This window comes from Peromyscus eremicus, unplaced genomic scaffold (genome assembly GCF_949786415.1).
Source record: "Peromyscus eremicus unplaced genomic scaffold, PerEre_H2_v1 PerEre#2#chr22_unloc_1, whole genome shotgun sequence".
Taxonomy (NCBI): domain Eukaryota; kingdom Metazoa; phylum Chordata; class Mammalia; order Rodentia; family Cricetidae; genus Peromyscus; species Peromyscus eremicus.
In genome coordinates, this window is record NW_026734286.1 from 623,809 (window position 1) to 745,704 (window position 121,896).

Sequence of the window (121,896 nt, forward strand, 5' to 3'; positions counted from 1 at the left end):
TGCACCTAGCACAGAGTCTTCTAGCATCATTTATTCTCTTCAGGTTTTCCAGTTTGGAGTTTCTGCACTACCATGTGTCTACTGAAATGAGAAGCATCTCTGATGAAGGCTAATCACAACACTGTAATATAAAAATGAAAATTTAAGAGAATGGTTGACACATGATTTTGAGAAAAATAGCTGTACTGTGTCCCACTAACACCCATGAAATTCCATGCACCATATTCTTAACCATGCTTACAAAATCATTCATGAGTTTCCTCTGTAAAGGGAGCCTGAAATTCAATCAGAAAAGTGGTTAATCACTGTATTAGTTAATGGTGGGGAAGCATGGTAGCAAACAGACATGTCAGCTGGGGTAGGAGATATGACACCTTCAACAGCACGCAATGGAAAGAAGTGTAAGTTACTCAAGCCCCCTCCCCTTTAAAGCTTTCCCCTAATGATGCACTTTCTCCAGTAACCTGCACTACCTGAGCCTCTCAAAACAGTGCCACCAACTGGGGACTACATGTTCAAATGCATGAGCCTATAGGGGACAATCTCATTCAAGCCAGTGTAGGGAAAAGGGGCTGGCTAAAGAAACCCACCCTGACCCTGGAGCCCAGAACTAGGGAAAGATGGCTCAGATCAGGGAAGAAAGAAATACAGTTTGGCTCAGTAAGATCAGAGCCATCTTTGCTTCTGGCCAACTGACTTGTGAAACCAACCCATCACAGAGCAGGATAGTGGAACCCTGGGCCTGGGGTTGACTCCACCCCCAAGACTTCCTGTGTAAACCTGCTCTGCCTAGTCAGTTAGAAAGAAGGCTGTTCTCTCCACCCTGGTAGAAGCAGCTACTCTCCTGGACTCCTCCTTCCCAAATAAATCTCCTCCTCAAAAGAGTTTTTTTGTGTGAAGATCTTCATTCACTGGTGTAGAGAAGATCCTGAGACATCCCCAGTGGACAAAACAAGAGAGAGAGAGAGAAAGAGAGAGAGCTGAAAGAGCAGGGCAAGGAGGAGCTGAACAGAAGATCTTTTGCTGAGACATCTCTCAGTGGACAGAGAGAACTATAACACTTTTCTCCAGAGCTGGAGGAGATTGCTCCATTTCTGCAGGGGTTTCCCCTTTCACAGAGTGAAGCAAAAGAAGCAACATCTTAGGCTGGAGAAGCAGAGCTCTGATAGGAAGCCCCCTTAAGTGGGGGCTGAGCAAAGCTTAGCTGTAGAGGCTCTCCAGGGGAGGAGCAGGATTGCTATATCCTGTGGGGAGACCATCCCCCATCATACCAGTTATACCTTGAGTCAGGATACTCTTCCCTGCTGAACCAGTTCCAGGCCTGACTCTTCTGAGAAGGCAGAAAAAAAAAATTTCCCTTCCAGGGTTGGGCTGTTTCTTTGCAGTCCCAGCTGTCAGAGCTGTCCTAAACAGCTTTAGGTGTCCGGGAAACTTCAGGGCAGAGCTGTTGTTCAAGATACCTTGCTCTCCAGGGCTGAACTGTCTCCTTGCAGTTTCAGTAATCACAGCTGTGCTACACAGCTCCAGGTGTCCAGGACACCTTCAGGGCAGAGCTGTTGTTCTGAGCAGCTCGAGGTGTCCAGGATACCTCGCCCTCCAGGGTTGAACTGTCTCCTTGCAGTTTCAGCCATCATAGCTGTGCTTCATAGCAGAAGGTGTTGCCTGACTCCCCAGGTAGTCAGGACCCCAAACCCACAGAGATGCAAAACTTGTAAAACTCACATTCTGCAACCAATTTACCTACATTTTTGGTGAAGAAACCCGAGACAAGAAACCAAGACACAAAACCCAGAGTTTTTGCAATCAGGTTACTAACACTTTTGGTGCAATTTACTAACACCAAACCCACAGAGTTGCAAAACATTCAGTTTACATACAGCCAGCACTACCATTGTAGGGAGGATTTTTAAAGCTTGAAAGACAGAACTTAGAGAGGTTTTGCTGTCTTAGGAGGTTTGTTGTTTTCCCTTAGAACTAATCACAGGTGGTCCCCATACTAATATCTTCAGGTGTTTCTAATTTTTGTCCTTCTGAGAGAGAGTTCTGAAAGGCTTTAGTTAAGTTTTTTTAAGAAAAGCTTTTTAGTTTAAGAGAAAGATTTTTCCCCCAAGAGAGAAAGACCAACTTTTCCCCAAAACTTTAAACTTTTTGGCTTTTTACACCCTCATTTTTTGCCTCAGGGAGAAATCACTTTCTCCTGCCGCTTGGACTTAGCATTTCAGCTGTCCCCAGGTCAAAAGCTTCCATAGGAAACTTTTTCTTCCCCATAAGCTCAGAGAAGAACTTTTTTACTACTTGTAAAGCCCAAAGAAGGATTTTTTTCCCCTAGTTTGCATTCAAAGCCCCCAAAGTTAGAAAATTGAAGAGTTTTTTCTAGTTGCCTTATTTTTTCTACACGATCTTACACTTCTAAGTTTTTCCTATACTATATTACTACCCTATACCTTATACTTATTTTTCACAGATAGAAATTGAGAAAGGGATACAAGATAGAAAATTTTGACAGAAGAGAATTTTGTGCTGCAGCCTCGGACATCCTTCCAGTCTGCTTTCCTTTTCTCTCAAGGATAAAACTCCTGCTTCTCATATATATATATATATATATATATATATATATATATATATATATATATATATATATATATATATATATATTTTCCATAACACCAGCATGCCTTTCCACTGGCAGGGCTGACTCAGCACTTTCACCAAAAACTCTGTAATAAAACTATTATTATTTTCCTCATTCAATAGTCCCTATTACTTTGTCTTTAGTCCCTGTTCATTTGTCTTAGTACCCCCTTTTTTTCAGTCCCCCCTTTTTTCTTTAGTCCCTATATATTTTTCTTTTTTCTTTAGTCCCTGTTCGGGCGCCATTCTGTGGGGCATTTACCTACCAACCCCACAGCTCCCCAGAGTTTTCTTGAGTGTGAGCAGCAGGAAATATTAGATAGAAGGATTTATATTGCGGAGATAAACAGATAGAAAATAAAGGATAGCCACGAGAGGGCCTGGAACCTATTCCAACGGGCCCCGACTGTCTCTGACCCAGGGTATTTATAGAGATGCCAAGGGGTGGAGCAAAAGACCTCCTCCCCCAGCACAGCCAAGTGCAGACCATCTCAGACACCTGCACTCAGGCCTGTGGTCCTAATCATCCTCTATGAGGGCATGCTGGATAAAGCCATGAGGAACCCGAAAATGGGCTCCCACAACAATCATCTCCCTGATTATCCACAGAATTGTGGTTTCTCATATGATTGAGATCTACACTTGATTACATATACATATTTTATGAAAATGCATGGTAATGAGGACATATCATTAGCTGTTATTGCTCATGAAATTACAGATGGAAGCGAGAGTATTCAGTCAGTGGCCTGCAAGCCCTGCTTGACAGGGTACTCCATCTAGAATAATTTGTATGGTGGGTTGATATCTGAATTATCAATTGCTATAAGCTGATTTGCATCTTGGCCCACAATAGCTTGTGACAATGGCTCCTGACAGGTGGCAATTTCTACAGTGTCCCATGCCTATCCACATAATCATTATTCAAGACAATATGTGAACAGACTGCAAACTCAGAGATCCACCTGCCTTTGCCTTCTTAGAAACAGAGTAATTTTAAAGAAAATATTGAATGGCATTTTATAATATTGATTAAACACCTACAAATTATACATTCAAATCATAATTCCATCTAAAAATTGCTATAATTTTATAAAGACTATAATAAACAAACTGTATCTACCAGGAAAAATATTATAGAAGTTACTTTAGGCTTAATTATTCTGGAAAAATTTAATTCCAGAAAATCTATCTAGCATATAATCAAATGATAGAGGATCAGAGCACCATTAGCCTTCCTTCACTTTATGTAGAAACATTTTGGAAGCATAAAATTCTCTAATCAGGAAACATTTCCTTTGGATATTTTCCATGTTAAATCATAAAACACATTTCATTTTGTATGTTAAAAATGTTTAAAATCCCTCATATATAATCCCTTATTTACATCATTTTTTATGTATATAAATGTTTTGTCTGCATGTATGTACAAACACCGTTTACATGTATTCTCTGCAGAGGCCAGAAATGGTCATCAGAATACCAGAAGGTGGAGTTATAGGAAGTTATTTATTATTTATTCACTGTGGTAGGAGGGAATGGAACCCAGATCCTCTGAAAGAATAGCAAGTCCTCTCTAACACTGAACTACCTCTTCAGCCCTGTTTAAGTATGTTAAAAATAACACTTGTTGAAAACATATATTACAATGCTGAAGAAAGAATCATGGTGATCAGAGAAATAATCATTTGCAAATATGGAGAAGAAATTTTTTCCATATTTGATTTGGTGAACATGGTGAAATATAGTCATGACATTTATAAGTATTCATTAATACTAAATACAGTGGGTATTTTTTGACCTAGTGAATAGCTTGTAAAGTTCTCAAATATCCAGAATTTCTTTTCCTAGTATTTTGTAATTTTTAAATTTTACTTGTGAGAGTATAATATAATCACTGTGGAGGTCTCTGATAATACTATGGCCAGCAGAGTAACAATCCACATTAGGGAAGGAGGAAATCCAGTTCAACACAACTCTGTACCTTGTGATGATTCAAACTCTTAGAGCCTGACAGTAAGTTGTTTATTTTAAGCATATTAAAGCACAATAAAATTTGGGAAAATGTTTCATGATATAACAAAATCTCCTGTGCACATGGAGACAAAATTACACCAAAACTTTTCAAAGTACATGTCACTTCTTTTGTGAAGATGGGTTCTACAGATAGGCTACATGGGCTTTCTTAATGGTCTAGGGAAGAATCTTATATAGTCTTCATCTTACAAATGGCATAGAAATCATCTGGGACATTATCTACCTCCAGGACTGATTATGGGAGCTTGGGAAAGCCCTTGACCATAATTAAGTGCAAAGGTAACCTAGACTATTAAGTTTATCTAGTCCTACAACTCACAGTTCCAGAGAAGCTAGGAAACAAGGAGGACCCTAAGAGGCACATACGGATCACCTTGGGAGGTGGAAAGAGAGGAGATCTCCATGAGTAAACTGGGAATGGGGTGGAGCAATAGAAAGGAGGGGATGGGGGATGAGAACATGAGGGAACAGGATGGTTGAGCTGGAGAAGGGATGGAGTGGGAGAGCAATGAAAGAGATATCTTGATAGATGGAGTCATTATGGGGTAAGGGGAAAACCTGGTGCTGGGAAACTCCCAGGAATCCACAAGGATGAACCCAGATTAGACTACTACCATTAGTGGTGAGGGTGCCTGAACTAGCCTGTCCCAGAAATCAAATTGGTGAATACACTAACTGTCATCACAGACCTTCATCTAGTAATTGATGGAAGCAAGATGCAAATCCACAACCAAGCACCAGTCTGAGCTCTGGGAGTACAGTCAAAGAAAGGGAAGAGGGATTATATGAGCAAGGGGAATCAAGATCACCATGGGGAAATCTACAGAGACAACTGAACCAAGCTCATAGGAACTCTTGCACTTTAGACCTACAGTTGTGGAACCTGCATGGGAGCAGATAGACCCTCTGCATATGGGAGACAGTTGTGAAGCAGAGTCTGTTTGAGGGGCCCGTGGCAGTGAGATCAGGGTCTATCCCTGGTGCATGAGCCGGCTTTTTGGATCCCATTACCTATGGTGGGACACCTTGCTCACCATTCATGTACTGGGGAGGGGCTTGGTCCTGCCTCAACTGAATGTACCAGTCTTATCTGTCCCCCCCCCATTGGGAGAACTTACTCTTTTGGAGGAGGGGATGAGGGGTGGGTTGGAAGGGAGAAGGTGGTGGGGGAGCAGGAGGAGGGATGAGAGGGATGAGAGAGGGATCTCTGGTTGGTATGCAAAATAAATTTTAAAATTTAAATAATAAATAAATAAAAGTTTATCCAGTCCTGCTTGTGGTAGCCTGCTATGGTCTGGCTATAGAAATAGTGCAAGGCCCATTACATTTATAAGGTTTATCTCCAGTACATATTCTTTTATAAACTTGAATTGTTGAGCTATCAGTAAAAGATTTTCCACACACATTACATTTGTAAGGTTTTCCTCCAGTGTGGACCCTCTGATGAACTTGAAAATTTGAGGCATTGTTAAATGACTTGACACATTCTTTACATTTATAAGATTTCTCTGCAGTGTGGATCCTCTGATGAATATGAAGTGTTGAACTCAGAGTAAAAGACTTGCCACATGTTTCACATATGAAAGGTTTTTCTCCTGAATCACTTCTCTGAGGAAGATGAAGAGAAAACCCATGGGCATAGGACTTGCCATACTCTGTACATTTGAAAGCATTCTCTTCAGTGTGAATTTTACAGTGAGCTCTATATTTTGATTCATCTGAATGGAACATGTCATGCTCTGGACATTTGTATGATTCTTTTGTCATATGGATTTTATAATGCTCCTTAAGTACTGATAATGCAGAAAACAACTTTTCACATATTTTACATTTGCACATTTTTTTCTCTAGTAAGAACCACATTAATTCTAAAAAGATTTTAGTATCTCCTGTAACTCCTCCCAAATTTCTTATAATTTTGTCCAACACTGAATCTTGGATTCCCCTCAAATTTTGGTGCATGGGTGAAATACTGTCTACATGCTTTGAATTTTGGTTGTTTCCCTTCAGTATGGCTTGAGTCATTTTGAATAGTTGAATGGAAATTGCAGGATCTTAATGGAAATGATGCAGAGTGGGCTTTTTGAGAAGCTGGAACTTCTTCATCTATTCTGTCAGAAATGTCAGTGACAGGTACTACATAAAGATCATTTTTATTAAAAAAAAAAAAAAGAAATAGTGCAAGGATCCCCTAGGCTATGTACCTCCAGTCCCAGCCTTCTGGGCAGAAAAGAAGTTATATATCTTTTTCCTTGAAAAGACAAGCATACCTGTTTAAATTTTCTGGTTCTCCTAGTGCTGTCCATGAGAACAAGTGCCTTTGTTTTCCCTCCAAATTACAACATTTCTATCTTCACTTTCCTCCCTCCAAACTCTTCTATATAACCCCAAACCCTGTTCCTCAAATGGAAAGCCTTTTTTTTACTAATTGTTATTTCATGAATATATGTACCTGTGTATACATAAATATTCCCAGATAAAATTGTCTCAATCCATAAAATGTTACTTGCATATCTGTTTTAAGGCTATCCATTTGGTACTGGACAACAAATTGCTGTGCTCTTCTCTGGGGAAGACTGTGTCTCCCACTCTCTGCTTATAGCCCTTTGTATAAGGTTGTGGCCTTGTAGGCTTTTCTTTGTCCAATTTGGCAAGCACATTGGTTTCATATGTCTACCTCACACTGATTTAAACCAAAATGATTAAAATTTGTGTAAAATTTATTTCTACTAGGATTATCACTCATGGAACAGCTGACATTAATGATTCTCTGTGAGTAAAGAATAGATTTTTCACCGCAAAAAAATATAAAACTTTACTCAAATGTTTAACACATTTATTGGTTAGACACAGAAGGAATATATTGTAACAAGCTGCAATATATGTGCAATCTCAAAAAGTATCAAGGCATTAATGTTTATATTGAATATTACATAAACATCACATTACACTAACAATAGTATCACACTACACTAAAATATGTAAAATCTCAAATAGTGTTAACTTTTGATGGTTCTTTAACAGTATCCCGACATACAGTCAGAAAAAAATGTTACTGTTTAAGTCATTTCTAGTAAGAAATTATAATAATTAGTAACATTTAGTGTTTGAAAAATAACTCTGTATCATTGTTTCATAAATAATTCATTTTCCAACAAATTTTTATGACTATAAATTACCTCTCTGGATGGAATGTTTAAAATTTATAACAAATGTAGAGCATCCTAAAGAGGCTTCCCATATACTGACTATGGTTTGAAAATTAATTGAAGGCTTTGAAAATGTGTAAGAAGCTGGTCCCTCTATAAAGACTGGTACAGTGAATTATTGTGAGATAGTCTAATGACATTTACAAAGCTTTCTCCATTATGTGAATTTTCTGATGCTTTTTAATACTTGAGCATCTGGTTAAGGATTTCTGACATTTTTTACATTTGTATGGTTTGTCATGATATGGATTCGGTGATGAGAGTGAAGACTTGAGAAATGGGTAAAGGACTTGCCTCATTCTTTATATCTGTAAGGTTTATCACCTGAGTGGATTCTGTGGTGAGCTTGAAGATTTGAATGATGGACAAAGGACTTGCCACATTCTTGACGTGTAATGTTTGTCACTGGTATGGATTCTCTGATGAGAATGAAGATATGAGACCTGGGAAAGGAAAATTCCACATACTTTATATTTTTAAGGTTTCACTTTTGTATGGATTCTGTGGTGAGCTTGAAGACTTGAGTCCTGGGTAAAGCACTTAACACATTCTTCACATCTGTAAGGTTTGTCACCTTTACGAATTCTGTGATAAGTGTGAAGATTTAATAAATGGTAAAGGACTTGCCACATTCTTTACATCTGTAAGGTTTGTCACCAGTATGGATTCTGTAGTGAACTTGAAGAGTTGAGTGATGGGTAAAGGATTTTCCACATTCCTTACATCTGTAAGGTTTGTCACCAGTATGAGTTCTGTGGTGAGCTTGAAGACTTGAGACCTGAGTAAAGGATCTGCCACATTCTTTACAACTGTAAGGTTTGTCATCAGTATGGATTCTGTGGTGAGCTTGAAGAGTTGAGTGATGGGCAAAGGACTTGCCACATTCTTTACATTTGTAAAGTTTCTCTCCTATATAGACTCTCTGGTGTCTCCTAAAGTTTGAGTGGTTCTGGAGACATTTTCTACATTCTTCACATGTGTAGGATTTCCTGAATTTTATTTTACATTTCTCATATTTGTTGGAGTTCATTAAAGGATGGATTTGATGTTATGTTCTATGAAGTGAAAACTCTGTAATGGCCTCATCATTTTGTTGTGTTTGTATGCCTTTTGATCAGTGAGGCATGAACATTCATTGATGCACTTTCTACATTCCTTATAGAGAATTCTTTCTCTTCAGTATGAAGTATCTTATATCGTCAGAGGTATGTAGATTTCCTGAAGCATTTTTTACATAAATTACATTTCATTGGTTTCTCTCCAGCATGGAGTATTAGATAACCTAGATTTAAAGAAAAGGAAAAAGATTTACCATTGTTTTTTATTTCTGGGTCCTCTCTTCCATGTTCCTTGAATGATTCTGAATAAGGCTTGAACACAGATGGAAGGATTGATCACATTCTTGACTATGTCTGTAGGAAGTTTCTATTAATAGTTCTTCTGAATGTGACAGTTTGAGCATCCATCAAATGCTCTGTCATGTTTATAGCTTGTATAAAGCTACTCTTGGGTCTGGTCAGACTGGTACCTAAAAAAGTCTTTGTTATAATCAAAATTCCCTTTACAGTTATTGTTTTTCAAATGACCCTCAGGAAAAAAAAAAACTCCTTTATCCTGTGTATGAGTAAATATTAAGTCCTGCAAAAAGACATACCCTGAGGCATTGTCTTGAGAAGTTGACCCAATAAGATAAGAGTTCTGGTACTATTCTTCACAGAGCTCTCTGCAAAAGCTTTAATAACATCACTAGATGTTGTAAGGCTTTTCACAACAAGAAAGACTATGATACCTTTCAGCCACATGTGATTGAGACAAGCCTTCTCATTGTAGATCTAAATTGAATAACTTGTCACAAAATGGAATTACTTGTTGAGGGAACTCTAGTCAATGTTTAGTAGAATATGTGTCATTCTGATTACACAGAGAAAAGTGTTCTTTACTTGTGGCTCTCTTTTTCTCAAAAACTGCTAAAAGTACAGTTTAAACTCATAGTACATCAAAAATATTTTGCCGGGCGGTGGTGGCGCACGGCCGGGCGGTGGTGGCGCACGCCTTTAATCCCAGCACTCGGGAGGCAGAGGCAGGCGGATCTCTGTGAGTTCGAGGCCAGCCTGGGCTACCAAGTGAGTTCCAGGAAAGGCGCAAAGCTACACAGAGAAACCCTGTCTCCAAAAACCAAAAAAAAAAAAAAAAAAAAAAAAAAAAAAAAAATTTGAAGAATTAACTATATTGTACCATGTGTCACTTTTCAGAGTTTTCAAATTACTGTGTATAATTAAAACATGTTTTAAAACTGTATGTAAATGGTTCACTACTAAAAAATCTGCTTGTGAAAATGTAAGACCTATCTTCCCCACATACCTGGAACATCCTTAAACCAAAGGTATTCAGGTCACTACTTCTAAATACTCCTGACATCACTTTCTGTATAGAATTTTGTATGTTCTGTGAAATTATGTATTGAGTATAATGGAAACACAGACATGGAAGAAGGAAAAATATATAATTGTCTGAATCAGCCAACTTGGGTTGAATTTTTTGGAATATAAGACATAATATAAAATTTTACAAATATGTAGACACATATGCAAGATGGCATACTTAAAAACTTCAGATCTTTTGTTCTTAAAATATCTTCTTATGTCAGTAGATAGATGTTTCACAAATTTATGAAATAACTTATTAAAAATGTATTGACATTAATTATGTTAAGGTAGACATTTCAAATAATTTTTTTCAGAATAGGCACACACCTTTAATCTCAGCACTTGAGAGGCATAAGGCAGGAAAATTGCTGTGAGTTCAAGGCCAATCTGATCTACAGAGCAAGTTTCAGGACAGCCAGGACTGTACAGAGAAACCCTGTCTCAGAAAAATCAGAGTAATAAATACATACAACTGTGAGGTGTTTGAACGAGATGCCCCAATTCTGGGAGCCCACAGTGACTCAGTTTCCTACAGTTACTCAGCTTGAAGCTAAAGTCCATTTTGACTCAAAAGAGTTCAAAGCTTACTTGCTTTAGTCTCTTCAGAAGCTGTGAGAAAGCTCTGATAAGGCTCCTAGGAAAAGTAAAGGGGCTGTGAGACAGTCCTGATTAGCTTTGTGGGAAAGAACTAATTATTTAGCAAATGCTCAATTCCAGGCAGACTGCTGAAGTTAGCAGGTGGCATATGTTTGAGATAATGAAACTGCCTGTTCTTGATTCAAGGACAGGCTAGACCGCCTGTGCTATGCTTTGTTCTGCTGTTGCTTTTCAGTTTTGTACATAAGATGGCTGTGAAATAAACTCAGGGCTTTTCTGGTACTGACCAGAAGCCCTCCCAGCACTGATTTTCTGTTTCCATCTATTCTTCTGTCTCTGTTTTTTCCTCAGCCTCACCCCCTACTCAGCTACCCTAGTTGACTCATCAGATGGCTCTGACACCCAATATATTCAGACACATGGATTTTTAGCCTTAAGTTGGTGGAGTTTTATGGGTAGGATTAAGAGGTATCCCCTTACTGGAAAAAGTATATATCTGGGCACTGGCTTTGAGATTTGAAAATCCTCCTATTGTAACCAGTGAGCTCTCTCTGCTTCATGTTATAGTTCTAAATGTGAGCTCTCACTGCTGTGCAAGCCCACTGGCAACTATTACCTCTGACTCAATATCATGAATCTTTCTTCAATAAATTGCCTTTGTTGTGGTTTTTTATCACAGTAATAGAAAAATAAGTAAAATAAGTCTATAACCTAATAGTAAAAAATGCATTCATTATGCAACTGTATGTTCAAAATAGACACAACTCATCTCTATAAACCAACAAAATGAATAAAGTGAGTAATATTAATAAAGAAGATATAATATTAATAAGGAAAAATGGACACGAACATGAGAAATCAATTATTTTCCACCAGCCCACAGAGAATCATGTACTTAACAAGGAAGGGTTCCCAAAATTTCAGACTTCAAGAAAATTCGATAGGATTCAACATTTCATCAGAAAGAGAATTTTCCCCCATTTTTCACTATTGAAGTAGATTTTTTTCATATAATATATACTTATTATGGTTTTTCATTCTTCAACTCCTCTCGGATCCTCTCCATCTTGCTTCCTATCTTAATCCACCCTCTTTCTGTCTCTTCTTAGAAAATAAACAAACATCCAAAGAACAACAGTAAAATAAAATAAAATAACATAAGCAAATAAATCAAATAAATCTAATAGGAGCAAACAGGAAAAATATGCCAAAGAAAAAGTACAAGAATCATATATATGACAATAGACACACACTTACACACAAACTAATTGCATAAAAACAAACAACAAACCACCCTAGATGCTATAGTATATACACAAAGATTCTGTAACACACACAATAAAAATTAAAAATTAAACTAAATAAATTAACAATAAACATTATGGGACAAAAAATATCTAAGTATAACATTGCACTGTTTTGTTGCTGGCCATCTACTGCAGGGCACGTTGACTATCGTTAAGAGTTCTTTTTTCCCCTTGATACACCATTGGAGAATACTAATTCTTCATCTGTGAGTTGTTATCAGTTGGAGATAGCTTAGGAATGATTAGGGTAAAATACTTTTTTATCCAGTGTGTATTTCTAGCTTCTTTAGCAAAATAAGGAGTCCATTGGTGAGTGGAATTATATCTATGTCTACAATTTGATTTTATTGATCAATGTATATGTTATTGAGCAATATTTCTTGGTCAAAACCTGATTATTAAAATAACTCTGTAGTATAATTTGAGAATAGGAATTGTGATAGCTCCAATAGTTATTTTATTTTTCATGATTGTTTAAGCTATCATGAGGTTTATTTGTGTGTTTCTATATGATGCTGAAGACTCTGTTTTCAAGATCTGGGAAGAATTATGTTAGAATTTTGATGGGGATTGCACTGAATATGTAGATTGGTTTTGACAGGATTGTTATTTTTACTACATTACTTGATCAGTCCCTAAGCACGGGAAATTTTCCCATCTTCTGGCATCTTTTTCAATTAATTTCTTGAATGCTTTAAAGTTTGTATACAGGTCTTTCATTTGTTTATTTACAGTTATGAAAGGCAACATATGACTGATTTCTAAGTCCTTTTTTCATTTGTATATAGGAGTGCTACTGATTTTTGTGAGTTAATTTTGTATCCCACTAACTTTGAGGAAAGTGTTTCTCAGCTGTAGGAGTTTTCTGGTAAAGTTCTTATTGTCATTTATGTATAGTATCATACCATGTGTAGATGAGTTTCTTTGAATTCTTCTTTTCCTATTTGTCACTTTTCCTATTTATCACTTCCTTGATATCCTTTAGTTGTCTTGTTGCTCTACATAAGACTTCAAGTACTATACTGAATACATATGGAGTGAGAGGACATCTTTGTATTTTTCCCTATTTTAGTGGAAATGCTTTGATTTTCTCTCCATTTAATTTGATGTGGGCTGTTGGCTTGCTGTAAACTTAAGGTATGTCCCTTGTATCCCAAAACTCTCAAGGACTTTGGCTTTTCTGAATATAATGAGATGATCAAACGGGGTTTGTCTTTCAGTCTGTTTATGTGTAGGATTATATTTAGTAGTTTGCATTTGTTGAACCATCCATGCATATCTTGGGAAGCCACTTAACTGAGCATAAAGTATGTTTTTGATGTGTTCCTGAATTCAGTTTGAAAGTATTTTTTCAAAAAATTTTACTTCTATGTTTATAATGAAAATTGTCTATCACTCATTTTCTTCATGGATCTTTATGGGATTTAGGTATCAAGATAGCTAGCCTCATGAAAAGAATTGGACAATGTTCCTTCTGCTTTTACTGTGAGGAATAATTTGAGGAGTATTATTGCTAATTCTAGGAGAATTTTTAAAAGTTAAATTACCTCTACTATCATTATTCTGCTAAATGAACATAGTATTAAAATTATTTCGGATGCATTATTGTTTTCCAACAGACTATTGCATCTCTCAGCTTTCATCAGAGAAGGTTCTTGAAGAACTGGACAGATAAATGAGAGATCCACAAGTATGTTATGTTGCAGAAAATAAATGTTCAGGTTTAAGTGTGATGTATATACCAAAGCTGTTCCTTGCAATGCTCAGGATTTATTCAAGACAGAGAGATAAAAGATGGTAAGGGCCAGAACTGATGGATGACTACAAGAAAACAGTGTTTGTGCACAAAACATATTTAATGAATTTTTTGCATAAATAAAATTACATATAAATTGCTACAGAATCAAAAGGCAAAGAAACAACCATGCAATTTTCAAAAAATGAGTAGAGCTGTAAAATTTTCTACTTCCTGCTTTCATTAAATATTACATAACAATGAAAACCATGTAATGCAGGCATGAAACCATAAAAAAGACATGAAATGATAAAGAGGAATAGTCTTTCATACACAGTCAAAATATGACTTGAATGAGTTTTCATTTCAAGATAATTAAATTAAGGACTCACTAACATTCTAGGATATGGCAATGAATCATCTTCCATATTCTTTATGACATATTTAAGGAGATTATTAAAAGTTTATTTTTAGATCGTTTCACGTGAAGATCTTCACAAATCCCACTACAGGTCTGAATTCTTACTTGCCTTCAGTGTCCCTCCTATGCAATTGCTTTATTCTGGCTTATCTTGTTCTTTGTCTTCTGTGTGTCCTGTGTTCACCTTCCAGGGCTCTTTGCTTTGTTCAAGAGAGTTGATCAGCTCTGGTTTTGTTACTGTGAGACCTATGAATTAAGAGAAACATATGACCCTTTCTGGAGATAATAATGAAAGTACACCAGTTTCTAATACACCACTGTATTGATCAAATAAGGAGTTTAAGTTGTAAAATTTCCTAATTGCCATCTCCTGATAGTTTAAAATATTCAAAAACACTTTTGTTAATATTGCATATCTGAGTTCCTTTTCAGATTCCTAAGCAGCTCAAGGTGTTGGCTGACTCCCCAATTAGTCAGTATACCTTTCCCCAGAGTTGCAAAACTCACATTTTGGTGCCAAAACCTGGGACCAAAGCCACAGAGTTGCAACAAATTTACTTACATTGTTGGTGCCAAAACCCGAGATAGACTCCCTTGGTGCCTGTGCTCTCCCATTGTGTCTGATCCACACTAGGACTCTATCCCTTATCTCCAGTCCATCTGTAATAGACCAAACTTCTGTCTCACCAATCACTCAGCATTCCATTCCACAGTGTCAATTAAGTGAGTTCCCCTTTTGATCAGTGTAAACATTTCCCTGGGTCTGAGGAAGTGACCATTGAGTGTCCAGTACCCCTCTAGTACTCTTGGAAGTGGAGGTACCCCCAGCCATGGTCTTTAAGGTTACAGCTGGCCTTCTTCACCTGACCACACACCCTCCATCCTCAGAGCTACAATCAGGCAGTTATAAGCATCCCTTCCTGTGCTCTCCTATTTTCCCACAAAAGGAGCCACAAAAGTCTCCCTTTTTCAGCCCTTTCCTCTGGATGAGTCCTTCCCCCAGAGTTCTGTTTTCTCTGGCCCTCTCGCTTCTACAGAAGCCCTGATACCAAGCACCTGAGTCTCTCCATTGGCTTAGTCAGGCTAAGCTGTACCCCTGTTGAGTTGGGTGATGACCCTCTGAATGGCTTGGTCCCTGTTCAGTCCTCCCTGAGTCCAGGGGACACCTGCGAATACAGGCTGTGTCACTATTTCCCTTGCCTCTCATCCATGGGAACTCTGCACTCCATACCTTCCCATATGCCCTTGAGATGCCTTCTAGAAAATCTCAAGCCTTTACACCTGGCACCTGATTTGAAAGGCCCTAAACTTGTTTGCCTATGCAATGAAGTTTGGCCTCATTATCCTTTAGATAATCAATCTAAATGGCTGCATAATGACAACTAGATCCCAATATTATACGGGACCTTTACAACTATTGTGAGTAATCGGGAAAATGGAAAGAGACCCTATATGTAAAAGCCTTCTCTTACCTTTGCTCCAAGCCTTCTCTCTGTGCCTTTTGTTCCTCCACCCAGCTCTTGCTAGCTATGAAATCAGAACAGGATTAAACTATTTCTTTTGATCCAGCTAATGAGCCTCCTCCTTATAAACCAAAACCAAAGCCCACAGCTCCTTCTCTTCCAGTCCCTTCAGTTTCCCTTTCTCTCTCCTCAGAAACAGGTCATCCAACAAGTCAACTCTCCCTGGCACCCACTTTCATCTCACCGACAGTCCCTAATCCTCCTGCTACTCATTCCCACTCTACCTTGGGACCTCCTGTACCTCCTCAATATAAACCAGCCCCAGTTCTCCCTTTGTGAGAGGTTGCTGAGAGGGATGGTTTAGTCAGAGTAAATGTCCCCTGCTCATTATCTGAGCTGCCCCCTCCCCAAAGAAAAAAGGTTAGGGTCCTATACTGCCAATTCTTCCACTTTTATTAAAGAATTCCAGTACATTACCCAATCCTATGACCTACCCTTCACAATGTTTGTATGATCCTTACCAACAATCTCCTCCCAGAAGAGGTAGGCGAGTCTGGGATCGGACTAAATCCATGCAGATGAACTCCATCAAACAGATAACACCTACTGGGCTAGGGCAGTCCCAGATCAGGAGCCTGGAAGGGATTACAATAACTCAGGAGACATCCTAGCTAGGAATAGATTTGTAACTTGTCTCCTAGGTGGTCTCCACAAAGCTGCCCTTAAGGCAGTAAATTATGAAAAAGTCCAAAGGGTCATCCAGGAAAAAACTTAAAACCCATCTAAACTTCTCAACTGCTTTACAAAGGCCCTCTCACAATGTACTAACCTGGATTATGAGACCCCAAATGGAAAGCATCTCCTTATGAAGTTAACCTTTGGGTTACCCATTAATGTCTTTTCTCCTCACCATCTGTCACACCTTTTATCATATAAGGGCCTCCAAATATTATCTCCCTCTCAAGTTTTCTCCATTCAGGTGGCATTGGTAGAGGACACAACAATGACTTTTCAACCATGTCCACCTCATAACATTTCAAATCTTCTCTCCCAACCATCACACTCATTCATTGAGACTCTAGAAGAGTTACTACCCTATCCAATACATATGCAGGAAGGAGCACTACCTCAGGCCACTTATACATGGTATACAGATGGTAGTGCCTTCCTATAGGAAGGAGTACATGGAGTAGGATATACAATCATCTTAGACACCATAGTGGTCAAAACACAAGCTCTTCCAGCCCATACCACAAATCAGCAGGCTGAACTGATAGTTCTAACCCATGCTCGTCAATTAGGAAAGAGACAACCTCAAAAACTATATACAGACCACCAATCTGCTTCTGGTCTCAGAATAATGAGACCTCATCAACCTGTCAAAGGTCATGCCTCACCCTATCAGGTCGTGCCCTACATCTTAACCTTCTACTTCTTCCCACTCACTCATATTGCTATCAAAATTGGAGATTTAAGGTTCAGGAGACATAAGCCCAGCAGTTCAACCAGAACACTCATGTGATAGGGTCTGGATACTGCTAGAAACATAATGTATATGCAGGAAGACACTCTACCTGTTATGAAGAATGGGGAATCTTTTACATTCTGATTAAGGACCCATAGCACCCCAACTGGAAAATGGGAGTCAGTGGGAAGCTTTACTATAGCATCTATCAAACCCGCCCACCAGATATGCTCAAAATATAGAGGGCACACATTCCACTCTCTTAACCCCTAGGAATAGATAGAGTAGAAGTGGTCCAAGATCCTCAAAGGTTCTTACATCCTTAATGTCACCCTTTTTTGATCCTACCTCCTTGTTCTATCCACTTGATATCTCTATACAGTGGATCACTAATAGACAGATATGGAAATGGATTCTACCCTTCTTATCCCCTCTTTTCTTCCTTTTCTTAGTCCTACTAATGGCACCCTGCCTCATAAACCTCTTGGCTAGATTTCTTCAGCAACAGACCCAAAATATTTCTAACTAAACTCTGAACCAGTTAATATTACAGAATTACCAGGCCCTATTGACAAAGCCAGAGATCTGCAGAACCTAGTTACATCCTGAAGAAGAATATCAAGATTGTCCCAAGAAACTCGACAGCCCAATTCAGCAGGAAGCAGTCTAATGATAACTTCACCCCCTTTCCAAATCCCAGCTGCTTATTATTAAACAAAAAGGGGGAATGTAGAGAAAGGGGGCTGGCTAAAGAAACCCACCCTGACCCTGGAGCCCAGAACTAGGGAAAGATGACTCAGATAAGGCCAGTGAAACACAGTTTGGCTCAAATCAGAGCCATCTTTGCCCCTGGCCAACTAACTTGTGAAACCAACCAATCACAGAGCAAGACAGCAGAACCCTGGCCCTGGGGCCCAGTACCAGGGAAAGAAATACAGCCTGGGTTTGGGACCTGAGCCAGAGAAATGAACCAAGGAAATATGCCCTGACTCTGAAATCAGTACCAAAGAAACACTCTTGATCCCTAGAATCAAAGTCAGTAAAAAAAATGTGAGCTGGCCTTAGAATTAGTGTCAAAAAAAGCTAAATAAGGCCAGTGAAAGAAACACAGTTTGGCTCAAATCAGACCATCTCTGCCCCTGGCCAACTGACTTGTGAAACCAATCAATCACAGGACAGGACAGTAGAGCCCTGGGCCCCAAGTCAACCCCTGGTTGACTCCACCCCCAAGATATCCTATGTAAACTGCCCTGCCTGGTCAGTTAAAAAGAGCTGTTCTCTCCACTCTGGTAGAGGAAGCCACTAGGAAACTCATCAAGTAGGAGTTGAGCAAAGCTCAGCCGTAGCGACTCTCCAGGAGAGGAGCAGGATTGCTATATCCTGCAGGGAGATCATCCCCCATCATACCAGGCATAGCCTGACTCTCCTAAACAGTCAGTATACCCTTCCCTGCACAGTTCTCCTGGCAGCTCCAAGCCTGACTTTCCCAAACTGTCAGGATACCCTTCCCTGCTGAAGTAGTTCCAGGCCTGACTCTCCTAAGCAGTCAGAAAATTTCCCTTCCAGGGTTGGGCTGCCTCTTGGCAGCTCCAGCCATCAGAGCTGTCCTAAGCAGCTCCAGGTATCCAGGACACCTCCATGGCAGAGCTGTCCTGAGCAGCTTGGGGTGTCAGGATACCTTGCCCCCTAGGGTTGAGCTGCCTCTTTGCAGCTCCAGCCACCAGAGCTGTCCTAGGCAGCTCAAGGTGTTTCCTGACTCCCAGGTAGTCAGGACACCTTTACCTAGAGTTGTAAAACTCACATTTTGGTGCCAAAACCTGGGACCAAACCCACAGAGTTGCAAAAATATTTACTTACATGACTTAATCTAAATTCAAGTATGTTATGAAATATTAAGAAAAAGATCAAAATATAATCTAAGAAGTATCTGAAAGATAAAACATACTATAAAAGATTAGAGGATGCTTGTCAGCACCAAGACAGGTGAAGTTACTTAAAATGTCAAGGCAAAGTTACTTAAAATGTTGTTATATGTGATAAATTCCATAGATGTCAAGAAAACAAGTCAGACACAATGAAAAACATACCTGAATTGAATAAGAATAATAAACAAGGAATCATGGAAGAAAAATAGTCTTACCCATAGAGACCAGGTTGCTGTAGTTCTCCAACATGATATCCCTGTACAAAGCCCACTGTGTAGAGTCCAGACATTCCCATGCCTCCTGAGAGAAGTCAAAGGCCACATCCTCAAATGTCAATATGCCCTGTCATGAAAGATAACAGTTTTATCATGTACCTAGATGTAAGGTTCTTTACTTCACCTAAGAAAACATAAGTAAAGTACAGAAATTAATCTGTTTTTATGTAAACATTATTTTAAAAGATATACTCTAAATTATAGTCTATACTAATAAAACTGTATACTGGAAATATGAAAGGTCAAATGATGTGAGACCAAAATAGCTGTTAGATTCATTGGCTACAATGGGATCTGTGAATGAAAGGCAAATTATCTTTATGTGTTATTCTAGGCAAACTCAGTGTGAATCAACAGTTAAGGCCCTCTATTCCTCTCAAAAATTGTTGCTGATAGAACAGGTAATTGGAGAGATATGACCTATATCAATGCAACTATAGCTAGATACACTGCCCAGATCAGGATGTGGAGCAAGAGGCAGAACTGCCATATCCAAGACAGAAGGAGATTTTCTTCCTGCACATGGTTCCAATGACATCAGGGGGAAAGACCAGGAAAGGACTGTCTCCTATGCCCTTACAATGACACCACATGTGAAGTGAGCTGGAGAGAGACCAGGTTCTAAGGTCTGATTATATGCTGAGTTCACTTTGGGTAAACAGATAAGGGACAAGTGCAGGCAGTAGATTGAGTAGATGATGCATGCCATGCAATTCTGAAGTTGACTCCCCTGAAGTTTCAGTGTTCCATGCTTTAAGGAAACAAGAAGAGTATGAGAACTGATGTCCACAAGTTTACTCACCACAATTGTACCAAGAAATAAACAACAACAACAACAACAACAAGAGAAATTTATTAAACTGCTCTGTAGACTGCAATCCCACAGTCTGGTTTTCTAGATTTGATCCAGAGTTACAAACTACAACTTTTGCTTCAGCACAGTTTGCTATGTGAAGCTACACAAGGACAGAAGGAAGCAAAAAAGAGTGCACCAATGGCATGCCCTGATTAACAGTGTAATACATTATTCATTGTACTTTCTATATTCTCTATCTCTCATAATTCTCTAACATATTAACTAATATACACACATACCTTAATTATTTTCTTTTACCTTTTATGTTGGTATATTATTTACTTAGGTTTTATGGCTTTTCTGTGTTCTGTAATGCACTGTTGTCTTCTATTCTTACTCTTTAAACCTTGTTCTTTCCCTCTCATTTCAATATTATCTTTTCTGTCCCTCTTTCCCATCCTCTGCTCTCTCATTTCAGGTGTAGCTTCCTGTAGCTGGAAGTTTTCCTGTGTCCCAGCCAGATAGTAGTCAGGACAAATCTCTCCCACTCGTGGCCTGCTTATAAAATAATCACTCAGAAACTTACATTGATTATAACTTCTTGGCCATTAGCTCAGAATTATTACTGACTAGCCCTTACACTTAAATTAACCCATAATTCTTACCTATGTTTAGCCACATGGCTTGGTACCTTTTTTCAGTTCTGCCTTGTCATCTTGCTTCCTCTGTGTCTGGCTGGTGACTGACTGACTCAGCCTTCCTCTTCCCAGAATTCTCCTTGTCTACTTATCCCACCTATACATCCTGCCTGGCTACTGGCCAATCAGCATTTTATTTATCAACAAATCAGAGCAACACACATTCACAGCATACAGAATGAAATTCCACAGCAGCCTCCCATAGCTTCAGTAATGTTAAACACTGTAGATCCTAAGAATATTGCTAGTTTACTTCTATCTATATTTTCTCCTTGAATTATCATTAGTTGGTTTAATACTGATTTCTGACATCAAACAAATGATCTTCCATTCAGATATCATAAGTTATTTTTAAGGCATACTCTACTCTCCTTGTCATTTTATCAATTCAAAGTTTCATAAACAAACTTGATGTTTTTAAATAATCCTTTCAGTGTTTATGATTTTCTATAACTTAATAATTTCCACTTATAGTATCTTGAAAAAAAAACAAGTCACATAGTAACTGGTTTTGGAAAGCTCAGTCCTAAGTGGGACACCTTTATCACCAAAATGAAGGGAACATTGCAAGAGAAGTAACAGAATGTTTATAAGAGCTAGAGGAGGCCCCAGCTGGCTGGAAGACAGCCACCCAGGGTCTCCCACGTCCTGGTTGGCAGGAAGACAGCCACCCCTGCCTGATGCTTAGCTGCTCAGATTGGGGCTAGCCGGCCAGGGCCCCCAAGAAGACAGCCACCCAGTGTCCCCAAGACACCAGCTGGTGGGAGGACAGCCACCCAGGGCCCTCAAGGCCCCCACTGGCAAGAAGACAGACACTTGGATTCCTCCAGGCCACAACTGGCTGGAAGACAGCCACCTTGGTCCTCAAGGTCCTAACTGGCAGGAAGACAGCTGCCCCTAGTGAAGCTTAACTGCTCAGATAAGGGCTAGACAGCCAGGGCCCCCAAGACCCTGTCTGGCAGGAAGACAGCCACCAGGCATCCTCTAGATCCTGGCTGGCAGGAAGACAGCCACCCTGCCTGATGCTTAACTGCTCAGATGGGAGCTAGTGAGCCAAGGTCCCCAAGGCCCTGACTGGTGGGAAAATAGCCACCTGGGGGACCTCCAGGCCCTGGCTGGCAGGAAAACAGCCACTCACAGTCCTTGGGCCCAGGCTGGAGGGACAGCCACACCTACCTGATGCAGGTTTGCTCAGCAGCCTGGGTCTTTGGACATGTGGGCCCCTATTTTGAGGAAATAATGGGTGGAGAATTGGGAGAGTTAAAGAAATGGAATGGTTCATATGCCAAGGAAGGACACATAAAGCAAGAAGGTAGATGAAGACTGGGCAGATGTTGGAGGCCAGCTTGCCACCTAGGTCTATGGCAATGACAGTGAGGAGCAGACTGAGGAAGGAGGTCTACTTACCACCTGGGACCATTGCGATGTCCGGATCAGGCTGCTACCAAGGGCCATGTGTGGTTCTTGGGTCCTAAAGTGGCCAGAGTCTATGTTGATTGATATCCATGGCTCCTTTGCTGTCAAGTGTCATGCTGACTCCAGGGTTTCTGACCACCTCCTGGGTCTGATTTCAGGTCCACAAGCCATGCTGCTACTGGGCTGTATTGATCTGGGTAACCTTTGCAGTCACCTGGCGACAACCAGGCCTAGGCTGCTGCCAAGGACCATGTCTTTGCCCTTGGCCCTACATCAGCTGAGGTATATGTTGATGCACATGTCCCCACAGTGCCACCAAAGGCCACATGAAACCTGGGGTCTGGGCTAAATCTTGAGGACTTGCTGGTCTCCAGGATCCATGCTGCTGCCAACAGAGCCATCCTGATCTGAGTTCCCAGAGCTACCACTGGGAACAAGGATTTTGACCAGGCTAAGCTGCTGCATGAGGCCATGTCTGGGTCCATGGTCCAACAGTAGCTGGGGTCTACACTGAACTCTGTGGTTGCCATTGGGATGCAAACAGAGCCAAATATCTAGGCTGGAGCCTGTGGTTTGGGTGGAGTCAGGGGGACCATGCCACAGCAGGGGCCATGCAGATGTGGGAGGCCTATGCTTCCACCAAGGCAAAGGTGTCATCTGGGCCTAGGTTGCCTTCCAGGGCCATATGTCAGGGTCTGTGACCCAACTACAGCTGATGTCCAATGCTCTTGTTGCCATTGAAAGCTATGCAGACATGCAAGATCAAGGGCCAAGTTAGTGTCTAAGGGCCATGCCTCTACTGGGGACAGTGGTGATGTTCAGACCCAGCTGCTGCTAAGGACAATGATGGGGTCCATGGTACCACTGTGGCTGGGGGTCTGACCTGAGGTCTGGGTCTTGCATTGCAACTAATGGTCATGCAGAGTCCCAGAGTTGGGGCCACAACCTGAGGCCTTGGTGGTATCTGGTGACCACATGGCTACTGTAACCATTCCCATCTGAATGGCCATTAATTCCACCCAAAGCCAAGATGTCCTACAGGCCTAAGCTGCTGCCAAGGTCTATGTTTGGGTATATGGTCTAGCCACAGCTGGGGTCTGTGTTGGTGTCTATAACCAGTATAACCTCAGGAGACCTTAGGAACCATGAGAGATTAAATCGGAGGGCTATATTGAGCCAGTCCCCCCACACACACCACTGCCCTGGAAAAGCTGGACTAGCCTCTTGTAGGCCACTACAGCAAGAGAGCTGGCCCTTACATTCAGGAGAGAGGGCCCCCACCCCTAACCATAGGCAAGGATGAACCTAAACAGGGGGCATGCATGTAAGGGAGCTAACTCTGCCAGCACAACCAAGTGACTCAATCTGACCTGCCTGGCTGACATCCAGGCCCACAACTGGGCTTTGGGTTGACCCTCCCTAGCATCTACCCCATCTAGGTCCTGATGAGGCTTGTAAAGGGACTGGTCCTGCTTAATGATACCCACAAGATCTCCAAGACACAGGATACCCAAGAAGAGCTCTAGTGAGGATCTGGTGAGGATAGTGTACCAAAAACTAGAAGCTTTGAACCAGACCAATGACTCATTGCAAGAACAGTTGTCACTCAAGCTGACAGGACAAAGGGGTATACCAAATGATACACCGAAGCCTCCAATGCCATCAGGACAGATAAAGAGGTGATGGAGAGTTAAGAGAGAAGGAAAAGAAGAAGTTTTTCTCTTTCTGGTGCGGTTTTCATTCTGTTATGGTTTATTAGTTCTTTGTTGTTTTTGTTCTTGCTTTTATTTGCTTGCTTGCTTTTTTGCTTTCTTTCATGAGGAGATGCAATAGGGATGAGGGGATTGTGGGGGGGTAGGGAGGTGAACAAAACTGGGGTACATGATGGGAAACCCCCAAAGATTCAACAAAGAAGATTTTAAAAAAATAGTGGGAATACTTGGCATGTGTTTATACCTTCTTATACGTTTAACAAAATCCTAAAATATTGAAAAATATAAAGAATACAATAAACAAAAACATTTTAAATAAAAAATAGCCAGAGGATTTGGAGGGCTATTGTAAATTCCGTGTTTTGGATATGAAACAGCCAATATAAACATGAACTTAAAACAGATGCATATAAATTCAAAATACCTGTAGAAAATGGAACTGTTCAGTGTTCCCTTCTGGAAAGAAGAGGTTCTTACAAGGCTTCACATTTCTTTGAGAAGCAAGCAATTGGCCTTAAATGGTTGCTTGTAGAGGAGAAGTCATTTTCTTCAGTGTAGTAAATTGGTAAAATGGAGATGCCACAGTCAATAGTACCTTAACCATGTTCATTCAAAGAACCTTACAATTTTCAGTGGGTCCAAATAAAAAGACAAAAGCATGTGAGAGGTACTAGTTGTGTAAAAGAAAATCAACTGGATTTGAAAGTAGATAAGAAAATATATAGAGGTGAATATGATCACAATAAATTATGTACATGTGTGAAATTATCAAAAACAGAAATTATGTGTTTAAGATCTAAGTAAATAAAAACAAAAAGAAAAAAGAAATAAAACAATCCTACAAAAGTAACTGTAAAATTCTGTCTCCTGGACATGACACAAGTAATGTACACATCAATTAGTGGCAGCAATGGTTGCCTATACAAAACCTATGTAAGATCAAGCCAATATAAAATTTCCTGTGTAGGTGAGGAGGTTACCTGGGTAAGGAGCTACTGAAATTTGATGGCCACTGGGAAAATGGGGGACACTTTTGGGGTAAATGTGTCCAGTACCAACTCACCATGTCACTGTGGATAGCCCTCTATGAATTTGCACATGAACTGTACTACCTAGATTCACTGGTCTATTACTAACAATAACAATAAAAAGAAGAAAATTAGACTTTATAAGAAGGAAGGTAAATGAATTAGGGGATCATAGGGTCAATTCATGAGAGAAAGTGCAGTATAGATAAGATTGAAATACATTGTAAAAAATGTATGAAATTTTCAAAGACTACATAGAAGGATTGTTTTTACAAAGATTTGCCTGCATGATACCACATCCAACCTATCTACCTAGGAAAGTATTTTTGTACAAGGTCTAGCTAATTAACTTTGCCCACCACAAACCCAGATCACTTTGCAAAGATTCAAACATTGTGAATAATCAAGCCTCTATCTGCTCTCCAAAACAGGCTAACCTAATAAAAGTTTGCCAATGAGAATTACTCTGATGAAACACAGGAAATAGACTTTAATGAACAGTCATGAATTTCATGAAATAATTCAAGGATGAAAATGAAAATACAAAGAAACAGATCAAAGAAGTGAAAGAGATAAACTTAAGTCATCTAAATGATGCCCCAAAGAAAACACAATATTAAGGCTGATGAAAATAATAAAAAACAATACACAACCTGAGAAGGGGATTTAATAAAGTGATAGAAACACTGAAGAAGATGCAAACTGAAATAAAGATGGAATGGGAAAACTCAATAATACAATTAGAAGACTAAAAGAAAAATCTTACAAGTATTATGGTTCAAGAAAAACTACAGGAAAGGGCCTAAAACAAAGAAAGAAGAAGTGTGAAAATTTTTAAAAAGCAGGAAAAAATATACAGGAAATGTAAGACACCAGGAAACAATCAAACCTTAAAATTATACGCATAAATGAGGGAGAAGAATCCCAAGTCAATGCACACACAAGACTTCAACAATATTGTAGGATAAAACTTCCCACAAACTAAGGAAATTTATATCCATACAGATAAATAATGCACAGGGAACATCTACCAGATAAAGCAAGGATGGAAAATTTCCATGGCATATCACATCTAAAATACTCAAATCAAAATAAGAAAAGTATACAGAAAGCTGCAAGACAAAAAAAAGATCCCTTGCCACATAATAATCAAAACACTAAACACATAGAAAAAGACAGAATATTAAAAGCTGCAACAGAAAAAGGCAAAATACATATAAAGGCAGACCTATGAGAATTACACCAGATTTCTCATTGGAGACACTAAAGGCAGAAGGGCCTGGACAGGTGTAATGCAGACTCTAAGAGACTACAAATGCCAGTCCAACAAAACATTCAATCATCATAGATGGAGAAAACAAGATATTCCATGATAAAGTCAAATTTAATCATATATACACAAATCCAGTCCTATAGAAGGTGCTAGAAGGAAAACTTCAACCCAAGGAGGTTAACTACATCCATAAAAACACAAGCAACAAGCTGGGCAGTGATGGTGCATGTCTTTAATCCTAGCACTTGAGAAGAAGAGGCAGGCAGATCTCTGTGAGTTCCAGACCAGCCTGGGCTACAGAGTGAGTTCTAGGAATGACTCCAAAGCTACACAGAGAAACCCTGTCTCAAAAAACCAAAAAGAAAAAAAAACTACAAGCAATAAATAATCTCAATTTGGCATAACCCAAAGAAGAAAAACACATACACATGTATGTGTGCATGCTCACGCACGCTCGCACGCGCTCACACACATACACACACACACACATACACACACACACACACACACCACATACTACCACTCCCAATGGCAACAAAATAACAGGAATTAGCAATCATTTATTATTGATATCTCTTAGTATCAGTGGACTCAAGAAAAAGACACAATTAACAGAATAGATGCAAAAACAAGATCCATCCTTCTCCTGAATACAAGAAGCATACCTCAATGCCAAAGGTAGATATTACCTCAGTGTAAAGGGCAGGAAAAAGAATGTCTGACAAAATATCCTCCAAAACCAAGCTGGTGTAACTATTCTAATACCTAAGAAAATACACTTCAAACATAAATTAATCAAAAGAGATAGGGAAAGACACTTCATACTCATCAAAGGAAAAAATCCATCAAAATGACATCTCAATTTTCAACATCTATGCCCCAAACTCAAGGACACCCACATTTGTAAAGGAAACACCGTGAAAGCTTAAATCACACATTGACAGTGGGAGAATTCAATACCCCACTCTCACCAATGGACAAATCATCCAGACAAAAACAAAACAGAGGAATAGTGGAGCTAACAGAGTTCATGAACCAAATGGCTCTAATAGATATCTACACAACACTCCACCTGAACACAAAAGAATACACTTTCTTCTAGGGACCTCATGAAGCATTCTCCAATACTGACCACATAATCTGTCACAAAGCAAGTCCCAAGAGATATAAGAAAATTGAGATAACACCCTGCATGCTATCAGACCACTATGGGTTAAAGCTGAATTTCAGAAACAACAGAAAGCCTACAAATTCATGGAAACTGAACAACTCTCTACTAAGTAACCACTGGGTCAAGAAAGAAGTAAAGAAGGAAATTAAAGACTTTCTAGAAGTCAATGAAAATCAATGCACAATACCCAAACTTATAAGACACAGCAAAAGCAGTGCTAAGAGTAAACTTCATAACACTAAATGCCTGCATAAAGAATTTGGAGAGATTTCATACTGGCCACTTAAAAGCACACCTGAAAGCTCTAGAAGAAAAAGAAGCAAATGCACCCAAGATGAGTAGACAACTGGAAATATTCAAATCAATAAAACAGAAACAAAGAAAACAGTATAAGATTCAATGAAACAAAGAGTTGGTTCTTCAGAAAATCCACAAGAAAAGAAAGCCTAGTACTGTAAGACAAATTGCTAAACGGTCTTATTAATTAAAAAAAATACCCAAGGCAGGTACTGGGGTGAAAACTGAAAGATCAGAGGAATAGGACAAGCCACAGCCAACTTCACCTTACCAACTCCTCAGCCTCCAGAGAGAGCTACTTCTTGTATACCCACACCTATATCCTTTCTGTGCCCTGCCATCTCACTTCCTCTCTCCACCCAGCTACATCACTTCCTCTTTCTGTCCACCTCTATCACTTCCTGTCTGTCTGTACAGACCTCCAGACCTCTATGGTTAACTAGTGCTGGGAATTAAAGGTATGTGCCACCATACCTGGCTCTGTTCCTAGTGTGGCCTTGAATTCACAGAGATCTGAATGAATCTCTGCCTCCCGAATGCTAGGATTAAAGGTGTGCGCTACCACTGCCTGACTTCTATGTTTAATATAGTGGCTGGCTTTTTCCTCTGATTTCCAAGAAAGCTTTATTTATTAGAGCACAAATAAAATATCACCTCATTTCTCCTTTTTTGTTCAAAATTTTAAAAAGTTATAACTAATATAGGAAAAACCATATACAATAAGTACAATAACTATATACAATATACACAGGCAATAAATGTCTAGTCTATTTGCATTTGACAAATTCAGAGAAAATATTCCATTATCTATCCTATCTTTGTGAATCCAAAGGATTGTATCTAATTTACCTTCTATCCTAATTTGCATTACCAGAATTATCTTTTGATGTCTTTCAAATTTATACACTTTACACCTCTTTAGTTTCTTTCCTAAAATTGTTAACAAGGAAAAATAGAACTAGAACTATATAATCTTCAACTCCCTCAGAGATGCAAGAAGGAAATAATATTACCTAGTTAAACAGGAAGTGCAAACAAGCGATTTCCAAAACATGTGAGTTATGACAGAAACATCCAGCTGCCTAGACAGTCACCCAAGGTTCCTCTGCAATGTTGGGGCATCCATTCTTTGGCCTACAGGCTTAGCATATCTGACAGACTCATCTGTGAAGCAGGATTTTCTAAAGAGCCTTCCAACCTTGTCTTGGCAAGGATCAGCAGTCCTTTTGTGTCATGCTTGTCCATTTTGAACAGCATACTGTCAGCAGTCAGTGCAAGGGCACTTTCCTGCCCAGCAGCTAACTTTTGCCACAAAGAAAGTAAATTCCATATGAAGTTCCTTCAATGCCCATCATCTTCTCTGAAGTAGATTGGTGCTGCCAGGAGCAGACATATCTCATAGTCATAAAAAGAGAATCTATGTTATTAAAATATCTTAAATGCCAGATTCTGTAGACCTCTGAAGTGTTTTAAGATGACCTGTCTATCTAAAATATATTTCTGTTTGACCTTGAAAACATACCTAATATGACTACAAATTCAATTGTAATAGGTAACTAAATAATTACTTGCATTTCTTTTTTCTAATTAGTTGGTAATAATAACTTTCAAGGACTAGGAATTTGCATTACATTGTTAAATGAGCTGTATAGGTACAATACCTTGAAAAAGATTATAAATATATGTACAGTATTTTCTAACAAAATTAATCTCAAATTTGTATCAATATATAAAATTTGTATACAATATATAAAAATCTAATCCAATGTACAATATTTAAAACTAGTAGTTACTTTTTAAAAGTAGATTCAATAATCTACCTTTTTTTATCTTACATCCATATTCTCTTTCTTCTTTTCAGAGTAGATTCAATCATCTACCCTTTATCCATCATTTCCATATCTTTCTTTTCAGAGTAGATTCAATGATCTACCTTTTATTTTACCATACCTCTATCCTCTTTTTTTCTTTTCTTTTTTTTCAAACAAGAATCTTAAATCTAATCTCCTTTGTTTAGCCTTTTTCCTGACCATTAACAATATCAGCTTGTAACCAACCATCCTAAACAATGACAATTATCCATAACTCATTGAAGGACCAAAAGCCACACCCACCCCACCTCTTGGGAATGTGAGCATTGTGTTCTTAAAATTACTTCCTGATGTCTGAAGGTGAAGGCATCTTTAGGGGATCCTGAAAAGAAAAATTTTGGGCTAACTGTCAATCATGGGAGAGGTAGCTATTATCACTTGTTGTCTAGTCTCTGAATAAGGGGAAGATGCAGGACTTGTTTCAAGTCCTTGCTCATGTAATCTGTGAGGATCACCTCAGCTAGCCATCTCGAAATTGTCCTGAGCAGTTTGTAGTCCAAAGCCAATCTTTGAGTGGTGTTTATCAGCTTAGTGGTATTATCATCATCCTGGTGGAATCATCATGGTGGGGTCCCAACATGTTTTTTGAGACTTCAGAGATTGCATTAGAAGTGGTCATTGTTCACTGTAGAAAATCTTTCCTGGGACAAGTTTTCTAGATGATTTGTCCTCTTTCTCAAGATGTCTCATTTGTCCAGTGGTCTTCAGATTCCTTAGCTAGATGCTTTCATTCACCTGAAAGACAAAAACAAAACCCTTCCACAACTCTAACTTTGGAGAGTTTCCAAATCTAATCTTTATCAATTTTGATTAATGGTTTCTCATGAATTTTTTGTTCTCTCTTTTATAGCTGTTCTATCACCCCGAGCAGTATTTTTTTTTATAATAGGTATTTGATTCTTTACTTGCTCTGGGAAGGGGTTCCTTCCACAATAACAGGAAAGTACTGAACAGAATTTGACATGGCAGACTGTGAGAAGCCCATGTTGATTCATTAGTCCAATGTTTGCCTTTACCACACCTTCTACATAATTCAGAAGGGGGAGGGGCATTGTGTTGCCATTGTTCCTTGAAAAAACATTGTTTCTAGGAATGCCCTGTTTATAGTCCCTTTTTAGGTGGTCTTGTTTACTGCAATTAAAACACCTGACATTACTATTTTTCTTCAAACCTCTGGAAATCACCTATCCTATCCAAGTATCATCATGGTCATGAGATTCAATTTTAATTTATCTTGGATCTATTCCTCTAAGGGTACTGATCTTGCCTTTAACAGCCTAATTATCCTTTTGCATTGTGCATTAGCATTTTCAAAAGTCAGAGATTCAATTATTATCTGTCTAGCTTCTGAATTTGGTATCATTCTATTTACTGCCAAAGATAGCTTTTAAAAGAAATCAGTGAAGGTTTCTTTTGGGCCTTGTAAAACTTTTGTAAATGACTCAATTTTTTTTCCTACTTCTTCAATTCTGTCCCAAGCATTCAAGGCTGCCATTTGGCATAAAATTAAGGTGTGGTCATCATATATAGATTATCTTTGTATATCAGCATAACTGCCTTCTCCAAGAAGTTTATCTGGGGAAATTTCCATACCTCTAGCCCTACATCACTACCTCTAAGACCTCTGTAACCAAATCTTTCCCATCTTGAGGGATAATTCAATTACAAGCTGACCATGAATTTAACATTTGCTTCAGGAACAGAGAATGCACAACATATGACACTATAGCTTCTTTGAATCTCCTCAAATATAACATTTGCACAGGAGTCCAATCAGCTCGTACACAGCCTTGGGCATTTGGCAGTTCCTGTATGGTTACTGGATAGATTAAGGTTGGCTATTTAAAAGCTTTAGGCTGTTTCTTTGTAATTGTATAATGTAATGCTAAGATTGGTTCACCTTTAAATTCCTCTATCTGGGTTTGAATTTCTCTATGATATGTTTTAACAAATTTTTCTAAAATTTTTATCTTGGTTAATAACTTTTTTAGTGATAAAACAGAAATGATCAAACAAATATGTATAATTGACATTACATCTATCCCATCAACATTAATTACCCTCTCATTTAGTTGTTCCATTTTCAAACCACCTAATATGTTATCAAGCAGAGATCAAATATCTGCCATTGTAAAAATGTTTCCCATTTTTTAATGGGGGGAAAGTTCTCTTTTAACTAATTTCTCCCTTGAAGAAATCTTAACTGACTTACCAACTCTGCCGATTGCATAGCACAGCAGAAGCCCAAGTGGGTTTCAAGGCAGCTACCTAGTGTGGTAGCAGCCTGAGATGGGGATGCAAGGAAAGCCCACAACCCACTAGGAGAGAAGTGAAATATCCAGCCATCTGGGCTATGCAAGAGGAATAGCAAGCAGCTTTGGAGATCAATCAACACAGATTGCCAGTCAGCATAAGCATGCCCAGTGAGCCTTGGAGAGGCAGAGCCCTGAGGACCTCGTGCTGTTATTGAGCATAGCTATACTTATTACCCTCATGGTTACCACATCCCTCATAAACTATGACTTGTCTGAAAACTCTCAGGGGGTTTCAAGCCTACTATTGGGAAGTGTTACTGGTAATTAAATAATAGTGATTGACTTTTTCCAAGCATTGCTGCTGGACAAGTTTAATGATTCAACCACCACTGTTAGAAAGAATTTAAACATGTATATTGTTAGTAAAGTTAGCTTAAGATGTTTTTGTTAATGGCTTTGATATAGAAAATCATGGGGAAAAATTTCAACTTTAGAAAGCCACACTTTTCTTACTTGAGCAATGGATTGTTAAGTTCAGGGAACAAAACAATGGCATTTAGGCTATTGCTGACTTCTTGTTCAGAAGGGTTGGTAATCAAAGACAATGACTGATTCCTTATACTCATTTTTGCCTTTGCCTGCCAGATATGATTTGATAAAAGATTGTTGATGAGTGGATACTCATTCTGAGGAGTTGAAGTAGAAATGACTGATTGTTTTTATATATACAAGTTTATATTTGTGATTCTTTAAGATTTTTATATTACCTTTTGATATAAATAATAAAATGAATAATCCTTTCAATAGAGCCCGATAGTAAAGAACTGCCTGAGAAAAATATCTTGGTTGCTTACACTTTCTTTTTTTTTTTCTTACACTTTCTTAATCTATAGCAAGTTCTTTAGACATAAATGCATGTGGGTCCTTGGAAAAAAATTTTTTCATCTGTAATGCATAAAATGTTTAATCATGTAAGGGAAATGAGAAAACACTCTATTTTTTACTTGTATTCACTGTAATCATCCACTTGCAATATACAGTTTAAACAAATTGTTATTTTTATATTGCTTAAACAATTTTGCTGGGGTATAGAAACTGTAAGAAAAAATAAAGTTAGAAGGAAGACATCAGGAAAATATTCGAAGAAAAATATAAGGAAAGATGTAAAAGACAAACATCAGGAAAGAGGTAAGGGGAAAAAATAGAGACCCTTACATGTTGAAGATGTTTGTGTTTATGTGTACTCACGCTCTTGCACGTGTGTGTGTGTGTGTGTGTGTGTGTGTGTGTGTGTATGTGTGTATGCAGGCATGGGTGTGTGTTTCCCCCTTTTTTGCTGGTCATGAGAATTAAGTTTTGATCTGCTCATCAGCCCCAGAGAATTAGCATCTATTCCCTCAGATATACAAACTGTATAATCAGTTGCTGACTCCATACTTCCACTTCAGTTCCTGAGCTGCTGAGACCTGTCTCTTATCAGCAGCAGTGACAGAGTCCTGTTGCAAAGGCTCTCAGGGATGAGAAATATAGAGAAGAAAGAAGACAGCAAAGATAAAAGCTGGGTCAGGAGGTCCTGCCAAAGTCTTTCCTTGTGTCAAGCATGTTTATTAAGAAGTACAACATCTTATATACTATTTGAAGCAGAAAACAACCAAGGCCAGAGGAAGCTAGGTCAGGCAATGTTGGTGAACAGAACATGGGATGCCTCAGACTCAACTGCCTAAGAACAGATGAGTATGTAATATCTTTTCCTACCTATTCTGATTAATTTTTGTTTGAAGCCTATTTTGTCAGATATAATATAGGTACATCTGCTTGCTTATTAAGTTCATTTGCTTTGACTATCTTTCCATGCTTGTAGTTGGAGTTTTCCTGGTCCCACCTGGTTCTGTAGTTCTACAGACCTTCAGCCACTCAGACCCAAATGCAAACACAGAGGCTTAATATTATTTATAACTGTATGGCCATGGCTCAGGCTTCTTCCTAGCTAGATATTGCATCTTAAATTAACACATTTCTATAAATCTATACTTTGCCACATGGCTTATGGCTTATGGTATCTTTACATCTTATTTCTCATGGCGGCAGCTGGCAGTGTCCTCTCTGTTCTCCCTTTCTCCTTCCTCCTCTCTAGTTAGAATGCTCCACCTAACCCTATTCTGCCTCACCATTGGCCAAACAGCTTTATTTATCAACCAATCAGAGCAATGTATTTTCACAGCATACAAAAAGACATTCCCCCATCACATCCTTTTCTCCTGAGGTGATGTCTATCCTTGATAATAATGTGTGTTTCTTGTAGAAAGCAGTAAAATGGATCTTGTTTTCTAGTGCATTCTGTTAGTCTATATCTTTCTATTCATGAACTATGACTTTTGATATTGAGAGTTATCAATGAGCAGCTTTTATTGATTCCTGCTGGTTTGAAATAGTCTGGTTTCTCCATGTGTTTTCATTAACTGGTCTGTATTTATCTATTCTATGCATTTTCTTGGGTGTTGATGACCCCTGGAGATTTAAGATTTTCTTATGAGGCCTGCTGTAGAGCTGGGTTTGTAATGACTGCTTAAATTTGATTTTATTGGGAAGTGTTTTTCTTTCTCCCTCTTTGTAAAAGAGTATTTGGCTGGGTTTAGTATTATGGTCTAGAATCTGTGGTCTCTTCTAGTTTGTAGAATATCCATCTAAGCCAGGTATTATTCTTATAGAACTCACTTCATGTGTTACTTTGTCTTTTTCCCTTACAGTTTTAAATATTCTTTGTTCTGTACATTTATTGTTTTGATTAGTATGTCTAATGGATATTTATTCTTCTGGTTCAGTCTATTTATTGTTCTGTATGCTCTTAATATGCCACACAAACATCAAAGAATAGAAAATTTACTTGGCAGCCCATGGAAATAGTCTAAAAATGGACTGCAATCTGGGGCTAAAAACAAATCTTTATAAATTCAATAAGTCTAATTCCCTATGACCACAAGCAATACTACTTACACTGACAGAAAAAAACTTATAATAAATGCACAAATATCAGAAAATTAAACAATACATTACTGAATGATGAAAGGTCAAATGAATGAATCAAAAAGAAATAAAAATCTTCCTGTGATAAAAGGAAAATGAGAACACAACAATCAAACCTCTTACATACATTGAATCAATGAAACGAAGAGTTGGTTCTTTGAGAAAATCAACAAGATAGACAAGCCCTTATCCAAATTAACCAAAAGGCAGAGAGAGAGAGAGTATCCAAATTAACAAAATCAGAAATGAAAAAGGAGACATAACAACAGACCATGAGGAAATCCAGAGAATCATCAGGTCATACTTCGAAAACCTGTACTCCACAAAATTAGAAAATCTGAAAGAAATGGACAATTTTCTGGATAGGTATCACATACCAAAGTGAAATCAAGACCAGATAAACTATTTAAATAGACCAACAACCCCTAAGGAAATAGAAACAGTCATTAAAAATCTCCCATCAAAAAAGCCTAGGACAAGATGGTTTCAGCACAAAATTCCACCAGATTTTCAAAGAAGAGTTAATACCAATACTCTTCAAATTGTTCCACACACTAGAAACAGAAGGAACATTACCAAACATTTTTTATGAGTTACCCTGATACTCAAACCACACAGAGATGCAACAAAAAAAGAGAATTACAGACCAATCTCCCTCATGAACATTGATGCAAAAATACTCAATAAAATACTGGCTAACCAAATCCAAGAGCACATAAAAAAAATTACCCACCATGACCAAGTAGGCTTCATCCCAGGGATGCAAGGGTGGTTCAATATATGAAAAATCTGTCAATGTAATACACCATATAAACAAACTGAAAGAAAAAAACCACATGATCATCTCATTAGATGCTGAAAAAGCCTTTGACAAAATCCAACACCCATTCATGATAAAGGTCCTAGAGAGATCAGGAATACAAGGAACATACATAAACACAATAAAGGCAATTTACAGCAAGATGAGAGCCAACATCAAATTAAATGCAGAGAAATTCAAAATGATTGCACTAAAATAATGAACTAGACAAGACTATCCACTCTCCTGTAGTTGAATTTCTAAGCAGTCATTAAATAAAGAACATGGAGCCAAATATAGGGGTGAAAGCCTTAGCAATCTGAGAAATAGTGAGAGCCACCAACCACCTTACCTCACCAGTTCTGTAGCTTTCAAAATGCCATGACTTCCTATCTACCCAGGTTTTTATTGCCTTGCTGTTCTGCCCTCTCATTGCTCTTAGCCCAGCTACCTCACTTCCTTGTCACAGCCTGTTTGTACAGACCTCTAGGTCTCTACAGTTGGTACTTGGATTAAAGGCATGTGACACCACACTTGGCTCTGTTCCCTAGTATGGCCTTGAACACACAGAGACCCTGCCTGCCAAGTGATTGGATTAAGGGCATGTGCTACCACTGCCTGACTTTTGTGTTAATTGCTTGCTATTTCTTATGTTCTCTAGGCAATCTTTATTTATTAACATACAAATAAAATATCACCACATTTCATTATAAATAAAATATCACCACATTTCCACTTTTTTGTCTAATAAAAATAAAAGAAAATAAAAAGGTATAACTCATATAAGAAATACTATATACAGTAAGTACAATAACTATATATAATATATACAAGCAATAAATACATCAGCAATGTCTAGTCCATTTGCATTTGACAAATTCAGAGAAAATATTCCATTATCTATACTATTTTGGCGAGCCCAAAATGTACCTAATTCACTTTCTATCCTATCTTGTATTACTAACAGAAAACTATCTTATGATGTCATTCAAACTTACACACTTAACACCTGTTATTAAGGGTTTTTTTCTGAATTTCTTAACAAGGAAAACTGTTACTACAACTATTTAATCTTCAACTACCTCAGAGACCCAAGAAGGAAATAATATTACCTAGTAAAACAGGAAGTGCAAACAAGGGACTTCCAAAAAAAAAAATGTGAGTTGACAGAAACAGCCAGCTGCCTGAACAGTCATCCGAGGTTCCTCTACATGTTGAGGCATCATCTTTGGCCTACAGGTTTAGTGTATCTGACAAACTCATTTGTGAAGTAGGATGTACACAATGCCTACACTCAACCTCACATTTGGTTCAAGTATTCCAAGTACCAGATAAACCTGAATTCCATCAGTGTCCTGTCATGATGCAGGATTTTAAATTCTGGAAATTGCTGGTGTTTTTGGAATTTGGCTGCCCATTCTTCTCAGCTTGTGGGTGGCTTCATCTCCTTTACTAAATACCAGTCTACTGTTAAACTCCATCAGCCTAGTTACTCTTGCAAGAATAACTGTTTCAACTACTGTTCCACTGCACACCAGAAGCATCTGTCCACTGCCTGTTTAGATGCCTTCATATAAAGGACACTGTACCTTTTCCAGATTGCAAAGCCACTTCAGTGATGGTGCCATATTGTCCTGGTCTCAGAGGACACCTGTTGTTAAAGCTACAACCTCACTTGTTTTGTAAGGATCTGTAGTCCTTTATTTTGTGTCCTGTTTATCCATTTTGGATAGCATACTGTCAGCAGTTGATACAAGGGCACTTTATTGCCCAGTGGCTAATATTGGCCACAATGAAAGTTAGCTCCATATGAATTTTCTTCAATGTCCATATCTTCTCTGAAGTAGATTGGTGCTGCCAGGAGCCAACATGTCTCATAGTCATAAAAAAAAATGCTAAGTTATTAAAACATTTTGAATGCCATAGTCTATAGATCTCTAAAGGGTTTGAAGATGACCTGTCTATCTAAAATATATCTCTGCTTGACCTTGAAAACATACCTAATACGACTACAAGTTCAATTATAATGTCTAACCACTAACATTCATTTCTTTATATCCTAATAGTTGGTAATAATAACATTCAAGGATTAGCAAATTACATTGTTAAATGAACTGTGTAAGTACAATATGAGAGCAAGATTAGAAATATACATATAGCATTTTGTAACAATATCAATCTCAATATATATAATTTATATACAATATATAAAAGTCCAAGGGCTGGAGAGATGGCTCAGAGGTTAAGAGCACTGGCTGTTCTTCCAGAGGTCCTAAGTTCAATTCCCAGCAACCACATGGTGGCTCACAACCATCAATAATGAGATCTGGTGCCCTCTTCTGGCTTGCAGGCATACACACAGGCAGAACATTGTATACATAATAAATAAATTTTAAAAAAAAACAATATATAAAACTCCATTCCAATGCGAAGTATTTAAAACTAGTAGTTTCTTTTAAAAGTAGATTCAATAATCTACCTTTTATCTATATCATTTCTATATCCTCTCTTTTTTTCAGAGTAGATTCAATAATCTACCCTTTATTCTATCATTTCTATATCTTTTTATAGAGTAGATTCAATAATCTACTTCTTATCTATATCCTCTTTTTTTTTTCAAACAAGAACCTTAAATCTAATCTCCTTTGTTTGGTCCTTTTCCTGACTATTAACAACAACTTGTTAATAATCCTCCTAAACAATGACAACTATCCCAAACCCCAAAACCATTAAAAGACCAAAATCCACCCACCTCACCCTACCTCTTGGGAATGTGGGTGTCGTTTTCTTAAAATTGCTTCCTGCTGTTTGTTGGCAAAGCGATCTTTAGGGAATCCTGAAAAGAATATTTTGGGTTAATTGTCAAGTTCCAGGAGAGGTAGCTATATCATTTGTTGTCCAGTTATAATACCAAAGTACAGGGCTTATCTCAAGTCCTTGTTCAAGTAGTCTGTGAAGCTGGATCATCTCAGATAGCCATCTCAAAATTGTTCTGAACAGTTTGTAGTCCAAAGCTGATCTTTGAGCAATGTTTGTCAGCTTACTGATATTATTATTATTGTCCATGTGGAATCATTGTTGTGGGGCCCCATCATTTTTCTGGAGACTTCAAATTCACTGATAGGCCTGGTCATGTATGATTCTCTGCAGAAAACTGATAAAGACTTGAACACAAAAACATGTATAGGCAGCTAAATGAGCCCTTTTTTCTAGAATTAGTTATTGTGGGAGCCCGTTCTCAGGTTCCTCGTGGCTTTACCCAGCAGGTCCTCATAGAGGATGATTAGACCACGGGCCTGAGTGCAGGTGTCTGAGATGATCTGCACTTGGCTGTGCTGGGGGAGGAGGTCTTTTGCTCCACCCCTTGGCGTCTCTATAAAAACCCTGGGGCAGAGACAGTTGGGGCCCGTTGGAATAGGTCCCGGGCCCTCTCGAGGCTATCCTTTATTTTCTATCTGTTTATCTCCGCGATATTCTCCACAATAAATCCTTCTATCTAATATTTCCTGCTGCTCGCACTCAAGAAAACTCTGGGGAACTGTGGGGGTGGTTGGGTAAACGCCCCACAGAATGGCGCCATGAACAGGGACTAAAGAAAAAAGAAAAAGGGACTAAAGAAAAAAAAGGGGGGACTAAAAAAGGAGGGGACTAAAGACAAATGAACAGGGACTAAAGACAAAGTAATAGGGACTAAAGATAAAGGAAAATAAGTTTTATTACAGAGTTTTTGGCATAATTGCTGAGTTCAGCCCTGCCAGTGGATAAGGCATGCCGGTGTTATGGAAAATATGTATTTTTTTATATATATTATTGAGAGGCAGGGGTTTTATCCTCGAGAGAAAAGGAAAGCGGACTGGAAGGATGTCTGATGCTGCAGCACAATTCTCTTCTGTCAAAATTTTCTATCTTCTATCCCTTTCTCAATTTCTATCTGAAAAATAAGTATAAGGCATAGGGTAGTAATATAGTGTAGGAAAAACTTAGAAGTGTAAGATTGTGTAGGAAAATAAGTAAGGCAACTAGACAGAAAAAAACTCTTCAATTTTCTAACTTTGGGGGCTCTGAATGCAAACTGGGGGAAAAAAATCTTTCTTTGGGCTTTATGGGTAGTAAAAAAGTTCTTTGAGCTTATGGGGAAGAAAAAGTTTCCTATGGAAGCTTTTTGACCTGGGGACAGCTGAAATGCTAAGTCCAAGCAGAAGGAGAAAGTGATTTCTCCCTGAGGCAAAAATGGGGGTGTAAAAAGCCAAAAAGTTTAAAGTTGGGAAGTTTTGGGAAAAGTTGGTCTTTCTCCTGGGGGAAAAAAATCTCTTAAACTAAAAAGCTTTTCTTGAAAAATTTGGGGGGAAAAAAACTCTCTAAAAAGTCTTAATCTTTCTCAAACTAAAAGCTCTCTTAAACTTAAAAACTAAAGCCTTTAACTTTCTCAGAAGGACAAAAATTAGAATCACCTGAAGACATTAGTATGGGAATCACCTGTGATTAGCTCTAAGGGAAAACAACAAACCTCTTAAGACAGCAAAACCTAAGTTCTCTTTCAAGCTTTAAAAATCCTCCCTGCAATGCAAGAGGCAGGGACAAGTTCCTAAAAACCTCTCTTCTAAGCTCTGTCTCTTCAAGCCAGTAAAAGACAGTAGGTCAGAGTACCCTGAGGGAAACACTTGGGAGAGTGTGGGTAAAGAGCTATCGAGAGCCCAAAAGGGCAGGAAACTTTACCTGAGAAAAGCAAAAAAGCCAAGCTTTTCAGTTATAGCCGAGCTGAGGCATCAAGGGTTTTGTTTGAGTGAGCATTTCAGAAAGAAAAGGTGCTCCTAATCGTCCTAATGCAAAGATCCCCTGAAGCATTGTATCCTAGCTTCTGACCAAAAACCCAGAGGCGATTGGCCAGCATCTCTGAGTTGGAGTGCATTTCGGGGATACTAGGGTTCCTGCAGTTGTAAACTTCCTGGAGCACAGAGCTGAGGCAGGAAGGTGCAGGACCCAGGGGAAGACTGCTAATGAACAACCAAAGCTAAAGCCAGTGGGAACGGCACAGTTGCCCACTTTCCTACAAGTCCCGGGTTTATAGGTCCACAGCTGCAAAAAGAAATGAGAAAAAGCTTTCCTATCGGAGAAAGGACCTTTCTGGGAAAACAGTAAAGCTGAACTGTGTCTGAAGCAGTTGTGCTGCAGAGTCAGAATGCTGTCTGGGGAAAGAGCCCAGCCAGGGCAGAACAGAACTATCCAGGAGTAAAGCTTTCTTTTCTGTCAGAGAAAGCACCTCTTTTAGAAAAGCTTTGTTTCAACTGACTCCCAGTGAGATGAGGGAGTATAGCCCTAAGGGGTGAGTGCCTCTGGCATAAGCTCTGTCCTTGAGCACCCAGACAAGCAAATGCAATCCACTGAGGGACTGGGCCAGGTGAAGGCCTGATGAAGCAAAACACCTGTCCTAATGGGAGTTTAGAAATGGCCAAAAACCTCCCTTGTTAGATTTTTCAGTCTGCGCCTTTAATCCCAGCACTCGGGAGGCAGAGCCAGGCGGATCTCTGTGAGTTCGAGGCCAGCCTGGGCTACCAAGTGAGTCCCAGGAAAGGCGCAAAGCTACACAGAGAAACCCTGTCTCGAAAAACCAAAAAAAAAAAAACCAAAAAAAAAAAAAAAAAGATTTTTCAGTCTGTAAGCAAACCACACAGACCCTGAAAACAGAAACGAACAAAAAGCCCCTACCTTCAGTAGCAGGGAAAGCCACCACTGTAGTGTCGGAAACTGTTTCTGGGGTAGCAGGATAAACTGAGATCAAACTGGGAACTGTCTGGGAGAAAGACTCTGAAGAAACAGAAGGGACAGATTCCTCCCCAGAAAAAAATATGACCTGAAAAAGCTGCTAGAATTTGAGGCAGATTTGGGGGGAGAAAAAAAAGCCCCTACCTCCAAAAGCAGCTAGCAGAGGTACAGAGCCGCAGAACAGATACCTGAAGCTCTGCATCTGGGGGGGAAGGAACAAGCAAAATGAGAATAAAATCAGTGGGAAAAAATCTCTCTGAAAGAGCTATGGAAAAGCTGTTGTAAATGATCTTGTTTTTTACTGACTGGCTAAGACAAACACAAGCCCCTAGTAAAGTTGCTATCAGAAATTGCCAACCTCAATGCGCGCTAACGAGGCAGGTGCAGTTCTGATTTGGGGGCCAGTGTCAAATGAAGGAGAGACACCTGTTAAAGCCAGCTGAGGAGAGAATAGAAATCTCCCAACGTGCCAAAGCTGAAAATGTAAAATGCTTGTTCAAATATCCCGTTGCAAAAGCAAAAAACTTTGTTCAAACTTCCCGGGCAAGAATTTGTTTGCAAGTCTGGTAAAAGAGAACCAGTTGACTCTCAGACCCGAAAAGAACTATGGGAAATGATATAAGGAAAATGATATAAGGGACTGATATGGGACTGATATTATTATGGACTGATATAAGGGAAATGCATTCTGGGAAAGGTAGTTTTTCCACTAAAGATGGCGACATTGCCCTGAAACACTTTTGTCAGCTCGAAAATACGTTCATGGCAAACTTAAAATACAGCTTTTAAAAGAATAAGGAGGAAAATTGTCTAAGAGTTTAAGTGTCAGTTCCAGTGAAAAATTGAAAAGATATGGAACTAGGTGCTTCGCGGTTTGGGGGCTCCGTTGGTAAAATGCCTTATTTACCCTAATAGCTGTGCAAAGTTTTTAACGGTAGCTGGATGACAGAAAGCTACCTATAAGAGCAAACAAGCCACTTTAAAATCCTTAAAACAAGGGAAAGCAGTTTATACACTGAACGTTGTCTTAGATATGAAGAAACTTATGTTGAAATTAAAAAAGTTCTTTGCCTTTTGAACAAACTGCCTGCAATGAGTGATTCCTCTGCAAATCTAATTAAGGGGATAAGAAACAGGCATTCAAAAAGAAATGACTGCTTTATAGATGGGAAACAAACTTCAGAAAATCTGTCTTAAAAAAAAGCTTCACCTGAAAGTTCCTTATAAGAAATCAATGCTAAATATCACAGCTGCTAATAACATCAGTAGTTAAAGCTAATAAAATGAAAATGCTAAATCCTGAAAATGCTTTTTCTCAGAGTAAGCTAATGAAGGATATGTTTCATAAAAGAACATCTATGTTCTTAACTCTTTTGAATAGTAACAGTTTTGGTAAAAATACTGGAACTAACAACAATCCAGTCAAAATGTTTCAACAAATCCAAGACGCTATTCCACAAAAGAAAGCTGCCATGCTTTGTGGGCCATATTAGAGCTCACTCCAATCTTCCTGGTCCTTTAGCTGAGGGTAATGTGAAATGGAAAGATCCCTGCTCGAGATTATGGAAGGGTCCCGATCCTGTGTTAATATGGGATTGAGAACATGTTTGTGTTTTTTCACAAGAGGAGAATGAAGCTCGGTGGTTACCGGAGCGTCTGGTAAGGAGCGTGGAACTAAGGAAGGGTCAGTTCCAATGACGTTCCTATAAAGGAACCAGAATGAAAGTGGCTCGATTAGTGTTTCTGAGGTTTTGTTATTGGTTGATGCAGGCAGTGAGGAAACAGAGTTCGGAGCTGTGCCGCTTTTGGTTTTACTAGCTCCTTTAGAAAAATACTTTATATCACCTAATAGCTGTGCAGTATTTGGCAAAGACCTTACAGCAGCTAAATACGGTAATTTCACCCCCAGTGTGAAGTTAAGTTTTTCCGTAGAACAAACCAAAAGTACTGCTGTAATAGAAACATTTGTCTGAATTGAAGCACTTAGGGGAACTATTATGAATTTGGGTGAAGGGACAGCCTCTAGTTAAATACCGTTTACCGCTGACAGTGCATCTCTGCTGGTCCGGAACGGCTGAGAGAACTGGCAACTTTGGAGTGTGGCATCATCCTGGGAAGGTTATAGTCCCCTAGCAACAACTATCACAATTCTATAACAACACTCACTAAATCCCAGTGCTTTATAACAAAGCTTACTATAAACTCTAAACTTTAGAAATGATGTACGTACTTCCTGTCTAGTTAAGAAAATCTAATAGTGATAATTAAGAGTATGAAATAGAAAAAGATGAAAATAAGATATGTGAGTTTGTAAAAATTCTCTTGTTAGTTCTCTGTGTTAAGAAATATTTAGGTGTTTGCTAAATTAGATATATGCTAATGGTAGCCCTGTATAAGTTTGTAAAATAGATCTATAGAGTTCCTTTAAGAATATAAGCTTGCAAGAAATATCTAAGGTAGTCTTAAGACATGTAGTAATAATCTTGTAAGAAGTAAAGATACTAGTTGTAAATGTAAGTTTAAAGAAGAAATAAGATAAGAAGTATATAAGAAGTAATAAATATATTTGCTAAAGTAGTTCTATAGTTTCCTTAAGGAGTATAAATAGATGTTAATATGTTACATGTGAGTTTGTAAAAACATGTAAATGTTGAATGTGAGTCTAAATGCTTTCCAAAATTATATGTGAGTTTGTAAAAAAGTGTAAATGTTAAGTGTGAGTCTATGCTTAATGTATATGATGAAAAAACCTGAGATATAGAAGTTAGTGTCCTAGCAGACTGCAAAGCAGGCAGTCTGAGCGGTTTTCAAAAGTTCCAGAAGCCACTAAGAAGCTAATGGCGGACGCCAGAACCAGCACAGGCATCCGCAGCTGAGATCCGTGGAAAATCTTCGCAACACAGAAAAACCTGAGCTAACATCAAAAACGGTGCGGTTCGGAATACTACTGTACCTAAAAAAGAATAAGTTCAGAGACGCTTGTTTGAACAAAAATTGTTAACTGCAAAAAGTTTTGGTTGAAAAACGTCTCTTCATATTTTGAAGTGAAAGCCTAATACCAGAATTTATTTCTTGTTTGAACTTTTTGAACTTAAAATGAGATAAAACTACAAAAAGATTTTGGTTATGGATTTCTTCATATTTGGAAGGCTCGTACCAGAATTTATCATTTGAATTTTGGGATTTAAGAAATGAAATGAACAGTAGAGATTTCATTGCAATGGGACAATTTTGAGTTTACTTATAGTAATGACCTAGGAACTGTTTTCTGGAATTGGGTTAAAAATGGAACTGTTTAAATGAAGAAATTTATTGTTTCTACCTAGAATCAAGATGCAGTTTTGTGTATGCATATATGCTTTATTAACTGGTGATTGATGAATTGTTTTGTGGAACTATTTATGTAAAAATGAAATTACTTACAGAACTGGTTTTGTGTTACAAATGGAACTGTTTAAATTGAAAAGTTTGGGTTTTCTAACTAGGCTTGAGATTTTGCTTAAATTATAAAGAAAAGGGGGAGAGTTAATATTCCTTAGTCTAATTTCAAAAGTTGAGTGGATTAATGTCATGTTTTTGTTAGTAAGAAATGCAAATGGGGTATACTAAGACTACTTTTAAAGTGTGTAAAGAGTTTTAAGAAACTGCTTTTGGATGTTTTACTAAGTTTTCAAAGTGTTAATGGTTAGATTGAGAAGATTGCTTTTCAATATGGGTTTGTAGGAATTGTATAAGTTTGGGTTCTTCTAACTAGGTTTAAGATTTTGTTTAAAAAATTATAAAGAAAAGGAGGAGTTATGAGGTTGAATTATGTTTGCAGAAATTATATTTACCCTATTGATATTAATGCACCCTGGTTTGTGGAGTTAAGGAATATTTAAGTTTGATGTGAATACATTGAAGTTTTTCCTATGTTCTGTTAGCAAGAAAATTCAATGATTGAGTTAAAGTTGTAAGACGGAGAAAATTGTTAACTATATTTAGCACCATATATGCTAATTCAAATGGTTCTGTTAAGAGTTTGCTTTGAGTTGTAAGATTGAGAGAACTGTGACTATGTATAGCAATATTTATGTTAACCTGTTAATGGTAATGATGAAGCTAAGGGATTCTTTAAGTTTGTAGTCACCTTAAGAGTTTTTGGCTTAGAAAGGGCTTGAGGCAGCTAAGACTGCTGTAGTCACCTTGGACCTAATTCAAAAGAGAAATGCCATCTATATCATCCTCTACTCCCATACTGGGAGGTGTAACAGCTATGGAGATTGCTGTAAGCCATTATTAGTTATTTTTTATATATTAAGAAAGAGGAACCTGTGGAAGCCCGTTCTCGGGTTCCTCATGGCTTTACCCAGCAGGTCCTCATAGAGGATGATTAGACCACAGGCCTGAGTGCAGGTGTCTGAGATGATCTGCACTTGGCTGTGCTGGGGGAGGAGGTCTTTTGCTCCACCCCTTGGCGTCTCTATAAAAACCCTGGGGCAGAGACAGTCGGGGCCGTTGGAATAGGTTCCAGGCCCTCTTGAGGCTATCCTTTATTTTCTATCTGTTTACCTCCGCGATATTCTCCGCAATAAATCCTTCTATCTAATATTTCCTGCTGCTCGCACTCAAGAAAACTCTGGGGAACTGTGGGGGTGGTTGGGTAAATGCCCCACAAGTTATTACTCTATATGACATTAATATCATAACAAAAGTTTAAAATATATATTAATCTTATAAATTTTGATATAAAATTCATACCTGAAGAAAAGTTTAAAGAATCAAAATAGAACCAAAGAATTGAGATTAGTGGCAATAGAGTAGTCCCTTAATTTTTTTGTTTCCTTCTGTCCCATATCAGACAATGGCTTTCTTCTGACACGATACAGAGATTTTGCATTTTCCTTTTAACATGTTTGGGTTTAGAGAAGGAGAGAGCCATTTTCCAACTCCAAAGCCAGCTTTAATTTTCAATTGAATTGGGACTACAAAAAAAACATTTTATGAATTCCTGCCCCACAGTTGGATACCAAATGTAGTCGAATTTCTAAGCAGTCTTATTAAATAAACAACATGGAGCCAAATATAGGGGTGAAAGCCTTAGAGATCAGGGAAATAGTAAAACCCACCAACCACCTTACCTCACCAGTTCTGTAGCTTCCAAAATGCCACGACTTCCTGTCTACCCAGACTATTATTGTCTTGCTGTTCTGCCCTCTCATTGGCTCTTAGCCCAGCTACCTCACTTTCTTGTCACTGTCTGTCTGTACGACCTCCAGATCTCTATGGTTGGTACTGGGATTAAAGGCATGTGTCACCACAATTGGCTATGTTCCTTAGTATGGCCTTGAATACACAGACCTTGGCTGCCAAGTGATCAGAATAAGGGCGTGTGCTACCACTGCCTGACTTTTGTGTTAATGGCTTGCTATTTCCTCCGAGCTCCAGGAAAATTTTATTTATTAACATACAAATAAAATATCACCACATTTAAGCACAAATAAAATATCACCACACTCTGACCATATTTATTCAATATAGTACTTGAAGTTTTATCCAGAGCAATAAGACAACAAAAGGAGATCAAGGGAATACAAATTGAAAAGGAAGAAGTCAAATTTTTACTATTTGCAGATGATATGATAGCATACATAAGTGACCCCAAAAATTCTACCAGGGAGTTCCTACAGCGATAAACTCCTTCAGTAAGGTGGCAGGATACAAGATTAACTCAAAAAATCAATAGCCCTCCTACATACAAATGACAAATGTGTTGAGAAAAAAATCAGAAACATCACCCATTACAATAGCCACAAATAATATAAAATACCTGGGGGTAACTCTAACTAAGCAAGTGAAAGACCTGTATAATAAGAACTTTAAGTCTCTGAAGAAAGAAATTAAAGAATAGATCAGAAAATGGAATTATCTCCCATGCTCATGGATAGGCAGGATTAACATAGTAAAAATGGCAATCTTACCAGATGCAATCTACAGACTCAATGCAATCCTCATGAAAATCCCAACACAATTCTTCACATCCTGGAAAGAACAATACTCAACTTCATATGAAAAAACAAAAAACCCAGGATGGCTAAAACAATCCTGTACAATAAAGAAATTTCTGGAGGCATCACGATCCCTGACTTCAAACTTTACTATAGAGCTATAGTGATAAAAACAGCTTGGTATTGGCATGAAAACTGACATGTGAAACAATGGAATCGAATTGAAGACCTGGACATTAATCTGCACACCTATGAACACCTGATTTTTGACAAAGAAGCCAAAACTGTATTGTGGGGGGGGGGGGGAAGCATTTTCAACATATGGTGCTGTATGACTGGATGTCAACATGCAGAAGATTGCAAATAGATCCATATCTATCACCATGCACAAAACTCAAGTCCAAGTGGATCAAAGACCTCAACATAAATCCAGTTACACTGAACTTGATAGAAGAAAAAGTAGGAAGTAGTCTTGAATGCATTGGCACGGGAGACCACTTCCTAAATATAACATCAGTAGCACAGACACTGAGAGCAACAATTAATAAATGGGACCTCCTGAAACTGAGAAGCTTTTGTAGAGCAAAGGACATGGTCAATAAGACAAAACAGCCTACAGAATAGGAAAAGATCTTCACCAACTCCACGTCTGACAGAGGGCTGATCTCCAAAATATATAAAGAATTCAAGAAACTAGACATCAAAATACCAAACAATCCAATTAAAAATGGGCTATGGAGCTAAACATAGAACTCTCAACAGAAGAATCTCAAATGCCAGAAAGACATTTAAGGAATTGCTCAACATCCTTAGTCATTAGGGAAATGCAAATCAAAATGACTCTGAGATACCATCTTACACCTGTCAGAATGGCTAAGATCAATAACAATGATGACAGCTTATGTTGGAGAGGATGTGGAGCAAGGGGAACACTCTTCCACTGTTGGTGGGAATGCAAACTTGTACAGCCACTTTGAAAATCAGTATGGTGGTTTTTCAGAAAATTTGGAATCAATCCACCTCAAGACCCAGCTATAACACTTTTGGGCATATATACTCAAGGAATACTCAATAATACTGAAAGGACACATGCTCAACTATGTTCATAGCATTATTATTAATAATAGCCAGAACCTGGGAACAACTTAGATGCCCCTCAACTGAAGAATGGATAAAGAAAATGTGGCACATATACACAGTAGAGTACTACTCAGCAATAACAATAAAATGATATCATGAAATTTGCATGCAAATGGATGGAACTAGAGAATATCATCCTGAGGGAAGTAAGTAACCCAGACTCAGATGGACAAACATGGTATGTACTCACTCATAGGTGGATGCTAGACGTAAAGCAAAGGATAGCCAGACTTTGACCCAGAGCTCCAGAGAAGGTAGCTAACAAGGAGGACCTTAAGAGGAAAGTATGGATCGCTCTGGGAAGGGGAAATAGATGAGATCTACATGAACAAACTGGGGGTTGGGGGTAATGGAGGGCAAGGGATGGGGGATGAGAACATAAGGGAATGGGGATGTTCCATCTGGAACAGGGACAGAGTGGGATAGCAAGGAAATAGATACCAAGATAAATGAAGACATCATGGGAATAGAGAGAAACAGGGCGCTAGGAAAGTTCCCAGAAATCAACAAGAATAACCCCACCTTAGACTACTAGCAATAGTGGAGAGGGTGCCTGAACTGGCCAGTAATCAGATTAGTGAATTCTCTGTCATCATAGAGCCTTCATCCAGTAACTAATTGAAGCAGATGCAGAGATCCATGGCCGGGTGCCAGGCTGAGCTCCAGAAGTCCAATCAATAAAAGAGAGGAGGGATTCCATGAGCAGGGGACATCGAGCTCATGATGGGAAAATGTACAGAGATGGCCAGCCAAACTAGTGGAAATTCATGAACTATGGATCAATAGCTGTGGAGACCCCATGGCACTGGTCTAGACCCTCTGGATAGGCAAGACAGTTGTTTAGCTTGAACTGGTTAGGGGGCTCCCAGGCAGTGGGATCAGGATCCATCCCAGGTGCATGAGCGAGCTTTTCGGAGCCCAGTGCCTATGGTGGGACACCTTACACAGCCTTGGTGCAGGGGGGAGGGGCTTGGACCTGCCTCAACTGAATGTACCAGGCTCTGCTGACTCCCCATGGGAGACCTTGCCTTGGAGGAGATGGGAATGGGGGGTGAGTTAGGGGGAAAGGCTGGGGGCAGGAGGAGGGAGAAGGGGATCTGTGGTTAGTGTGTAAAATGAATAGAAAATTTCTTAATAATAAAATGGTTTTTTAAAAAATTAGAAGATCAAAATAATAATAATAATAATAATAATAATAATAATAATAAAAACAAAAACATGACTCATTCAAAAAAAGGGCCCTGTGATCTGAACACAGTATATTCAAAACAAGGAAAAATGCCTAAAAATTAGCTCAAGATGCTTGTTGTCTCTGACAATTAGGGATTTGCAAATCAAAATAATTTTTAGAGTTCACCTTTCCCCAGTCAGAAAGGCAAAAAATGAGGGAGGGGTGTTAGGGAAAGGTAACCCTAATTGACTATTGGTTGGATTGCATAATTGGTGTAACCACTATGGAATCTGTGTGCAGAACTCCCAAAAAGAATCTACCGTATGATCCTGCTATATAACTTCTTGGCATATTCCCAAAGGATTCCATGAACCACTCCACAGATACTTGTTTAGCTGTGCTCATTGTTATATTACTCATAATACAAGAAACAGAAACAACATAAATGTCCTTCATCTGACAAATAGAAAAAAAATATGGTATATGTATACTAGGAAATACTATTCAGATTTAAAGGAAAATGAGATCATGAACTTTTCACATAAATGGATGGAACTAGAATAGAATATATTGAGTGATATAACCTAGACCAAGAAAGACAAACATCTCATGTTCTCTTTTATTATAGGTAAAAATTACACATCTTCAATATGAGTAAATATTCTGGAGTAACTCAAAAGAGCACAAAGATAAAGAGGTTTCATTGCCAGGTTAGGAGGGATGAAGAACAATAGATGGGGAAATAACGTAAAGTGATCTGATCAAGAAAATGGCAAAAAAAAAGAAAAAAGGTTATACTTACTGAGGGGAGAGGGAGATAAATACTGAAGAAGGATGGACAAGGGTAAAATAACAGTAAGGTTGAATGAATTCATTAAATTAATTATACTATTAAATACATACCTAAAATATAAAATGTCTATACCTGTTTATGAATATAAACACACACTATAAATAAAATTGCCTCATTTGTGCCAACAATGTTTCTTCCAAGATCCAAACACCACAGTAGCTGGAGTTTTCTCCAGTCACACCCGGGCCTGCAGCCACTCAGACCCAAATAAACACACAGAGGCTTATATTAATACTGTATGGCCTAATGGCTCAGGCTTCTTGATAGCTAGATCTTACATCTTAAATTAACCCATTGCTATAAATCTATACCTTGCCACGTAGCTCATGGCAAGCCGGTATCTATACATCTTGCTTCCTCTGTGTCTGGCTGGTGACTCCTGACTCAGCCTTCCTGTTCCCTGAATTCTCCTCTCTCTTTGTCCTGCCTATAATTCCTGCCTGGCTACTGGCCAATCAGTGCTTTATTTATTAACCAATCAGAGCAACACATTCACAGCATACAGAGTGATATCCATGGCACACCACCTATCAAAATTCTCAAATTAGGCATGATAAACTCTTTATTGAATTGTTGGTCACAGTTCCCCAAGAGATTCTCAGCACATAATAGGCTTTTGCTATTGCTCTTGGCTGACCCATAGAGGTTGAATGAAAGTCCCTATTTCTGAAGACACTGTATATTTAAGACACAGAATGAGGCCCCTGTCCTGGAACTGACTTCTTCCCTGAGGAGTAGTTTTCATGGAACCACACTGCTCCATGCAAGCTTCCAAAGAAAGAAAACAACCAGCATTCTTAGCTACACAAACTACCTATGAATCATAATAGAGAAGAACATGTCAAAATAACCTTATTCAGAAAGTGTAGGCATGCATACATTGGTGAGAACCAAGAGCTATCTAGTTGGACATATGACCCACTGTACACCAGGGAAATTATGCCTGGTACTGAAAACCTAGCTAACTACCCAGTGTTATTGAACCAAAGATCTTGGGATAAAACGTACAACCATGACTCTAAAAAACCAGCATTATCCCCTATTCTGTTTGCAATATATACCATTATAGAAAGCCACAACCAATCAAAATGTGGGGTTGTACAGCCCAGTGTTAATGGCAACATCTACAAAATAACTCTCACCCAAGGCTAAGAAAACATTGTTTAATTGAGGCTGAAAGGATCAGGGAGGTTGCTATGATATTGTGTCACCTAGCAATGTCAAATCTATACTCATAAAGTCTCGCCTATATGACTACCTAAACAGAGCTTAACAAGGACAACAAGTGACAAACTAAAGTGGATGGAAGCAGGAACAGAAGTCCTCAACCTTATACAAGGAACCAATGACAACTAAAGGAATGCTGACAGCTGGAGAAATAATAATTGGCAGAGAAGAGTGCATTAATTAGTTATCAAATACCAAATGGTCAGTCCTGAAAATACACATGCAAGTAACATTACATGGACTAATTAGATTGTACTTAGGAATATATATGTACATATTTATACATATATTCATGAAATAACAATATAAGAAGAGGATATTTGGAGGATAACAAGTAGAATTATATTGGAAGTTTTGGAGATTGCAGAGGAAAGGGGGACTCATGCAATTTCATTATAATTTGATAAAATGAAATAAATTTTTCAGTTTAAAAGATCTGACTTCCTGATAAGATGAAATATCATGTCATTATATTAAATTGAATTATTAAAAAAGAAAAAGGAAAATAAAATTAGTGTGGAAATAGAAACAATAAGAGGTAAACAAAGAAATGGTAAAAAATAATTAGGATGTATCTCAAAACACATTTGCATTAATTCCTAAATACTATATTTATATAATACTACATTTTTATTACTAATAATGTGAAAAGAAAACATCACTTTTCCATTAAAATTTTACATTCCTACATATGGCTGAATCTAAGAAGTCCATAAGGGTTTATAAAAGATTCATAATCAAATATTAATCCCCAAATTTATGACCGATTAAAAACCATAACAAAAACATAGGCTAAACAAGGAATAAATGATCTAACCATTAAAACATATTTAATATAAACACATCAAGACTAAATAATTGCATAAGGAAGCACAAATAAAACACTGACAGTAATTTTCCTGAATTTATTTTGTAAAATAGAAATATTTTTTCAAATTATTTGATTTTTGTATTTCTTGGGTTGTAATGGATACTATATATTTAAGATATGTAGATACCTTAATTATGGCTACTCTCACTTTTCTAAAACTACAAAATAGATACAATAAAAATTCTGTGAAGGTTGGTTATAAATATTAATCTATAAAACATACTAGATAACAAGAAAACTAGCATCAAAATAACTCCTAATATCATTGCACTATACTCATAGATCAGAGCTTCGCTCAATGTTTATCAGAGAAGCTCCCTCATGTAGCAGATGGGAACAAATGTACAGACCCACAGCCAGACAACATGCAGAGTGAGACTTTGGAACACACAACCCTCAGCCCTAAACACGATGTGTCCAAAAACATATGTCTGCTCAGGGCCCAGGACACACTGTGTCATAGTATGCAAAAAGAGTGTGAGAGCCAGAGGGGATGGTGGACACCATAAAAACAGGCTCTCTAAATCAACAGGAAAGAAGCATATATAAACATACAGAGACTGAGACAAAATTCACAGAGCTTGTAAAAGTCTATACCAGATGGGGTCCTTGAGCTGAATGGACATATACTCTAATCCCAAACCCAGAAGCAATCTACAAATGATAACCACTTGCAAATGAAAATTTGTTTTTTCTCTAATGGATTCTTACTGGGGAAAACACTATTCTTGAAAGTAAGCTGAATTCCTAGCCATAAACAGCTAACATAAAGCAAACTCAATATCATATTTCAAGTCCCTTTTCTAACAATGTCATGTAAGGGCTTTAATTTTTTTTGGTTTTCCTCATATTTTTATATTTTTAATACTTATTTTATTTATATGTTCTTATTCTTTCTTTTTACCCAACATGTCATTTATATATATTTTATGACTTTCAGTTAAGTACTTTTATGGAATTTCTGATTGTATAACAACTGTGTCTCTGTAAATATTTGTTTCATTTGGCTTTTCTAAGTCTCATTTCTTTCTGCATTTTTGTTTTATTAAGATATGTTAGTTTTTATCATATTATATAATATTATGTTATAATATCTTATGTCTTGTTATTATCCCTTAGAAGCCTGTTCATTTTCTAATGAGGAACATTAAGCAGGTGACGTTGGATGGGAGAGGAGGTAAGGAGGTACTGAGAGTAGTAGAGAGAGGGGAAACCATAATAAGAATATAGTATGAGAAAAAAAATCTGTTTTCAGTGAAAGGAAAAATAAACACAATACTATAAATCACACTATTTTGTGAATCTTCACATATAAACAACAGAGATTCTTGGGTGAAGGGGAGGGAGATTCCCCCTTCTCCAATGCAGTGGAACAAAGCAAAATAATTGGGGGAAAGTTCTTTTTCTGCATAAGATGTGATATTTTATGCACATCATTTATTCAACACTTCAAAATAAGTATTATTGACAATAGGAATCCAACAAAACAAAGTGATTTCCAATCCACCACAGCTAGACAATGAAACAGCATATACCAAACTGGGAACAGAAAAGAGAAAATAATGATGTCTGTATTGGTAGCTATTGTCACAGAGCATCAAATGTAGGTAAATGAGGTCAGTGTCAATACATTAAGATAAACTGATAACAGATGTCCGCACACTGGCAAATCTTAACTACTGTGAAAGTGCTTGTCCATGAAAGAAACTACGAAAGCTATAATGTGGACAGATCTGTAAACACCATGAGTTTTATGCTAAGTACAAGCTACATGTATCTGTCACATTCTAGACTCTCACGTTTATATATTTACGTTTAGAATCCAAAACAGTGTGTCATTTATAATTCAACATTTTCATAAATGTTTCAGTTATGTTGGGAATACATTCCATGTATTTAAATGTATACTTTCAGAAGCCAGTAAAGCTAGCTGTGGTGGATTGGAAACCCTCAGATGGAATCCACACCATACATTTGCATTTGCTGTTTATATAAAGCCATGAGCTGGTCTCTGTAGGAATTAGTTATCACCACATTTCTTTATTCACCTGCCAAAGTGGAAATTTCAGTGTTGAACATCACCAGTCCTTTAAGAATATATGTTCTGTTAAAAATAAGCTGGGAAGAACAGAATAGAGGGATGAACAGTCCACACTGTGCAGATGATATGCATTTAACGACGCAATCATGACTCTCATAAGAACAAAAGACAAGCAAAGGGCACTGGAAATAAGATCTTTACACAAGACTATAAGAAGCTAGGAAGTGAAAGTGTGCAATGTAAATATATAACTTTAGTAGACGATTACTCATATCCTCTGAGTAGAGACACACTTACCACAGAAACAGTCATCTCTTTCCCTGATTCTTCTGTGAGTTTCCATCTCTATCTCACTTGAAGATTTGCTTGAAAATTATCACCAAAACCCCATTCACCTGCTACCAGCAGCACTCACAGTTTCAAAAACATGAGACACCTCCTGTCTTCATTATATTGATGCTCAAGATCCTAAGCTTGTATACACAGATGAAAATGTTGAGTTTATCTCTTCCTGAATTCAGGATGTCTGCTCTGCATTCAAGATCTGCAGTGAGAGCCTGGGCTGTTCAACTTGTTCCACCCAACCAACCAGGCAGAGTAGAAACTGAGAAACAAAAGCTGAAGTCAACTGTCAGAAGCCCTTACAGCTAGCTGATCATGCATGATCTTCACCTTGGTTTTATTGGCAATGTTCATTAAGACAATGGGATTGCTACTTAGATGATAAGATGTAAGCTGTGGATGAAGCACAAGTGAAAGCAATTTCAGCAAATGGCACTGGTGTCATAATTGACAACCTGGGCTGAGAAATGTTTGGGAAATATATCTCAGACTGCTTTATGTATTTAAATTATTTGGTGTCAATATCAACCTACGGTAATTTGTGGTTTTGAAGTTTTCAGTAAAGCATATGGATTTTTGGATTCTTCTAATGGAAGAGGAAGAGCTTAAAGGTCCTCAAACCTAGACATTATTTAATAAGCATGTAGCATATGATCCCAGTATGTTTTTGACACACTCTTATGGAATCTTCCTATATATTCTGATGTATCTGAGAAGTAGATACCAAGCCTCCCATAATTCCCTTTTTGATTCTTATGGTTGGGTACATCTTTTTATTTAAACATAACTGACATAGAAAATCTGAGAATGAAAGATTAAGGACATGGAAACTTGGGCCCAAATAACTTAGAATGAGTTTTCAATATATATTTAGGAGTTTTGCAGAATATCTGCACAAGCTTGAGAGGTGTATGGAGATATTTTTATTTGTGTGTCTATTATCTGGTGATCAATTCAGAGTAGTAGCATCTATGACTCTAAGTTTTATCAGGTTTTATTTTTTCACAATTGCCTAATTATACATATGCATATATTTATATCCATGTATATGTGTGTGTTCAACATCCATTTCATTTGGAATAGAAGATTTCAGAGCATTCACCCTGCTTCTCAGCCTCATGGTTTATCTTCAACCTCTCTTCTATGAAGATATCATTTCCTTATCACATTTAATATTTAATCATCATATTTAATATCTTAGATATTCATCAAATGAAGCAACAAAATGTCACATTAATAATAAACACAGATTCACCTATAATGCACTGTGGTGGTATTTTGTGTATGCTCTAACTAATAAAGCCTGCCTGAAGTTCAGAGGGCAAAGCCAGTCACTAGTTAGTCACAGAGTTCAGACAGTGATGGCACATACCTTTAACCCCAGTACTTGGGATCGCATGCCTTTGCTCACAGTATTTGAAAGGCACACACGCCTTTAATCCCATCACTAGGGAGGTTGAGACAGGAAGTAATATGGCTGGGCAGAGAAAAGGAATACACAGCGGAAAGAGAAAGGAACTAGGTCTTTTTAGACTGAGAAGGTGTTTCCATCAGTGACTAGATGAAGACTCTATGATGACAGAGCATTCACCAATCTGATTTCAGGGAAAGGCCGGAAGTTACTTTCTTCCAAGCATGTTGTGTGGGGTAGATTTGGCTACGAAGGAAAAATGTTGGAGGTGGCATGAAAGGACTCTATGGGTTTTGAGAATAGGCAGGGATGGTCCTTGCCAATGCCTAGGACTCCTTTTTCATGTAGCATGGAAAGGCATACCAGGCAAGCACATTTTCTGTTGGACACTGGAGAGCGTCTGGAGAGGGAGTGGATAGGGAAATAAGGAAAACTCATGGGGATACACTGTGAAGGAGAACATTAAGAAGCTTAGATATACATTTGACTGGCTGGAAGTAGTACAAAAGAGACCTGTGGGCTTCTGCAGATAGACTGGATCCAGGAAGAAGGCTAGATTTTTACTGAGGTGCAGGCAGGAGTGAAAGCCTAGGTTGGCTAGTTGGATGTGGAACTGGGGCTAGATCTGCTGGCCACTGTAGAAGGCATGGATGGGGAGATCAGAGAGACTTACCAGGCTATGAACTGAAAGAGAAAGTGGGAAGTCTGGGTGGGTGATTTGGTAGCAAGTACTACAGAAGGGATCTGTGAATGGTGCTCCCTAGATCTGTAAAATACACAGTTTATAATGCTTTTACAGGAGTAGGTTTCCTTATGGTATTATCAAGGTCTTTATAGTTAGTTATCCCTCTCATACTCTCTCATATACTCTGCTCTTCAATTCTGACCTACTCAATTCTTCTTGCTCCATTATTGCCCTTCCTATATTCACTGCATCTGTGGTTTTGTCTCCCATTCCTTGAAAACACAAACCTCAAACACCTTAAAAAGTTCACTGACTTTACTGAAAAAAAAAAAAAACATATCTGAAGTTTCAAAGGTAGTTTTTACATAAGAGAGAGACACTGTTAGATTTGTCTTTCTAAATCTGTATTACCTCATTCAGAATATGTGATTGATATATTGTGCACCCCAATAAACTTATCTGGGGGTCGGAGAACAGAACAGCCACTATATTAAACATAGGTTTAGGCAGTGGTAGCACACGCCTTTAATCCTAGCATTCAGGAAGCAGAGATCTGTGTGGATCTCTATGAGTTCAAAGCCATACTGGTGACAGATGCCTTTAAACCCAGGAAGTGATGGCAGGAAGCAGAAAGGTATATAAGTTGTGAGGACCAGGAACTAGAGTCTTTTTAAGCTTTTAGCTTTTAGCAGCAGTTCAGCTGAGAACCATTCGGATGAGGATTCAGAGGCTTCCAGTTTGAGGAAACAATCAGCTGAGAAGTTGGCGAGGTGAGGTTAGCTGTGGCTTGTTCTGCTTCTCTGAACGTTCAGAATTCACCCCAATACCTTGCTCCCAGTTATTTCATTTATAAGACCATTTAGCAATTTACCTTACAGGAATGACTATTTCTATTTTTACTCATTTACTTGGGAATTTATTAATTTAATTTTTAATGATTGAATGAAACTATGTTCTGTACATGTACAAAGTTTTCATTATCCATTCATAGGTTGATGGACATCTATGATATTTTGTTTCCTGGATATGGTAACTAAAATAGTAATGAACATGGATGACTAAATGCACTTTTAGAAAGATCTAGATTTTTTTGGGAATATGCACAGGAATGGGAGAGTTGGATCATGTGGTAGACCCATTTTTAGTTTTTTGAGGCAATTCCACACTTCTGTCATACTGCTTTACCAGTGTACAGTCTCAACAAAAGTGAATACAGTGATTCCATTTCTTCAGATACACACCAGTATTTGTTATCATTTTTGTTATTTTTTGTTTGTCTCAGTTATTCTGATATGGGAAAGAAATCTGAAAGTATTGTTAATTTACACTTCACCTATTGCTAAGAAATAATGTTAAATATAAAAAAACTACTTTCCAGCCATATTTATATCTTTTGAGAATTCTGTTTATGCTAATTACTTTTCCTGACTATTGTGAGTAAAACAAGAAGATCCACAACTGAGATGATATCCTCTTTATTGTTGTTGTTGTTATTTATCTTAACTATTATGACTGGGAAAAGAAATTTTAAAATAGGTTTAACTTCTCTGATGGCTAAGAATGCTGAAAATTAAAAAGAAAAGTAATTCTCAGCTATATTTCTTTCTTTTTTTTTTGAGAATTCTTTTAAGTTCCATGACCCAGTTTTTAATGTCATTGTTATCATTATTCTTCCCCAAATTACTATTATTACTATTATTTTGGTGTTCAGCTTTTTAGCTTTTTGTACATTCCAGATCAGTGGTTCTCAATTTGTGAGTCATGACTGCTTTGGCAGTCAAATGATCATTTCACAGGGGTCACATGTTAGATATTCTACATATCAGATATTATATTACAATTCACAAATAGTAGCATAATTACAAATAAGAAGTAGCAACAATAATTTTATGGTTGGGGTCACCACAACTTGAGGAACTGTAATGAAGGGTCACAGCATTAGGAAGGTTGAGAACCACTGTTCTAGACCCTCTGTCAGATGTATAGCTTATATTGGTATTTTCCTAATCTTCATGCTGCCTCTTCATTTGACCTGGAGTGTTCTCTTTTGTATAGAAGGCATTTACTATCATCATGTCTCATTTGTTACTTGTTGGTTTTAAAGTCTTTGCTCTCTGGTCCTGTTCACAAAGTCTTTTCCAGTCCCTATAAGTTGAAGCATATTCTCTGTGTTCCTCTCTAACAGATACAGTGTATTAGGTCATATGTTATAGACGCTGATGTATTTGAAGTTGAGCTTTGTTCAGACATCAGATACATTTGGATCTATTTTTTATGTTTAACTATCAGGCTTGACAAGCAAATTTAATTGAAGATGTCCTTAATTATTCTTGCGTATTAGGTCACTTTTTTATAAATTAGGTGGCTTTAGTAGTGTGGGCTTATATGTGGACTCCCTACTCTATTCCCTTGAGCCATGGATCTGATGTTTCTCCAGTACAATACAGTTTTTATTGCATAAATCTCTAGTATAACCTGAAATCAGGTGTGGTAATACCTCTAGCAGTGTCGCTATCCTTTGGGACTTTTTGAGATATGGTGTCTTTTGTGTTTACTCATGAATTTTAAGATTGTTTTTCAATTTCTACAAAGAATTACATTGCAATATTAAAGGGAATTATATTGAGTCCTTGAATTGCTTTTGGTAGGATAGGTGACCTGGTTATTTTTGTCACCTGACATAAACCTAGGCATATCTAGAAAGTGGGAATTTTAATTCAGAAAAGACCTTGATAATGTTATCCTGTGGGTGAGACTGTGGTGCATATTCTTGATTAATGATTGATGGGGGAGAGCCCAGCTTAATATGGTTGAGTCCACTCTTGGAGAGTTGTTTCTGGGTTGTATCAGAAAGGAGAGTGAGCAAGACCTGAGAAACAGCTAATAAACAGTATTCTATGGCTTCCATTTCAGTTCTTGACCCAGGATTCTTCTTTGAATTCCTCTCATCTCTTATATCAGTGATGGAATCTGATCTCAGAACTGTAACATGAAATAAAGCCATTCCTCCCTAAATTGGTTATTTTTGGGAGATTTGGTACCACAGCCATAGAAACTCAAACTATGACATAGCCATTTTCAAAATATCAATCATACAATCCTTGAGCATGGGATGTCTTTCTATCTTCTGATGGTTCTTCAGTTTTTCTCTTCAGTGTCTTAAATCTCTTGGTATACAAGTGCTTCTACTCCACATATCTACTTAGATTTATTCTAAGACTTTTTAGGTTTTTGTGAATAAGACTGTTCTGATACTTCTTTATTAGTATTTGTATTGTTAGTATACAACAAAGCTTGATTTTTCATGGTAATTTTGTGTCCTGTTACTTTGCTGAATGTGTTTTTCAGGTGTGATTTTTCTCGTGGAATATTTAGGTTGTTTCATTCATAGAATCTGGAAACAAGGGGATTTTGAATTCCTCCTTCACTATTTGTATCCTCGTTATTCCTCCACTTGCCTTATCACTCTAGAAGACTTCAAGCACTATGGACTTCATATCCAAAGTTAGTAATACAACTTGAAGTCACTTTAGACATATGACTACTATTCTCCTATGTACTCAGCCCCTTTGTACAATCTGCCCTTATAATGTAAAAACCAAACATACTTGCCTTGGATTTTCCATGTAATCAACTTTTCTAACCTAAGTTAGTGCACAGCTGTAATATTGTTATCTACTATTCCACAATAAATGCTATATAAAACATAGAGATATTGCTTGATAAACAATGGCATTTGTAGTACTCTCTTTCATATAGGTCAGATGGGGTTAGTTTGAGACAATGACTTAATCCCTTGAGAAATTATGTTAAGGATTTCTGAAAAGTATCCCTCATTCCTTCCCCATGTGATGCTTTTTGTGCTGTTCAGTAAGATAAAGAGCAAAGCCCTCTTTTTAGGGACAGATACATACACAAGACAAGAACAGATTCATAACAGTGTTCAGGGAGGCCCAGATTATATGACAGAAAGGAGAATAGAAAGACATGTGCAGAGTGAAGTAAACAATTCAAATCTGGGGTTGCTCTTGGTCAAATGATATCAAGTGGAAATGATTTGTTGATTTCTGTCCTTAATACAGCACGAATCCTAATTGGTCTTAATAAAAACCCAGAGCCAGATATCAGTGTAAATGCTGAAAGATCAGAGAGACAAAGGAACAAGCCACAGCCATCTCTCACCTCACCAACTCCTATAGATGAATTTCTAAGTGGTCTTATTAAATAAAAAGCATGGAGCCAAATACAGGGGTGAAACCCTTAGAGATCAGGGAAATAGGAATAGCCACCAGCTAACCTTACCTCACCACACCATAGCTTCCAAAGTGTGTAGTGTTTTTGGAATTTGGCTGCCCATTCTTCTCAGCTTGTGGGTGGCTTCATCTCCTTTACTAAATACCAGTCTACTGTTAAACTCCATCAGCCTAGTTACTCTTGCAAGAATAACTGTTTCAACTACTGTTCCACTGCACACCAGAAGCCATCTGTCCACTGCCTGTTCAGCTGCCTTCAAAGGGGCACTGTACCTTTTCCAGATTGCAAAGCCACTTCAGTGATGGTGCTATATTGTCCTGGCCTCAGAGGACACCTGTTGTTAAAGGCACAACCACACTTGTTTTGGCAAGGATCCTTTGTTTTGTGTTCTGTTTGTCCATTTTGGATAGCATACTGTCAGCAGTTGATACAAGGGCACCTTGTTGCCCAGTGGCTAACTTTTGCCGCAATGAAAGTTAATTCCATATGCATTTTCTTCAATGCCCATATCTTCTCTAAAGTATATTGGTACTGCCAGGAGTTGACATGTTACATAGTCATAAAAAAAAAATTCTAAATAATTTTCTAAATGCCATATTCTGCAGATCTCTGAAGGGTTTTAAGATGGCTTGTCTATCTAAAATATATCTCTGCTTAACCTTCCAAACACCTAATGTGACTATAAGTTCGATTGTGATGTCTAACTAGTAACTTTCATTTCTTTATATCCTAATAGCTGGTAATAATAACATTCAAGGATTAGCAAATTGCATTACATTCTTAAATGAACTGTATAAGTACAATATCGTGAACAAGATTAGAAATATACTTGTGCAGCATATACTTGTATATCAATCTCAATATATATAATTTATATATAATATATAAAAATCCAATCCAATGTAACTATTTAAAACAAGTATTTCCTTTTTAAAAGTAGATTCAATAATCTACCTTTTATCTTATCATATCCATATTCTTTTTTCTTTTGAGTAGATTCAAAAGTCTACCTTTTATCTTATCATTTCTATATTTTCCCTTCTTTAAAAAAAATCTACCTTTTATCTTATTATTTCTATATCTTTCCTTTTTGCTTTTCAGAGTAGATTCAATAATCTACCCTTTTATTCTATTATTTCTATATCTTTTTTTCCAGAGTAGATTTAATAATCTACCTCTTATGTATATCCTCTTTATTCATTTTCTTTTTGAAACAAGAACCCTGAATCTAATCTCCTTTGTTTAGCTTTGTTTTTACCATTAACAATTAATAACTTGTAACCAACCATCATAAACAATGACAATTATCTCAAACCCGAAACCCAACGAAAGACCAAAAACCACCCTCCTCAACCCACCTCTTGGGAACGTGGGCATCATGTTCTTAAAATTGCTTCCTGCTGTTTGTGGTCAAAGGGATCTTTAGGGGATCATAAAAAGAAAATTTTGGGTTAATTGTCAAGTTCTGGAGAGGTAGCTATATCATTTGTTGTCCAGTCATAATGCCAAAGTGCATGGCTTATCTCAAGTCCTTGTTCAAGTAGTCTGTGATCATCTAAGATAGCCATCTCAAAATTGTTCTGAGCAGTTTGTACTTCAAAGCTGATCTTTTGGTGATGTTTGTCAGCTTAGTGGTATTATTATTGTCCACACAGGTTCTCGACCACCCTAAGGACGAAATGATAGGGACAGGAGATACAAAGGAAATACACCAAGTCTAGATTCTGATCAAGGTGCAACTTTATTTTTCTCCAAGAGGGTTTATATAGTTCCTGCAGGGTGGGGGGAGCAAGAAGCTGTCATCTGCATAAGGTGGGGCAAGCTAACAGGATGTTTGTATAGGATGTTTACAGGGTGAAAGGGTCAAGGGCTCTGCCTCAATGTCCTGTTGCTAGCCAACCTAACTGTAAGATGATCTAGTTGCCTGTCCTTAGAGATTCTGTCCTTGTCCCTGACATCTCCCCCTTCTTAGTAATAAATCTAAGGGCCAACATAAACCAGGTTCGAATGGTCTTAAAGGAGGGCTCTGAAAGAGGCTTTGCATGGAGGATTACAGAGGCCCTATCCCTCTAAAGGTTGTGAAAAAAGGTCCGAGAGGGAATGTCTCTCCAGACTCAAGCACCACAGGCGTCCCCATAGTGTGGCAATCAATGGACCATGCAGTTTTTTGAGGGAGCGGAAATGGGTAAGTGCAAGGCTGCTACTGCACAACCGCTATGCAACAGGGCATATAATCCAGGCTCTCGGGATTTGGGGGTACCATGGTCCCCAGCCTGTGCAGTCCCAGCTGCACTCCAATCATGCCTTGAGTGAGCCTTTTTCCCACACACAGGTGCCACCTCCCCCGAGTGAAGGGGTCTGTGTAGGGCATCTCTCATCAGGGGAAATTTCAACCCTGGAGTCCTGCATATCAAAGCAGTGGTAATGAACCTGGATCTACCTGGCTGGCAGGTCTGTTATTTGGCTTCAGATGAACCGAGTGAGCCAGGAAAGTGCCCATGGCCCAAAGGCAAGGACCAGGAGCAGGCCTACAGCAGGTCCTAGGAAGGAGGAAAGAAGGGTTGTTAGCTAAGGGGACTTGGAAAACCAATTCTGGAACCACCCAAGCTCTTATTCTCCTTTTCTTTTTCTCTTTTTCTAGTCCTTTTCTAACCTTCCATACTGTCCCTGACTACCCCGGTATGGTCTGTAAAGAAGCAACATTCCTCTTTGAGCCCAGTACAAAGGCCACCCTGTTGTAGAAAGAGGAGATCCAGGCCTCTCCTGTTCTGTAAAACTACCTCAGCTAGGGAAGAAAAGGATGACTTGAGGGCAGAAATTCCCTGTTCAAACTGGGCAATATCCTCATCTATGGACAGTCTAAGTTCAGAGTAATGTTAGTTGGATAGGACCAGAGAGGCAATTCCTGTGCCTGTTCCCGTTGCTCCAACCCCCAGAAGGACTGCTAAGGTGATAGCAGTAACAGGCTCCCATCAAGGCAGTCGTCTCAGCACAGCTTCTCTTCCTAGAGATCTAGGAATTGATCTGAGGAATAATAGGTTAGTCTAGGTGGAAGGGACCTAAGTGCCCTGAGTGGCATCTCTGGTGCTACCCTGTTTGCTGTGCTATCTGCCAGCCACAGGCTATGTCAAGCTGGCCCAACATGGCTATGACCGCCTGTGACACCAAGGCCAGCAAGTCCGACAAGTCTTTCTAACACCTTGGATAAAAATTCAGCACTGCCCTTGGAAACATGACCCCTGCTGTCAGACTAGATTTGTGACAAGCAGTGTCACAGCCCTGAACGTGATTGACTATGGGTCTTGTATACTGTGTGAAAGGTCTCAAACACAGTTTGCTGTAAAGTTCCCACTGTCCCCCCACAGGAACTCTGAGCAGAGTGATAACAGAGCTAAAGGGCTGGTGGGGGTTGCTGTGGGTGAGGACAACAGCCTGGAGGGTTTGCCTGAGGGACAGCATTTGAAACAGAATTAGTTTCCTCAGGAGAGGGGCTATCTCTCCTGGGCAGATCAGGTATATTTACAGCTCTAACCAGGCGTTCTGGTAACCATCTGGGAGCAGAGTGTATCTGGTCAAGAATGCAGGCCGAATCTCATCCCCATATAAGGACTGGGTCTGGGCCCTTCCAGCGCCCCATGAGGGGAATCTCGCCACATGGCTAGTGGCCGGGTGGCATCTGGAGAAGGGTGCCAGTGCCTGTTAGCGGCAGAGTGCCCTGCAGCATCTAAGGTGAGGAAGTTGAGAACAAACAGAGCATGGCTCAATTGATCTCTGGGGGAGGTAAAATGAAGGTTATAAGACTTGAGGTGAGCCATCCAGGTCCTGTCATCTTTTTGAAGATTTCAAAGTCACTGTTAGGCGTGGTCATGGTTCCCTGCAGACATTTTTTTTCTTTCTTTCTTTTTTTTTTTTTGCGTGTGTCTCCTCTGTGGTTTGAAGCAACCACAGTCTCATAAATGTCTGCCTCTCAGAACCACAAACGTTCTTCCCTAGAAGAGAATATCTTTAGCCAGGTGGTGGCACACATCTTTAATCCCAGCACTTGAGATCTCATGCCTTTGCTTGGAAAGCACACATGCCAGGAAGTGACATGGCTGGGTGGAAAATGGTATACAAGGTGTAAGGAGACAGGAACTAAACAGCATTTCAACTGAGACCCTCAGGGGTGAGGACTCAAAGGCTTTCAGTCTAAGGATTTGTGGAAACAGGATCAGCTGAGGAGTTGGTAAGGTGAGGTTGGTTATGTCTTGTTCTGTTTCTTTGATCTTTCCGCTTTCACCCCAATAACTGGCTGTGGCTTTTTTTTTTTTTTTATTAAGACTGTTTAGCAATTCGTGTTACAGTGTGGTATACATATTTTAATATTATAAATTTTATGAAATGAAACACATCCATCTGCCAGATTTCATTACTCTGAGTACCAATTGGGTTACATCCTGCTGGTAGTAGAGTTTGACTGTATAAAGAACAAGTAGGACATTTCCTTACAATTTCCTTCACTTGTTGCCAGGTTATGGAAAAATCCTTTTTTAAACCCTTACTATTGACATGATTTTTTTATGAAATTCTGAGACCACCAGCACATTTCCTATCAGTAGTTGATCGATCTCATCACTGCCCTAGAGGGCCTGGAAGACCTGTATGGGATTGGACGTGAGTTATATATAAGGGATGATTCCCATTCCTGATTATTCCTTGTAACTGAATAAATAACAAAGTTAATTCTGCCTCACCAGGAATATATTCAGCAGTTTCAATATGTAAGACCACTTACTCTTTTGACATACTGAGAGTCAGTAACTATGTTGAGAGGTCCTGAAAACTCCATTAATACCATCAGAATATAATTTGGATTTTTGGACAGAATTATAAGGAATTTGAACCACTTTACTTAAGTTTTCTGCTTTGTAACCTGCCTTTCCTTGTTTGTTTGCATCTGTAAAAAATGTAGGGGCTCCAGATATTGGTGTTTCCTGTACAATGTGAAATAGGATCTAGTTAGATCTCTTCATAAGTTTAATTCTATCGCTTTTGGGATATTTGTTGTTAATCTCTCCTGAAAATTACTGCAAGCTCTTTGTTAAGGTTCACTTTCTGCCCATAATTTTTCAATGTCCTCCTTAGTTAAAGGTACTACAATTTCTGCTGTGTCTATTCCTGCTAATTGACAAAGTCTCAATTTTCCTTTTAAAATCAAGTCAGAGATCCTTTCAACATAGGTATTTAATTTTTTCCTCTGTTTATTTGGTAGAAATATCCATTCCAATATAATATCTTCCATCTGCATTAAAATTCCTGTAGGAGAATGCTTAGAGTATAAAATAATCAAAATGCAATCAAGCTTTGGATCCACATAATCCACATGTGCATACTATATTTTCTTTTCTACCAAAGCCAACTCTTTCTCAGCTTTAGCTGATAATTCTCTTGAACTATTTAAGTCTTTGTCACCCTCTAAGGTTTTGAACAAATTACTCAATTCATCATTTTTTTACCCCAATAGTGGTCTGTAGAGATAATCTTTGTAAGTCATTTAGAGTCCATAATCAATTTTTCCTAATTTGCACCTTTTGGGGTCTAATTTTTGTAGACCTATTTTATATCTTAAATAATTAATAGAATCTCCTCTTTATATCTTTTCAGGAGCAATTTGTAATCCCCAACAAGGCAAAATTTTCTTTACTTCTTCAAACTTTCTAAAGTATCCATATTTGAATCAGCTAGTAAAATGTCATCCATGTAATGATAAATTATACATTTAGGAAACTGTTTATGTATTACTTCCAAAGGCTGTCATACAAAATGTTGGCACAGGGTTGAGCTACTGAATATTCCCTGTGGGGAAACATTCCATTGATATCTCTTGACCGACTGGGAATTATTATAAGTAGGTACTATGAAGGCCAATTTTTCTCTGTCTTTTTCTTTTAAGGGTATTGAGAAAAAAAGTCTTTTAAATTGATAACTATAAGAGGCCATCCACCCATGGTCCTGCAGCCACCTATAAAATACTCACTCAGAGACTTAAATTAATTAGAAACTGTATGACCTATGGCTCAAACTTCTTGCTAGCTAGCTCCTTTATCTTAAATTAACCCATTCCTATTAATCTATTTGTTCCCTCATGGCCATGGCATTACTAGTCTGCTGGCATCTTGTTACTTCTTTGGTGGTGGCTGGCATCTCTCCCTACTCTCCTTTCTTCTCTCTGTATCTCTGCTTAGATTTCTTGCCTTCCCATAACCAAAAACAGCTTTATTTATTAGCCAATGGGAGCAACACATATTCACAGCATGTAGAAAGATATCCCACAACATTTAAGTATTTTCATTCACTGACCTCATGAGGCAGGAGACAAGCGCCAATCAGTAAGTGTGCATGGGTGGGCAGATGTGACCCACTTTGGGGACAATGTCTGGTGAAGGAAATACGCCTATTAATGCCATCTCAGGGAGACAGAAACCTCCCATGGCCAAAAAAAAAAAAAAAAATTTGATCTTGATTTTCAGGACAAAAACAAACCATGTAAATGAAAATGAGAGTACAATGGACCTGAAACCATCTCGGAAAAATGTAGTCTGTAACGTACCTTATAACAGCATGATGCTATAGAGAAAGGCAGTTTGGGAAATGTAGTTTTCAGCTCAAAATGGCAGTACTGCCCAAAAATTTTTTTCTGCTGAAAATGCAGTTTCTTTTCCAATCAATGTTAAAAAGCTTAGCCTTACCTCCTGAGAACTAGGATTAGGCAAACAGCTTACCTCTCGGGAGATGATTAAAATATTAATACTGTTTATCAACAAGCTACTTTGAAACCCTTAAAGCAAGGGAAAGAGGTTGATATACTGAAAAATTGCCTTAGGTATGAAAAAACTTATGGACAAATAAAGAAGTTCTTTGCCTCTGAATAATAGCCTGCAGTGAGGGATTCCTTTGTAAATCTAATGGGGAACAAGGAAGCATGTATTCAGAAAAGAATAACTATTTTGTAGATGGAGATCAAACTCTAGAAAGTCAGCCGGGCAGTGGTGGTGCATGCCTTTAATCCCAGCACTTAGGAGGCAGAGCCAGACAGATCTCTTGTGAGTTCCAGGCCAGCCTGGTCTACAGAGCAAAATCCAGGACAGGCAGCAAAGCTACACAGAGAAACCCTGTCTTGAAAAACAAAACAAAACAAAAAAAAAAAAAAAAAAAAAAACTCCAGAAAATCTAGCTGTATTACAAAATAGTCACTTCACTTGAAAATTCCTTATAAGAAAACAATGCTAAATTAGAATGCTTGCTTAGTGAAGACACTGATATTTGAGAGAAGTTAGTGAATGAAGTTAAAATACTAAATCATGAAAATAAATAAAACAACGTATCTATGTTCTTAACTCCCTTGGACAGTAGCAGTTTCTGTGAACATATAAGCTTGTCAGAAACATTGGGCTAACGAGGCATCATTAACACATGGTAATCTTAAAAAGCAGCTTTAAAAAACTAAGAAGGAGGAAAATTGTACCCTCAGAAACTTGCTGGCTGGCTGAGTGTCTAGTGAGGAGTGTAGAGCAGAGGAATGTCAGCTCCAATGATGCTCTTCTAGAGGAACTGGAGTGAAAGCAATTGAACCAATGTTCCTGATAATGAGGTTCCCTCCTGAAGTCTGGGGTGGGGAAAGCAGGAGACTTAGAGGGCCCCCAGACTGCTGAGGAGTTAGGGACAAAGGTTTTGTCACTATTTAGTAAAAGGTGAAAGGAAATGGAGCTCAGAGCCACACCACTTTTGTTTGACTAGTGGCAAATCAATGCAGGTTCCTTTGAGATAGTGCTTAACAGCTGAACAGGAAGTTTTTTCTAAGAACTCTATGGCATCTCAGTATGGTAATTTCACCCTCACCCTGAGGTGAGGCTTTTCAGTAGAGCAAACAGAAAGTTCTGCTGTAACTGAGTGAAGTTTCAGCAATGTTTGAATTGTGGCACTCAGGGGAGCTGCAATGAGTTGGGTAAAGGGACAGCCCCTGACTGGCAACCATCTGCACTGTGCACATTTCTGCTGGTTCCAGAATGGCTGAAAGGGCCAGTGGGAAAGATGACATTGGGGGAGTGGCATTGCCCCAAGTGTTATAGCCCACCAGCACGGAGTGTTACTGCCCCCTAGCAGCAAGTGTTACAGCCCCATAGCAACAGCATTTGCTAAATCCCAGGGTTGAGGAAGCCATTGGTGAATTAGGTTCTGGTTTGCAACTGTCAGGGGAACTTTAAGGATGATATCAAAACTGACTGTGAACTTCAGAAATGTAGCAGTTTTGAGTTCACCTGCAATTTTAACTGTGGTGAGTATTGATTCATGTACTCTGTCTTGTTGGAAGATAATGTAAATAGTTCAGTTAAGAGATCTCTTCCAGATTTTTTCTAAGGTTTATAAAGTAGTCCTATAGAATGTAAGTTTAAATATGTATAGTGATAATAGTTCTGTTTTAGATGTTTGCTAAAGTTTACAAGGTAGTCATATAAAGAGTTTGCTTTTGAATGTAAATTTGTAAGAAGTGTAAATATATAGTAACTAGTCATGCTAGATGTAAATGTAATGTTCATACCAGAATTATGGTAATATTAATGAACCAGGGTTTGGTGAAGCTAAGGGAATCTTTAAGTTTGATGTACTTTATTTGATGTGGTTTGCATCAAGAATTTGATTTTAAAAAAGGGCTTGGCACAGCTAAGGCAGTTATAGATATCTTAAGACCCATTCAAAAAAGAACATTCTATCTTGGCCATCCTCTACTCCTTTACTGGGGGGTGTGGCAGCCTAGGGATCACTGGGATGTTCAAACTACTTGCAAGCTCCTGAGTCAGAGTTGAGTTAAGCTCTGTACCCCGTCCTGCCAGAGGCTGGTAGTGAGAGAGCAATGTTCTTCTTGTTAGCTGCCAACCTAAGATAGGAGTATATTTAATGAAAGTATATCTCTAAGATGGGTAAGGTTTGTCTAACTGAAGATGATCTAATACAGGTATAGTCTATCTGGGGGGCTTGAGAGGCTCTTAAAAATTAAAAGGAGGGACCTGTGGGAGCCCACAGAGGTTTTCTACTGAGATTTGAACTTGCTTTTCCCAGCAGGGCTGCATAAGGGGATGGATTGACCACATGCGTGGTTACCAGATGTTTGGAAGGGTCTGCACTTGGCTGTGCTGGGAGAAGGTTTTTTGCTCCACCACTTGGCATTCCTTTAAAAAGCCCTTTAGAAGAGACAGAAGGGGCTAGTGGATTAGGATCCAGGCCCTCCCAAGGCTATCCTGTGTTTCTATCGTTCTCTCTGTCTCTTCTATATTTCTATCTAAATCTCATATCCCTCATTCCCCAAGAGTACCCTGAGGAAAAAGGTGGGGGTGTGTCCCCCACACCTCAAGACCCAATGATACCACTCTTGGGCATATACCCAAGGGATACTTAATCATACCACTAGAACATTTGCTCAACTGTGTTCATAGCAGCATTATTTGTAATAGCCAGAATTTGGAAACAACCTAAATGCCCCTCAACTGAAGAACGGATAAAGAAAATGTGGCACATATACACAACGGAATATTGCTCAGCTGTAAAAAACAATGACATCATGAAATTTGCAAGCAAATGGAACTAGAAAATATCATCCTGAGTGAGGCAACCCAGACTCAGAAAGACAAACATGGTATGTACTCACTCATAAGTGAATATTAGATGTAAAACAACAGATAATCAGACTACAACCCACAGCACCAGAGAAGCTAGGAAACAAGGAGGATCCTAAGAGAGATGCATGGATCACCTTGGGAAGGGGAAATAGATGACATCTCCATGGGTAAACTGGGGGTGATGGTGGCAATGGAGGGGATGAGAACCTGCAGGAATGGGATGGTCTGCTTAAGGGGCCCCCTGGCAGTAGGATCAGGATCTATCCCTGGTGCATGAGCTGGCTTTCTGGATCCCATTATCTGTGGTGGGACACCTTGCTCAGTCTTTATGCAGAAGAGACCAAGCGGTCCTTCCTCAACTGAATGTATCAGACTTTGCTGACCACCCATGAGAGGCCTTACGCTCTTGGAGGAGGGGACGGTGAGTGGGCTGGTGGGGAGCAGGAGGAGGGATGAGAGGGGGATCTGTGGTTTGTATGTAAAAAAAAAATTAATAAAAAATATAATGACCTAAGCAATAATATTTCTTCATTGAATGTCAGAATACTGTGTTAAAGAACAAGCCAAAGTCAAACTATTCCAGAATTTTATGCATACTGTAGTCAAGTGACATGTTTTTGTTTATGCATTATAATATTATTCTACATAAACATTATTGCCCTGCTAGTATTTGAGATTACACATGTATTACAGCTTTTTTAAAACTTCAAGTATTAAGATTCAAGTATCTGTGTCTTCCCAATAAAAATGTTAAACATTTTGGTCAATGTTAACTTCATTTTTTGTAGGAGTCTATTCTTTACTTGCAGGACATCACTAATGTAAGCTGTTCCATGGATGATAATGTTAGTGGAAAATATGTCATGAAATAGAAGTAGATTGCTTAAAAGTTCATATCATCATGGTTCAAGTTACTGTGAGGTAGGTGGGTGACACCAATGGGAATGCCAAAATAGCCAAGGAAAATCCTACAAGGGAACAATCCTATGCAAAGAACTATAGAACTGAGGGAAGCAGGAATTGGGAGAGCTGGCTGTGTCGAGCCACAAGAATGTATCATAGAGATTCAGCTGTGTATTAAAGCTATACTCTGACCAGCCAAGGGTCTGTCAAAAGGCAAGCCATTTATCATAAATATGTGGTGCTATCCAGCTTTTAATATTTCAGCTGTCTTGTACTATGAAAATCTTGCATGCCCAAATATTTCCAGACCTGCTGAACTTCTAGGTAACTAACTCTCCCACTGAGCCTAGGAGACAAACTGGCTGGAGACTCATAGCTTTGCTTCTTGTGCAAATGAAGCTCAAACCATCCCCCCCCCCCACCTCGAGGCCTAGTGGCTCTCCAGAGCAGCTGACTGAGAACAAAAGAGGTTTTTACATATCAAGGTGTAAGGTAGAACAACATTCCTGAGGAGGCAGAGAACCATGGCCAGGGAAAGAAAGGGCAGGCATTTTCTGTAGAAAAAGACAGAGCATAGCCAAAGAGAAGAGAGGAAGACAGAGGTTCTGTAGAGGGTAAAGTAAATCTTGGGTAGAGTTTTCTGAGAGCCAGGAGTAGAAAGTAGTAGAGATGGAGAACAAGGAAACAGAGGATGAAGATGAGGCTGGAAGCATAAGAGTTTAGCCGTTAGCAGGACTGTAATAGGGAACCAAACAGAACTGAAGCTATATAGACAGGATTTCATCCCAGAGAAATAAAGTAGATGGATAAAGAGCTTGGTGTATCTAGAGTTATTCCTGCCCTGAATGCCTGACAGCTATAGCTATATTGGTACGATTTTGTCTTAGAGGAGTAAAGTTAACAGACATAACAGCATAGTATACATAGATTTTTCTTTCCTTCAGATATCCCACGCTAGACATAGTGAAATCCCCAGGACCCCTTAGATTCAATATCTGGTGCCTGAACAGGATACTCATAAGACTAGGGTTTTAGCTATATTGAAGATCTCACCAAGGATGTTACAGACCCAGGTATCTTCATACCTCATGAGTGGTGAGTAAAACTGCATAGATTGAATTGGCTTAGAAGAATAAAGTAAATGGACTAGAGAAAGCTGTATAGAAAAAAAATGGCTTAGAGGAATAAATTAAATGGACTAAAAATGGCCAAGGAAAATCCTACAAGGGAACAATCTTATACAAAGAATTATAGAACTGAAGGAAGCAGGAATTGGGAGAGGTGGCCTTCCCTAAAGAAGAGCACAACGATTGGTTGTCCAGTACCAAATGGTCAGCCTTGAAAACATTCATACAATTAACATTATATAGGTTGTTCTTATTGTAAACATACACACATTTATGCATGCAATAACAATTAGTGAAAAAAGTCTATACACTTGTAGGAGAACATGGGTGTGTGCTATATAGGAGGGTTTGGAGGGAGGAAAGTAAAGGTAGAAATGTTGTAATTTGTATTGAGCACAAAGGTCCATGTGCTTACAGATAGCACTAGGAAAACCAGGCAAGTTAAACACACAGGGTTATCAATTCAAGAACAAAGATGTATAATTGGTATTTTTTTCCTGTCCAGAAGGCTGGGACTAGAGGTGAATAATAGTCTGTATGTGTTTTCCTTGTGCCATCCTTAGTGCCAGGCCATATCAAGCTTCAAGAAGCAGGACCTGAGGGACTTAATAGTGCAGGTGATCTTTGCACTATCTGTATGGCCAGGGTCTCCTCTAAGATCCCACAACAAGGACTGGAGGTGGCTGATAGCCCACATAAATTGAACCCTAAGCTATCTATAAGATGAAGACCACACCAGATCCTCCCCCCAAAGCCCTAGAGAACACAAGTAGCCTAGCTATTGAACCCATCAGAATGGAAGAAGTGCAGGCGTACATGCAGGCAGAACATTGTATATATAATAAATAAATAAATGTTTAAAAAAAAAGTACTGAAAAAAAAAAGATTGAGTGAATAATCTAAAAGTATGTGTGTGAGAGAGTATGAGAGAGCTATGTGAAAGACCTGGTAAAGGAGGTGTGCCTAGGAACTGTGTAAAGTGCTGTATGGTGAGAAAGCTATGTAAATGAGATGTTTAGCTGTGGCTGTGTGGATATTTGTAACTGTGTGGAGGCAAGGAAGATGAAGCTGTATAGAAAAGATATGTAGAAGAGAAATGTATGTAAAAAGAAAGATGTACAGATGTGGAAAACGTATGTATGTGCAGTAGTGTGGAAATATGTAGAAGTGTAGACAGAAAGAGTCAGACCAATTTTAAGATGAAGTAAAAGAGAAAGTTGCCGGGCGGTGGTGGCACATGCCTTTAATCCCAGCACTTGGGAGGCAGAGGTAGGCGGATCTCTGTGAGTTTGAGGCCAGCCTGGTCTACAAAGTGAGTTGCAGGAAAAGCGCAAAACTACACAGAGAAACCCTGACTCGAAAAACAAAAACAAACAAAAGAGAAAGTTAACATCAGAAAGCATGTGTGTTTTCTTATTTCACTAGTCATAGATAGATTAAAACTTGTTCCTAATTACCCTCACTACTCTGAGGCATTCCTTTTATTACCCTGAGCGGATTGTGGGAGCTGGTCTTTCATGGTCCATGTTACTGGCTGGCCAAGCAGACCACATCAATGAAGGAAATGGAAACTGGTATTTGGTCTGCCTCTAGTACTCCATGGTTTCCTGCATGTCTTCTCTGGCAAATGACTTGAAGTGAGGCCATTTTGAATCCTGTCCTCTATCTCTGTGTATGGTTTCATGTACAGGGGGTTGTTGTTGCCTTTACATGTAGAATATGATCACAGAGTGAATTTTTAAAAGTTTTCTTAGAAGAACCTTACAGAAGGAAGAAAAAGATGGCTTACAATTTGTCTAATGGGGCTAATGCTATTTTACTTTTTTAGTTAAACTGTTCTGAATTAATTTCCACCTTGATAGAGGTCATTATTTTCTCTTTACTAGCAATATCAGCATTGAGGAATCTTACAGAAATCTGTGCAAATCCTACAGCATTTAATGCACAAAAGCACCCTCTTCTTCAGTTAGATTCTTTACTCTCTTGCTTTAGAGAAGGAACGAAGTCTTGCTGTGGACACTTGTTTTTAGAGAAGATCCTGAAGCAACCCTGTATTCTATGAGTTTGCATTTGTGTTGCCCACTCAAGGTATAGCATGGTGTATGTTTTTGCTTCTTTGTACATTAAGAGTGAAGGAGAGGGGTTGGGGATTTAGCTCAGTGGTAGAGCGCTTGCCTAGCAAGCGCAAGGCCCTGGGTTCGGTCCTCAGCTGCAGAAAAAAAAAAAGCCATTTTAAGAGTGAAGGAGAATACCTTTCCACTTAAAAAAAAGTCAAATATTAAAACAATATCACTAACATTCACTAACATACTAAATTTTGACAAAACTAAAAAGGAAATCTGTCAGAAAAATACATATAGCCAATCCCCACTGATTTGTGTTAGCTGCCATTATCTAGAAATATTTTCTACCTGGGGCCCACAGTAGCCACACTGGGCTGAGACTCAGGTAGGTTATTTTCACTTTCTTATATTACCCCATTATGATCTCTCAAATCTCACTTCAACCCATAGCACTGACTGAGCTGCAGAAGCACTCTCTACCAGACAACCCAAAGCCACTACAGTTTTCTGTTTCAGAGAAAAAAATAAACTAGGAATGTAACACTAAACCAACAAAGGCAAGACTAGATATCAATTCCTAGGATCACTTAATTATAATTCCAGATGCCTAGACATCAGCACAAAACCACAAACATTAACACCAAAGACATTATGTCTCCAGCAGAGGGCAACAAGCAACTACAACAGATTCCAAGAAATGTAATACAACTGAAGCATAAAATATGGGCTTCAAAATAGCAATTGTGCATATGTTCAAGAACCTTAAAGATAATATCAGCAAATCACTTATAAAGTGTGTGAGAATACAAATATATAGGGAAATGAAATGATGGAAAGAGTCCAAGTATAAATAGAAGTAAAAATAGAATTACTAAAGAGAATCAAAACAGATAAAGTGCAAGGGACTCAAGATGATATTGGGGAAACATACAGAGACAGCCAAACCAAACTAGTGGGAACTCATGAACTGTGGACCAATAACTGTGGAGCCTCCATGGGACTGGAATAGGCCTTCTGCATAGGTGAGACAGTTATGTAGCTTGATCTGCTTAAGGGGTCCCCTGGCAGTGGAATCAGGATCCATCCTTAGGGTATGAGTGGGCTTTTTGGAGCCCATTGCCTATGGTGGGACACCATGCACAGCCATGGTCCATGTGGAGGGGCATGGACCTGACTCAACTGAGTGTATCAGGCTCTGCTGACTCCCCATGGGAGGCCTTACCTTGGAGAAGGTGGGAATGGGGAGAAAGGCTAGGGGATAGGAGGAGAGAGGGGAGAGGATCTATGGTTAGTAATATAAAATGAATATAAAATTCTTAATAAAAGAAAAGAAATGACACTGGTGATGGGGGATGAGAACATAAGGGAATGGAATGGTTGAGCTGGAACAGGGACAGAGTGGGAGAGCAATGAAAGAGATACTATGATAGACAGAGACATCATGGGATAGGGAGAAACTGGGTGCTAGGGAAGTTCCCAGGAATCCATAAGGATGACCCCAGCTTAGACTACTAGCAATAGTGGAGAGGGTACTTGAACTAGCTTACTTCAGTAATCAGATTGGTGAATACCCTAATTGTCATCATCGAGCCTTCATCCAATAACTGATGTAAGCAGATGCAGAGATCCACAGCCAAGCACCAGGCCAAGCTCCAGGAGTCCAGTCAAAGAGGGATTATATAAGGAAGGGGCATCAAGATCATGATACGGAAACCTACAGAGACAATCAAACCAAACTAATGGGAACTCATGAACTTTAGACCAACAGCTAAGCTGGAGCTTCCATGGGACTGTACTAGGCTATTTGCATGATTAAGACAGTTGTGTAGTTTGATCTGCTTAGGGACCCCCTGGCAGTGGGATCAGGATCTGTCCCTGGTGCATGAGCTGGCTTTTTGGAGCCCACTATGGTGAGACCTTGCATAGCCTGGATGCAGGGGGAGGTGCTTGGACCTGCCCCTACTGAATGTACCAGGCTCTGCTGATTCCCCATGCAAGGCCAAACCTTGTTGGAGAAGGGAATGGGGGGTGGACTGTGGAGGGAAGGCTGGACGGGTGGGAGGAGGGAAGAGAGGGGGATCTGCGGTTGGTATGTAAAATGAATAAAAATTTCCTTAGTTAAAAAAAAAAAATGACACAGCTTAAAAAAAAAAAGAAAGAAATCAAAACTCAAAACTGAGATAAAACTGGGAATGAAAAATTTATGAAAACAATACAAGATATGGAAAAGAAAAATTGTAGGTGTTGAAGACAATGGAGAATAAATGGATACCTCAATGAAAGAAAATGTCAGGTCTAAAATAAAATCAAGACATAAATCTTCCAGGATATATGACACATTAGGAAAAGATCAAATCTAATAATAGGAACTGAGAAAGGAGAATTCCAGATCAAAGGCATAGAAACTAGTTTTATCAAAACCATAGAAAAAATTACCCTAATCTAAAGAAGAAGGTGCCTATTTTCCTACAGAATGTAAGAAGCATACAGAAAAATAAATAAATGGACCAGATGAGTAATTCCATGTGACACTTAGTAATCACAACAATATATACACAGAAGAAAGAAGGAATATTAAAAGCTATATGGGAAAAGATCAAATAATATGTAACATGAGATGTATGAAAATAATACTTGGGTTGGACAGACATACAACCTATCAGAGAACATAGATGCTAGCCCAGAATATTATACCTAACAAAACTATCAATCACCATAGATGGAGGAAGAAAAGCATTCTACAATAAAATCAAATTTAAGTAGGACCTACCAATCCACCTCTACAGAAGGATCTAGAAAAAAAACCTCAATCACAAGGGGTCGACCACACTGAAGAAAACACAAGGAATAAATAACCCTGTAAATCTGAGGGGGAGAAACCCACACTATAGCATAAAAATAGCAGCAATCAATGAGCACTACTTATTGATAACTCTCAATATCAAAATATATCAATTCCACAATAAAAAGATACAGAGTAACAAAATGGGTTATAAAACAGTAGCCATCTTTCTAGTTCATCTAAGAAACACACCTTACCATCATGGATAGACATCACTTCAGGACAATGGATTGAAAAGTAATTTTGAAGCAAATGCACCTAAGAAGTAAGCAGATGTTGCTATGTAATATCCGAATAAAAGTCATCAATCAAAAAAAATAATGAGAAAGGGAAGGAAACTATACACTCATCAATGAAAAAGTCCACTGAGAGAATATTGGAGTTCTAAAATTTGTGCAACAAAAATAAGGGTACTCATATCCATAAAAGAAACTATACTACAGTTACAATCAGACATTGTCCCTAACAAAAGAATAGTGGGTGAGTTCAATTTCCTACTCTCACCCATAAGCAGGTCATCCAGTCACAAACTAACCAAAACAAAACATGAAGCTAACTGATGCCATAAACTAAATAAGTTAGTTCTTTGAAATGACAAACTCAACTGAAAAGTCTCTAGCCAAACTGTGGCTAAACTGCTCAAATAGTATCTAAAAAACTCCTTCAGGAACTGATTCCCGGCCACATTCACGTCCTGAGACAAGAACTGGGCTATGGTTGAAGAATCCATCTGACCACCCGATGAGTTTCACACAAGTGACTGGTTGAAATAGCTTGAGCCACCTTTATTTATACTTCAAAAACAAGCATGTTTTTCCCACCTCCCAGAATTAACCTCTGGTAAAAACAAATAAGTCAAATACGTTTTTCCCCAACATTTACATCAAAATATCTTTTAAACCAAAACAATGCTTATCATTTTGCTTGCTTGGCTAGATATCAAGCCAGGCACATCCTGTCCTTCCAAGGTTAAAAGGTGACAGGCATAGGTACACATTCTTAAAAACAATGTCATTCAAAACTTAACAAAGCATATTTACAGAAATATGGGCTATCTGCCATAAGCTGCTTGCATATAGTTAGCTTGTATTTTCTCTAACTGTTCCTACAAAAAACAAAAGAGTTCTGCCTGCCCATGCTTCTCTATAAAGGGCAAACTTTGATAAGGCACTCTTTTTCCATTTTACCACACCATTCTTGATGTTCTTTCCCAGAATTGGGAGACAAAGCCATGTCCCCTGTGCCTATTAACTTTATCTGTCTCATGTATGATTGACAAAGTAAAACTAAAAGCCACCAAGAGAATCGTCAATATTATGAGAGAAAAGAAAGCATGCAGGCTGTGCAGTCTCAGCAATATTATATGTTGTCCTGGGTCTACCAGTTCTTGCCAAGTGAGAGTCTGTCTCCATTGGCTTTGCCCATGGAGACCTGTTGGACAAGCATTCATATGCTGAACCTAAACTAGGCCACACAGCTCTCAACAGTCCTCCAATCTGTCCTCTCCCTAGTGATGTAGTCCACCAGTGGCCTATATTTCATGGCCCAAACCTCTCAATAGCTAAAGCTTTAGATGTAGATTGAAAACCTCATTGTGCATATAGACCACAGAGTTTTGGTCAGAATACAAATAAATAAACAGGACATTAAAAGAAACTCTTACAAAACTCTCTAATGAGAGTCCAGTGAAGGATAGTTAGACCTTCTTCCTTTTCTTTGTTTTGGGCCCACTGCATCCCATACAGGAAGGGATTTATACCCTATGAGATTGTTTGGAAGACCTCCCAACTGCTTCCTAGGCTCAGACACCAGCATTTGGCAGAACTCTCTAACCATTCATTTCACAAGTTACTAGGGGCAATTCACTAGACTGTCTAAGAGACACTGACCACCTCCAAATCCACTACAAGTTTCCCCTGGTTTAAGGCAGTGACATATCTGAATCAAGTGGGTAGAGGATACATCGTGATTCTCTTCACTCCTATGGCAGTGAACATAGCTGGCATTATACCCAGGTCAAGAGAGCAGAAGCCATGGATGATGATTCCAAATGGACTGTCTCCAGACTATGTACTCATTAAAATTGTTTCATTGGGCCCAAGGCCCTTCCACTCCCTTCTCCTCTACATCTTCCTGAGTCTTATGTTTGGTATGAATATGGGTTTTGTGCTGAGATTCTTCTTCTATTCCTATTATTCTTAGGTTTGATCTTTTCATGGTGTCTCAGATTTCCTGGCTGTTTCGTGTAGGATATTTTTAGATTTAACATTTTCTTTGACCAATGAATCTTTCTTCTATTATATCTTCAATGGCTGAGATTCTCTCTTCCATCTCTTGTATTCTATTGGTGATACTTGCATCTATAGTTCCTGTTCACTTACCCAGAATTTCCATTTCCTGAATTCCCTCAGTTTATGTGTTCTTTTTTTTTTAAATTCCAGTTGCCCTTCCCTTCTCTTCTCCCCTCCCCCCACCTCCCCCCATCCCACCCCTCATCCACTCCTCAGAGAGGATAAGGCCTCCCTTGGGGAGTCAATAAAATCTGGCATACTATTGAGGCAGGACCAAGCCCCTCTCCTCTGTGTCAAGGCTGAGCAAGGTATCTTACCCTAGGGAATGTGTTCCAAAAAGCCATTTCATGCACCTAGAATAAGTCCTGGTCCCACTGCAAGGTGTTCCCCAAACAGATCTAGCCACTGTCACCCACATTCAGAGGGCCTAGTTCAGTTCCATGCATGTTCCCCAGATGACAGGTCAGAGTCCTTGAGCTCCCACCAGATTGGGTCAGCTGTCCCTGTGGTTTTCTCCATCATGATCTTGACCTCAATTGCTTTGTTTTGCTTCTCTTTTGATCTTCATGCCATGAGTAGTTTCCTTCACCTGTTCATTTGTTTTGTTGTTGTTGTTGTTGTTTTGTTTTGTTTTGTTTTCTTAGCTTCCATGGCATTCTTTTTGTTGTTGTTGTTGTTGTTGTTGTTGTTGTTTTTTGTTTTTCAAGACAGGGTTTGTCTGTGTAGTTTTGGTGCCTATCCTGGAGCTCGCTCTATAAACCAGGCTGGCCTCGAACTCACAGAGATCCACCTGGCTCTGCCTCTTGAGTGCTGGGATTAAAGGCGTGCACCACCACTGCCCAGATTCCATGGAATTCTTTAAGGGATTTGTTGATTTCCTTCAATTCTTTCTTTGTCTTTTCCTCAATTTCTTTAAGGGAGTTTTTCATTTCTTCTTTAAATACCTGTATCATCTTCGCAAAGTTGTTTTCAAGGTTCTTTTCTTGTGTTTTGGTTGCACTGGAATGTTCAGGTCTTGAAGTCATAGGATAGCTGGCCTTTGGTGGTGTCATATTGGCCTGACTATTGTTGATTGTATTTTACACTGGCATTTAGACATCTGGGTTTGTGATGATTAAAGTTAGTCCTTGATTTCTGAGTTTGTTTTTGTTGGATGGGTGTTTTGTTCCTTAGTTTCTGTTTCCTCTTTGGTTTTCTAGTCTTTGTGATATGGATTTCTGGCTGCTGGCATGACCTCTGATCTAGTTAAGAGTCTCTGTTTCTAGTTGGGAGTTGGCTTTCTGGTGGTTAGCTTGGCTGTTGATGCAGCAGTGGGTCTCTGTTTTACTGATTGGTGTCGCCTGCACCTGAGCAGCTGAAGTTTAAGCTGGTGTGGCTTGCACCTGTTCTGACTGATGTTGTTTGCACTGGTTCTGTCCAGTGTGGCCTGATACTGAATGGTGGAAGTCTGCTGGGTTTGGGGGCAGAGCTCAGCAATGGGGCCAGGGATGAGTTAGAATGGAGTGGGCCTGGGCCTCCCCTAGGAGGAAGGATTCTGTGGATTCTGTGCCTAGGGACAGAATGCAGGGAGGGGCAAAGTTTCACTAGCAGGTGGATCTGTCACTGGTTCTGGTTGGTATGACATACTCCTGAGTGGTGGAAGTCAACTGGGGTTAGTGGCAGGTCCCAGCAGTAGGGCCAAGGAGAGAAGCTGTGATGGCATGGGCCTGGGGAAGGTCCCCACATCACATAATAAGCCAAATGTTAAACATACAGAACAAAGAAAGAATATTAAAAGCAGAAAGAGAAAAAAGCCAAGTAACATATACAGGCAGACCTATAAGAATTACACCTGACTTCTCAACAGAGATTCTAAAAACCAGTGGTGCTAAGAAGAAAGCTCATAGCACTAAGTGCCTGCATAAAGAAATTGGAGAACTCTCATACTAGCAACTTAATAGCACACCTGAAAGCTCTAGAACAAAAAGAAGAAAACACACCCAGGAGGAGTAGATACAGGAAATAATCAAACTGAGAACTGAAATCAATAAAATAGAAACAAAGAAAACAATACAAAGAATCAATGAAATGAAGAGTTGATTATTTAAGAAAGTCAACAAAACAGATAAACCCTTATCCAAACTAACTAAAAGACAGAGAGAGAATATCCAAATTAACAAAATCAGAAACAAAAACGGGGACATGACAACAGACTCAGGAAATCTAGAGAATCTTTGGGTCATACTTCAAAAATCTGTACTCTACAAAATTAGAAAATCTAAAAGAAATGGAGAAGTTTCTTGATACTTAACACTTACCAAAGTCAAATCAAGATCAGATAAACAATTTAAATAGACCAACAACCCCTAAGGAAACAGAAGCAGTCATTAAAAGTCTCCCGTGCTGGGCGGTCGTGGTGCAGGCCTTTAATCCCAGCACTCGGGAGGCAGAGCCAGGTGGATCTCTGTGAGTTCAAGGCCAGCCTGGGCTACCAAGTGAGTTCCAGGAGAGGCGCAAAGCTACACAGAGAAACCCTGTCTCGAAAAAAAAATAAATAAATAAATAAAAATAAAAATAAAAGTCTCCCAACCAAGAAAAGCCCAGAGCCATATAATTTTAACACAGAATTCTATCAGACTTTCAAAGAAGAACGAATATCATACTCTTCAAATTATTTCACAAAAATAGAAAGAGAAGGAACATTGCCAAATTCTTTCTATGAGTCCACAGTCACCCTGATACCAAAACCACGCAAAGATGCAACCAAAGAGAATTACAGACCAATTCTACTCACAGACATAGACATTAAAATACTTGAAGACTAAATTCAAGAAGACATCAAAAAGATCACCCACCATGATCAAGTAGGCTTCATCCCAGAGATGCAGGGATGGTTCAACATACAAATCTGTCAATGTAATCCACCATATAAACAAACTGAAAGAAAAAAAAAAGAGATATGATCATCTCATTAGATGCTACAAAACCCTTTGACAATATCCAACAACTCTTCATGATAAAAATCTGGAAGTGATCAGGGATACAAGGCACATACCTAAACATAATAAAAGCAGCATACAGCAAGCCGATTGCCAACAACAAATTAAATGCAGAGAAACTCAAAGCAATTCCACTAAAATCAGGAACAAGACAAGGTTGTTCATTCTTTCCATATTTATTCAATATAGTACTTGAAGTTCTAGCTAGACCAATAAGACAACTAACAGAAATAAAGGGACTACAAATCAGAAAGGAAGAAGTCAAAGTATCATTATTCACAGATAATGTGATAGTATATATAAGAGATCCCCAAAAGTCTACCAGGGAACTCCTACAGCTGATAAACACCTTTAGTAAAGTGGCTGAATACAAGATTAACTAAAAAAAAAAAAAAATCAGTAGCCCTCTTACATACAAATGATAAATGAGCTGAGAAAAAAATCAAGGAATCAACACCTCTTACAATAGCCTCAAATAATATAAAATATCTTGGTGTAACTCTAACCAAACCCTGCTCACCACTTCTGCTCCCTTTCCCTTTGTGGGCTCTTGGCCAATGGCCCCCAAGGAAAAGGAGACCCACAAGCTCAGGGTAAATTGAAGAAAGATTGTAACAGCCAGAGGATGAGGGATTATGCTGTGATATTATGTCTCCTAGTACTGTCAAAAGCTACAACCATAAAGTCTCATCAATATGAAAAACTAAACATGAGCTAAATAAGGATGACACCAATGGCTAGAATCATGGAGTTGCCCTGGAGCAGCACTCAGCCATGCAAGCAGGACAGCACTCCCAGCAGAGCAGGTAATGGATCTGGGCATGCAGCAGCCATCACTGGCTGCAGCTGTGTTTCCCCCTGGAGCCAGGGTTGCTGTATGTAAGCTGCGGCTTATAGTAGTGGGAGGAACTTTGAGCTCCTGGATTGTGAGGCAGTTGAGAGCCCTCAGGCCTGAGGACTGAGATTGTAAAAGCCAAAATGGAATGGAGCCTACAGCTAAAGTCACTCAGTTTCTGTTTGCTGGCTGCCCAGAAAGCGTTTCCAAAGACCTGTAGCTGCTCAATTACTATGGCAGTTACTTAGTCCTGGGATAAGGTCCCTAGGGAAAGACTGCCATAAAATCCTCCTGTAACTGAAAGTGCCTCTGTGACTGAGAACAAAAGTTTCAGAGATGCTTGTTTGAACTAGAATTGTTAACTGCAAAAAGTGTTTGGTTATGGGTTTCTTCATATTTGGAAGACTGGTACCAGAATTCATTTTTTGAATTTTTCATACTTAAGAAATGAGGTGGACAGGAATGATTCCATTACAATGGGACAACTTTGACATTACCTACAGATATAGACTCTATTAACTGTGGTGATTCACAAACTGTTTTATATTAAAAATAGAACTGTTTAAACAGAGAAATTAGGGTTTTTTTTTTCAAGCTCAAGATGCAGCTTAAAAAAATTATAAATGAGGAGTTAATATTCATCAGTCTACTTAATTTTTTAAAAAATATATTTTGGACCCTCCAAGACTGCAACTATTCCCTGAGACAGAGACCACCAGTGCCAGATTGGACTAAGAGGTGAGTCTTTATCCTCATACAGGAACACCACAGCCCCTAGGCTTTGAGCCCAGGGACACAATACTGCAGTCCCACACCACCACCCATTGCAGTCCCAGTTTCAGGCTAGTCAGCAGGCAGACTTCCTTCAAACAGTTTGAACTAGCACCATCCCTCACGAGACACTGTAACACACAAGCCCCACCCCTCCCAAACCCACCCACCCTCCACCAGTGCAAATGGTACTTGAGGCAGAGCCGGGAGTGTCCAAAAGGACTAAGAGGTCTCTTTGTCTAGTTGGGGCCCAGGGGCACAACCCTGTGCCCCCACACCACCACCCAGTGCAGTCCTAGTCTCAGGCCAATAGGCAGGCCTCTTGCAGGCAGGTCAGACTACCATCATCCCCCACCAGACCCTGTAACCTACAAGACCCACCCCTCCCAAACCCACTCACCCTCCAAGACTGCAGCTACTTCTTGAGACTGAGCCCACCAGCACCAATTGGACTAAGAGCTGCTCCCTGAGATGAAGAGTCCATCAGCACCAATTAGACCAAGAGCTCTAACTAGACCAAGAGATCCCACTGGACTAAGAGTATCAATTAGACCAAGAGAGGCTCCCTCAGACATAGACACCACTTGCACCAAGTGGAGAAAGAGATGGGTAGATGCCAGTAGAAAAATACAGTTGGCAACATAAAAACCAATATGGTTCCATCAAAACCTACATCAGCAAGACCTGAACATTCCAACAATGAAGAAACAGAAAAACATTGACCTTAAAAATGACCTTAAGAAGATGACAGAAATCTTTAAAGAAAAATGAAAAATTCCCTTAAAGAAATTGAGGAAAAGTCAAACAAAAAACTTGGAAGAAATCAGTAAATCGCTTAAAGAAAGCCAAGAGAAAGCAATTAAACAAGTGAGGAAAACAGTTCAAGATTTGAAAAGTGAAATCGGGACAGTAAAGAAGACACAAACTGAGGAAATGCTGGAAGTGGAAAATCTGAGTAAACGAACAGGAACTACATATGCAAGCATAATGAACAGATTGCAAGAGATGGAAGAGCAAATCTCTGGCACTGAAAATCCAAAAGAAGAAATAGAATCATCAGTCAAAGAAAACACTAAAGCCAACAAAGTCATAAACCAAATTGTCCAGGAAATTTGGGAAACCATGAAAAGACCAAACCTAAGAATAACAGGGATAGAAGAAGGGGAAGAATACCAACTCAAAGGCACAGAAAATATATTCAACAAAATCATAGAAGAAAACTTTACCAACCTAAAGAAGGAAATACCTATAAAGATACAAGAAGCCTACAAAACACCAAATAGACTGGATCCAAAACAAAAGTCCCCTCACCACATAATAACCAAACCACTAAACATACAGAATAAAGACAAAATATTAAGAGCTGCAAAGGAAAAAGGCCAAGTAACATATAAAGGCAGACCCATAAGAATAACACCTGACTTCTCAATGGAGACTCTAAAAGCCAGAAGGTCCTGGACAGACGTTATGCAGACACTGCAAGACCATGGATGCCAACCCAGACTATTATACCCAGCAAAACTCTCAATCACAATAGACGGAGTAAACAAAACATTCCATGATAAAACCAGATTTAAACAAGATCTTTCCATAAATCCAGCCCTACAGAAAGCACTAGAAGGAAAAATCCAATCTAAGGAAGTTAGATACACCCATGAAAACACAGGCAAGAGATAATCCCACACCAACAAATACCAAAGAAAGGAAACATACAACACTACAACCAAAAAATAACAGGAATTAACAATCACTGGTCATGAATATCCATTAATATTGATGGTCTCAATTCTCCTATAAAAAGAAACAGGCTGACAGAACGGATATGAAAACAAGATCCATCCTTCTGCTGTCTACAAGAAACACACCTCAACTTCAAAGACAAACACTACCTCAGAGTGAAAGGCTGGGAAAACACTCTCCAATCAAATGGATTTAAGAAGCCAGCTGATATAGCTATCCTAATATATAATAAAATAGACTTCAAACTAAAATCAATCAAAAGATATTAGGAAGGACATTGCATATTTATCACAGGGAAAATCTGACAAGATGAAGTCTCAATTCTGAATATTTATGCCCCAAATACAAGGGCACCCACATTTGTAAAAGAAACATTACTAAAGCTTAAATCACACATCAAACCCCATTCAGTGGGGTGTTGAAGTGGGAGACTTCAACACCCTACTCTCACCAATGGACAGGTCTGCCACACAGAAACTTAACAGAGAAATAAGGGAACTAACACATATTATGACTCAAATGGACTTAATAGATATCTACAGAATATCCCACCCTAACACAAAAGAATATACCTTCTTCTCAGCACCCCATGGAACCTTCTCTAAAATCGACCACATGGTTGGTCACAAAGCAAATCTCAACAGATACAAAAAATTAGAATAACCCCCAATATCTTATCGGACCACAATGGCTTAAAGTTAGATTTCAACAACAACAAAATTTGCAGAAAGCCTACAATCCCATGGAAACTGAATACTACCCAACTGAATCACCAATGTGTAGATGTGATGAAGTGTAGATGTGGCCAACGGTTTTATTAGACAGAAAACACAGAGCCGATTCAGAGAAGAAAGCCAAGAGGTCAGAGCCAAGAGCCTCACCCTTTCTGATTCAGGGATCCTCCTCAGCCAAGAGAGCTCTCCGAAAGAGGAGCCCTCCTTCCTGTGTGTCTGTCTCTATAGTCTCTCTGTTCTGGCTTCTGATTGGTTGTAAACCCAATCATGTGACTGCCTCGTCACTGCCTGTATGTACCGCCCTCCAGGTCCTTAAAGGCGTACACCACCACTGCCACGCACTTGCTATGGCTCTAATAGCTCTGACCCCAGGCAACTTTATTTATTAAAATACCACCACATTTCCCCTTTTCTAATTTAATAAAAAGAAAAAAAAAGAAAAAGGTTATAACTAACAAAAGAAAAACTACATACAAAAGTACAATAACTATATACAATGTCTAAATAATTTCTAGTCCATTTGTATTTGACAAATTCAGAGAAAATAATTTCATTATTTATCTTATTTTGTTAAGTCCAAAATGTATCTAATTCACTTTCTATCCTAATTAATCTTCAACTATAACTAACTAATCTTCAACTATAACTAACTAACTTTCAACTATAACTAACTAATCTTCAACTATAACTAACTAACTTTCATTTCTTTATATCCTAATAGTTGGTAATAATAACATTCAAGGATCAGAAAATTGCATTGTTAAATGAACGGTATAAGTACAATTAGAAATATACATATAGCATTTTCTAACAATATCAATTCCAATATATATAACTTGTATACAGTATAAAACAATCCAATCCAATGTAAAATACTTAAAACTAGTAATTGTCTTTTTCTTCTTCTTTCTTTCTTTCCTTTTCTTTTTTTTTTTAAATAAGAACCTTAAATCTAATCTCCTTTGCTTAGCCTTTTTCCTAACCCTTGACAACAACTTGTAACCAACCCCCTAAACAACAAAAATTATCCCAGACCCAAAACCCATTAAAAAGATCAAAAAACCACCTGCCCCACACCACCTCTTTGGGAATGTGGGCGTTGTATTCTTAAAATTGCTTCCTACTGGGTATGGGCGAAGTTATCTTTATCCTGAAAGAAAAATTTTAGGTTAATTGTCAAATTCTAGGAAAGGTAACCATATCCTTCATTATCCAGTCTGTGTATAATGCCAAAGTTCAGGGTTTATCTCAAGTCCTTATTCAAGTAGTCTTTGAGACTGGATCATCTCATCTAGTCATCTCAAAATTACTCTGAGCACCTTGTAGTTCAAAGCTGATCAGTTGTCTCATTTGTCCAGTGTTCTTCAGATTCCTTAACCTCCATTCTCCTAAAAGACAAAAACAAAAACCTTTCCCCAAGACTAATTTTTGGGGATGTTCCTTTTTGGCAAGTTACTATCTGATTAAATGAAAAGACATGTGTTACTGGTATAAGTTAGTTTAAATTGGATGTTCATGTTGGTTGATGAACTATCACCTCCTCTAATTAAGAGGTTTCTCTTGTTCAAATCGAACCTTTATTAATTTTGATGGTACCCACAACTTATCTTCTCCTGTAGAAACAAAAGCAAAACCTCGTCCCCAATGTAATACATATCCTGGTTTCCATTCTGAGGTCAGCACATCCTTAAAGTATATAGGTTGATTTAATTCTGTAGTTTTTTCTATTATCCAATGTCTCTCTGCAGCTGTTGTTCCTTTCTCATTGGCATTGAGAAAATTCAAAGTTAATAGAGCATTATGCAGTCTGTTTCTGGGGGTTTTTGTTACCCCTTTCTGTTTATTTAGCATATCCTTTAGAGTTCTGTTTGATCTTTCTATAACTGCTTGACCTGTAGGATTATGTGGTATGCCTGTAATATGCTTTATATTGTTTATTTTTATCGATAATTTTGATCTTTGTTCATTAATAGAAGTTTACCAAAAAATTTTCTTTATGTTTTCTCCTGAATTTTCTATTCTCTCTGTTTCATCATCCTGACCAGCATGACTTATTCCAATAGGCATTTGGTTATTTAATTGCTCTGAGTAGGGGTTTCCTCTACGACTGCAGGAAAGGTTTGAACTGGATTTGCTATTGGGGCCTGCATGAGGCCCCTCTGGGAGTTTCCCGAAGACAGAGGCAAAGGATTACCCTGTCTGTCCCTTGTTGATCTACATTCGTTGGTCCAGTGTTTTCCCTTACCACACCTTCTGCATACTCCAGAAGGAAGGGGCATTCTGTTGCCATTGTTCCTTGAGGAAACATTGTTTCTAGGAATGACCTGTTTACAGTCCCTTTTCAAATGTCCTTGCCTTCCACATCCAAAACATCTAACATTCCTCAAACCTCTTGAAATTGCTTCTCCTACCCACATATCATCATGCTCATGAGTTTCAACATTAACCGTGTCTCTAATCCAATCTTCCAAAGGGTGCAGATCTTGCCTTTAACGGCCTGATTATTGTTTTGCATGCTGCATTCGCATTCTCAAAGGCCAAAGTTTCAATTATTATCTTACCAGCTTCTGAATCCGGGACCATTCTCTTTACTGCTGAAGCCAGTCTTTGTAAAAAATCTGTAAAAGATTCTTTTGGGCCTTGTACAACCTTTGTAAATGACTCAGTTTTTTTTCCTGGTTCCTCAACTCTGTCCCATGCATTCAAGGCTGCTGTTCGACATAAAATTAGGGTTTGGACATCATATAAACATTGTGCTGGTGCTGAAGCATATTGACCTTCTCCCATAAGCTGATCCTGGAAGACTTGTATTCCTTTATCCCTCCACTGTTTTTCTATGTTTTTAGCTTCATCCTTGAACCAAGTTAGCCACTGAAGCCTTTGACTGGGTTCCAGAACAGCTTGTGCCAGCTCCCGCCAATCCTGTGGTACAATCCTATTATATGTTGACCAAGAGTTTAACATTTGCTTTACATATGGGGAATGCATGCCATAAGATACTATTTCCTCCTTAAACCTTCGTAAATCTAACATTTCGATTGGAGCCCAAATATTTTGTGTAGTCATTTGATCAGGCAACTGCTGTACGGTTACTGGACAAACTAAGGGTGACTGTGTGAAAACAGGCTTTCTTTCTGTAACCCTATGATCCAATCTTGAAGCAACTTCACTGTTAGTTTCTTCTGTCTGAGTTTTTACAAGTGTATCAAGTTTTTCTAAAGCTGTCACCCTGGCACTTAAATTGACTATCTTCTTAAATAGTAAAATAAGAATAAATATAGTAATAAAATGCATAATTCTATCAACATTAATCTTCTCATATAACTGTTCCATTGTTAGACTGTCTAAAATTGCAAACAAAGCCCAATTTTCTTCTAATGAACACAGAAAACCCTTTCTCTTTTTTTTTTTTAAAATATGGAAAAAAATTTCTCTTTAAATAGTTTCCTTTAAAATATTGGATAACCAAGTCCTCGTAGAACAGTACAAATCCGAGGGAATTTCAAAACAGCCACCTAGTGTCCCAGGTGTGAATCCAGCTTAGCAGTTAAACGGTTTTTAACGGATTCTTGTCACGTTGGGCGCCAAATGTAGATGTAATTCAGTGTAAATGTAGCCAACGGTTTTATTAGACAGAAAACACAGAGCCGATTCAGAGAAGAAAGCCAAGAGGTCAGAGCCAAGAGCCTCACCCTTTCTGATTCAGGGATCCTCCTCAGCCAAGAGAGCTCTCCGAAAGAGGAGCCCTCCTTCCTGTGTGTCTGTCTCTATAGTCTCTCTGTTCTGGCTTCTGATTGGTTGTAAACCCAATCATGTGACTGCCTCGTCACTGCCTGTATGTACCGCCCTCCAGGTCCTTAAAGGCGTACACCACCACTGCCACGCACTTGCTATGGCTCTAATAACTCTGACCCCAGGTAACTTTATTTATTAAAATACCACCACACCAATGGGTCAAGGAAAAAATAAAAAAAGAAATTGAAGATTTCCTAGAATTCAATGAAAACAAATATACGATATGCCCAAACTTATGGGATACTATGAAAGCAGTGCTAAGAGGAAAATTCATAGCACTAAATGCCCACATAAAGAAGATAGAGAAATCTCACACTAGCGACTTAATAGCACACTTGAAAGCTCTAGAACAAAAAGAAGCAAACTCATCCAGGAGAAACAGATGCCATGAAATAATCAAATTGAGGGCTGAAATCAATGAAATAGAAACAAAGAAAACAATACAAAAAAAAAATCAATGAAATAAAGAGTTGGTTCTCTGAAAAAAAAAATCAACAAGATAGACAAGCCCTTATCCAAATAAACCAAAAGGGAGAAAGAGAGCATTCAAAATCAGAATCAAATCATTAACAAAATCAGAAATGAAAAGGGAGACATAACAACAGACCATGAGGAAATCCAGAGAATCATCAGGTAATACTTCAAAAACCTCTACTACACAAAATTGGAAAATGTGAAACAAATGGACCATCTTCTGGATAGGTATCACATACCAAAGTGAAATCAAGACCAGATAACTATTTAAATAGACCAATAACCCCCAAAGAAATAGAAATGGTCATTAAAGTCTCCCAACCAAAAAAAGCCCAGGACCAGATGGTTTCAGTGCAGAATTCTACCAGATTTTCAAAGAAGAGCTAATACCAATACTCTTCAAATTGTTCCAAAAATAGAAACAGAAGGAACATTACCAAATTCTTTTTATGAGGCTACAGTTACCCTGATACCCAAACCACACAAAGATGCAACAAAGAAAGAGAATTACAGACCAATCTCCCTCATGAACATTGATGCAAAAATACTCAATAAAATACTGGCTAACCGAATCCAGGAACACAGCAAAAAAATTATCCACCATGACCAAGTAGGCTTCATCCCAAGGATGCAAGGATGGTTCAACATATGAAAATCTGTCAATGTAATACACCATATAAACAAAACTGAAAGAAAAAAAACCACATGATCATCTCATTAGATGCTGAAAAAGCCTTTGACAAAATCCAACACCCATTCATGATAAAGGTTCTAGAGAGATCAGGAATACAAGGAACATACATAAACATAATAAAGGCAATATATAGCAAGCCGACCGCCAACATAAAATTAAATGGAGAGAAACTCAAAGCAATTCCACTAAAATCAGAAACAAGACAAGGTTGTCCACTCTCCCCATACTTATTCAATATAGTACTTGAAGTCCTAGCTAGAGCAATAAGACAACAAAAGGAGATCAAGAGGATACAAATAGGAAAGGAAGAAGTCAAATTTTCACTATTTGCAGATGACCTAATAGTATACATAAGTGACCCCAAAAATTCTACCAGGGAACTCCTACAGCTGATAAACTCCTTCAGTAAGGTGGCAGGATACAAGATTAACTCAATCTAGCCCTCCTATATACAAATGATAAATAGACTGAGAAAGAAATCAGAGAAACATCACACTTTACAATAGCCACAAATAGTATAAAATACCTTAGGGTAACTCTAAACAAGTGAAAGACCTGTATGATAAGAATGTTAAGTCTCTGAAGAAAGAAATCAAGGAATAGATCAGAAAATGGGAAAGATCTCCCATGCGCATGGATAGGTAGAATTAACATAGTAAAAATGGCAATCTTACCAAAAGCAATCTACAGATTCAATGCAATCCCTATCAAAATCCCAACACAATTCTTCACAGACCTACCTGGAAGGTAGGAAAACTTCATATGGAAAAAAAAAAAAAAACTAGGAAAGCTAAAAGAATCCTATATAATAAAGCAACCTCTGGATGCATCACGATCCATGACCTCAAGCTCTACTACAGAGCTATAATAATAAAAACAGCCTGGTACTGGCATAAAAACTGATATGTGGACCGAACTGAAGACCCTGACATTTATTCACACAACTATGAACATCTGATTTTCGACAAAGAAGCCAAAACTGTACAATGGAAAAAAGAAAGCATCTTCAACAAATGGTGCTGGCATAAATGGATGTCAACATGCAGAAGACTGCAAATAGATACATATCTGTCACCATGCACAAAACTCAAGTCCAAGTACATCAAAGACCTCAACATAAATCCAGTTGCACTGAACTTGATAGAAGAGAAAGTAGGAAGTAGTCTTGAAGGCACTGGGGCACAGGAGACCACTTCCTCAATATAACACCAGTAGCACAGACACTGAGAGCAACAATTAATAAATGGGACCTCCTGAAACTGAGAAGCTTTTGTAGAGCAAAGGACACTGTCAATAAGACAAAACAACAGCCTACAGAATAGGAAAAGATCTTCACCAACCCCACATCTGACAGACGGCTGATTTCCAAAATATATAAAGAACTCAAAAAGCTAGACTTCAAAATACTGAATAATATAATTTAAAAATGGGCTACAGAGCTTAACAGAGAATTCTTGACAGAAGAATCTTAAATGGCTGAAAGACACTTAAGGAATTGCTCAACATCCTTAGTCATCAGGGAAATGCAAATCAAAACGACTCTGAGATACCATCTTACACCTGTCAGAATGGCTAAGACCAAAAACACTGATGACAGCTTATGTTGGAGAGGATGTGGAGCAAGGGGAATACTCCTCCACTGTTGGTGGGAGTGTAAACTTGTATAGCCACTTGGGAAATCAGTATGGTGATTGCTCAGAAAATTGGGGATAAATCTTCCTCAAGACCCAGCTATACCATTCTTGGGCATGTACCCAAGGAATGCTCAATCTTACCACAAGGACACATGCTCAACTATATTCATAGCAGCAGTGTTTATAATAGCCAGAACCTGGAAACAACCTAGATGGCCCTCAATTGAGGAATGGATAAAGAAAATGTGGCACATATACACAATGAAATAGTACTCAGCAGAAAAAAAAAAAATGATATGAAATTTGCAGGCAAATGGATGGAACTAGAAAATATCATCCTGAGTGAGGTAACCCAGACTCAGAAGGACAAACATAGTATGTACTCAAGCATAAGTGGATACTAGATGTAAGGCAAAGGATAACCAGACTACAACCCACAGCTCCAGAGAATCTAGCTAACGAAGGACCCTAAGAGAGACACATAGATAGCCCAGCGAAGGAGAAATAGATGAGATCTACCTGAGCAAATGGGAGTGGGGGGGGGGGGGGTTAATGGAGGGCAAAGAATGGGGGATGAGAACTTAAATGGGAGGGTTGAGCTGGAACAGGGACAGAATGGGATAGCAAGGAAAGAGATACCATGACAAATGAGAACATCATGGGAATAGGAAGAGTCAGGGTGCTGGGGAAGTGCTCAGGAATCTACAAGGATGACCCCACCTTGGACTACTGGCAATAGTTGAGAGGGTGCCTGGACTGGTCTACTCTGGTGACCGGTCTAGTGAATACCCTAACTGTCATCATAGAGCCTTCATCCAGTGACTGATGGAAGCACATGCAGAGATCCAAGGCTAGGTGCCAGGCTGAACTCCGGGAATCCAACCAATGAGAGAGAGGAGGGATTCTGCGGGCAGGGGATGTCGAGATCATGATGGGAAAACATGCAGAGATGACCAGCCACACTAGTGGAAACCCATGAACTGTGGACTAAAAGCTATGGAGCCCAAATAGGACTAGACTAGGCCCCCTGGATACAGGAAACAGTTGTTTAGCTTGAACTCTTTGGGGGGCCCCCTTGGTGCATGGGTGGGCTTTGTGTTATGACACCTTGCACAGCCTTTGTGCAGGGAGGAGGGGCTTGGACCTGCCTCAGCTGAGTGTGCCAGGCTCTGCTGAGTCCCCATGGGAGACCTCAATTTGGAAAATGTGGGGCTGGGGTTGGTTTGGGGGTGAAGGCTGCGGGGGTTGGTTTGGGGGTGAAGGCTGTGGGGGTCCAAAGAGGGAAGAGGGGGATCTGTGGTTGATATGTAATGTGAATAGAAAATTGAATTACAAGCATACCGAGGAGGCAAGAAAGGGGTCCACTGGGGGAATTGGCTGGGTCGGTGAGCCAGAGGTTTGGCGTGCACGGCCTGGAGTTCGGTTCTGCACGATGGCATCTCAGGCAGGCCCGCGGCTGGCACAGATGCAGCGACTTTCAGCACCGGGAGCGCATCGCCATGCACTACCAGATGAGGTATGAGTGTGACGCTCAAGTATGAAATCAAGAAGCTGATCTATGTCCATCTGGTCATATGGCTGCTATTGGTTGCCAAGATGAGTGTGGGACACCTGAGGCTCTTGTCACATGATCAGGTGGCCATGCCCTATCAGTGGGAATATCCATATTTGTTGAGCATTGTGCCATCTCTCTTGGGCCTTCTCTCCTTCCCTCGAAACAATATCAGCTATCTGGTGCTCTCCATGATCAGCATGGGGCTCTTCTCCATCGCTCCCCTCATTTATGGCATAATAAAAACCCAGAGCCAGATATCAGGGTGAAAGCTGAAAGATCAGAGAAGCAGAACAAGCCACAGCTACCACCTCCTACCTCACCAACTCCTCAGCCTGACAAAACCTCTGCAAGACAGTGAATTCCTGTCTCCTCCCACCTTATATTCCTTTTTCTGCCCAGCCACATCAACCTTCCTTGTGCTGGGATTAAAGCCACCACTGCCTGGCTCTGTTCCTTTTTTTTTTTTTTTTTTAGACTGGATTAATCTCCTGTAGCCCAGTATGGCCTTGAACTTAAAGAGATCCAAATGGATCTCTGCCTCTGCCTCCTGAGTGCTAGGATTAAAGGGGCATGACCTATGTGGCTAACTCTGTGGCTGGCTGTGTTCTCTGATCTTCAGACAAGCTTTATTTCTTAGATTACAAATATATCACCACATCAGGCAGCAAAGCATTCAAGCCACCTATGTTTCTCTGTGTTCCTTACAAGTCAGAGAAGCATATAGAAGCTTGGCTGGATAATTGGTCTTAGACATTAATTAATCTTGTATACCCTGTATAGCTTGCAAAAGTAATTATATCCTGACAACGACAATTGTATTGATTCTGGAAACTTCCAATGTATTCGGTTTCTGTTAAAGGTATAAAAAGTCTGATTGCTTGTAATAAACTTTCCACAGACTCAGTCTTGCTGTGATCCCTCCAACATGACCTGGGTAAGATTTATTTCTTGGGGCTGGAGAGATGGCTCAGCGGTTAAGAGCACTGGCTGCTCTTCCAGAGGTCCTGAGTTCAATTCCCAGCAACCACATGGTTGCTCACAAGATCTGGTGCCCTCTTCTGGCTTGCAGGCGTACACGCAGGCAGAACATTGTATACATAATTAATAAATAAATCTTTTAAAAAAAAAAAAAGATTTATTTCTCATCAGCCATATCAGGTAACCTTAGCTCAGTAAGTGCTGGTGCTTACAAGGATCAAGTGGGGAAAGGGAAGGGAGGAGAAAAAAGAGAGAAAATATGGGGAGAGACAGCTAAAATTAAGGGCCATTTGGGAGGTAGTATAGAAACCTAATACAGTAGACGCTTCCTAAAATATATACATATATGAAGGCAATCTAAATGAAATCACCAAAGTCCTAAATGGCCATTTCTTGTCACCAAATGAAGGCTCCAGTACTGGGATTGGGTTACATCTAATTGAGTTGTCAGCCAAAGGGGTCCCACGGGAATCTCCCAAACAACCCACGCTGTTGCCAAGAAGATAAGCCGATGCTAAGACCATCTCCATAAAATGATGGCAAGGTCTCATTGCTGAAGACACCACCTATACTATTCATTGAACTTGGAGAATAGAGATGGTGCTTACATAGAGCCTTTACACCTATATTCTAGCATCTTTGTTACACTCTGCACTCTACCAAAAGAGAAGCATAAACACGAAGCCAGCCACAAACCCTTTGATCTACAATGCCTTCCAAGATATGCTAGTGTAATGGTGGCACAAAACTTGTAGTAGTAACCAACCAATGTCTGATTTAAAACCCACTCCACAAGTTGTAACCCATATTTGATACTGCTTGAGTGACGAAGAACCTGAAACTAGTTAGCCCACTGGCCTAGGGTAAAACCAAATACTACTAGTCTTTAAAAAAAAAAAGTATCAATAAAATGATTCTTAATGACATTCTGCTATACTCAGATATCAGTGCCTTGCTCTGCCATCTTCAGAGAAGCTTCCTCCAGCAGCAAATGAAAAAAAAAAAAAAAAATAGAGACAGATTCACACCAAGACATCATGTAAAGAGTAGGAGACCTTAGAACACTCAACCCTAATTGGGATGTCTCTATGAAATCCCTATAGTCAGGTCTCAGGGAACCCAATAAAAGAAGCAGCACAAAGAGTGTAAGAGCCAGAGTGGTGGAGGACATCAAGTAAACAAGGCCCTCTAAATCAACATGAGCAAAGCTCATATGAACTCACAGAGACTGAAGCAGCATGCACAGGGCCTGCACAGGTTGGTACCATATCCTCTACATGTAATTATTATGAGTTCCAGTTTAGTGTTTTTATACGATTCCTGAGTGTGTGAACAAGTAGGTCTCTGATTCTCATGCCTTCTCTTGGGTTCCTTTCTTTCTGTTTTGTCTAATTCTGACATGTTAGTTTTTGTTTTATATTACTATATTTTATTTTATTATCATCCCTTAGGGGCCTGTTTGCTTTCTAATGAGAGACAGAAAGGGAGTGTATCAAATAGTAAGAGAAGTTGGGAGGAATTAGGAGCTGTAGAGTGAGGGGAACTATAATCGGAATATTTTATGTGAGGAAAAAAATCTAATTTCAATAAAAAGAAAAAAAGAAGAAATCAAGCTGGAACTGAGCTGGAAGTTTCCTCCCTGCTGGATGTCTTTCATAGAGCTGATGGTGTTACAAAGGCTACTGAGGGAGAAAGTCATCCATTGTCTACAAAGCAATGAACCCTGTGAACTATACAACCCACCTTCCAGGAAAGATGTGCCCACTAGTGCAATAATGGCATGACTGCAAAGGGGTAACCAACTGCTTTCTGATTTCCTCCTGCTCCTCAGGAGGAATTGTGTAACCTGGTCAAAAGCCCATCCCTGGGTGTTTGGAAAGAGCTGAGCGTTGGCTCAGTGGTTCAGATTACATACTGCTCTTACAAAGAACTCAAATTCGTAGCCCCCAGCTCCCATCCTGCCCTGGACCTCCCATCCGGACAAGAGATGAGTGCCAGGCTCATTCCCAGAGAGGACTGCCCCTAAGTCCCATCCCTGGGCACCAGCCATTCTGGGGAAGACCTGCCCAACTTGGCCCCAGGTTCTGGCCATCAGGCAGGATCCCCTCCACCCCCACTGGGAAAATTCCCCTTCTCCAAGACCCCTAGCAGACCCTGGAATCTTCATGCCCTGTCCCCACGCCCATCCCCCGAGACCCCAGCCACTTCCTGAAACTTAGAGACCAGCCCCCAGCTTCCATCCCGCCCCGGAGCTCCTATCTGTACAAGAGAGCTTCCATTTGGACCAGAGAGAGGCTTCCTGAATTTGTCAGCTCTGTCTGGACCAAGAGTGCTGATAAGACCAAGAACGAATCCACAAGGAGATGGACAGACGTCAAGGCAGAAGTACATACAACAAAATGAAGAGCAATACAGCATCACTAGAACCTAGCCCTCCTCTAACAGTGAGACCTGAACATCACAAAATGGAAGAAGCAGAAGAAAGCAAATTTATGAATAACATCATGAAGAGGGTAGAGGCTTATATAGAAGAAATCACAAATGAAATTGAGGAAAAGACAAACAAAAAATGGAAAGAACGCTGTTAAAAAACTAGAGGAAGCCGGGCGGTGGTGGCGCACGCCTTTAATCCCAGCACTCGGGAGGCAGAGCCAGGTGGATCTCTGTGAGTTCGAGGCCAGCCTGGGCTACCAAGTGAGTTCCAGGAAAGGAGCAAAGCTACACAGAGAAACCCTGTCTCAAAAAACCAAAAAAAAAAAAAAAAAAAAAACTAGAGGAAAAAACAAGTAAAGCAGAAGAAAACAAAAAATCCCTGAAAGAAAATCACGAAAAAGCAATGAAACAGATGAAGAAAACAGTCCAAGACCTGAAAAGGAAATAGAAAAAATGAAGAAGACACAAACAGAGGGAATGCTGGAAATAGAAAATCTGAGTAAACGAACAGAACTTCAGATGCAAGTATAACCAACAGAATGCAAGAGATGGAAAAGAGGATTTCTGGCGTTGAAGATACAGTAGAAGAAATAGATTCATCAGTCAAAGAAAACACCAAAGCCAACAAAGTCATGACCCAAAATGTCCAAGAAATTAGGGACATCAAGAAAAGACCAAACCTATGAATAATAGGGATAGAGGAAGAGAAGAATACCAACTCAAAGGCACAGAAAATATATTCAACAAGATCATAGAAGAAAACTTTTCCAACTTAAAGAAGGAAATACCTATGAAGACACAAGAAGCCTGTAGAACACCAAACAGACTAGACCCCAAAAAAAAGTCCCCTTGCCACATAATAATTAAACAACTAAATGTACAGAATAAAGAAAGACTATTAAGAGCAGCAAAGGAAAAAGGCCAAGTGACTTATAAAGGCAAACCCATCAGAATAACACCCAATTTCTCAATGGAGACTCTGAAAGCCAGAAGGACCTGGACAGATGTAACGCAGACACTAAGAGACCATGGATGCCAGCCTAGACTAATATACCCAGCAAAACTTTCAATCATCATAGACGGAGTGAACAAGACATTCCAAGACAAAGCCAGATTTAAACAATACTTATCCACAAACCCAGTCCTACAGAAAGCACTAGAAGGAAAATTCCAACCTAAGGAAGTCAGATACACCCTTGAAAACACAGGCAATAGATAATGCCACAGCAGTAAACCCAAAAAAAGATATGTACACACACACCACCAACAAAAAAATAACAGGAATGAACAATCACTGGTCATTAATATCCCTTAATATCAATGGACTTCATTCACCTATAAAAAGACACAGGCTCACAGAATGGATATGAAAGCAGGACCCATCTTTCTGCTGCATACAGGAAACACACCTCAAATTCAAAGATAGACACTACCTCAGAATAAAAGGCTGGGAAAAGACTTTTCAATCAAATGGTCTTAAGAAGCAAGCTGGTGTAGCCATCCTAATATCCAGCAAAATAGACTTCAAACTAAAATCAATCAAAAGAGATCAAGAAGGGCATTACATACTCATCACAGGAAAGATCCACTAAGATGAAGTTTCAATTCTGAACATTTATGCCCCAAACACAAGGGCACCCACATATGTAAAAGAAACATTACTAAAGCTTAAACCACATATAAAACCCCATACATTAATAGTGGGAGACTTCAACACCCCACTTTCACCACTGGAGAGATCTCCCAAATCAAAACTTAACAGAGAAATAAAGGACTTAACTGATGTCATGACTCAAATGGACTTAATCGATATCTACAGAACATTCCATCCTAACAAAAAAGAATATACCTTCTTCTCAGCACCCCATGGAACCTTCTCTAAAATTGATCACATACTTGGCCACAAAGCAAATCTCAACAGATACAAAACAATTGGAATAACCTCCTGCATTCTATCAGACCACTATGGTTTAAAGTTAAGATTTCAACAACAACAAAAACTACAGAAAACCTACAATCTCGTGGAAACTGAATAATGCTCAACTGAATCACCAATGTGTAGCTACAGTTTTCCTGCCTGGCCACTGTCAGGACAAATCTCTTATCACCTGCCAGTCCCACAGCCGCTCAGACCCGACCAAGTAAATACAGAGACTTATATTGGTTACAAACTGTATGTCCGTGGCAGGCTTCTTGCTAACTGTTCTTACAGCTTAAATTAATCCATTTCTATAAATCTATACCTTGCCACGTGGCTCGTGGCTTACCGGCATCTTCACATGCTGTTTGTCATCGTGGTGGCTGGCAGTGTCTCTGACTCAGCCTTCCACTTCCCAGCTTTATTCTCCTCCTTGTCCCGCCTATACTTCCTGCCTAGCCACTGACCAATCAGTGATTTATTTATTGACCAATCAGCAACACTTGACATACAGACCATCCTACAGCACCAATGGGTCAAGGAAGAAATAAAGAAAGAAATTAAAGACTTCCTAGAGATCAAAGAAAATGAAGACACCACATACCCAAACTTATGGGACACTGTGAAAGCAGTGCTAAGAGGGAAATTCATAGCACTAAATGCCCACATAAAGAAGTTGGAGAAATCTCACACTAGTGACATAACAGCACACCTGAAAGCTCTAGAACAAGAAGAAAAAAAGTCTCCCAGAAAGAATAGATGCCAGGAAATTATTAAATTGAGAGCTGAAATCAATAAAATAGAAACAAAGAGAACAATACAAAAAAATTCATTAAACAAAGAGTCGGTTCTTTGAGAAAATCAACAAGATAGACAAGAGCTTATCCAAACTAACCAAAAGACAGAGAGAGAGCATTCAAATTAACAAAATCAGAAATGAAAAGGGGGACATAACAACAGACAATGAGGAAATCCAGAGAATCATCAGGTAATACTTCAAAAACCTCTACTCCACAAAACTGGAAAATCTAAAAGAAATGGATAATTTTCTGGATAGGTACCACATACCTAAGTTAAATCAAGACCAGATAAACTATTTAAATAGTCCAATAACCCCTAAGGAAATAGAATCAGTCATTAAAAGTTTCCCAACCAAAAAAAGCCCAGGACCAGATGGTTTCAGTGCAGAATTCTACCAGATTTTCAAAGAAGAGCTAATACCAATACTCTTCAAATTGTTCCACACAATAGAAACAGAAGGAACATTACCAAACTCCTTCTATGAGGCTACAATTACCCTGATTCCTAAACCAAACAAGGATGCAACAAAGAAAGAGAACTACAGACCGATCTCCCTCATGAACATTGATGCAAAAATATTCAATAAAATACTGGCAAACAGACTCCAAGAACACATCAAAACAATTATCCACCATGATCAAGTAGGCTTCATCCCAGGGATGCAAGGGTGGTTCAACATACGAAAGTCTGTCAATGTAATACACCATATAAACAAACTCAAAGAAAAAAAACCACATGATCATCTCACTAGATGCAGAAAAGGCATTTGACAAAATCCAACACCCCTTCATGATAAAGGTCTTGGAGCGATCAGGAATACAGGGAACATACCTAAACATAATAAAGGCAATTTACAGCAAGCCAACAGCCAATATCAAATTAAATGGAGAGAAACTCAAAGCGATTCCACTAAAATCAGGAACGAGGCAAGGCTGTCTACTCTCCCATACTTATTCAATATAGTACTTGAAGTTCTAGCCAGAGCAATAAGACAACATAAGGAGATTAAGGGGATACAAATGGGAAAGGAAGAAGTCAAGCTTTCCCTATTTGCAGATGACATGATAGTTTACTTGAGTGACCCCAAAGATTCAACCAAGGAACTGATACAGCTTATAAACACCTTCAGCAACATAGCAGGATACAAGATCAACTCAAAAAAGTCAGTAGCCCTCCTATATACAATTGACAAACAGGCTGAGAAGGAAATCAGAGATACATCACCCTTTACAATAGCCACAAATGATATAAAATACCTTGGGGTAACACAAACCAAGCAAGTGAAGGACCTATATGACAAGAACTTTAAGTCCCTGAAAAAAGAAATTGAAGAAGATGTCAGAAAATGGAAAAATCTCCCAGGCTCATGGATAGGTAGAATTAACAGTAAAAATGGCAATCTTACCAAAAACAACCTACAGATTCAATGCAATCCCCATCAAAATACCAACACAATTCTTCACAGACCTAGAAAGAATAATACTCAACTTCATATGGAAAAACAAAAAACCCAGGATAGCCAAAAGAATCCTGTACAATAAAACAACCTCTGGAGGCATCACAATCCCTGACCTCAAGCTCTACTAGAGCTACAGTAATAAAAACAGCTTGGTACTGACATAAAAACGGACAAGTGGACCAATGGAATCGAACTGAAGACCCTGACATTAACCCGCACACCTATGAACATATAATTTTTGACAAAGAAGCCAAAACTGTACAATGGAAAAAAGAAAGCATCTTCAACAAATGGTGCTGGCACAACTAGATATCAACGTGTAGAAGGCTGCAAATAGATCCATATCTGTCACCGTGCACAAAACTTAAGTCCAAGTGGATCAAAGACCTCAACATAAATCCAGCTACTCTGAACCTGATAGAAGAGAAATTAGGAAGTAGTCTTGAACGCATTGGCATAGGAGATTACTTCCTAAATATAACACCAATAGCACAGACACTGAGAGAAACAGTCAATCAATGGGACCTATTGAAACTGAGAAGCTTTTGTAGAGCAAAGGATAGGGTCAACAAGGCAAAGCCACAGCCTACAGAACGGGAAAAGGTCTTCACCAACCCCACATCTGACAGAGGACTGATATCCAGAATATATAAAGAACTCAAGAAATTAGACATCAAAATGCCCAACAGTTCAATTAAGAAATGGGCTATTGAACTAAAAAGAGAATTCTCAACAGAGGAAGCTCAAATGGCTGAAAGACATCTAAGAAATTGTTCAACATTCCTAATCATCAGGGAAATGCAAATCAAAACAACTCTGAGATACCACCTTACACCTGTCAGAATGGCTAAGATCAAAAACACTGAAGACAGCTTATGCTGGAGAGGATGTGGAGCTAGGGGAACACTCCTCCACTGCTGGTGGGAATGCAAGCTTGTACAACCACTTTGGAAATTAATATGGTGCTTTCTTAGAAAATTGGGAATCAATCTCCCCCAAGATCCAGCTATACCACTCTTGGGCATATACCCAAGGAATGCTCAATCATACCACAAGGGCACTTGCTCAGCTATGTTCGTATCAGCATTGTTTGTAATAGCCAGAACCTGGAAACAACCTAGATGTCCTTCAACCGAAGAATGGATAAATAAAATGTGGTACATATACACAATGGAATACTACTCAGCAGAGAAAAACAATGACATCATGAGGTTTGCAGGCAAATGGATGGATCTAGAAAAAATCATCCTGAGTGAGGTAACCCAGACTCAGAAAGACAAACATGGTACGTAGTCACTCATAGGAGGATACTAGATGTAAAACAAAGATGACTAGACTCCTACTCACAACTCCAGGGAGGCTACCTAGAAAACAGGACCCCAAGAAAGACACAGGGATTGCCCAAGGACAGAAAAATGGATGAGATCTACATGAACAACCTGGACATTAGTGGGGGTAATAAAGGGCAAGGGTCGAAGGAAAGAGAGCTTAGGGGAGTGGGAGATCACAGCTGGATCAAGAACAGAGAGGAAGAACAAGGAATAAGAGACCATGATAAATGAAGACCACATGAGAATAGGAAGAAGCAAAATGCTAGAGAGGTCCACAGAAATCCACAAAGATACCTCCACAATAGACTACTGGCAATGGTCAAGAGAAAGCTCGAACTGATCTACTCTGGTGATAGGATGGCCAAACACCCTAATTGTCGTGCTAGAAACCTTATCCAATGACTGAGGGAACCAGATGCAGAGATCCACGGCCAGGCCCCAAGTGGAGCTCCAGGAGTCCAATTGGCGAGAAAGAAAAGGGTGTGTATGAGCGAGCATTGTTGAGACCAAGATTGGAAAAAGCACAGGGATAATTAGCCAAACGAATGGAAACACATGAACTATGAAACAATAGCTGATCAGCCCCCAACTGGATCAGGCCCTCTGGATAAGTGAGACAGTTGATTAGCTTGATCTGTTTGGGAGGCATCCAGGCAATGGGACTGGGACCTGTCCTCAGTGCATGAGCTGGCTGTTTGGAACCTGGGACACTTGGCTCAGCCTGGGAGGAGGGAACTGGACCTGCCTGGACTGAATCTACCAGGTTGAACTCAATCCCCAGGGGAGTCTTTGCCCTGGAGATGGGAATGGAGGATGGGCTGGGGGGAAGGGGGGACGACAACAAGGGAATCCGTGGCTGATATGTAAAATTAAATTTAATTATAAAATTTAAAAAAAAATAAAAAGTAAAAAAAAAATTTTAAAAAAGAAAGATGAAAAGATGGAAAAAAAAAACAAAGGACTCAAATTCAGCTGGAGGTTATGGTACACAACTTTAATCCCAGCACTCAGAAGGCAGAAGTAGCCCAGGGTTACATAGTGAGACAAAAGAAAAGAAGAAGAAAGAAGAAAGGAGGAGGAGGAAGAAGAAGAAGAAATAAGAAAAGAAGGAAGAAGAAAAAAGAGAAGAAAGAACAACTACCCAAGCTCAGTTCCCAGCAACATCAGGCAGCTCACAACTGCCTAAAATTGCAGAAGCCACCACGGAGCCCAACTAGACTCATCAGCAGCTGTCTCCATGACTAGTGTACCCCTGATAATCTTGAAGTGAACCCTCCGCTATAGAAAAACAAATACTGGATGAAGTCCTCAGCAGGGCAACTACCAAGAATGGGGCTACAAAGCTACAACTAATGGGCTGCAGAGATGAGTCAAAGAGTAAAGAGCACTTCCTGTTCTTCTACAGGACTAAGTTTGGTTCCCAGAACCCACATCAGGTGGCTTACAACCTTCTGTAACTATAGCTAAGGGGACCCAATACCTTCTTCTAGCCTCCAAGGACACGTGCACATACATGGCATGCATTCACACATACATGTAAATAAAAAAAATAAAATAAATAATGAAAAAAGCTGAGACTAGGAAACCTGGGTGTGAATCTGCCAGACAGAAAAACAACTCAGCTTCTCCATCAGGGAGGCCTACCCTGGAATCACAAGTATGTAAATGCTGCATTGTGATCTCATGGAATCTCTGGTGTCACTAGGCAACAGAAAACTCTTTCAGTGCTAGGGATGGTACTCAGGCCTCCTGCTGGTCACTGTAACTGTTCTGTGACTGAATCACCAGCTAGCCCTTTTGATGGCTAATCTTGGTTGTCAGCTTGACTGCAATCAAGCTGGAATCCAAACTGCTAAGCACTCCAGCGAGGAATTTTTTGATTACATTATTTGAAGCAGAAATACCCACCCTAAATCTGGATGGCACTTTCTGATGCCAGCCCAGACAAAAGAACATAGAAAAAGGAAACTGCTTTTTACCTGCTTGCCCTCAGTCTTACTGTCAAGTCCATTTATCCTGTTGCTGAGGCATTACTTGAACACATTAGAACCAACGTCTTTGGATTCCAAAGTAGACTGATATCTTCAGCTTTCCATGAATTCTCCACACTTTCAGTGCCAGGTAGAGACTGCTAAAACTTCCAGCCTCATGGACTGAGCAACTACTGGGTTGCTGGACTACTCAGACCACATCCTGTAAGACAATCTAATAAACCCCTATATATACATTCTCCCAGTCCTGTTTCTCTAAAGAACACTGACTGATATACCTTCTATTATATCCTCTTTTTTTTTTCTTGTTTTTGTTTGTGTGGTTGTTTTTTGTTCTTGTTGGGGTTTTTTTTTGTTTGTTCTTTTTTTTGTTTTTGTTTTTTGTTTTTGTTTTTTTGTTTTTTTGGTTGGTCGATTGGTTTTGTTTTGGAAACAGAGGTCCCTGTATCCTACACTGGCCTCAAACTTGTTACATACCCTAGAATGATCCTGACCTCCTGATCCTCCTGCCTCCATCTCCCCAGTGCTGGGATCATAAATGTGTGCTAACACTCATAGTTTTATGAAGTGCTGAGAACTGAATCCAGAGCTTTCAGTATACTAGGCAAGCACTCTTTCAACTGAGCCACATCCTCAGCCTCATTACACTTATGTTATCCCACACCTACACAGTCACCCACTGAAAACAATGTCTCTATATAGTACATTACTGCATGATACTTATGTATATGTCTATTCTACAATTAAAAAAAAGCACAAAGCTGAAAAATCTTGTCAGAAGCAGGTGAAAAGGATTAAATCAACAAATGCATAAAGCTGGTGGGGAGGGGTGGCCAAATAGGCCAAGTGGACAAACTGAACCAAAAGGCAACTGACCCCCTGAAAGAGTCAGACAAGGGGAAAGAGTGCCATCTAGCTTTGTCTTGCTGTATTCCACTGTGTTCTTAAGGGGGGTAGGGTAACTCTCCTCCTGCTACTATGGAAACCAATTATTCCTCAACTATGGGTCATGCTAGTTGGACTTTTAGTGGCAGTTGCAGAAATTCTCATAATTCCATTGTTCTTTACACATGAATAAAATTCCATTGTATATGCATACCCCCTCTTAATTATCCATTCATATGCTGCTGGATATCTATACTTTGAGGTTAAATTCACATTTAAAACAAAGCAACATATCCAACAGTTTCAAGGATGTCCTTCTATCCAAGCAAAACTAAGCCTTCTCCTCCAGCTTCCACCATCTTGTCTGGCAAGGAAAAACAATTCTCTTCTAGACGGTTGCCACCAGCACCTAAATGTGAAGATTCAACTTCCAGCCCTCACATTTGAATTTCAACAGTACAATATAAGTCATGCTTAAAACTTAACAAACTGCCAGGCGGTGGTGGCGCATGCCTTTAATCCTAGCACTCAGGAGGCAGAGGCAGGTGGATCTCTGTGAGTTCGAGGCCAGCCTGGGCTACAGAGTGAGTTCCAGGAAAGGTATCAAAGCTACACAGAGAAACCCTATCTCGGGGGGGGGGGGGGGGGGGGGGGGGGGGGGAACACACTTAACAAAGTGACATGATTCACAACCATAAGGAAATGGAACCAGTGTAGATGTCCATCAGCAAAGGAAAGGACAATAAAAATTAGGTGGAGTATGGTGGCAAAAGCCTTTAATTCTAGCTGAAGCAAGCAGATCTCTGTTGAGTTCAAGGCCACTCTGGTCTACATAGCAAGTTCCATGACAACCAGGGCTATATAGTGAAACCCTGCATCAAAAAAGAAAATAAAGAAATAAATAAATAATAGAAAAATAAATTAGCAATATAAAATACACAATGGATTTTTCTCAGCTGTAAAGAAAAAGGAAATCATGAAATGTGCAGAACTCATTGCTCTAGACAAAATTAAGCAAAGTAACTCAAACTCAGAAAAACAAAATTCACCTGTCTCATGCATAAAACCAAACTTATACATGTGTACATTAGTGAGGCTTAATGTGCACAGAGGCTATGAAACTAGAAAAGAGATCACAACAGGGAGAAAGAAGCATTGAGGCATCGGGGAGGGCAACAGGCCACCTGTGACATGACATCAGAAAGATGGCTGTGAGGATAAGAGGGCTTAGGACAAAGAGAAAAGAGAGGTGAAAAGAAACAAATTTTGTTTGAAATGTCATAATGAAACTATGCTAATTTAAATTATTAAACCAAAAAATAAATTAAAATTTTGAAACTAAGCAAAGCAAGCTAAGGTGTAGCTCTGTTAGTAGAGCATTTGCCCAAAAATGCACAAAGTCCTGAGCTCCATCCCCAGCACCATATAAACCAAGTGTGGTGGTGTACCCTGCAATCTCAGCACTGGACAAGTAGAGACAGAAGGATCAGGAGTTCAAGGTTATATTCTGCTATAAGACTTTGCATCAACAAGGTCAGAAGGACATCCTGTCTCAACCTGGCCACTACCTGAGACATAAGGGTTGTGGGCTTAGCCATGTGTACTGTGAGTTTTGAGGGCTCCACCCAGTCTCACAGGGGTACAGTTATCCAGATTGCCATGAGTGGACTACTCAGTTTCAAACCCTAGTTTAGAGCTGGGTGAGATAGCAAATGCCTGAAATCCTTTCACTTAGGAGGCTGAGGCAGGAGGATTACAAGTTCCAGGCCAGTGCAGGTTATAGCAAAAGACTCAGTCAAATAAAAAGGCCTGGAGCTGGAGGGAGGGCTCAGAAGTTAAGAGCACTAGCTGCTCTTCCAAAAGATCCAAGTTTGACTCCTATTACCTATGTGGCAGCTCATAACCATTTGCAACTCCTGTCCCAGGAGATCTGTTGCCATCCTCTGGCCTCCATGAGCACCAGTCATACATATGTTACACAGATACACATGCAGACAAAACACAAATACACATGTTTCTAAAGAAGGGCTGGAAGATGGCTCAGTTGCAAGTATTTACTTTATAAGCCTGTAGACCTGAGCTCCATCCCCAGAACTCACATAAAAAAAAGCCAGGCATGATAGCACACTTGTAATTCCAGAAACTCAAGCCTCTATCTCAAATATAGGGTGGAATGCACCTGAGGAATGACACCACACCTAAAGTTGTCCTCTGGCCTCCACACATACATGCACAAACATCCATCAAACACACAAACTAGCTAAAACTCGTGACATGCATAGAATACCAGAACTTGAGAAGGTAAAGAAGACTGTTGAAAGTTCAGGACCAGCATAGGCTAAACAGTGAATTCTAGGTCCACACAGGCATGATGGAATGATACCCTGAATCAAAAGAGATCTAGATAAAGATATATAAATCTCAGCTCAGATATTATGTTGTCCATGTAGCTTAATTTCTGCCACCTATAAAAATGAACACAGCCAATGGAAATAGCCCTACTGCCTAGCAACTGAAAAATGAATAAACAAGAGGTCATTAGCCTATACAATGGGTTATTGCTGAGCTATAAAACAGAACAAAGCAGTGGCACACACTGCAGCTCAATGACCTTGGAAAACACTGTGTTCACAAAAAGGCCAACTACAAATATCAAATATACAGTGACGTGTGGCCCCTCACTCATGTACTCCCAGCACTTGGGAAGCTGAGGCAGGACTACTCCAGGTTCCAAGCACAGATTACAGTGAATCCAAACCACTTGTCGATAGTGTGTGACTACATCTAAAGAAAAAGAAAAAAAAAAAAAATCACTTCAGGTGTGGTTCTGCATGCCTTTAATCCTAGCATTCAGGAGACAGAAGCAAAAGGGATCAGGAGTTTAAGTAACTCTCAGGAAAACAGTGATTCAAAGCCACCCTGTCATATAAAATCCTGCCAAAAAAAAAAAAAGATCCAGAAATATGTTTCCTCAGGTAAAGGTGCTTGCCTCCAAGCCTGGCAACCTGAATTTGACTCTTGAGATCCATCCAAATAGTAAAAAAGGAGAACCAATTCTTGCAAGTTGTCCTTTGATCTCCACACAGCCACTATGGCATGCAAGCAAACACATTCCCACACACAAACTACACAAATAAATACAAAAAATGCATATGCAGAGAAACACATGGGGGTGGGGGGTGACTTGTGCATCTATTTGTGTGAAAACTCCAGATCAGGGAGATCCATAGGGTCAGAAAGTGATTAGCTGTTGCTGGGGGGAGGGAAGGAGGAATGGGGAGAGTAAATGCTAATGGGAACAGGATTTTTTTTTGGGGGGGGGTGGATTTTTCGAGACAGGGTTTCTCTGTAGCTTTGGAGCCTGTTCTGGACTAGCTCTGTAGACCAGGCTGGCCTCCAACTCACAGAGATCCACCTGCCTCTGCCTCCCGAGTGCTGGGATTACAGGCGTGCACCACCATCGCCCAGCGGGAACAGGATTTCTTAACTTACATTTTGGTAGTGGTGGAGGAGTTGAGGAGACAGGGTGTATATAGCCCAGGCTAAACACAAACTTGTGATTATCCAGCCTCATCTTCCCCAGTGCTGGGACTGCAGGAGTGTACCACCAAGTCCCATAGGATTGGAGTTTCTTTGAGATGACGTAAGTCTCTCAGAACCAGAACACACAACATTGTGAATATGCCAAATGCCACTGGACTGTGAGCTTTGAGATAGTTAATAGTTAATTTTAAGTTATGTGAATTTTCCTCTTCAACAAAGAAAAGGAAAAAATGGTCAGAACTGGACAAGGATACTCAAAAGCCCTTCCTGCCCTCCCCATCTTCCCACACAAGGCCCTGGCATACCCCTTCCTGGCTACCTTGATACCACTTAGAATGTATTGAGCCTTCACTGACCATATGCCCAAACCTGTGCCCACATAAACAACATCAGTCTCTACATGGGCTACATAGCATCCCTAAAGGTCCTTACCCCATGTCCAAGTCCATGACTGGGGTAGGAATGGCACTCCAGTTGCCTAGGAATCCTTCCTGTTTGCCAAAGTAGGGCCACCCTTTCCCCTAAGTAAAACAGTAAGGGTAAAGGAGAAAAAAGATGTGACGAGGGATGTAGCTCAGTAAAGTGTCTACATAAACAAAGTGTAATCTGTATTGGAACCTGAGGTAATCCCCCTGCCTCAACTCACTCTTGTAATCTCACCACTTGTAATACTTGGGATTACAAAAAAGAACAACCACACCTGGCTGTAGGCAGACACCTGGCATACACAAAGCCTTGAGTTCCATCCCTAGCACTCCACAAAAGCCAGGCATGGTAGTACATACTTATAATCCTAGCACTGGGGAGAGGAAGGCAAGCAGAAACAAGAGTTCAGTCATCTTCAGCTATATGAGGAGTTCAAGACCACCATGAGACCCTATTTCCAAGTGAGAGATCCTAACTGGGCAACCTCTGCTTTACACCTTAGGACTCCCAATGCCTTAACAGCCACTTAAATCCAGTAGGCACATGAAGGAGCCCAACTCTCACATACAGACAAAAGATATCCACACATGTTGATACAAAGCCAGCCCTAACCCGAGGGTAGCTGAACCACCTGGGACAACCACACACTGCAGAACCACACTGACAGAACACCATGGCAGGCCAGATGTGGTGGAACATAGCAATAACCCCAACATTGGGAAAACTGAGCCAGATCAGTCAGGAGTTTGAGGCTAGCCTCTACTACAGAGTGACATTCTGTTCAAATGAAATATATGAACATCATACACAGCAGGTTGTTTGGAACCACCAAGTATCAAGTAGTTTGCTCCAACGAGAACTCCAATAACTCCAGATCTCAGATGTCTGCACAGGTAACATGTGAATTTATAGCCCCGCATAGACCCAACACTATCCTGACCAACTGTGGCCTGTGACTGACAGGTGTAGTACATAGCTAAAAGTAAAAGGACCACCTTTCTCCCTTAACTAGCCTAAAACCAAAAATCACCTTCCTAATTTCAGATAGAAAGAGATAGACAGACAGATGGATGATAGATAGAATCTCACTATGTGGTCCGAGCTAGCCTGCAACTCAAAATATTCCTATCTAAAAGCTGAAGTTACAGAAGTGCTTTTCTCCCAGTTGGAAATGGCCTGCTGTGGCTCTCTCTGCAACATTTTGTTGGTCAAACTGGGGATCCAAGTGTCAGCCTAAAAGGCCAAGGAATGCCTTGTTCCCTACCTACCTCCAAGAGGCTCTACCATCAGTTAATGCATCCCCATTCTGGCTGAAGCATCAACTGCTATTTCAAAAACCCAGCCCCAACACACTGCCCAAATCCAGATTCTGCTTCATTCACCTTCCCCTGTAAGGGACTGGGAGAGCAGGGTTCCAGAGCCAAAGCAGTTCCCACCTTCAGGAAGCCCTCCTGGTGCACATTCCTTCCCTCTGCATTCAGCATCTTTATCAGTAGCCAATCACTGCCTACCAGGAACCAGGCATCAGAGCTCCATAAATTCCTTTTGTTGAGATTTTTGTTGGGGCGGGGGGAGCTCAAGAGAGTATGTGTATAGTTGTATGTGCAGGAGCATATGTGCAAGTATATATGTATATACATGTATATTGAAGCTCAAGGTTAAAAAATGTGAGTGTATGGGGGAGTGTGCATGTATGCCTGTGTGTGGGCTCATATTAAAGAGTCCACATGTATGTCTATGCATGCATGTGTATGTGGACACCTGACTTGATGACAGGAATCATCCTGGATTATTCTTCTATCATATCCAATGAGGCAGGATCTCACTAGCTAGCTTGCTCTGAGGATCCTGTCCCTGCCTCAAGGCTAAAATTATAGGCAGGCCAACAAACCCACCCCACATTTACATGGGTTTTGGGGATCCAAACTATGTTTCCATGCTTGTGCAACAAGTGCTTTAAACACTGAAACATATCCCCAGTCCCTCCTTATTTTTGAGACAAGATTTCTGACTGAATCTCAAGCTCTCAGGCTAGACTATCTGGCCAGCAAGTCTCTGGCATCCTCCTGTCTTCATACCCACCCTCAGCAAAAAGATTATAGGCAAATCCAGCTTTCTACATGGGTATTGGGGATCTGAACTCAGGTCCTCTTGCTTGCACAGGCTCAGAATTCCGATACTCATCATGAGACCCCAGGTTAATAGGCGCCAACAAAGATGCCGAGAGGTATCTCCTCTGCCAGTTGAGGGGACTCCAACAGTCCCCACCATTTTACTTACGAATTTATGGGCTAAGAGTCTGAGAAGAGCTTTGCCTTGTTACTCAGAAGTCAAGTTGTACATTAACTGCATTTTCTTGTTTTCTGTATTATTCATGCTCAGGTATCTGGGACCTCGGTTATCACCTCGGGACAGCCCCTCCCTCCCAGGGCTAACTCACCACTAGACAGTAAACAACGTGCTAGCCTAGAACAAAACTATTTCACAAAACATCAACCAACCACAACTGGGGAAGAGAGAAAACAAGGTCGCCTTGAATAGCCCGGACATTCCTTGAACTCCAGATCTTCACGCCTTAACCTCCCCAGTAGCTAGGATTACAGGTATGTACCATCAAGCCTATTACTTCTAATCTCCTACCTCGCCTTCCCAAATGCTGTGATTATGGCCTTGCAACAACAGGGAATAGCCAAGTTCAAATCAGGATTGCCCAGCTTCCATGTCACAGAAGAAGAAGCCATGACAGAGGACTCTCAAATGAGGAGACACCACCTCAGCTCTCCTCCTCTTCTGTTAAGCCCAGTGTTAACACAGGTGGACTCAACACCCAACCTGACTTTCTGCAGAAGGCCGAGTAGCGGAGGACATGTCCAGAACACCATCCCATGTTCTCTTGGCTGAAGGCTCCCTTAGAAGGTGAAAGGGAATCCAGAAGAGACCCCAGGCTGCCCAGGCCAAGAGAAACAGAGGCTAGAGGCAGGTAGAGGAGGTAAAGAAACTTTAATCACCACCCATCAATATGAGCAGCAGGAGTGTCTAAGCCAGGGTGGCCCCATTTCTTGGGAGCAACCTGGGGCCGGCCCCTCAGTCCTGGCTATGGCAGTTCTCCATCCAAGCTCCCCACATACAAGGGGAATATCTGAGGACCCCTAGTCTCTAGGACCACATCTGTAGAAGCTTAAAATCAAAGTTCTCTATGGCCAAGAGCCCAGGTCTCGAGAAGCCAGCAGCTGCCTGCATGTCCCACTGTGGCTTTGCCCCGGTCTGACTGCACTCAGGGCCAGGTGGTGACCACGTATCCTCAGATCAGTGAGGTTTTCCTTTCTGACAGCAGCAGAGACTCCTTCACAGCCACCAACAGCCCAGGTCGGGGCAGGTAACCCTGACCTCGGAGTCGTAACAATATGAGGAGGGTGGCAGAAACCAGGATGGCACTCAACACCCCTGTGGGGGACAGACAGATGGTCAGAGGAGTGGGGCAAGGAGGGTAAAAGCTATCAACACTAATATGTAGGCAGTCTACTATATGTCCCCTCCAATCACCCCAAGCTCCTCACAAGGGAAGGCCTATCTTACCAGCAGCTGCAATAACCCCATAGGCATTTGGGTTTCGGGAAGGGTTCCCAGCAGAGGCAACTGTTGCATTCCTGAAAGAGGTCTCATTCTCCAGGGTCAAAGGAGTCCTTGTAGTTGTGGCATTCTCCTCTTGGAAGATCTTGTCAGTTTCTATGTTGGTGTCTGCAATAAGCCCAGGCATCAGTAGACAGGCTTAGCAGTGGGGTGCATAAGGGTTCCAGGTGCCAACTCTTAGAACTCATCCTGATCTAAGATTGAGTAGAGCTGGTGGGAAATCACTATTCCTGATGATGTCTTATCCTCTACCACGGAGATGAAGGCCTGGGAATATGCATGTGTTCACATCCACAATCTAGTCACACATGGGAAGATAACAAATGTCCTTCAGTAACTGCCAGCCCTCCCCACCCACACAGGTATACCAAGATCCCAGGGCACGTACCACAGCTGAGCTCATCACTGGAGTCAGGACAGTCTGGGTGGCCATCACAGTGCCATGTGTGTGGGATACAGACATCGCCCAACATGCAACGCAGCTCACCCTCCTGACAGGGCTGGCGGCTGCAGTTGAGAAGGTTCTTGTCAGAGCCAGCAGGGCAACCACTGATGTTGTCACAGGAGCAAGGAAGGGTAGCCAGTGGTTGGCACTGCCCTTTCTGAGCACATGGCTCAATCCCTGAAACATACGGTCAATCAGGTTCCAAACATCCATACAAGAAAGCCCAGTATTATGGGCATGATGGCACACACCTTTAATCCCAGAACTCAGGAGGCAGAGGAGGGTGGATCTCTGAGTTTGAGGCTAGTCTAGTCTACATAGTGAGTTCTAGGAGAACCAGGGCTATGTAGGGAAACCCTGTCACAAAAAAGAAAAAAAAAAAAAAAAGCCCAGTACTTCATCAGCTGCCCAATTCCCTCTAAATCTTAGCTTCTAAAAACAACTAACTGAGCTGGGAGTGGTATCTCACTACTTTAATCCCAGCACTTGGGAGGCAGAGCAGGTGGATCTCTGTGACTTTGAGGCTAGCCTAATCTACATAAAGAGTTTCAGGCCAGCCAGGGATAAAAAAATAAAATTTGAAAAAAAAAGTTTCCCCAGGGCTAAGTAGATAACTCAATGGGTAGATACTTGCTGAACAAGCATGTGGACTGAGTTTGATCCCCAGTACCCATGTAAATGCCAGGTACAGCAGCTCGCATACCTCATCACAATGCTAAGAGTGCAGAGAAACAGGTGGATCCTAGGGGATCGCCAGTCTAGCTGAAACTGGAAACCCCAATTTTAGTGAAAGATGATCTCAAAAAGTAAGGTGGAGAGCAACAGAGTAAGACACCCAGTGTCAACCTCTGGCTTCCATGCACACACAACATGCTGGCAAATATACCTGCACACACATGTACCCAAACAGACACACACTAAATAAAATAAAAAACAGCCGACTCTGTGTATAAAGGCTTACCCTATGTAAAGTTTCTACCTGCTGCTCTTGTCAATCTCACCTTCCGACATCTAGTCTTTCTACAGTTCCCTCTCTAATTTGCTCAACCTCCCTACCCACTTGACTTAGATTCTAACTTTTTGTTTTTGATTTTATTTTTGATTTTAGACAAGGTCTCACTATGTAGCTCTGGCTGGCCTGGAACTCTCTGTACAACAATTGGCCTCAAACTTCAAGACACCTACCTGCCTCTGCCTCCAGAGTGCTGGGATTAAAGGCAAGCCCAACAGTCTAGTCCCATCAACTCCACCTTGTCCTACTTTGCCATTGCCACTCACCCAGCCCTATAACCACAGCCATAATCCCACCCCCATAACTGGCACCAGTCCAAACTTCCATTCTGAAATCCCTCTCCAGGGATGGCCACTTACTACACTCCTCCTCATCACTGCTATCAGAGCAGTCTGGGTCCCCATCACAGCGCCAGGAGAGGGGCACACAGTAGCCATTGGTAATACACTGGAAGTTGTCTGTCGGGCATGAGCCAGCTCGGGGGCCTGAGAGATAAAGATAAATGAGGCCTGGGGCAGGGGGTGTCCAAATCTATAACATACTCCAAGAAAATGGTTATGAGCTGCAATCTGTTGGAGACAAGCCATGTCCCAGGGTGCAGAAACTACACTGGCAGTCACCCTCTGCAGAGTACTGTGTATGTGTTGTTTGGGCCCCAGAAGTTCATGCATGCTGCTAGGTAGACAGTGCTACAGTCTATTGAAACTCTATGACCATACAGAGCTGGTGACAAATCGAGACTCAAATCCAGGTCTCACTGACCCTTGAGACTCTACTAGGCTCTAAATGGACAGTCTACACAGAAGACCTCCAAGTTCATGGTTAAACAGGCTGGGGGAGGAGCTGTTCCCCAACATGCTTTGCAAGAGGCTCAGGATCAAGGTCAGTGGGACCTGTTCTAACCCACCTGCTTAGCAAAGGGGAGACTGAGAGCCTGGGTACAACACCTGTTCAAAAGCTAGGTATGGTAGTGTATGCCTGTAATCTCAGCATTCAAGAGGATCCTGAGTTGCAGGCCAGTAAGGGCTACACATGAAAACCCTGCCTTGAAACAAGACAACACGCCTAGTCATCAAGCCCTGTTGCCTCATCTCCTAAGTTCTTCACATGTTAAAATATTCTATATGACCTAAATGTGTCACCTCTTAACTAGACCCCTAGTACTTCATCTCCACCAGGACAGAGCATCAGAGTCCTCTCAAGTACCCACTTTTATCACCCACTATCCCCTGGCCCTCCCACAACCAAATCTAAATCCCTTCCTTCTTCAACACACTCCCTCTCCCTCTACCCTGGCCTCCTCCTCAGTTCTTCTAAGAGACCTGGCTCATTTTCACCACAGGGCCTATGCATGTGCCTCCCTCAGCCTAAAGGCCCTTCCCTCACCTTCTACCACTCTGTATTCTGGGGAGGGTGGGAGAATATCTAGACCCTTTTGCATGCTAGGCAAACATTCTACCACTCAGCTACACCCCAGCTACTCCCCACCTGATCCTTCCACTCTACATCTGAGATTCTTCTGCAGCCTTCACATCTCTACTTACACCTGGGGCAGTGTCTCATGAACTCCAGGAAGCTCTGCTTCCCACAAATAACAGCCCCTAACTACTAACATCCATCTTCCTATTGACATGGCCTCTGATCCTTCCCAGGTCAGTGCCTGACAGTGTGTGGACAAGAGGTCATATAAGGGTCCACATTGGGTCCAAATGAAATATAAGCTTTTCCTGGACTCTGAACAGGGAGGCTAGGGCTGTTTGTTGATCTAGAGGGGCAGGCAGTGAAGGGACCTGGTACTTGAACCAGCAGGAAGGAAAGGCGGGGGGAGCTTTAGAGCTTCCCACCTCACACACAGGGCCAGAGCTTCCAAGACCCCTCCCTCCCTCTCGGTGCAGTCAAATGCAATTACACTTGTATACCACACACTCTGTGGAGTTGGAGAATTGGAGAATAAACCCTGGCCACCTTCCTTTCCTGCCTCAGGCATAGCCTCCTCTCCATACCTAACAATTCACAATCCTGACCTCCCCCTGACTGTCTGGATTTCCTTTGAGTGGGCCCAGAGCAGGGCGGACCCTGCCTCACGAGGCAATTTATCAGACAGGAGTCAGGATGATGCATGATTTCTCCTCCTAGCCTGTTTCCTCATCTGTAAAAGAAGAATACTAAAGCCAGGCATAATGATGCTCATCTGTAACTCCTGCTTTTGGGAAGCTGGGACAAGAGGACTACTTGTAGCTACAGACTAGCCAAAAGTGGGAGGAGGGGTGGTACTTTACAGACCCATACAACTCTTATCAGATGAAATGGCCCAATAACCCTTGTGCTGGGGAGACTACGGCAGGAGGCACAAGCTGCAGTCTAGCCTATGTTACACAGTGACACCCTGTCTCAAAAATAAGAGCCAGTGCCTGACTTTAATCCCAGCATTCTGGAGACAAAGCCAAGCTGATCTCTAGGAGTTAAAGCCCAGCCTGGTCTACATGGCAAGTCCAGGTCAGTCGGGGCTACAATGTGAGACCCTGTCTCAAAAAAAAACTCAAAACATAATAAAAAAACTAAAAACACTCAAAGCAGTAAGGCCTATTTTTCTATAGAGTGGACGGTCCTATACAGAACAAACATCCTGTTCCTGCCCAGAGCAGTTGCCTGATGTCTGGGATTTACCAAGTGAAATACACTCCATTTGTGAAATACATTCCAGGGCTCTTTCTTCCGTTATGTGAGGCAGGAATTCAAAGAGAAAAAGAAACTCTGGATTCTCAAAGAACAGCCACAGAACTTCAGGCTCAGGGCCGAGGGTTTCACGAAGGCATACCTGCTGCAGGAAGGTGCCAGGTGACCAGCCCTGCGTGGTAAGAGGTCAAACAAAATCAGAAACGTAAGTCTTCCAGCCCACGCTGGGCTGAAGGACGACTTGGAGGTGACATGGGGACAGAGCGGGGAGAAGGAGGCAGCTGGGCACGGGCAGCAGAAGACAGCAGACACCCACGTGGAGGTCCCTGCAGCAGATACATCAGGGCTGGCTCTACCCACGCTAAATCCAAACCCGCGTGCTGGAGGAGTGTCTGAGACTGATGGGCGACACAACCAATAGTGAGGCGAAGCCAGCGCGCGGGGGCGGGACGAAAGCGGTGTAGGGACGGGGGTCACTCACCAGAGACCTGGACTTGGGTCGGGGCCGGGGCCGGGGCCGGAGCAGCCTCTAGGCCTAGCCCAAGCAAAAGCAGCAGCCGCAGCGCCAGGCCCAGGGCTGCTGCCCGCCCCGCTCCGCCCCGCGCCATCCAACCGCTAGCCGTACTGCGCTCCAGCCGCGGCTACACGCAGTCTGAGAAAGCCGTTCTGACTCTCGCGCACGCGCACATAAAGGCAGTGGGAATGGCACCTGTGAGCCTGAACCGTAAGTACCAGAATACAAGGGAACCAAGAACTTACGTCTCTTCCAGGCTTTTTCCCAGCAGCAGTCTGATGGGTTTGGTAACCCTGGGCCTGTACTCCCAGCTATTATACAGGAAGCTACTCTTCCTCTTAAGAGGATCACAAGGCCAACTTAAGCAATTTAAGGAGACCCTATCTCAGAATAAAAGTCACCCAAAACAGGTCAGGAACCAGGGGAATAATTGAGGTAGAGCGCTTGCCTAAGTAATCAGGAGGCTCTAGGTTTAATCTCCAGGACCAAGAAAATAACAACCTCATCAACTTGAAATAGTAAACTTGCAGGTCTATAAATGAACTTACCAATTTTGACCTAAACTTCACATGCAAACTACTGCAAATACAACTGCCCAATGGTCCCAATGAACATGGCAGCCACACCCTGTGAACACTCCCCAGCAGGTACCTCCTCTGGTGCCACCTACAGATTTGATGATTTATTTACTTTATTTCACCTTATTGTCTAATTACCCAGCAGAATGCCAGCTGCAGGTGGGTCAGTATGTTGGGTTGCTGACTTTTGTGTCCTTGATGTCTGGCACATGCCGTGAAGGAATGATGGAATAAACAAATGAATGAAGGTAATTCCTGGCTTCCAACCTGAGCTGTCCCATCCACTTGGATTCCATGCCAATCTCATTACCTCTAGTTCTCACAGACTTGAGAGACACTTTATTCTGACATCCTCATCCTTGGGCAGTCGAGGATAGATACAGATTGGAGGCCTTTGGGTTTTCTTATCCCACTTGTATACAGTGGGTGCATTAACTCTGCTATCCAGTATGACTAGTGATTTGTGGTGGTAGTGTTCTTTTGGTCTGACATTGTTTCTCAATGCATAACGCAAGCTGGCCCGAAACTGATCATCCTGCTGTGGAGTACTAAGTATTGAGGATACAGTCATGTACCACCCAGTTTAGTGTTTTCTTCTTCACATTGTTTCCCGAAGTTCTACCTTCAGAATCTATGCCACTACCTCTCAGCAGGGCTGGGGACAAGTCACTGTCCCTCAGTGGGCAACTTTTCCAAAATGTAGCCTTCAAGTCCAGACTTTCACACAAAGGTTCTACTTGCAGATGGATGGTATCTCACCACTGTAAAATGTTTAACTACTTTTGGTGTGTACTGTCTCACCAATTTCCAGAAGAAAGAGAAACAATATACAATGGTGTTCAGATGCAGAGAGATGCAAACAGGGTAAATGGGACAGCCCAGGAAAGGGAGTGGAGCATCATGCTTTTGAGGATCAGGATCTTGGTGGAGGTATCATCTAGGGTATTGGGCAGACCCTGGATTTGCAAAGAGCAATGCAATGTACTTATGAATTGCCTAGAGTTCACAGCCAGTTCTCAATGAGCCTAAGAGAGCGCTTAGTCTCTCCAAGATGACCTCTCAGAGCTGCTCAAAGACCAACCAAAACACAGATGAAGAGATGATGCCACACCGGGCGGTTGTGGCGTACGCCTTTAATCCCAGCACTTGGGAGGCAGAGCCAGGCGGATCTCTGTGAGTTCGAGGCCAGCCTGGTCTACAGAGTGAGGCCCAGGACAGGCACCAAAACTACACAGAGAAACCCTGTTTCAGAAAGGGGTGGGGGGGTGCAGTTCGGTATATAGAGTGAGTTCCAGGGCTACACAGAGAAACTGTCCTGAAAAAATGGAAAAAAAAAAAAAAAAAAAAAAGATAGAGTATAAACTGCCCCTGGTCCAGGAATGAGTATAAGTCATTCAGGACAGTTCTAGCCCCAGAAAGAACCCAGACCTCTTTCCCACACAACTCCTGCACAAAATTTCGTCATTAAAATTACACAGAAATTTTCAATGCCACATATTGCCTGGGGCCTCTAGGAGCCCTCTGGTTGCCTTCCCAGTGGCCTCTGACAGTGACCACTGTTCCTTTCCCTTTTGACCTTCTTTCTGAATCTAGCTTGTCCTTTTCCCCAAA

At 40.0% G+C, this 121,896-nt stretch overlaps 1 protein-coding gene across 10 annotated transcripts; it reads right to left on the bottom strand.

Moving 5' to 3' along the window:
* Positions 1–14,166: 14,166 nt before the first annotated feature.
* Positions 14,167–121,486, bottom strand: Cd320 (CD320 molecule). 10 transcript variants are annotated; one of them, XR_009376260.1, is made up of 12 exons: positions 119,675–121,486; positions 119,336–119,365; positions 116,877–117,002; positions 115,449–115,682; positions 115,007–115,168; positions 38,594–38,667; positions 37,421–37,704; positions 19,432–19,558; positions 16,348–16,461; positions 15,836–15,890; positions 14,926–15,023; positions 14,167–14,609 (listed from the first exon to the last, which is right to left on the bottom strand). XR_009376260.1 is itself a non-coding variant. In XM_059251989.1 (7 exons), the coding sequence occupies exons 1-7, from the start codon at positions 119,799–119,801 to the stop codon at positions 38,658–38,660; spliced, it is 750 nt and encodes a 249-aa protein (XP_059107972.1). In that variant the 5' UTR covers positions 119,802–121,478; the 3' UTR covers positions 38,643–38,657. The 10 variants fall into 10 exon arrangements, 5 of the variants coding, with proteins under 5 accessions (XP_059107972.1, XP_059107975.1, XP_059107973.1 ...); XR_009376261.1 differs by lacking the exon at positions 14,926–15,023 and having other exon boundaries at positions 14,169–14,609; XR_009376264.1 differs by lacking the exon at positions 119,336–119,365 and having other exon boundaries at positions 14,176–14,609; positions 119,675–121,468.
* Positions 121,487–121,896: the final 410 nt, after the last annotated feature.

Coding starts and splice junctions, on each gene's coding strand:
- Cd320 (XM_059251987.1), bottom strand. CDS start 119,801: ATGGCGCGGGGCGGAGCGGGGCGGGCAGCAGCCCTGGGCCTGGCGCTG. Junction 115,169..115,448: donor CAGTGATGAGCTCAGCTGTG/GTACGTGCCCTG, acceptor GGCTTATTGCAG/ACACCAACATAGAAACTGAC. Junction 114,875..115,006: donor TGGGGTTATTGCAGCTGCTG/GTAAGATAGGCC, acceptor TGTCCCCCACAG/GGGTGTTGAGTGCCATCCTG.